The sequence below is a fragment of the Pinus tabuliformis genome, chromosome 4_2 (assembly GCF_031772625.1).
Source record: "Pinus tabuliformis cultivar Carrire ecotype Pingquan chromosome 4_2, CPIR1, whole genome shotgun sequence".
NCBI classification, from domain to species: Eukaryota; Viridiplantae; Streptophyta; class Pinopsida; order Pinales; family Pinaceae; genus Pinus; species Pinus tabuliformis.
In genome coordinates, this window is record NC_142304.1 from 665,048,255 (window position 1) to 665,192,433 (window position 144,179).

The 144,179-nt window shown below is 37.4% G+C and overlaps 1 protein-coding gene across 1 annotated transcript; it reads left to right on the top strand.

The window, feature by feature from the left end:
• The first annotated feature begins 57,899 nt into the window (after nucleotides 1–57,899).
• LOC149171166 (uncharacterized) lies at nucleotides 57,900–120,213 on the top strand. Its single transcript, XM_089425863.1, has 7 exons — nucleotides 57,900–58,690; nucleotides 98,089–98,401; nucleotides 98,630–98,938; nucleotides 99,557–99,843; nucleotides 117,232–117,959; nucleotides 118,148–119,739; nucleotides 119,881–120,213. Exons 1-7 carry the CDS (start codon nucleotides 57,900–57,902, stop codon nucleotides 120,211–120,213), a joined length of 4,353 nt encoding a protein of 1,450 aa, XP_089281989.1.
• The last annotated feature ends 23,966 nt before the right edge of the window (nucleotides 120,214–144,179 follow it).

A 144,179-nucleotide genomic window follows, 5' to 3' on the forward strand; every position in this document is an offset into this window, starting at 1 on the left:
CATGAAGGGAAGTAGCTACAAGATCATTTTCAGTTGTAGGATTACAACATATCAATAAACTCTACCATTGTTTTGGATCTAATGCTATGAGGGGGTTCTTTGGGAGCGAAAAACTCATGAGGCTCTATTTCCTACAAGGATGCGACATTGTTACATGGAATTTGTATCTACAGATAAACACATTTTCCCTAGGTGGGTGACTACACCTAGAACAACAGAAAGAAAGTAGTCTAACCTATTCTTAAAGAAGATACATGAGATGTAGGAATTTACTTGTTGCCTTTCGCCTCCTACATATCTTTTGAATTGCTCCCATCACTCCCACTTGAACTAAATCCACTCAAAAGGTACCTGCATCAAGAGAAACAGAAACAAGAAACGATCAAAGCATACATGCTCTATCGACTATAAAATAATGAAATCAAATACATTGAAACACAATCATCACATATATGAACAATCATATGAGAAAAGGAATAAGCTCTTTATTAATGTAGAAGGAAGAGTGTCACCCAATGCAACTCAATTCTGTGCCACTCCTCTGGCTTCAGGTCAACCCTTGCCACATCAAAAGCACAACACTCTAGTAGCATAACATTTCTTAACATAAGCTCAATCCTCAAACCAACAGAATTTCCTTACAAACTTCAGATTCTAGCCCCCTTGATCACTACAATGACTGCTCAGTTTATGGGAAATGGAGGTGGTTTTGTCATAATTGATGGTATTGAATGGCCTTCCAAGCTTGGAGTTAGTTTCCATGGAGCAAGGGATGAGAGGATAGGAGGTTAATGGATCCTTAGCCTATCCAATTTCGAGCTCATAGGAGAAGATAAGAGATGGGAACCTTCTAGAATCATCTAGAATGAAGGAATTTTCCTAGAACCCTATGCAAATTTCACTCAGTCTCACCCAGCGCAAGCTAAAGAGGGCCTAAGTGCACTATAGTGCAAGCCACAATGGACCTTCCTACTCTGCAATGCACTATCTCAAGGCTTGAGCTATGTTGGTGATCCGAGGGGGCATTTTAGGAAGGCTTCATGCCATGAAACTTTCATAAAGGGAGGAATTCAATGAGTTGACTTTTCTAGGGCATGTAACAATTGAATTAGGGTTTGATGAGCCCTTAAAGTACTGATCGGAATGTCGAGAGTGATGTGCCCAAATAGACCTGTAACAGTTTCCCCCTAAAGCATGAAGTCGAAAATGATAATGTCGAGTGAAATGCTTTACGATGTGACAGAGAAGAACTGAAGCGGACAGTGACCTGCATCGATTACAATACATTACATCATGATATTTTGAATTTTTTCATGAATTGCTGAGGGAAGGCATACCCATACTAAGCATATAAAATTTCCATTACATGTACATAGATAGTCATCTACAGATATAGACCCATGATGGGATGACCATCAATGTAAATCCATCGTACAGATGATTTAGTACTCTCCTAAAATTGTAGCCTGGATGGATGAAACTAGATCTGGGGTCTTCTATCTCGTCCAATCTTTCACTCAAGTACGAGTATAACCATGTGAATATGTGATCTGAAGTCAAACATGGGAAGACACAGTATGATTACAAGCTAATGATGTAAGTCGTTAATAGACGCGAGAGAGATCATCGATAATGATAATGATTCTTAAGGTACTGCAATACATTCTACATGGTGTGAATGGATGTTTTGATGTTGAACACCATACAAAGTCTTTCGGTCAAAGGCTAGTGATGTCAACCTGTCGCCAGAAGTGAGAAACTTGCCATTGATGTATGCAAGCCCCAAGGTACTGAAAGGGTGTTTCTAAGTCAACATTTTTGATAATGTGTTGATGTCGACAAGAAGCGACTCAACGCAGGAGGGCCTTGATGTATCCCACATCAACGACAGGAAACGAGTGTAATGATTTTAGAGACGGAATGTGACTGACGACATAAGGTTTAGGAATGGTAGTCATGAAAATGAAGGTTTATGAGTATTGCAAAGGATGAGTTTTACTGAGTGACTTATCTTGAACATGTTGGTGACATTGAATGAATTTCCGACATTGACCCAAAACCACAGTGATGGATGGTATGATAGACCATAGGTATGATAACCATCAAGCAGATAACCCAGCCCAAATAGTCATGGAGATGAAGTGAAAGTGTCATGTTTAAGAGCGACTTGCTACCATAAAGTGATTTATCCCTTTTCCCATTTTTCCCAGTCATTGCTAACCAGTACCTCTTTATTTTTTACCAAGATTGAGGAGGATAACATATGCTTGTAGTATAATTCCACCCTTTGGGTGAATCAATCGCTATGTGATGTTTTGAGGAGCCTAGCGAAGGTGAAACTTGATCTTGTCATGATGGACAAGTTTTTCATTATTTGATGTTTTAACGAGTTTAACAACAATGAGAACTTGGTCCTTTTCATGTTTAGAGAGTTTGAAAAGGGACAAAAAGAAAAATCCACAAGTTCTTTTTCATAAGTTTGTCTCTCAAGTCCGTAAAAGCATAAAATAATACAAGAGAGAACCTATTGATCATGTTCGATCAACATATTCCTTTTTCGTAAATAATCTATCTCAGTCCGGAAAAGGGTTAAAATTATACTAACTAGATGTCGTTTCCAATCCATTTACGAGCTGCAAAAGACAAGCACTCGACAATATTTTCATATTTAGAGAGTTTGAAAAGAGCTTAAAGAGGACTCCACTTAGAGGAACGAGTGGTGTCTAGGATAGCAACTGGTTCTGATGATGTTGGAACTTCTCAAAACATGTTGATTTATGTGAAGAAGATGGCTAATAAGACCACTCATTACAACTGTTCCTCAAAAAGGGTAAATCAACCAAGTGAAAGCATATGATCGGCCAAGCAGATAGTGACGATGGAAGGAGAAAAACCAAGTCTCATATGATGGAAGAGGCTAATAGAATGGTAATCACGAGGGTTAAAATGGAGATGGGTTCATTTTTACACAAACTTGACCCATAGGGAACTATGCTTGGATTCAGTTTCATGTTTACACAAGCTTGAAACGAAAAACTATGCTTGAGATTGGTTTACATGCCCCTAGTGTGATGACTCAATTCCAGGTGCATGCCCCCCAAGCTTCATTACATTCACCTAAGTAGACTACTCGTGGCTATCAGGTGGATGGAATGAAGGTTCATTTACGAGGTCAAGTGAAAGACTTGACTAGGATTTTACGAGATATAATAAAAGACTCGAATTGGAACTTTGCTCCAGGGGACCTTGTTTCATTTTTTAATGAGCTTGACACAAGACAAGGAACTTCGCTCAGATTCCTTGTTTCATTTTTTAACGAGCTTGACACAAGACAAGAAACTATGCTCTGGGACCTATTTCCTTTTTTAATGAGGTTGACACAGTAAAAGAACTATCCTCATATTCCTTGTTTCATTTTTTAACGAGGTTGACACAAGATTAGGAACTATCCTCATATTTCTTGATGACGACCCATAAGAGGTCATGACTTCCAAGAGGTTCTCATAAGATGGGAGAACAATTCTCTGGAAGAGATCTGGTTCCAATTCCTCCAGTACATAATGCACAACATCACGAAGTTGATTGTTAGTTGATGAAGGCATGGAACGGGTTGCCACATAATTGACCCGTGGCGGGGAAGATACCTTTGGGACAAAAGGACCATTTAGGGAATATGGTTGACTTGAAGCCATATTTGGACTGGGAAATGAAAGTTGGTCAACGATGACAATTCTTCCTTCATGCGGGAAACACATCGCTTGAAAGAGTGTTTAAATAATAGATACCATGTCATAAACATAATAGTGCCCAAGAAGTAAATTGTAATCTAAAGGGCTCGTGACTACCATCACATTAAGATAAACAATTTTTCCTCCCAAAGTAATAAGCAACTGAGGAAGGATCCCTAATGCTTCACTGGTTCCTTTGTTAAAATCTAACAGATTCTGCGTAACAGGCACAAGTGGCAATGAACCGAGCACTTGCCAAGCAGTGGAGGAAAGGATACTCATAGATGCACCTTCATCTATAATAGTTCCAAATACAATCATATTATAAACTTGTACTATGATCTGGAAAGGCACATAAGAAGGAAGACGACATCCTACCAGTCAATTCCAATCAAAGGAAGTGACCAGACTACTTGGAGGGGGTACCATAATAACGGGAGCATTGCCCCCTTGATTTACGAGAATGGGATGATTTTCCTCCTGTCTTGATGGAACAGGAGGGTTTCTTCTAAGCTCATTGCAATATGAAGAAACGAAAAGAACCTGAGTGGTATCACACTCACTCTCTATGGGAAAGGTACGATTAACTGAAGGTGAAAGGTACAATTAACTAAAGGTGAAATCAAGCCAACTTTTTTCTCAGCTTGTGATTGGTCGGGTATAAAGTCATGGGATTCACATTCAGAGAGAATGGGTTTGACCGACGGTTGATTTGGGTTAGTCACTTCATCAACTAGTGAAGGATTAAGGGAGAGTCTCCTGTAACCGGATGGAAGTCGCTGCGGAGAAGAAGGACAGTTATCCAACACTTTTTGGGCTTCATCCAGATAGGGACAAAGGTGAATGGGGTGATTCCTTTCACATAACCTATAGGGAAACTTAACTTTACCCTTCTTTCCATGAACTTTACTACCACTAGTTGATAGTGTATCACTAGCACGATCTCCAGAAGTTGATGACACAGGATGATGTGAACGAGAAGACTATTCTTTAGAAATATGAGGAATACCAGAACAATTTCGCAGAAGATGGTCTCCCGTACAAAGTTTGCAAGGATATCGAAGTTTGTGAGGCTTATCGGATGGTTTCTCATCAAAAGTTTCATTCGAAGCAATGGTTGCTTGGTTGCCCCCTGCTGAATTTTCTTTTTCTTCTTCTTCTTCTTATCCACCTAGTTTCTAGTGTCAATACTTTCACCAGGTGAAGAGGAAGAAACAACTGACGAAGAAGGTAAAGGTTCAACTTTAGGATCAACTAGAGGTTGATTTTGTTCAGTTGTAGGAATATTCAATTGCGGGGCCAAGGAGGTTGAGAACAACCATATTGGCAAGCCAATGGTAAGTCCCGGAAGGCATAATGTAGCCATATAAGGAGCAATAATATTTCCGAAAGGAGAAAAAAGACTAGGAGTCCCATCAAAAGGAATTCCTTGTTCGGTGGACTCCGGAGTTGTTGCCATATGTCTCAACCTAAGATCAACTAAGGAGTGACGTGGAGGATGTTATCCATGGTCAATTAATTTTATTTTAATCAAAATAACATAACAAAACAAATGAGGGGTAATCTAGGCAAAAGGATTACCAAGTAACTGTGAACTTCAATATATTGCCTCAGTAAACCAAGGACTTAACATACATGTAGGCAATCTCTCTGAATGTTGTTTTCGGTGTATCACAATATACAAAGGTGGCCGAATCAGTTACCTATGGATGGATAGCCACCTAATGTAGTCCTCCCATATATACCTGAAAGTATGTGGAGGCCCAACCCGTGTTAGCGCTGTCTAATGTGAAATCGCACAGTGAGAGCATTCATTTATATTTTTCGTACTATAACATCGCCATATATACCCGAAGGTACTTGGACAAGCTACGATATACTTACATACATGGAATGAGGTATCATGCTTGGAATGTATCGCAGACAATTAACGACAGCTGCTATGTTTTATGACGCCGGAACACGTCTCTAGCCTAGAACCTCTAAATGTTATTCGTCAGGTGACAATGCTTCATTATGTTAATTGAGATAACTTTTAAGTTGATCTTGATTAAGAGTTTTTCCTTGTGGTTCACCGCATGATGTATTTGAAATTCCTAGAATGAAACTATGATGAGAAACATTCTCTTCATTTGATTTTGAACAATGAAAACCTTAACTACAAGGGATAGAGCAATCAAAATGTTTAATCAAAGAGCAAAGAGCACATATAATGCAATTTCCCTATACTATTCCTATAAGCACACACAAACCTCTAATTGCATAATGAAAGTTTTTGTTTTCAATTCCCTTAATGTTGAGATGAACAAAAGGAAACTAATGCACATACAATCAATCAATCATTTTGCAAGAAACGAAGACTTTACGACAGTTCATTTTCGAAAGAAATGAAGACTTTACGACACTTTCTTTTCAGAAAACATTAATTGACTATAAGCCAACTTTGACAATGAATTGAAAATGGTAAAGAAATCATTTAAGAAACACTAAAAAATCAAGGCCAAAGTAGGGCTATGAAGAGAAATATAAGTTGATTTCAGAACCACAAGAATCATTGATCTTTCAACAAACAATAAAGGAAGAAACTTTGGAAAAATCAAACCAAAGGTGGGTTTTTTAGCCTAAGAGGAATCAACACAGGCTAGAGAGGGAGATAGTGCGCTCCAATGCACTATCTCTAAGGCAGGGGTTGCTTTGCAGCACACTGTGTCAGGACAAACATTGCGCTGGTTCCAGAGAGTCAATTCAAGGGACATTCAAGCACAATTTTTGACTAAAAAAACTTCAAGAAGACTGAAATAAGATCAATAAATCTAATAAAAGTATACTAGGGTGTGATATGATGAGGGTAAGCCACCAAGAATGACAATTGATTCCCCAGTATGGTCGCTAATTTGTTACATGGAATTCACATCTACGAATAAACACATTTTCCCTAGGTGGGTGATTACACCTAGAACAACAGAAAGAAAGTAGTTTAACCTTTTCTTATAGAAGAAAGATGAAATGGAGGAACTTACTTGTTGCCTTTCGCTTCCTAAATCTCTTTTGAATCGCTCCCGTCGCTCCCACTTGAACTAAATCCACTCAAAAGGTACCTAGATCAAGAGAAATAGAAATAAGAAATGATCAAAGAATACATGCTCTATCGACTATAAAACAATGGAATTGAAGACATTGAAACACATAATCATCACATATATGAACAATCATATGAGAAAAGGAATAAGCTCTTTATTAATGTAGAAGGAACAGTATCACCCAATACAGTTCGATTCTGTGCCACTCCTCCAGCTTCAGTTCAACCCTCACCACATCAAAAGCACAACATTCCATCAACATAACATTGCTTAACATAAGCTCAATCCTCAAACGAACAAAATTTCCTTACAAACTTCAAATTCTAGCCACCTTGATCACTATGATGAGTGCTTGATTTATAGGAAATGGAGGTGGTTTTGTCATAAATGATGGTATTGAATGGCCTTCCAAGCTTGGAGTTAGTTTCCATGGAGCAAGGGATGAGAGGATAGGAGGTTAATGGATCCTTAGCCTATCCAATTTCGAGCTCATAGGGGGAGATAAGGTATGGGAACCTTCTAGAATAATCTAGAATGAAGGAAAATTCCCAAAAACCTATGCAAATTTCGCTCAATCTCACCCAACACAGGCTAAAGAGGGCCTAACTGCACTGCAATGTAGGCCACAGTGGGCCTGCCTACTTTGCAGTGCACTGTCTCAAGGCTTGAGCTGCGCTAGTGTCCCAAGGAGACATTTCAAGAAGGCTTCAAACCATGAAACTTTTATAGAAGGAGGCATTCAATGAGTTGACTTCACTAGGGCATGTAACAACTGAATTAGGGTTTGATGAGCCCTAAAATTACTAATCTGAATGTCGGGAGTGTTGTGCCCAAATAGACCTGTAATAAACATGAGGCAAGGGATCTAATCCAATTGATCTACCACAACACAACCCTAGACCTTATATTGTTGAACACCAACAACAATCCCCTTCCATAGAGGTAAACCTAATAAAGGTAAATCAACTTTTTTTATGTTCTTCAATCTAGGGAAATGATCTATAGATTCAATGGTTTTTTGCCTAGGTTTGATGTTTTACATTAGTGGGTTTTCATAACACAGGCCAAAAAATGTGACACATACCTTTGTTCAAAATGATTCTTCATTGTAAAATTTGATACCCAGGAAGATGTGGATAGAGTTTTGAAACAAGGACCCTAGTTTTGGGGAAATGCAAGGCTCTTCATTACCCCTTGGTTTCCAGATTTTTGACACCACAACAATGGTGGTCTCAACAATTCTAGTATGGGTAAAGGCTACAAAATCTTCCACTTCCCTTCTGGCCTCACTAGGTTCTTGAGGAAATTGGGAGCACTCTATGTTCATTCAACAAAATACATCACCTTAGAACAAAGAAAGTGATATTTATCTTCGCTAGAATATGTGTAGAAATTGACCTAAGGTCTACTTGACTGCATTTAGCTGGAACATAAAAACTTTTAGTGGAAAAATTTTGGATTATGAAAATACAATGTTCAAATGTCAATCTTGTTACAAAACATGATACTTACAGAATACATGCCCTAAGGGGAAAAAGAACCTAGAAAAGAAAAAGGGGCAGGCCCGTAAAAGAAATAGATGGAAGACTTTTGACCCCTATTTCACAAGGGAAGAAGAAGAATAAATCACAAAGAAACCTCCAAAAGAAGAAGAATGCGATGCTTAGGTCAAAAATGGCAATGCAACCCACCAACAAAATGGTACATAACCAAAAGTGATCCATGATCCATAACAACAAAAAAAGGTGGCCCATAAAGAGGATATGATGATGGACACAAAGAGAGTTCATGTTTCAGAAAGTTCAAATTCAGAAAAATAACTCCCACCAAAGATAACTGGAAGCGAACTAGAAATGGTTCCAATTGGCCCCACCTCAGGGGGATGACAGAAGGTCTAGAAAAAGAGACAAAAGAGAGAAGTTAAGTGATTACTATCACACTTAACTTCACAGGTTTATGTAATTTTTTCTCACTCTTTTCTTATGCTCATAAGTTGAGAGGTTGTGCTTATCGAAATTATGTGGTTAACATCTACAAGATGTAATTTTGTTCATTTTTGAAGTTGAATAAAATTGTGGGTTTTTTCCCATTGGAATAAGTAAATAGAGATGTTGGTGGAATATTAGTACCCAAAACATGGACTTGGTCAACTCTATTAGATTTCTTCCCCTTCACTTTACATCAAGTTTGGTCATCCCATTAGTTTATTCTCAAGTGTTTGCCTCTTTCTTTGCATCACTTTCTCAACCAATCTCATTGTACCTCTCACTAAACACTTTTCAAATGTTGGTTATTTCTCCAATATGCAAATTTTATTTGGTATTCATTTGTGATTATACTACACAACATAAGGGAAAGTGTTGCTCAGTTTCTACCTCCCTATTTCCACATACTTGGCATAAACTTTCTACCCACAACTCCTTGGTTTGTTCTTGTCTTCCTACTTCACTTCTAAACATGTGTGACTTGCTTCTAATTTCTATACTTGTTCTTCATATCACGAGATGTTTCAAATAGTTTCACACTTTAATCTTAATTTTTTTAGTCTATATTTCCTTGTCCTTTCAACTTTAATCAAGATTTTAATAATATTTATGTCACCCTATTTTATATATATATACGTGGTTTTATGACTATTTCTAATTTTTACATATAAAAAACAGGACATTGATTTTATATATATATATATAACCACTTATTAAGGAGTCTGGTTTTATGACTAACTATATATATAATTAAGTTTGATTTTAAAAAACAAAAATTCAATGAGAACAAACATTATTTTAATTCACATGTGCGAATAAAATAGAAAAAACCCAAATACGAAAAAGCGTGTTGATCTAACACAAATGGAAAGCGACGTTTCATAATTTGAGCATCTATCTGTGTTGTGTCATATAAGTAGACATGCTCTTAACTCCATGCACTTCTTTGCTTAACTATGTTTGACAATCTGGTATTTAAAAGCTTTTGAATGAAGAATAGTATCCGACTGGAATTTCTATAAATAAAATAATCTTGCTAATTCAATTGTTTTAAGTATATATATATATATATATATACTCTCGATTATAAAGTTATAACTTTTATATATTTTTATTATTTTTTTTGTTGGTTTGAGATTGAGCACAAAGGCTTAATTTAAATTTTCAAAAAAAATTTCTATGACAAAAATTTCAGTTTTTTTCTAACTTAGTATTTTCCAAAAAAACCTTAAAATACAAAGATATTTACATTCTATTTTTAGTTATAATTTTATTTGATCTAGTTTGACTTCTTGTTTTTCATGGATAATTTTTTTTCTTTCTTCTCAACTTAAATCTAACCTGCATTTTGTGCGAATTTCGGTGGATCATTCTTTGGCAACTACATGAAATTATTCTTGAAATCTTCCTCATCCACCTAATCTACCCGAAGATTCTTTTTTAACAAGATTCCTTGTGGTTTCCAGAAAGAATCTGTTTTCCATAAGGGTTTACTACTTTTCCACTAATGTTGCATTTGAGGAATCCTTACTAGTGACAGGAGGATCCACATTGGCAAGCTATTTTTCTTTCTTAGATTTTGTTGTCGTGACTATGGTTTCTTTGACTACTTCCATTTTGTCTTTTGGGTCTTTCTTGTCCTCAAGCTCTTCTTCTTTCAGTACCTTATAGTGTTCACCTTGTGCACCTTCCCACCATTTGGGCCTTCGGGGTTTTTTCCAATCTTTGCTATTCCAAGAATACTTGAGGCGATTTTTCATTACATTCCCCTTTTCATAACATGCTTTACACCAAAATAAGATATTCTTATAGTCAAGCTTTTGGACCCAAACATAGTTTGGAGCCATCAAATTAATCTCTTTGAGAAAACACTTGTTGAAGTCCATCTCCACACAAATGTGAACATAATTAGTCTTGATTTATTTGTTTTGTTTCATGATAGCTACGATAGAGTTTTTCCAGCGCATTCTTAATGGAGGAAAGTGATGTGTGAATCCAAAAATGCAAGGGAAGGTTTGGAAGCCTAACCCAAACTGGGGCTGTAGAAATTAATGTTATTACCGAGTCAAAAGTGGGAGCTCAAGGCTGCATGAAGAGGCCAACACTCCCCCAAAACCATTGCCCAAGTTCATAGATATCCTTCTTGTCCTCAATCTTATCAAAAGTCACAGTGAAGAAACCCTGTGCCATAGGGTAAATATTCAACTCGCTGATAAAAACTTGGCTTCCATGTCTTAGAGATCCATTTCTATAAATTGACTAGCCGTGACCAGTACCCATTAAACTTATAAACCAAGTCATTCTACGAAAATTATTTTTCACAACAGGAAGCTTCCTCATCCACGGGAACATTAAGGGAAGAAATTTCTTCTACCATCGGAAGACCAAAACCAAACTTCAACTTAGGGTTGTATGAAACCATACAAGAGCTAGCTTGACTGAAATCCATACCTGCAAAAGAACCATATTTATTTGCCAAATCAAAAGGATTCACCATTGAATGGTCTATAGAGGAGATCTGCAAAAAATCTATGCAAACAGTGCAAAGATTGAGCAGCTAGAGTGAAACTCTAGCTACCGCAAGAGTTTCTCAAGCTCCTTCCATCCCAACTCTAAATATATATGACATTTATTGTTCAACATTGAAAAATAACTAAATTGATAGAAATTTCTATATATATAAATATAAATAATTATAATTATAATTATAATAATAATAATATTATAATTAAAAATAGCTATATATTTATGTGTCCTCTCAATTAATATTTTTGTTTAAACCATTGTTTGTGTTTTATACTTTGTTAGAAACTTTCCACATATATGATATGCTATGCTTAAGATCACAATACTTTGAATGTTAAATTATATTGTTTTCAAATAGTTACACTAGAATAATAATCTTTCAATTTAATATAATACCATTTTTATTATAAGTTATATATATATATATATATATATATATATATATATATATATATATATATATATATAGATTAAAAAGAAAATTTTGCAAATAAATAAAAATATTATAATTTATAAATAGTTTTATTATTAGTTATCTATATAAATGTTAGATTTCTAAGTTTTATTAAGTTAAACAAGGGGAGTTGCAAGTAACAACTCCTTGTCGTGTTTAGTAAGCACTTTTAGGATAAAGTTCCAGATTCACCAACGACAGATCTAGTTTATCCAATTTAAGTGAATGTACCAATCATAGTAGTTTGAGTCCCATTTGTTGCGTTTAAGTTTACCTTGCACCTGTTAATGTGCCAGAATTGGAAGAACTTTCAAACTTTTACAACGTGTCAAATTGATCTCTCGGAGATTCTTTAATTGCTCTATGGAATTTGGAAGCACCTCCAAACTTTTACAATAGTGCAAATTGATATTCTGAAGATTAGATAAATTCTCTGACAAATTTGGGAGTATTAGAGCAAGTGGTTAAATAAAGGAACATTATGTTAAATATAGAAAATATAAAGCTTGCGGGTGGGCACATGTAGCTTGCATGCAGCCCATGTATCCCCTCTCCACACTAAATGTTTGGTATGTGCCCAAGATTCAATTGAAATAGCCTCGCTAATGAAAGATGGCCTTGCTACCCAGTCCAACCATACCACCCAAAAATCCCATCTGGTTGTACCACACTTTCATATATGGGAATTTTAAGACCGAAAGGTGGCGTGTGTGGTAATGGTAAAAAAGAAGTAGGGTTGTACTAGGCTTATAACCTTTCACCAGCTTAAAGAGTTGATCCAGTTGAACCAGTCGAAGTAGCTGCACCACCAACAATAGAACCAACACTAGTAGCAGAGGAAAAATAAGACATGTATAAGAGTAATCCGCCTATCAACTAAGCACCTATCAACTGAGTCTCGAAAAGAAAGAGGTAAGGTCATTTTGGAACAAGTCATGGATTTCAAATAGGAATTTCTATTTGCAACTGAAGGATTTTAAACTAGTCTTGCAACCGCTGTTTCAAATGCAACTAGTGCTTTTGGAATTGGTTTGTATACCCTTGCTTCTGCAGAAACAACTGGAATTGGTGGTGTTTTCACTGTTGAGACTTACTGAAACCAGTGGGGGTGCTAAATTTCCTCACCTTCGCATAGCTAAGTAAAACAAAGGGTAGTTTTCTAGTGATCTGTAGTGTTTTGAACCAGATAATTGAATAATTAAAAATCCCTTTCAATTTCTTGTAGACAGAGTTTGAATTCCTTAATAAGAATGCAAGCAGCACTAGAACTGACCACTATGAGCGGAGAGTGAAAGGAGAGCAGGAACTGAAAAAGCTTGCCATTTTTCCTTCATCCAAATGAAATGAAAGTGTTTCGTCACGGAGCACATTCAGAGGTGGCCTGCCCCACTTCCTGTACTGTTTTTCAGGTGATACGAGTTTGGAATGCGGCTTTGCCTTTATGAGTACGTTGAAGCATCTTGACGCCTGGGTAAATGATGCCAATCCATCAACATTATCTGCTGCTCACAAGAATCGCATCTAATAAAAGCAAATACAACATCTAGGTGAAATTCATAATTATAATGAAGACCTCCAACGTTTTCTGCATCATGAAACATTCAATCCACTACTTCAAAATCTGTCTACAAAGCAAATAAAAATGGAACAAAGATAAACCAAAAGCAGAATTGATAGGTAGGTGATGCATGTATTAAGATACCAGGCGCCTTCCTCTGTCTAATGTATATCTCCTTACAAGCCAATCTGGGTGTACAGGTGAGTGTTGTTTTAGGTAAACAAATTCTAGTAGAGTTATTCCAGTAGATTTAGTATAGAAATAGGAAAAGTTTCTAATTTTTTCTAGTTATTCTAGTAGAGTTAGTATAGAAATAGGAAAATTTTCTAATTTTTTCTGTGAGGAAGTTGAAGCCAAAGTTGGCAAACCCAAAACCCTTTAATTAGAGTAAGAAAAAGTTGAAGCCAGAGCTATCAAAACCCTTTAATTAGAGAAGAAGAATCAGAAGAAGATGTTGTCAAGATAATTTACTGAAAAGCCAAGTTGAAGCCCAGTTGAAGCCCAAGCTATCAAAACCCTTTAATTAGAGAAGAAGAAGTTGTTGCTAAACTATCATTCTTGCAATCATTCCTGTAGGCTCAACAAAAGATTCAACCGTTGTTGCTAAACTATCATTCCTGCAGGCTCAACAAAAGTGTTGGCATTATGATTCTGGTATGGCTCTATGTTACAAGTGTTGTACTTGATGGCAACTCACTCTAGTGGAAATGTTATGTTCAGGCTCTCAAAATGTTGAAAATTAAGAGGTTCGCAGGTGAATGGTTCAAAAGGTGCGGACCCGCAGGCACACCGTGCAGGAAATGCGGTTATACCCGCAGTTTACCTGTTCAGAAGGTGCGGTCCCCCAGTTCACTCACTTCAAGGCAGAGAAGCGCGCCCTCGTGGGGTTTCTTATGTTTGGCCCGTGGTATTTGGCCCGTCGTTCATGATCCTATGGTTTTGGCCCGTGGTATAGGATCTAATTTGGCCCTGGTTTGGATCCTTTGTTTTGGTTATTTGATGGTTTTGCCCCATGGTGTGAATGAGGGCTTGACTATAAATAGGGAAGGAGATCACTTGGCCAAAGTATCTTTGCAAAATTGAATATCTTAAGATCTGAAATATTGGGTTATCGGTTTAAAAGCTTGATCTATATAAAAGTGAAGTTGAAAGTGAATCTATAAAGCATGATCTATCGAGGACAAGATCAGATCTGAGAATCTGACTGTCAGTGGCACATAGGAGGACTATTTAATTGGGTTCTAATCAGAGGTACGCAGACCATTCACTGTGAAAGTGTGGGCATACGCAGTAGAGCGGAAGTTCTGGTGCGAAGGAACGCAGGTGATACACAGAGAAAGTGCGAGGGTACGCAGTGAAACAAAAGTACCAGTGCGGAGGTACGCGGCGTGATAGAGGTTCAGGTGCGGAAGCACAGTAAAGGTACGCGGTGTGATACAGGGTCAGTTGCGGAGGCACAGTAAAAGAACGCGACGCTACAGAAGCCGTAGGTGTGTAGCTACGCGGCGCGATAGAAGCCGAGGTGTGGGCCCACACTAAAAGTACGCGGCGAAGCGGAAGGCTCTCTGCGGGGTTACGCAGAGACGCAGAAGGTGAAGTGCGAAGCCTCACAGTCCAGATAAAGAAAAAATGCGGATCTGTCTTAAAAACATTTGTTGGTTATCTTTTATCTCTTGCTGCAGAGTTCTGGGTTTATATTTCTTGTACTATCTTTCTGTTTACAGCATTCTGTGAAGTTGGGTGATTCTTGGTTGATTGTATAAGGAGTTTGGGTAAGTTGCATGTACTTGATGATCATGGATCCAGTTTGAAAATGTATGAAAAGTGGTCCTTGAAAGAAAAGAAGTAGGGGGAGTTGTAGCTCTCTGCAGGTTGTAGCCTGCGTACTGGTAAAGGACTACACCAGTACAAAATCATTGTAAAAGAAGTTTCTAATTGAAAGAAGATAGAGACATATTGCAGCAGGTGGTTTTCACCCACATTGGGTTTCCACCTTATATCTGGTATTCTATAGTGTGACTATCTGCTTTTCATGTTCTTGTTCATTATTATGCATAAGTTAATCATCAATATCTGAAGAATAAGTTGAAGTATAAATTTGGATGGTATATTGAAAAGTTTTAATAATACTGATTCACCCCCCCTCTCAGTATTATTTCCAACAATTGGTATCAGAGCAGGTCCTTCAGAGAAGCTTGATCGCTTGAAGGAAGATCATTCATCATGAGCAACTACGAGAGGGAAGCATCAATCAGGCCACCAATTTTTGATGGGACAAACTTCAATTATTGGAAGGTAAGAGTTACTGCCTATCTTCAATCTCTTGGTACAGAAGTTTGGGATATCATAGATACAGGCTACACTTTTCCTTCAGCTACTCCTATAGATCCGGCCAAGAAGAAGAAATATGAAACAAATGCTAAAGCAGTCAATACTCTGCTGGGATACTTATCTCAAACAGAATTCGTGAAGGTTATGCAATATAAATCCGCAAAAGAAATATGGGACAAGATTGTCTTGAGCTACGAAAGAGATGAACAGGTAAAGCGTGCTAAACTTCAAACCCTCAGGATTCAGTATGAGAATCTTAGAATGTATAATGATGAAAGTGTGGCAAACTATTTCCTTCGGGTAGACGAGATTGTTAATTGCATGAAAAACTTGGGTGAAGAAATAAAAGAGGCTATTATGGTTGAAAAAGTTCTAAGATCATTGTCCCCCAAGTTTGAATCTAAAGTGTCTGCAATAGAAGAAAAGGAAAATCTACGAACTCTTACTATGTCTCAGCTACACGGAATTCTAACTGCTTATGAAATGAGAAAAGGAGGTCCATCAGACAGGAGAGAAGCTGCTTTTAAGGCTTCAGGCAAAGGAGACTACTATGAATCAAGTCACGTGCCAGAAGAAGAAGAAGAATCAAATTTTGTCAAAAATCTTCAACGGGGTATTGGAAGGTTCAGCGGTAAGTTACATTTTAAATGTTTTGCTTGTGGAAGAGTAGGTCATTATGCTGCCAAATGTCCTCATAAGGATAAGATTGATAAAGGAAAGGAACCTGCTAGATGGAACAAGAAACAAAATGCAAATAAGAAAAGCTACTACACTCATGAAGACAGTGATGGTCTATCAAATAGTGATGAAGATGAACGAAGTAATGACTATAAACTTTTAATGGCATTTGAAGATGATGATTACATGGATGCTATAGATGTGGATAGCTTTTATGAAGAGATTTCTAGACTCAAGACATGTATAAAAGAAAAGAATGTGATAATTGATACCCTACAATTTCAAATTGATGAAAAATAAAAACTTCTTGAAAAGTTAGAATGTGAAATTGTTGGCCTTAGAAAAGAAATTGAGAAAACAAAGGCTATTAATCTTAAGTTTGTCAAAGGATCTGAAACTCTGGATGAGATCATCAATGTACAACGTTCTCCGCTAAACAAGACAGGTCTGGGATATAATGGAGAAACATCTCAAGCATCCACCTCAAAGAGCTATCTTGATGCAGCAAGAAGGAATGAGCAAAAGCACAATGGAGATCATAGGGTAAAGCAGGGATGAATTACATTGAGAACAAACAAAGACTATCAGGTAAACCAGGGGCAATTCATCTTAAGGGTGAACAAAAGCTACAACCAGCCACAGGTAAAATCTTCTCAATTTGCTTCAAAAATGGATGACAATAGAAATTACAATCATTTGGCCGGTAGACTTGATAATCGCAGAAGTTTCTTCAATGGACAATGTTTCTCTTGCCATAACTTTGGTCACAAAGCAGCTCAATGTGTTGCATATAAAACAATCATGACTAGAGAAGCTCAAAAACAAAGAAGTATGACCGGGTTTACAAAAAGGACCTATAACAACTTTTCGGCTCTTGAAAATGAAGTTGAATGTTCTATTTGCAATAACTTTGGTCATGAAGATTCTGAATGCAAGAGGAGGTTTCAGCAGACAAAGGAACAAGCCTCAAGCACCAGAACATGGAGAATAAAGGAACCACAAACAGAAAGATGTGGGATAGCATTTTATGCAGAGGGACAAGAAAATCTATGGTACATCGACAACGGATGTTCGAAGCATATGACAGGTGATAAAGAAAAACTTGAATCATATTCTGCTTTAGAAAAGGGAAAGAAAGTTTCTTTTGGAAATGATACTCCTGCAGCTATAAAAGGAAAAGGGACTGCTTAGTTAAAGGAAAAGGTCAAAGCTAGAAATGTTTTGTATGTTGATGGATTGAAGAATAATCTTCTGAGTGTCAGCTAGATGTGTGATCGAGGAACCGAGGTAATATTTAGATCAAATGGATGTCGTGTTCGTGATCTTAATACAGGTGAAACAGTGATCAAAGGTAGAAGAACTCCAAATAATCTATACATATTTGAAGAAGGACAACAACAATGCTATTTGAGCAAGGATGATGAACACTGGTTATGGCACCGGAGGTTGGGGCATCTAAGCTTTTCACAAATAAGGAAAGCATGCAAATATCAGGCAGTTCGTGGTCTTCCAGATATCAAAATTCCAGACAACACCATATGCAAATCATGTCAGTTTGGAAAGCAAACCAGAACTAACTTTCAGAGAAGGAAGGATCAGCTAGCATACCTCTTGAGCTAGTCCATACAGATGTATGTGGTCCATTTAGGAAAAGGACACCTCGAGGAGAAGAATACTTGATATTATTCATTGACAATTTCTCTAGGTTTGTTTGATTAGGACTTATGAAGCACAAAGACGAAGCATTCGAAAAATTCAAATCCTTCAAAGCCTTGGTTGAAAATGAATCAGGTTACAAAATTAAGTGCCTCAGGTCCGACAGAGGTGGGGAGTTTACCTCAAATGAATTTTTCGATTTCTGCGAAGAACATGGGATAAGAAGAGAATTCTCTACAGCTAGAACACCTCAGCAAAATGGAGTGGTGGAAAGGATGAACAGAACAGTCCAACAAATGGCTCGTGCTATGCTGGATGAGTCTGGAACTCCCGCAACTTTCTGGGGTGAAGTTGCATATGCTGCGGTTGTTATTCTCAACAAAACAAATGTCCGAGTGAACAACACTCAAACTCCTCATGAGCTCTGGTATGGTGAGACTCCTTCGGTAAAGCACTTCAAAATCTTTGGGAGCAAATGCTATATTAAGAATACTGATGAGCAACTTGGCAAACTTGAACCTAGAGCAGATGAAGGCATTCTTCTTGGTTATTCTCCACATAGCAAAGCATATAAGTGCTACAACAAAAGATTTGGAAGAATTGTTGACAACATTGATGTAGTGGTTGATGAAAAGGGATACATTCCTAGGCAAGTAAATCATGAAAATATCAAAGAAGATGAAGACTACCCTCAAAGACAGAATGATGAAGAAGAAGAACCTCAAGAAGCACCAGAGGAACAGATAAGGATAGAAGAGAAGGCTCCATCCCGGTACGTTCAGAAGAATCATCCAGAATCTCAGATTTTGGGGTAGAAAGAAGCAGGTGTACAAACAAGAAGAACAATTGCAGAAGCTACAAGCTATTTGGCATTACTCTCTTCCACTGAACCACAAAATGTGAAAGAGGCATGCAAAGATGAATGTTGGGTCAAAGCAATGGATGAAGAACTTGAGCAGATCGAAAAGAACAACACTTGGGAGTTGGTTCCTAGACCAAAGGATAAGAATGTTATAGGGACAAAATGGGTCTTCAAAAATAAGTTGAATGAAAATGGGGAAGTAATTAGAAACAAGGCCAGACTTGTTTGTAAAGGGTATGCGCAACAAGAAGGAATAGATTTTGAAGAAACTTTTGCTCCTGTTGCAAGACTTGAGGCCATCCAAATGTTCCTTGCTCTCTCAAGCTTTCAAAATTTCAAAGTATTTCAAATGGACGTGAAATCAGCCTTTCTGAATGGAGACTTAGAAGAAGAAGTATACATTGAGCAGCCAGATGGTTTCATTCTTGGAAATGATCAAAATCTTGTATGCAGACTGAAAAAGGCTCTCTATGGTCTCAAACAAGCTCCAAGGGCTTGGTACTATCGTTTGGACAAATATCTTCTTCAACAAGGTTTTTCAAAAGGATTAGCAGATAACAATCTTTATATAAAAGTTGAAAATGACAAATTGCTAATACTTGTTGTGTATGTAGATGACATTATCTTTGGCAGCAATGAAGAAGCTATGAGTCAAAGCTTTGCCTTGGTGATGCAGAAAGAATTCGAGATGTCCTTGCTTGGAGAACTGACATATTTTCTTGGTTTGCAAATCCAAAAAAAATGAGGGATCTTCTTGTCTCAAACCAAGTATCTCAAGCAGATTTTGAAGAAATATGGCATGGAAGATGCAAAACCAGTATGTACACCCATGGTCACAGGATGTAGCCTCAGTGCAAATGATGAATCAGCAACAGTGCATCAACCAACCTACAGATCTATGATTGGAAGTCTACTTTATTTGACAGGTACCCGACCAGACATCATGCATGCAGTGGGAATAGTTGGAAGATTTCAGGCAAATCCAAAGGAAACTCATCTTCAGGCAGTGAAGAGAATTTTCAAATATCTTCAAGGGACTCAAAATTATGGCTTATGGTATCCTAGATATACAGATCTCACACTTCATGCTTATACAGATGCAGATTGGGCCGGAAGCGTGGATGACAGGAAAACCACAAGTGGTGGTGCATTCTTTATGGGTTCCAGATTAGTATCTTGGTTCAGCAAGAAACAGAGTTCAATTGCCTTGTCTACAGCTGAAGCGGAATATGTTGCTGCTGCATCTTGCTGCACTCAACTCCTTTGGATGATGCAGACCTTGCAGGATTTTCAAATCACTTGTACTCCACCGATCTCCATCTTATGTGATAATACAAGTGCAATCAGCATTTCAAAGAACCCAGTCATGCATTCAAATACCAACCACATATCGATCAAGTATCATTTTCTCCGAGAACAAGTGCTTGAACAAAAGGTCAAGTTGGAGTATGTTCCTTCTAAGGAACAGGTTGCTGATATACTCACCAAACCATTGCCTAGGGAGACCTTTGAATACCTCAGGCAAAAGCTGGGGGTTGTTGATGCATCATCTTGTTGAATCTCTTCTGATTGTTGGTTGTACGCAAGGTTCATCTGGGGTATATGCGTACATGTGCTGGGTTGCGGATTGGTCGAAGATCGCATGGCACAGGTTGAGGGGGAGCATATAATGCATTGTTGGCATTATGGAGGAAGTACAGAAGGAGATCATGGATGCTGGTCTGAATATTGCTGCAATATGTCTCTAGCTCTTTCATGTTCATTTATGGTGTTTGGTGGATTATGGTTCTTCTTTGCAGATCTGGTTTATAGTCAGGGGGAGCATGTTCTTCGGGGGAGCATAACCCTTTGCCCTTGATGTCAAAGGGGGAGAAATGACGTTGAGGATCTTGAGGTTGCCATCAAGTCCAAAGGGGGAGATTGTTGGCATTATGATTCTGGTATGGCTCTATGTTACAAGTGTTGTACTTGATGGCAACTCACTCTAGTGGAAATGTTCTGTTCAGGCTCTCAATACGTTGAAAATTAAGAGGTTCATAGGTGAATGGTTCAAAAGGTGCAGACCCACAGGCACGCCGTGCAGGAAATGCGGTCATACCCGCAGTTTACCCGTTCAGAAGGTGCAGTCCCCTAGTTCACTCACTTCAAGGCAGAGAAGCGCGCTCTCGTGGGGTTTCTCATGTTTGGCCCGTGGTATTTGGCCCATCGTTCATGATCCTATGGTTTTGGCCTGTGGTATAGGATCTAATTTAGCTCTGGTTTGGATCCTTTGTTTTGGTTATTTGATGGTTTTGCCCCATGGTGTGAATGAGGGCTTGACTATAAATAGGGAAGGAGATCACTTGGCCAATGTATCTTTGCAAATTGAATATCTTAAGATCTGAAATATTGGGTTATCGGTTTAAAAGCTTGATCTATATAAAAGTGAAGTTGAAAGTGAATCTATAAAGTGTGATCTATCGGGCACAAGATCAGATCTGAGAATCTGACTGTCAGTGGCACATAGGAGGACTATTTAATTGGGTTCTAATCAGAGGTACGCAGACCATTCACTGTGAAAGTGCGGGCATACGCAGCAGAGCGGAAGTTCCGGTGCGAAGGAACGCAGGTGATACACAGAGAAAGTGCGAGGGTACGCAGCGAAACAAAAGTACCAGTGCGGAGGTACACGGCGTGATAGAGGTTCAGGTGCGGAAGCACAGTAAAGGTACGCGGTGTGATACAGGGTCAGTTGCGGAGGCACAGTAAAAGAATGCGGCGCTACAGAAGCCGTAGGTGCGTAGCTACGCGGCGCGATAGAAGCCGAGGTGCGGGGCCACAGTAAAAGTACGCGGCGCGATTGAAGACACAGTGCGTGGGTACGCGGCGAAGCGGAAGGCTCTCTGCGGGGTTACGCAGAGACGCAGAAGGTGAAGTGCGAAGCCTCGCAGTCCAGATAAAGAAAAACTGCGGATCTGTCTTAAAAACATTTGTTGGTTATCTTTTATCTCTTGCTGCAGAGTTCTGGGTTTATATTTCTGGTACTATCTTTCTGTTTACAGCATTCTGTGAAGTTGGGTGATTCTTGGTTGATTGTATAAGGAGTTTGGGTAAGTTGCATGTATTTGATGATCATGGATCCAGTTTGAAAATGTATGAAAAGTGGTCCTTGAAAGAAAAGAAATAGGGGGAGTTGTAGCTCTCTGCAGGTTGTAGCATGCATACTGGTAAAGGACTGCACTAGTACAAAATCATTGTAAAAGAAGTTTCTAATTGAAAGAAGATAGAGACATATTGCAGCAGGTGGTTTTCACCCACATTGGGTTTCCACCTTATATCTGGTGTTCTATGGTGTGACTATCTGTTTTTCATGTTCTTGTTCATTATTATGCATAAGTTAATCATCAATATCTGAAGAATAAGTTGAAGTATAAATTTGGATGGTATATTGAAAAGTTTTAATAATACTGATTCACCCCCCCTCTCAGTATTATTTCCAACAAGAAGAAGCTATTGTTGCTAAACTATCATTCCTGCAGGCTCAATAGAAGACGTTATTGTTGCTAAACTATCATTCCTGCAGGCTAAGCAGAAGAAGTTTTTGTTGCTAAACTATCATTCCTACATGCTCTTAAGTGGTTGCCACCAAAAAACATGCTCTTAAGTGGTCGCCACCAGAAAACATAAGTGCTCACCACCAGAAAACATTGCTGCAATTGCGAGTGTAATTGAAGCAATTGCCACTATTCCATCCAAAAATAGCGAATGAACAAGAGTGAATAAACAAAAATATTGTGTAGCAAACATTGAAGCAATTGTGACTATTCGAGCCAAGAGCCAAATCAGAAATATCGCCAAATCAAAAATTTCAGAAATATTGTTGTGTAGTAGCGTTCCCTGCCACATTGGGTTCTCATGCAAACAACAATTGTCAATAATTGTCAAGTATGGTTCTCATGCAAACCACAATTTTGACATGGCAGTAGTTCTCTAGACATGTCAAAAACACATTTAAAATAAAAAATTATAATATCTCAATCTTATTGAAACTTCGAGATATATGTTACTAATATTTAATGTCTATGAATTAATGTTAACATTAAACCAACAGTAATCCATATGAACATTTATATGATGTCTTTACTCATTAGTTTAAGTTTAATATGAAAAATGGTTCATTTAAATTGCTTTTAAATTGCCTTGTTCTCGATATGAGTCCAAATAAGACGATGAATAATTTAATTGGTTAAAAAGAAATATTTGATTTCGCTCATTGGTTAAAAAGAAAAAGGATTTCATTAATATAAACGAACTTCGGTTAAAATAGAAAAACAATCATTGATTTAAGTGTCAGACTAATGCTTATCAGAAAACCAATTGTTGTAATCCTTGCCATGCCCTTTGGATAGGGACTAATAATATTACAACTAAGTATTTGAAACGAATCAAATTTTAATATAATTAAAATAAATTTAAATGTATTGATTTCATGTTTTAAATAAACATTACCCTAAGATAATAAATTTATAAAATTGAATAACTATTACCCTAAGATAATAAATTTATAAAATTGAAACTTTATGTTAAATATTTCTTTTACAAAACATATATACAGGGTGTAGAATTATAATATTTGCATAATTATAATATTTTGAAGGGGCATGTCATTAAATGCAATGTAATGATAAAGTTGGTAAGCATGGGAAGTTTAAAAATAATATAATTAAATTGGTCTATTATTCGTGTTAACAAAGGGGTGTTGTTTTTTGTAAAGATAATAGTAATTTAATATTGAGATTATAATTTTTGAGATAAATAAAATATATTAAATGTTTAAATATGTTAGTATATTGTAATAATTTATAAGGTTAGTGAGGGGTGACAAGAGAGAGGGGTTTTTTTATGGTCTTAAAGAAGTTAAAGTTGCAGAGTATTTATGGAGTTTAGGATATATGATAAACAACCAAACTGAAACTGAAGTTTATGTTTTTTAATAGGAGATTCAATTACAAAGAAAATTAGATAGTTTGTCTAATTGTTTTGGGAGACCCTCTTTCTTATTCAACATTTAGTGAAGGGCTCCCATCCAGGGGACAAAATATTAGAAAATCTGACAAAAAAAATTTAGGGAACCCTCTTTCTTATTCAACATTTAGTGAAGGGCTCCCATCCAGGGGACAAAATATTAGAAAATCTGACAAATTTTTTTTAGGAAAGTATTAGAAAGTATATTTTCAATAGCATATTTCCATTTTCTATGTGATCTCAACAAAGTGTTGATGAAAGTTGTAAATTCAATTTGAAAAATTTAAAAATCAATGGTCAAATCAACTCCTTTCTTATTCTTTAAAACTAAATAAATTAACATTACACACTTATAAAAGATTGATAATAAATAAATTAACATTACACACTTATAAAAGATTGCATTATAAGAGCCAAGGTAGGTCCACCGGAAGTTATGATGTGTTTATGCGACTAAGATTGCATTATCGGAGCCAAGGCAGGTCCACGGGGAGTTATGATGTGTTTATGCGATTAAGGGAGAGTCTCCTGTAACTAAATGGAAGTCGCTGCAAAGAAGAAGGACAATTATCCAACACTTTTTGGGCTTCATCCAGATAGGGACAAAAGTGAATGGGGTGATTCCTTTCACATAACCTATAGGGAAACTTAACTTTACCCTTCTTTCCATGAACTTTACTACCACTAGTTGATGGTGTGTCACCAGCATGATCTCTAAAAGTTGATGACACAGGATGATGTGAACAAGAAGACCATTCTTTTGAAATCTGAGGAATACCAGAACAATTTCGCAGAAGATGGTCTCCCTTACAAAGTTTGCAAGGATATCGAAGTTTGTGAGGCTTATCGGACGATTTCTCATCAAAAGTTGCATTCAAAGCAATGGTTGCTTGGTTTCCCCCTACTGAATTTTATTTTTCTTATTCTTCTTCTTATCCACCTGGTTACTAGCATCAATACTTTCACCAATTGAAGAGGAAGAAACAACTGACGAAGAAGGTAAAGGGTCAACTTTAGGATCAACTGGAGGTTGATTTTGTCCAATTGTAGGAATATTCAGCTGCGGGGCCAAGGAGGTTGAGAACAACCATACTTGCAAGCCGATGGTAAGTCCCGGAAGGGACAATGTAGCCATATAAGGAGCACTAATATTTCCGAAAGGAGGAAAAAGACTAGGATTCCCATCAAAAGTAATTCCTTGATCCGTGGACTCCAGAGTTGTCACCATATGTCTCAACCTAAAATCAACTAAGGAGTGACGTGGAGGATGTTATCCGCGGTTAATTAATTTTATTTTAATCAAAATAACATAACAAAACAAAAGAGGGGTAATCTAGGCAAAAGGATTACCAAGTAACTGTGAACTTCAATATACCACCTCAGTAAACCAAGGACTTAACATACATGCAGGCAATCTCCCCGAATGTTGTTTTAGGTGTATCACAGTATACAAGGTGGCTGAGTCAGTTACCTATGGATGGATAGCAACCTAATGTAGTCCTCCCATATATACCTGAAAGTATGTGGAGGCCCAATTCATGTTAGCGTTGTCTAAAGTGAAACCGCACAGTGAGAGCATTCATTTATATTTTTCGTACTGTAACACCACCATATATACCTGAAGGTACATGGACGAGCTACGATATATTTACGTACATGGAATGAGGTATCACACTTGGAATGTATTGCAAACAATTATTGACAGCTGCTATGTTTTACGATGCTGGAACACCTCTCTAGCCTAGAACCTCTAAATGTTATTCATCATGTGAAAATGCTTCATTATGTTAATTGATATAAATTTTAAGTTGATCTTGATTAAGAGTTTGTCTTTCAGGTTCACCGCGTGATGTATTTGAAATTCCTAGAATGCAACTATGATGAGAAACATTCTTTTCATTTGATTTTGAACAATGAAAACCTTAACTACAAGGGATAGAGCAATCAGAATGTTTAATCAAAGAGCAAAGAGCAAATATAATGCAGTTTCCCTATAATATTCCTATAAGCACACACAAACCTCTAATTGCATAATGCAAGTTTTTGTTTTCAATTCCCTTAATGTTGAGATGAACAAAAGGAAACTAATGCACATACAATCAATCAATCATTTTGCAAGAAACAAAGACTTTACGACAGTTCATTTTCGAAAGAAATGAAGACTTTATGACACTTTTTTTTTTTTTACAGAAAAGATTAATTGACTATAAGCTAACTTTGACAATGAATTGATAATGATAAAGAAATAATTTAAGAAACGCTAAACAATCAAGGCCAAAGTAGGGCCAGGAAGAGAAATACAAGTTGATTTCAGAACCACAAGAATCATTGGTCTTTCAACAAACAACAAGAGAAGAAACTTTGAAAAAATCAAACCAAAGGCGGGTTTTTTAGCCTAAGAGGAATCAACGCAGGCTAGAGAGGGAGACAGTGCGCTGCAATGCATTGTCTCTAAGGCAGGGGTTGCTCTACAGTGCACTGTGTCAGGACAAACACTGCTTGGTGCCAGAGAGTCAATTCAAGGGACATTCAATCACAATTTTTGAGTAAAAACACTTCAACAAGACTGAAATAAGATCAATAAAGCTAATAAAATTGAGGGTAAGCCACCAAGAATGACAATCGATTCCCCAATATGGTCGCTAATTTGTTCATGGAATTCACATCTACGAATAAACACATTTTCCCTAGGTGGGTGATCCGGATTTAAACAGGAACACAAAAAATTACAGAGATAACCATAAACACAAATATGCATAAGAAATAATACTTCATTTCATTAATGTAAAATACTAAAATATGCTTACAAACAGAAATGGAAATAAGCCAGCTAGGGTGATGGTAGCTTTATCTCTTAGAAGAGATGTGGTAGCTACATGCCTTTGAACTGTGTTACAATGAGGCTCGAAGGCGTATTTATTGTTGAGAAACAATGAAAAACTCTTAACATCCCAAAACCTAACCCTAGAAGATGAAAGGCCAAATTGAGGGCCCCGTTTGGTTAAATTGGTACATCAATTTCCCGGGGTCGTAACTTTGGCACCCTATCTTCGTTTGACGTGTACAATAAATCGTTAGAAAGATCTATTCGAGAACTATAACTTTAGGTAGAGCAACATCGGTCCATGGACCCATGTTGCTCCCAGATTTCCTAACAAATGTTGTTTAGGGCCTCAAAACAACTCAGGAAGTTCAGGATCTGAAAAACTGCTAAAAATAGTAAATTGTGCTAGAATTACGGAAACTGAAAAACTGAAAGAGATAGTTGTGGGGGTCCAAGTGGGATATCTGGGTGGCCACCAACATCCACCTAGATCATTCCTCCCCTCTTAGGAAGCAATGGTCCCCATTGCGTTGAGTTCCTCCATCTACTGAACTTGGTCCCTGGTGAGCTATTCTACAATCTCAGATGTGTCCAGTAATGGTGGGAAGCATGGTCGAGAGCAGTACACATTGAACACTTGGTGCAGGAGAAGGAATGGAGGAATTTTGTGCTCCAAAGCATTATTTCCTGCAGCCTTGGTAATGGTGTAAGGACCATGTCGGCGTGGTTGGAGTTTTTGATGGGCTCTTGTAAGGCATTCTTTCTGTAGATGCAACCAAAATTTGTTGCCCACCTGAAGCTTCTGTGGTACCCCTGTGGATGAGAAGAAGTTGTTCCTGTGTTCTATCATGAACGTATTCCTTTGCTGCTACTGTTGTGTGGAAGAACAATTTGCGGGGGTCATGGATGTGGTGACGATATTCCCCTTACTTTGGGAGCGAATCAGACAGAAAATGAATTTCCTAGTCCGGGAGATGAGCTTGTTGCCTTTCTTAGTAGAGATCAAAGAGGTGGTAGTAGGTGGGGCTACCTTCAGTATCCTGTTTAATGAATTATTCAAAGAAATAATGACAGCACAAGGCCTTGACTCATACACAACATGTCGCCTCCACAAGTATGGCTGGCGTAATAATACATCACAAACATCCAGAGGTGTAACATCACACAATACCTCATCTGTGAAGGGCTTGATGCTGTAGGGAAGGAGGTACTACTGGGAAACTTTGAGATCTCGTCCTTCATGAAGCCACCCTATACTGTATGGCTGTGGGTGTGGTGTAATTGATAGGCCCAACTGCTTCATGACCTCTGTTGAAATGAGGTTCTTTTGGCTGCCACTGTCGACAATGAATTGCAGCGGTGAACCCTTCACCCACATCTATGAGTGGAACAGACGCTCCCCCTCCTCTGGATCTTCGGGCTCATTCTTTTGGATCTTTGTGGTGGAAACAATGATGTTGGGCTCCGCATTAATGATCTGCTTCCCTTTACCATTCCCTTTGTCGTGTTCTGCCTCAGGGTCAAAACATGCATGTGATTCTGAAGCCTTCTACTCGGCCACCAATGACTGCTTCATCTGACACTCACTTGTGTTATGAGTGGGACTCTTGTGGAACTCACACCACTTTCCTATGTCCTTCTTCGACTTCGCGATGTTGTTCTTTTCTTGCGACTTTGACGGGTTGTCTTGGGTCACCTCGCCTTGGCTTTGTCCTTTGGTCTTCGGATTTGTAGATCCAAAGTCTCGCTTCTTCTATTTGAACTTTTGCTCGATTTTGAAAGTGTATCGGTATACCGTGTCGAGCGAGGAGATGTTTAGGAACTCCATCTCTTCCTAGATGTATCTATGTAGGCAGCTGCAGTATTTGAGTACCAAATGCAGCTCAGAGTGCTTGATACCTAACTGTGTGCGAAGGGTATGAAAAATGTTTGTGAACTCCTGCACATCTTGGTCCCATCCTTGTCGTAGCGTGGTCCACTTTATGTATTTGTCCTCATATCTTTTGATAGGGTAGTACTGCTCCTTGATGGCATCCCAAAAGGAATTCTAAGTGGGTGCGGCTGATAATAGTGAGTCCGTACTTTCATCCTTTTTCTCGCAGTAGGTTTCCCACTAGTCCTTGATGTGGGGGGTTACTTTAAGAAGAGCGAAAACAATCTTTTCCCGACTCGAAAATTCATGAACAGAAAAATACCCATCTTGCAGATTTAACCATTTATCTACAACATCTATGTCTATTTGACCCTCGAATATGGGGATTTCAAAATTAACTTGTACCTTAAACGGTGTGGCATTTCCATATTAGCTGTTGGAAGCCGATGCATCGCCTCTGGGTAGCGCTAAAGGATCTGGGAAAAGTTGTCCATCATCGCATTCCTTTGTCGCTCGAGGGCTTCTTCGAGCAAGATTTTGATAGGATCTCCTACCCCCTCGTCTTTCTTCTCATTCGCCATGGGAGGCCGTCGAGATTTGCGAGGTTGGTCTTGCAAAGGTTCAACCAGTTCAAGCCCTAACTCCTTATTTCCCAACCTCGTTGGGGACATGCAAAGAAAAACAGAGAAAAAGCATACCGCTCTGATACCATTGATTCATATTTAAATAGGGACGCAACAAATTACAGAGATAACCATAAACACAGATATGCATCGGAAATAATACTTCATTTCATTAATGTAAAACACTAAAATATGCTTACAAACAGAAGTGGAAATAAGCCAGCTAGGGTGATGGTTGCTTTATATATGAGAAGAGATGTGGTCGCTACATGCCTTTGAACTGTGTTACAATGAGGCTCGAAGGCCTATTTATTGTTAAGAAACAATGGAAAACCCTTAACATCCCAAAACCTAACCCTAGAAGATGAAACGCCAAATTGTGGGCCCTGTTTGGGTACATTGGTACATCAATTTCCCAGGGTCGTAACTTTGGCACCCGATCTCTGTTTGATGCATAAAATAGCTCGTTAGAAAGATATATCTGAGAACTATAACTTTTGGAAGAGAAACATCGGTCCATGGACCCATGTTGCTCCCAGATTTCCCAAAAAACATCGTTTAGGGCCTCAAAACGGCTCTGGAAGTTCAGGACCTGAAAAGCTGCTAAAAATAATAAATTGTGCTACAATTACGGAAACTAAAAAACTGAAAGAGACAGTTGTGGGGGTCCAAGTGGGATAGGTGGGTGGCCACCAACATCCACCTGGATCAGTGGGTGACTACACCTAGAACACCAGAAAGAAAGTAGTTTAACCTTTTCTTATAGAAGATAGATGAGATGGAGGAACTTACTTGTTGCCTTTCACTTCCTAAATCTCTTTTGAATCGCTCCCACTTGAACTAAATCCGATCAAAAGGCACCTGCATCAAGAGAAATAGAAACAAGAAATGATCAAAGCATACATGCTCTATCAACTATAAACAATGGAATTGAAGACATTGAAACACATAATCATCACATGTATGAACAATCATATGAGAAAAGGAATAAGCTCTTTATTAATGTAGAAGGAAGAGTATCACCCAATATAGTTCGATTCTATGCCACTCCTCCAGCTTCAGTTCAACCCTTGCCACATCAAAAGCACAACACTCCAACAGCATAACATTGCTTAACATAAGCTCAATCCTCAAATCAACAAAATTTCCTTACAAACTTCAGATTCTAGCCCCCTTGATCACTATGATGAGTTCTTGATTTATAGGAAATGGAGGTGGTTTTGTCATAAATGATGGTACTGAATGGCCTTCCAAGCTTGGAGATAGTTTCCATGGAACAAGGGATGAGAGGATAGGAGTTTAATGGATCCTTAGCCTATCCAATTTCGAGCTCATAGGAGGAGATAAGATATGGGAACCTTTTAGAATAATCTAGAATGAAGGAATATTCCCAAAACCCTATGAAAATTTCGCTCAATCTCGCCCAGCACAGGCTAAAGAGGGCCTAAGTGCACTGCAGTGCAGGCCACAGTGGCCCTGCCTACTCTGCAGCGCACTGTCTCAAGGCTTGAGCTGCACTGGTGTCCTAAGGAGGCATTTCAAGAAGCCATCAAGCCATGAAACTTTCATAGAAGGAGGCATTCAATGAGCTTACTTCTAGGGCATGTAACAATTGAATTAGGGTTTGATGAGCCCTAAAATTACTGATCTGAATGTCAGGAGTGTTGTGCCAAAATAGACCTATAACAGACATGAGGCAAGGGATCTAATCCAATTGATCTGCCACAACACAACCCTAGACCTTATATTGTTGAACACCAACAACAATCCCCTTCCATAGAGGTAAACCCAATAAAGGTAAATCAACTTTTTTTATGTTCTTCAATCTAGGGCAATGATCTGTAGATTCAATGGTCTTTTGCCTAGGTTTGATGTTTTACATTAGTGGGTTTTCACAACACGGGCCAAAAAATGTGACACATACCTTTGCTCAAAAGGATTCTTCATTGTAAAATTTGATACCCAGGAAGATGTGGATAGTGTTTTGAAACAAGGACCTTGGTTTTGGGGAAACGCAAGGCTCTTCATTACCCCTTGGTTTCCAGATTTTTGACACCACAACAATGGTGGTCTCAACAATTCTAGTATGGGTGAAGGCTACAAAATCTTCCACTTCCCTTCTGGCCTCACTAGGTTCTTGAGGAAATTGGGAGCACTCTATGGTCATTCAAGAAAATGGATCACCTTAGAACAAAGAAAGTGTTATTTATCTTTGCTAGAATATGTGTAGAAATTGACCTAAGTAAAGGTCTACTTGACCGCATTTAGTTGAAACATAAAAACTTTTAGTGGGCAACTTTTGGATCATGAAAATACAATGTTGAAATGTCAATCTTGTTACAAACATGATACTTGCAGAATACATGCCCTAAGGGGAAAAATAACCTAGAAAAGAAAAAGGGGCAAGCCCGTAAAAGAAATAGATGGAAGACTTTTGACCCCTATTTCACAAGGGAAGAAGAAGAATAAATCACAAAGAAACCTCCAAAAGAAGAAGAGGGGGATGCTTAGGTCCAAAATGGTAATGCAACCCACCAACAAAATGGCACAGAATCAAAAGTGATCCATGATCCATAACAACAAAAAAAGGTGGCCCATAAAGAGGATATGACTATGGACACAAAGAGAGTTCATGTTTCAGAAAGTTCAAATTCATAAAAGGAACTCCCACCGAAGATAACTGGAAGCAAACTATAAATGGTTCTAATTGGCCCCACCTCAGGGGGATGACAGAAGGTCTAGAAAAAGAGACAAAAGAGAGAAGTTAAGTGATTACTATCACACTTAACTTCACAAGTTTATGTAATTTTTTCTCTGTCTTTTCTTACGCTCATAAGTTGAGAGGTTGTGCTTACCGAAATTATGTGGTCAACATCTACAAGATGTAATTTTGTTCATTTTTAAAGTTGAATAAAATTGTGGGTTTTTTCCCTTTGGAATAAGTAACTAGAGATGTTGGTGGAATATTAGTACCCAAAACATGGACTTGGTCAACTCTATTGGATTTGTTCCCCTTCACTTTACATCAAGTTTGGTCATCCCATTAGTTTATTCTCAAGTGTTTGCCTCTTTCTTTGCATCACTTTCTCAACCAATGTCATTGTACCTCTCACTAAACACTTTCCAAATGTCGGTTATTTCTCCTATATGCAAATTTTATTTGGCCTTCATTTGTGATTATGCTACACAACATAAGGGAAAGTGTTGCTCAGTTTCTACCTCCCTATTTCGACATACTCGGCATAACCTTTCTACCCACAACCCTTTGGTTTGTTCTTGTCTTCCCACTTCACTTCTAAACATGTGTGACTTGCTTCTAATTTCTATACTTACTTGTTCTTCATATCACGAGATGTTTCAAATAATTTCACACTTTAATCTTAATGTTTTTGTTAAAGCTATCTATGTAATGTTGTTATTTTCCTCATTATTCCCGTATAACTTTCATATACACTAATTTTCAGAACTTTTTAACTACTTTTCTTCTCTATATCTTACTCTCCAAACTATTTTTTATAGTATAATGTCTATATTTCCTTATCCTTTCAACTTTAATCAAGATTTTAATAATATTTATATCACCATATTATATATATATATATATATATATATATATATATATATATATATATATATATATATATATATATATATATATATAACTGGTTTTATATTTTATATATATAACCACTTATTAAGGAGTCTGGTTTTATGACTAACTATATATAATTAAGTTTGATTTTTAAAAACAAAAATCCAATGAAAATAAACATTATTTTAATTCACATGTGTGAATAAAATAGAAAAAACCCAAATAGGAAAAAGCGTGTTGATGTAACACAAATGGAAAGCGATGTTTCATAATTTGAGCATCTATCTGTGTTGTGTCATATAAGTAGACATGCTATTAACTCCATGCGCTTCTTTGCTTAACTATGTTTCACTATCTGGTTAGGCCGATAGGCCTTCCTTTGAAAGGGACTTTCGTTGTCCCTTTGTTTCTCGTGCTGACACGTGGAGAGTTCTACAATCGCATTTTGAAAAGCAGGGACTGTTTGTTTGTATTCTTTTCCTAGCGCATGCACCCGTTTCTTCTGCCAGCAGCCGCCCTTTCCTTTTGCCCGCCATAAATCTAGCAAGCGGCGAGGTTCCCTTTCAACCTAAATAAAAGCAAACCAGGTTCACAGTGGGGTACAGGGACCTTGTGAGTGACGAGAATCAAAGAAAATCTGAGCGAGAATGTAGGTAACCATCACACAAAGCCCAGTACTCCAGAGTAGAGTAAAGATCGGTTTAATCTGTATGAGGAAGTGGATGCTTCTGGGAATTGATTGAGAAAACCGAGCAGTGTCGTCTATTCATGGAAGGCGGTTCTCTTCCGTAGCTTATGCATTCTTAAGCTCCAGTAGTAATGGTGCATTCTGTTTTTGGAGAAAGATGCGGTATGGTGCCTTCTGTCAGTTTGGTAGCTACCCAGTTATGCGGTCCCTGTATTGCGGTGCACAGCTGTTCTGATGCATGATCAACTGTTATGCGGTTTCCTTGCTTCCATGACCGGGAGCCTTCTTGGATCAAACTACCGGCAGTCTTGGATCTATCTCACATAGTATAGCATTGTTCAAACTGATAGAGGAGCCTGGTTTGACAATCTCACGAGCGGGTAACGGAGCTGGAAATCGAACCGGAAGAAAACATCTGCAGAACATCATTTCTTCCAGATCAGTTCATCGTCTCTCTCAGTCCTCTTTAATTTTGAAGCTCTCTCAGTCCTCTTTAATAGATCCTTGTATATGCCTCTCAGGTTTCCTAATCCCTGTTGTAGTTGTGGGAATTACCTGGGATTTCTCTTTGGGCTTTCTATCTAAATGAATGATTCAAATGAAGGTGCCTCTACCTTTGTGATTGTGATTTCTGATTCCTTTTAATAGACACCAAAGATGGATGCCCACTATCGTTTGGCTGGAATCGAATGAAGTGGAAGTTAGAGGCATAGAAACTTTGTACAGAAACTAAATGATTTCTCACAGCTGTCATCTTCTACATTCTCTGATTGTCGCTGCTTATACTCAACATTCAATGGTTATGGTTAGCTGTTTGATGTGGAGTAGTCTTTTCATGACGGTAGAGCTCCAAGAGTTCCAGTGTCGAAAATGGTTGGCGATATTTCTCTTTTGAAAGGATATACGCAGATTACATAATTGATCTTAGTTAATTCGAATCTATATTATCTGGATTGGTAAGCCCAAATACAAGACCTAATTGCTTTTACGGTAATTTGAATCTACAATTTCTGGAGTAGTATTTGGCGGTTGTGAGGTTATCTATGTTTGCAATTTCATGATTAAGCATTACTGCTGTCTAGAGATACTTGTATGGTGTGATGTTAATAATGATTACAGATATAAACTAAATCCATTTTGGTAAAAGCATCAGTGGTGGAAAAATTAGGGAGGATAAATCATGATCAGTGGCGTAGGGGATGTAACTGACTGACAGTATCTTGTTTTTTGGTATGCGAGGTCAATCCTAGAAGTAACTCTTATAAGCTTTCTAGCCACAACTTTGTCAGAATTATAATCCCACTGTAAACAACAAAACTCGTGATCCTTATTCAATCACCACACTCTCCTAGCAGATCAAAAGCACTAATATTCATGCTTCTAAGTTCTAACACAAGATAAAATAAAACTGAGATCTCCTACAATATGAGCCAACTTCAAGGTTCATCTTTGTTGAAGTGGGTTTTGGACACTGGTGATTCTCTACAATATTAGGTCATCCATACAAAGGATACATAACAAAACATAACTACATAAGAGAATAGACATTCTCCATACCTTTACCGTTGAGGCAACCACATGTGTTGCAATTCTTGATGTGCATAGTCCTAATACCAACTTGCTATAGCCATGTTCAACAGCAACCTGCAGGAAATTTTGAAAATATATCAGAAGTGGCTAAGATTCAAGACGTAGTGAAAGGTCCTCAGCTTGTAGTACTTGTAAAGATGGGGAATGTATGGCATTTCTAGAATTACCTTCTGTAAAACTTGCATTCTAGGTAACCTAGCAGATCTTCCTTTCCAGTTGTGTCATGCACACTTCCTAACAAATCCAACAGCTTTTCTTTGGAATCTGCAGAATCAGACCAGATTCTTTCAATTGGGACAATATGCATTTGCTCTCCTGGATTTGCTTTACCAGAAACAGTGACTCGTGATCCTTATTCAATCACCACACTCTCCTAGGAGATCAAAAGCACTAATATGCATGCTTCTAAGTTCTAGCACAAGATAAAATAAAATTGACATCTCCTACAATATGAGCCAACTTCAAGGTTCATCTTTGTTGAAGTGGGTTTTGGAAGCGAATCCAAATGCCCTTAATGTATGTAGGATATTATTAAGAAAACCTTGGTACTATTTGCCTTGCAGGCATGTAAAGGACAGACTCAGTATTGCATTTCTAAATTTGCACCTTCTGTTCTATTTAGGTTTGAAGCTATTTTGCATAGACACTGCCTTCTTAAATGAAAGGTTACTTGTCAGAAAACACTTGAGGAGAAATTTTGTGTAGAAACTGCTGAACTTTCCATAAGATAGCAAAACAGAGAACACTTTGTAGAAAGCGAAATTCCAGGAGGAGCACTCTCACACATGTAGTGGCAATTTAACTAAGTACCTTGAAATTAAGAGTTATTTGAGGAAACATTTTGCATGTAATGCTCTGTATCGGTGAGGGTATGTTTTCACTTGTGCAATAAGTAATGTGTGGAGCTGATTTGGAGGACTCTGTGTGTCACTAGGACCAACAAAATAATACCCATGGTGCCTTGATTGCCAGTGTATATGCCTGCAGCCATGATAGAAATTTTACTTTGACATCGAGTTGATGTAATTCCATGTTTATTAGGCACCGATATGTTCTCACCATGGCTTGGGAGGTCTGTACTAGCTGCTTAAATTTTTTTGAACATTACCTGCAGCCTGCTCCTTATTTTGTTCAGAGGCATATTTTTCTGTTTTTCCAGGACACAATTGGGGCTAGAATTTGGGCACCTAAAAAATATGGTGTATATGCTTTTGAAACCTAAAAGTCTCCAAATCAAAAGCCTATAAGCATGAGTAAGATATATATTCATAATCCTTTCTGATACATTTTTTATTTTCACAGCTTCAACTGATATCCTAGAGGATAACATCCCGAGAATGTTCTTCAGCCATCCTTCCGAGTCTATAGTTAACTCAGTAGCTTCAACATTACCAAAATATCCTGCATGGAGAAGCTGAAACCTTCATATATTGTTCTTGGGAAAAATTAATCTACAGAAGAGACTGTTATGGCATCATATTTAAGCTGTGATTTGGGAGCTATCATAGTGCCTTCATGCACCACTTTGTGGAAGCATAGATTCATTGACTGGAGAATACCCTTCCTGTTTGAAAGATAATTGTTGTGGATACAAAACATATGCTCTTACAACTTTTCAATAGCATAAGGTGTGCACTTCTAGGTATACAAACTGTTTACTATGCACCCATTGTCTCATTGTGCATGGGGAGTTCAGCACTTGCTGCTTATGGTTTTTTTATCATCCTCACTTAACACCTGTTGTGTCAGCGCAATTGTTAAGCACTCACCCCTAATTTCCTCTGTGGTGAACATGTCTCCAACATCAACATCTATTGGTTTCCAAGGAGAGCACAGTTCGTAGTAGGGGCACGTTCTCATGATCTATCTATTTATTGGGCTGAGGCTCCTCCCTATTTCTCTTCAACACATGTCATTCACCTCTGAATTCTGCATGTGTGGTGCATAAGAAACTGACATACTAACAATACCAATAGACAAAACATGGTGTGAGCACACATTTTTAGAGAAAATTTCCATTGTCCACACCTAAGGATAGGTAGGAGGCGAGGTCATCGGAAGCCCTTCATTTCAGTGCATGAAATTACATAAGTTGGTAAGGCTAAAATTATATTGAAATTGCCCACATCCTTTCCCCTTTCACATCATATTCCATTTGCCTCTTTTTAACTTTGTACAAAAAGAAAATGGGAATTGATTTACTCCTCTTTTCCAGATCGTTGCATTTAGATGGGTTGGTCAGGCTGCAAATAAATAGAAACTGCCCATGATAGTCTGTAATCTGGCCATTGTTGTGTGACTGATGGAATCTGCTCTTATTACAAACATCAGCTTGGCCCCATATAATTCTTCTATATGCCTGGACTGAACGAATGTGTGAACTTCCAGATTCAATAGCTATACATGGTGTTTGAATAGCGTGCTCGCTATTGCATAATAAGAAAATGCTCAAAAATTTGAACATCCCAGTAGCACTTTGCTCCGCAGAACAGCAAAGGCAGAAAACTCCTACTACAACAGAAGATGAGCACCTGCCTGCAAAGGTGCTCTTATGCAATGAACAAAAAGTTATGCTCACCAGCAACTTATGGGTACATGCAGGCCTTGTCACTGGCGCACTTGGGAAGGTCATCTCAATATTTTATTCAATTGACTCAAAGCCCCCAGCATTACCATCCTTTGTGGTTGTTGACTTTCGACAATACAAAGGAACACCGTGGGACATTTCACACCCAACATATGTACCCATTCCTCCCATCACAAGGGGTGCACGCCGTCAGATACCACTTCAAATGGCATGGGCTTTAACGATACACAAGTCACAAGGAATGACATTAGACAAAGCAACAGTGGACATCGGCACCAGAGAACGGCAAGGGTTAACATTCACTGCAATTTCAAGAGTGCAGTTTCTAGCAGACATACACATCAATCCAGCATTCCCATTCTCCCGCATTGCACATATGCACAAGAATCGATATCTTAAGCGTAGACAGCATGAGGAATCATTCCTTGCATCAAAATCTATTGAGGATAATACACTTTAACCAATCGTACAACCTGTCATCCAGAATTACCCACATGGTAAACACCACTCACTACATAACGAAGTTTCACATATATTTGCTTGCTATTACATTTAGTTTCATATGATTTTATACTCGTTTGGAATCATCAATTTATTTTGAATATTCAAACAAAATTGCCAAACATATTCATTGCCACTTACAATGTTTCCTTTTTGGATGGCAACAGGTATGAATACATGCTACCTACGAAGGTTGTATGAGTGTTGCGAAGAAATTCAGCAACAAGAACTTACGCTACAAGATATGCAGACAAGGATCCTGCCACAACAATCAATGCCACTTTACCGTTTGCGCCCAACCATTAATTTGTTAAAGAAAATAAGGAAAATACTTAAGATAACAATTCACATTCATGAAAGGGATGCACACAGGCAAATGCGCCATCAATTGCAGGAACAGCTTGCACAATATGGCACCAAAATAAACACTCACTGGTGTTGTCGATGCCATGGCCCATCATGCATATACGATTAGCTGCTCATGCTCAATCACATCTCTACATAATAGAATGCTTTTATTGTACATATGTTTAGAAGCCAACAAATACTTTCATTGTATATATGTTTAGTTATATCTTTCCAAACACATCTCCATGTCTAGAGTGACTTGTCCCTGTCGACTTCAGGGTCTTCAGATTATTATGGAAGTTGAGCATTTTAGCTCTGGACCAAACTCTGTTGTTTTGTTCTCGTTTTGTTAAGATCTATTTATGCAAATCATGGAATTATAGTGTTTAAATTTCTCTTCATAGTTTACAATGATTATATTCTCCACAGAGTTTTGTATGACTGTGAATGTAATCAGTAAATAGGTTGGGCATTCTCTTTTCCTTGTAGTATACATATATGCATTTTGGTATTTTATGGCTAAACACTTGGTTTGAAATAGTTCTGCAACCATTTCTTGCATGTTCGGCATGTAAATAATTCCATTTCTGAAATCACAAAGGAATCTTGTCTGTGCAACAAATATGCATACAGTTTTTAGACTACAATGCCATTTCTTCCTCTCTGTGGTGTCATGTTGGTGACTAGAAAAATCGAAGGCCTCTAACATACCATTACTGTTGTTGACCAAGTTAGGTTCACAGGTGAAAATAGTAATTGATTAAAAAAGATGTCAGTCATGCAACTACCTTGATGTTCTATTGAATGTGGAAGAAGGAGCATTTTCAAAAGGGAAATGATCATCATGATAAAACCTGGACCATTATGTTTGACAAATTTTGAGCTTCGCTGTTTAGTCTTTCAGTGAACACAATTGATTAGGAAGCTTGCTTGATTGAAAAGCGTGACATATATTGGACCCAGCCCTGAATAAGGGGTCTTGTATCTCAAAATCGAGTTCCAAACTCTTTTTCCTTGTTTCTTCAATAACAGTAGTGGCATCTGCCTGTTTTCCATGACAGCAAAGGTTACTGATCAGAAAATTGTAAGTACCAATACGTGGCACCAACTTATTCTTTAAGATAGCATCCAATATCTCAATCTCTCTGCTGAAGTCAACTATTTATCAAGTGGGTGTCAAAAGATTCACGGCCACATCCCAGCATGGGATTAACGAAGGTTTCAATATATATTTTGTTGCACCTATAATAAAATTCACAGGATTGACAAAGCCTAAACTACATGCAATGGCTTCTGTAATTGAAGTTTCTACCTATAATCAACAGTCCCACATGCATTACACTTCCTTTCCTCTATATGTTACTGAAATGGCATCCTTGGCCTTGTTCATGTCCCAACAGATGTGGTTTATAGAGGTCTTATCTTCATCCATCATTCACAATATTGGACCAATGGCTTTAAAACATTATTATACCTTCACTAGCCTCCCTGCATTAAAAGTCATTTAAATGATACAAAAAAGTGGAAGGAGGTTTCAATATATATTTTGTTGCACCTATAATAAAATTCACAGCATTGACAAAGCCTAAACTGCATGCAATGGCTTCTGTAATTGAAGTTGCTACCTGTAATCAACGATCCCACATGCATTACTCTTCCTTTCCTCTATATGTTACTGAAATGGCATCCTTGGCATTAAAAATCATTTAAATGATGCAAAAAAGTGGAAGGGATGTTGCTGTCATATCATCTAACAGTTGTATGGAGAATGGTCATATGATATTTCTTCTTATCAACTGCAATGTCCATGTTCACAAAATCACATACAACAAATCATAGCTGTAGGTTATGATTTGCAGTGTCTGAATGATATACTACTCCATAATCAAAGAGAAGATCCACAAGGAGAGGTGGTTAAGGCATCATGGCTTCAACTAGACACAATGTTGTGAAAATTCAAAGACGATATGGACCCATAGATTGAGAATTATTTTTGTAGTTGACATAAGAAAATTTCGACATCAAAATATGGATCAATTTACTGGAGTCTTTGTAAGGCCACTGGAAGTTTGCAGCTGAAGATAACAAGGAACATTCTCTAATGAAACTAAGCTTCCACACTCCAAACTCCAATACCATGTTTGCTGAGGACATTGCTATCCTTACACCTGGGATTGTTGCTAAAAGGAGGAGAGGTAATTCTGTTATTTGTATCTTGCCTCAACCATTTAATGAATTTACTAGGGTTCTTGCAATGTGTGGTTATGTGGAGATTCAACTAAATAAAAATGTAACAGTAGCACATCAAGAAGGATTTTTGACGAAAAATTCCCTTCAGAAAAAGGGTAATAAAGAATATTATCAAATATCATCTGCAGCTGGAATTTAGTCCACAATGCATCGCATTATGTAGATGTCAGGAAAGAAAAGTGAGTGCATTGATGCTCCCGTGAACCATGCTAGAGACTAGCCAATTGCTCTTTGTTCCATGGAAAACAAGGTTCAGGTGCCAAAGAAACAGAGCAGGGGAAGCAATGGTTAAATGACAATCCTTATCTGATAAAGTTTGAAATAAAAAATTCTGGAACATGCAAAGGAAGCAATCCAACCTTTTTGTAATCAGAAATTTTGTAGCCATGCTATGCACACTCAATATTTTTTATCTGATAGCTTGGGTGTTTTTGGGCCAGTTTCCCATCAGGCGACCCATAACACTCGAAAAGACATGAATAGATTTTGCATCATAATATAAAGTTGATCCATTACACACACAAAAAAATATTATACATGCGAATTTCACATTATCTAACATTCTTCCTAAACCAAGAGAAAAGTAAGAATGCTTCATGCGAATTTCACATTATCTCACATTCTTCTTAAACCAAGAGAAAAGTAAGAATACTTTCCATCTTAGCCCATAGGAAATAATATGTAATATGGAACCCAAAGGATAGTAAATAGTATAATCACCAACATCCTTCTAAACAAATGTAAATTAAGCATGAAAGAGAGATGCTTACAAAGGTGAGGTGCCTTGCCTAATACCATGATTACCATGTCTGGTTTGTTGCTCACCAAAAACAGTTACAAGACTGGCATGGTGATGCTCCCAGTCTCCACGATATTAATGGCAATTCACATTTTATCAATACACGTACCAAAGGAATTATAGTTCATGGAACTCGGGATCCTGTGGCTGGCTCGTTTAACGTAGTACAGAATAGGCCAACATAATTACCTTTCATATCACAGCGCTTGAATTCAAATACCCACATTTACTCTGACCAGCATCAATTGAAGGCTCGCATTCGAGGTATTTATTTGGAAATTGAAAGCATTTTCAATTTCCAAAAGAAGTTATCAAGCATATTCAGTTATTGAAAGATATTATGATCTTGATGCTATGGTATTACGTGGGAACGTGGAGATAACCGAGTCAGCCTTTGAATTTTTCTTTCTACATGTTTCTTGCATGCTTTGAGCAGAAAGGCCATTTCAACATGAAAACTTAATTACTTGTAGTCCTCAACTTTTGACTATTGTTGTGTCTCTTCAATGGCAAGATCCTGTAAATATATTGCTTGCACATCATAGGCAAAACTACCTCAGTTTCAATTGATGGCACAATCAAGCCTTGGAACCCGACAACAAGCACAAGAAGTGTACTTTGCAACCCTGTTCTGGCATATTCTGGGCATAGATATGAAAGGAGCCTTGTGGGGCTTTCTGTTGCTATTGGTTCAGAGTCAAATGAAGTATTTGTCTATCATAAATCTATTTCAATACCAGTGTCATCGTACAAGTTTAACCATGTAGACCCAGTTAATGGTAAAGAGGTTTATGTTGTCGATGGATAGTTGGCTTCCTCTGTATGCTAGAAAGGGCAGATCCAAACCTGCGTTGCATCATCAATGTTAACATTTAGGCCCAACATTACAGAGCATCAGGACTTAGTACCATTTTTGTCAAATGACCCAACCTTCCTTGGAAAATGATAGATTGGGGTTCTCCAAAATAATATGTTTCTACAACTCGGAAACTTAGTCTATATATATTTAACAAGTCAATTTGGCCATTCCAACAATTTTTGACTTAATGTCGAGTTGAAAAATATACCCAAGACAGGGCAAAAACTTAGAACCTTTAGACTTGCTTGAAACGTGAGATATTCGAATCCTGGTGGGTATCTGAAACACTCCCTGCTTTACCATCCAACCAGGTCTCCATTGACACATACCATGTTTTGTTAATTAAACGTGCCAGAGTTTTGAAACTAACTAACAAGCGTGTCTCAAGTTGTCTAAGCATATTCGAAAGATGGGTATTAGCATATGCAGATCAAATTAAACTTCTTGAATTTTTGACTGGAGAATCCACAGTAGTAGAATTTTTACACCAACGTTTCAAATCCCAAATGGGATCCATCATCAGGGGCATTTAGTTTCAACTTTCAAAAATATAGGCTACAAGGATCATGAGATTAAAAAAGCCATAAAGAAAGCTGAAAAGAGGTTGTCATCTCCCAAACCCAAAGAGGAGGATCAACCTCATGGTGGTAAGGTTTTTCTACCTTATATCCATGGGGTCACGGACAAAATGGCAAAGATCCTAAGAAAGAAAAACATTCTAACTCAATTCTCAGCTCCTGGCACCATCAGACAAAGTTTAAAATCTGTTAAGGATGATATTGACAAGCAGCAGCTTAAAGGAGTCTATAAAATAGACTGTTCATGTGGAAAAAGCTACATAGGTGAAACCGGTCGCTCCCTCCAGACAAGACTGAAAGAGCATGGCGCTGACATCAAGAATGGTAGATCTCGTACCTCAGCCTTGGCAGAGCACTCCTCGAAGACCAAACACCACATCTGCTTAGAAAGCGCATCAATTATCGCGAGAGAGGAGCAGCATCAGAAACGAAAAATCAGAGAAGCCCTCGAGATCCTGAAGCATCCTTGTAATCTGAACAGAGATAGCGGTTTGGAGATTAGCGGAAGCTGGCTTCCCCTGATCAGTGAAATCAAGAAACGTCAGCCCGGCCCCAGGTAAGTTGTCGATCAGGTAAGATAATTATCAATATAGATATTAACATTAGTTCACATATTATTATAAATATTAGCATAGTTTTGATTATAGTATTAAGTTGGTCATTAGGTTATTCATATTTTATTAAATCTCTAATAATTACTACAAACTTGGATCTTAATTTAGATATTATTGTTTGTTTTTAAAATAGTTAAGATTTTAATATAGGTTGAATTTAGAATTTAATATAAATTGATATAGAATTTAAGTTATATTAATTAATTTATTTAATTATTAATATAGATATTAGGTTTTGTTAATATTAATACTATTATTTATTTTAAGTTTTATAAAAATTTTAGGTTAAATATTGGTTAGGTTGGGATCAAGTTTTATAAATATATTAAGTTTTATTGTCTTTAGGTTATATAAATATTAATATTATATAGGTTTTAGGATTTAAGATATTAATACTAATATACATTTTAGTTTTTTAAGATTTTAATATTAATTCAGATTTTATGTTATATATAAAGGCTAGGACATTAATAAATATTAATAAAATATTAATAAATTTATTAATTTCTAGACATTGATATAGATAAATTGCTCTATTCATATTATTCTATTATTTATATTAAGTTATATATATTTTAGGTTATATAAATATTATATAAATATTATGTTATTTAGTGAACATGTAATATTAGGTTATATTATAATTTTAAAGTCATATTTTAGGATTTTTGATGTTAATTTTAATTTATATATTAGTTTGAGATATTATTATCAAAGATTTTAAGTTATATAATGTTTCATGATATTAATATTATAATATATATATTAGTTTTTTAATATAAATATTAATTTAGATTTTAGTGTAATGTTTTTGGTTTTTTTAGGGATATTAAATAAGTGATATTATTAATTTTAAACATTAAAAATAAAAATTAAATAAATGATTTTATTTTAAAATTAACATTAGGTTTCATCATAAATTTCTCTGGCCGACCTGTGCTGCTCCTTTAATATATTCGCCCTCATGAGTATTTATTTCCTCCATCTGGCTCTTCTTTTTCATCTTTCTCATCATCTTTCTCTTTACCCTGATGATGGATCCCATTTGGGATTTGAAACGTTGGTGTAAAAATTCTACTACTGTGGATTCTCCGGTCAAAAATTCAAGAAGCACAAACCACAGATCTCTGAAATCCAAATTAAACTTACTATATTAATATCTTGATGCTTCATATTCTAGGACTGCGGTATTCTAACATATTTTTTTAGTACTTAGAAGTGCATTTCAAGAAGATATAACGAAGAGCAATTACTTACGTGTATTTTTTTCAATAAACGTCTGCCTTGCAATTTTGAGATGCAGGATTGCAAATTCACATTTTTGGAGTTGATTGGGTTTATCTCTTATGTTTTTGTTATGTTTTTTTGTTGGGATTTTGGAATCAACTGAGTGGGCTTTTTGTCCATTATTTCGCTCTCTTTAAATGGACTTCTATGAACCCTTTCTCATCCAATTGCACAAGACTATTTTTTGGTTCATCTATAGACGAGGCGAAGTTTCCTTTTCAAAATGAGTTTCAAAATTTTAATAATTCTAATTTCTATAATTAAATAAATTATTTTTATTAAATGAATTTTATGAAAAGCATCTTACAATTAGTTAATGTTTTAGTTATAGTGTGAACCACCAATGTAAGTGATTTGTTTTAATATTTGCAAATCTAATTCGCCACTTTTCAATTACCATGTAAAACACTGTAATTTACTTTTTATTTAAATATCAATAGTTTGGTTTTGGTTTTGTTCTTTTAATATCATATCTGCTGGTACACGCTGGTCATCGTGGTTAGTGCCTTCGTCACTACTGAGCTTTATATATGCTTGCCTATCTATAGAGGTTACCTCCTTTTAATAATCCTATCGGCCTCTCTTTGTACCTTTTGGGACAATTGCTAGTATTTAAAAGCTTTTGAATGAAGAATAATATCCGACTGGAATTTATATAAATAAAATAATCTTGCTAAGTTACATGACAATTTTGATTCTTTTAAGAAAGAATTATTTTTTTTGTTAGTTTGTAAATTTTCAAAGAAATTTCCTATGACAAAAATTTCCTTTTTTTTTTCTAACTCATTCCAAAAAAACCTTAAAATACAAAGACATTTACATTCTATTTTTAGTTATAATTTTATTTTGATCTAGTTTGACTTTTTGTTTTTCATGGATAATTTTTTTTCCTTTCTTCTCAACTTAAATCTAACCTGCACTTTGTGCGAATTTCGGTGGATCGTTCTTTGGCAACTACATGAAATTATTCTTGAAATCTTCCTCATCCGCCTAATCTACTCGAAGATTATTTTTTAACAAGATTCCTTGTGGTTTCCAGAAGGAATATGTTTTCCATAAGGGTTTGCTACTTTTCCACAAATGTTGCATTTGAGGAATCCTTACTAGTGACAAGAGGATCCACATTGGCAAGCTATTTTTCTTACTTAGATTTTGTTGCTGTGACTATGGTTTTTTTGACTACTTCCTTTTTGTCTTTTGAGTCTTTCTTGTCCTAAAGCTCTTCTTCTTTCAATACCTTATAGTGTTCACCTTGTGCACCTTCCCACCATTTGGGCCTTCAGGGTTTTTTCTAGTCTTTGCTATTCCAAGAATACTTGGGGAAGTTTTTCATTACATTCCCCTATTCATAACATGCTTTACACCAAAATAAGATATTCGTATAGTCAAGCTTTTGGACCCAAACATAGTTTGGAGTCATCAAATTAATCTCTGCGAGAAAACACTTGTTGAAGTCCATCTCCACACAAATGCGAACATAAGTAGTCTTGATTTTTTTTGTTTTGTTTCATGATGGCTACGATAGAGTTTTTCCAGCATATTCTCAATGGAGGAAAGTGATGTGTGATTTCAGAAATGCACAGGAAGGTTTGGAAGCCTAACCCAAACTAGGGCTATAGAATTTAATGTTGTTACCGAGTCAAAAGTGGGAGCTCAAGGCTGCATGAAGAGGCCAACACTCCGCCAAAACCATTGCCCAAATTCATAGATATCCTTCTTGTCCTCAATCTTATCAAAAGCCACAGTGAAGAAACCCCGTGCCATAGGGTAAATATTCAACTCATCTATAAAAACTTGGATTCCATGTCTCAGAAATCCATTTATGTAGATTGACTAGCCACGACTAGTACTCATTAAACCTATAAACCAAGTCATTCTCGAAAATTATTTTTCACGGCAGGAAGCTTCCTCATCCATGAGAACATTAAGGGAAGAAATTTCTTCTACCACCGGGAGACCAAAACCAAACTTCAACATAGGGTTGTACGAAAACATACAAGAGCTAGCTTGACTGAAATGCATACCTGCAAAATGAACATATTTATTTACCAAATCGAAAGGATTCATCATTGAATGATCTACAAAGGAGATCTGCAAAAAATCCATGCAAATGGTGCAAAGATTGAGCGGCTAGAGTGAAACTCTAACTACTACAAGAGTTTCTCAAGCTCCTTACATCTCAACTCTAAATATATATGACATTTATTGTTCAACATTGAAAAATAACTAAATTGATAGAGATTTCTATATATATAAATATAAATAATTATAATAATAATATTATAATTAAAGATAACTATATATTTATGTGTCCTCTCAATTAGTATTTTTGTTTAAACCATTGTTTGTGTTTTATATTTGGTTAGAAACTTTCCACATATATGATATGCTTAATATCACAATACCTTGAATGTTAAATTATATTGTTTTCAAATAGTTATACTAAAATGACAATCTTTCAATTTAATATAATATCATTTTTATTATATATATATATATATATATATATATATTAAAAAGAAAATATGGAAAATAAATAAAAATATTATAAATATAATATTAATATTGAAATATTGATATAATAAATTTGTAAATAGTTTTATTATTAGTTATCTATATAAATGGTAGATTTCTAAGTTTTATTAAGTTAAATAAGGGGAGTTGCAAGCAACAAGTCCTTGTCGTGTTTAGTAAGCACTTTTAGGATAAAGTTCCAGATTCACCTAGTGGGCCTACTTACTTTGCATCGCACTGTCTCAAGGCTGAGCTGCGCTGGTGTCCCAAGGAGGCATTTCAAGAAGGCTTCAAGCCATGAAACTTTCATAGAAGGAGGCATTCAATGACTTGACTTCTCTAGGGCATGTAACAACTAAATTAGGGTTTGATGAGCCCTAAAATTATTGATCTAAATGTCGGGAGTGTTGTGCACAAATAGACCTGTAACAGACATGAGGCAAGGGATCTAATCAAATTGATTTGCCACAACACAACCCTAGACCTTATATTGTTGAACACCAACAACAATCCCCTTCCATAGAGGTAAACCCAATAAAGGTAAATCAAATTTTTATTTTATTTTCTTCAATCTAGGGCAATGATTTGTAGATTCAATGGTTTTTTGCCTAGGTTTGATGTTTTACATTAGTGGGTTTCACAACACGGGCCAAAAAATGTGACATATACCTTTGTTCAAAAGGATTCTTCATTGTAAAATTTGATACCCAGGAAGATGTGGATAGAGTTTTGAAACAAGGACCCTGGTTTTGGGGAAACGCAAGGCTCTTCATTACCCTTTGGTTTCCAGATTTTTGACACCACTACAATGGTGGTCTCAACAATTCTAGTATGGGTGAAGGCTACAAAATCTTCCACTTCCCTTCTCGCCTCACTAGGTTCTTGAGGAAATTGGGAGCACTCTATGGTCATTCAAGAAAATGGATCACCTTAGAACAAAGAAAGTGATATTTATCTTCACTAGAATATGTGTAGAAATTGACCTAAGTAAAGGTCTACTTGACCGCATTTCACTGAAACATAAAACTTTTAGTGGACAACTTTTGGATTATGAAAATACAATGTTGAAATGCCAATCTTGTTATAAAACATGATACTTACAGAATACATGCCCTAAGGGGAAAAAGAACCTAGAAAAGAAAAAGGGGCAGGCCCGTAAAAGAAATAGATGGAAGACTTTTGACCCCTATTTCACAAGGGAAGAAGAATAATAAATCACAAAGAAACCTCCAAAAGAAGAAGAGGGGGATGCTTAGGTCCAAAATGGCAATGCAACCCACCAACAAAATGGTACAGAATCAAAAGTGATCCATGATCCATAACAACAAAAAAAGGTGGTCCATATAGAGGATATGACTATGGACACAAAGAGATTTCATGTTTCAGAAAGTTCAAATTCAGAAAAAGAATTCCCACCAAAGATAACTGGCAACGAACTAGAAATGGTTCTAATTGGCCCCACCTCAGGGGGATGATAGAAGGTCTAGAAAAAGAGACAAAAGAGAGAAGTTAAGTGATTACTATCACACTTAACTTCACAGATCTATGTAATTTTTTCTCAGTGTTTTCTTATGCTCATAAGTTGAGAGTTTGTGCTTACTGAAATTATGTGGTCAACATCTACAAGATGTAATTTTGTTCATTTTTTAAAGTTGAATAAAATTGTGGGTTTTTTCCCTTTGGAATAAGTAAATAGAGATGTTGGTGGAATATTAGTCCCAAAACATGGACTTGGTCAACTCTATTAGATTTGTTCCCCTTCACTTTAAATCAAGTTTGGTCATCCCATTAGTTTATTCTCAAGTGTTTGCCTCTTTCTTTGCATCACTTTTTCAACCAATCTCAATGTACCTCTCACTAAACACTTTTCAAATGTTGGTTATTTCTCCTATATGCAAATTTTATTTGGCCTTCATTTGTGATTATGCTACACAACATAAGGGAAAGTGTTGCTCAGTTTCTACCTCCCTATTTCCACATACTCGGCATAACCTTTCTACCCACAACTCCTTGGTTTGTTCTTGTCTTCCCACTTCACTTCTAAACATGTGTGACTTGCTTCTAATTTCTATACTTACTTGTTCTTAATATCACGAGATGTTCAAATAATTTCACGCTTTACTCTTAATTTTTTTGTTAAAGCTATCAATGTAATGTTGTTGTTTTCTTCATTATTCCCGTATAACTTTCATATACACTAATTTTCAAAACTTTTTAACTATCTTTCTTCTCTATATCTTACTCTCCAAACTATTTTTTATACTATATTGTCTATATTTCCTTGTCCTTTCAACTTTAATCAAGATTTTAATAATATTTATTTCACAATATTATATATATAACTCGTTTTATGACTCTTTCTGATTTGTACATAAAAAAACAAGACACTGATTTTATATATATAACCACTTACTAAGGAGTCTGGTTTTATGACTAACTATATATAATTAAGTTTATTTAAAAAAAAAAAAAATTAATGAAAATAAACATTATTTTAATTCACATGTGAGAATAAAATAGAAAAAACCCAAATAGAAAAAAGCGTGTTGATGTAACACAAATGGAAAGCGATGTTTCCTAATTTGAGCATCTATGTGTGTTGTGTCATATAAGTAGACATGCTCTTAACTCCATGCACTTATTTGCTTAAGTATGTTTCACTATCTGGTATTTAAAAGCTTTTGAATGAAGAATAGTATCCGACTGGAATTTATATAAATAAAATACTCTTGCTAAGTTACATGACAATTTTCAATTCTTTTAAGAAAGAATATATATATATATATATATATATATATATTCTGGATTATAAAGTTATAACTTTTATATATTTTTATTATTTTTTTTGTTGGTTTGAGATTGAGCACAAAGGTTTAATCTAAATTTTCAAAGAAATTTCTTATTACAAAAATTTCAGTTTTTTTCTAATTTAGTATTTTCCAGAAAAATCTTAAAATACAAAGATATTTACATTCTATTTTTAGTTATAATTTTATTTTGATCTGTTTTGACTTCTTGTTTTTCATGGATAATTTTCTTTTTTTCTTTCTTCTCAACTTAAATCTAACCTGCATTTTGTGGGAATTTCGGTGGATCGCTCTTTGGCAACTACATGAACTTATTCTTGAAATCTTCCTCATTCGCCTAATCTACCCAAAGATTCTTTTTAACAAAATTCCTTGTGGTTTCCACAAGGAATCTGTTTTCCATAAGGGTTTGCTACTTTTCCACTAATGTGCATTTGAGGAATCCTTACTAGTGACAGGAGGATCCACATTGGCAAGCTATTTTTCTTGCTTAGATTTTGTTGCCGTGACTATGGTTTCTTTGATTGCTTCCTTTTTGTCTTTTGAGTCTTTCTTGTCCTGAAGCTCTTCTTCTTTCAGTACCTTATAGTGTTCACCTTGTGCACCTTCCCACCATTTGGGCCTTCTAGGTTTTTTCCAGTCTTTGTTATTCCAAGAATACTTGGGGCAATTTTTCAATACATTCCTCTTTTCATAACATGCTTTACACCAAAATAAGATATTCTTATAGTCAAGCTTTTGGACCCAAACATAGTTTGGAGCCATCAAATTAATCTCGGCCAGAAAACACTTGTTGAAGTCCATCTCCACACAAATGCGAACATAAGTAGTCTTGATTTTTTTGTTTTGTTTCATGATAGCTACGATAGAATTTTTCCAGCACATTCTCAAGGGAGGAAAGTGATGTGTGATTCCAGAAATGCAAGGGAAAGTTTGGAAGCCTAACCCAAGCTGGGGTTGTAGAAATTAATGTTGTTACCAAGTCAAAAATGGGAGCTCAAGGCTGCATAAAGAGGCCAACACTCCCCCAAAACCATTGCCCAACTTCATAGATATCCTTCTTGTCCTCAATCTTATCAAAAGTCACTGTGAAGAAACCCCGTGCCATAGTGTAAATATTCAACTCACCTGTAAAAACTTGGCTTCCATGTCTCAGAGATCCATTTATGTAGATTGACTAGCCGCAACCAGTACCCATTAAACCTATAAACCAAGTCATTCTACGAAAATTATTTTTCATAACAGGAAGCTTCCTCATCCACGAGAACATTAAGGGAAGAAAATTCTTCTACTACCGGAAGACCAAAACCAAACTTCAACGTAGAGTTGTACCAAACCATACAAGAGCTAGCTTGACTAAAATCCATACCTACAAAAGAAACATATTTATTTACCAAATCGAGAAGATTCACCATTGAATGGGGAGATCTGCAAAAAAATCCATGCAAACGGTGCAAAGATTGAGTGGCTAGAGTGAAACTCTAACTACCCCAAGAGTTTCTCAAGCTCCTTCCATCTCAACTCTAAATATATATGACATTTATTATTCAACATTGAAAAATAACTAAATTGATAGAGATTTCCATATATATCTATATATATATATATATATATATATATATATATATATATATATATATATATATAATTATAATTATAATAAAAATATTATAATTAAAAGATAACTATATATTTATGTGTCCTCTCAATTAATATTTTTGTTTAAACCATTGTTTGTGTTTTATATTTGGTGAGAAACTTTCCACATATATGATAGGCTTAAGATCACGATACTTTGAATGTTAAATTATATTGTTTCCAAATAGTTATACTAAAATAACAATCTTTCAATTTAATATAATATCATTTTTATTATAAGTTAATTAATTTTATATATATATATAAAAGAAAATATTGCAAATACATAAAAATATTATAAATATAATATTAATATTGAAATATTGATATAATAAATTTATAAATAGTTTTATTATTAGTTATCTATATAAATGTTAGATTTTTAAGTTTTATTAAATTAAATAAGGGGAGTTGTAAGCAACAAGTCTTTGTCATGTTTAGTACGCACTTTTAGGATAAAGTTCCAGATTCACCAACGACGGATTTTGTTTATCCAATTTAAGTGAATGTACCAATCGTAGTAGTTTGAGTCCCATTTGTTGCGTTTAAGTTTACCTTGCACCTATTAATGTGCCAGAATTGGAAGAACTTTCAAACTTTTATAATGCATCAAATTGATCTCTCAGAGATTCCTTAAATTCTCTATGGAATTTGAAAGCACCTCCAAACTTTTACAGTAGCGCAGATTGATATTCTGAAGATTAGATAAATTCTCTGAGAAATTTGGGAGTATCAGAGCATGTATATTTGGTTGCTTAAGCAGTAGAACCATCATCAGTATCTTATCTTATTGATCTAGTCAATGATCCAATCAGTGATCTAGTTTATGCATAAGCATCAAATCCAGTACAAGTGACCATTTGCCAGTAAGATGCAACAAAGGTATAGGCAAGAGTAAGGGGAGAGACTACATAAGAAGCAAATGTGGGGGCAGTATATTATTCTGTGAATTGAGTTTCTACTAAGTCTTAACAAGCAGCGCCCAAAGCAGTTCGAGAGCCATCAACCCTCTATGTTCCATATCCAATTGGATAACTTAGAGCCTATTAATTAAGAGCCATTTTCGGATCCAGAACCAATGGATTGAATTGCCTAAGCACTTTCACACTAGTAGATCCCACATAGGCATAAACAAAGGTTGCTAAAGCAGGCGAGGTAAGCGTTTCAACAACATCAAAGCACGCATAAACAGGACCCATATCCTTTCTTGAGAAAACCAGTAGTTTTCCTAACGTACCTTTCAGTAGCATTCCAATAGTAATAGAACTACGTTGACAACGGGCTATTGAAAGTAAGGGACCAATTAAGCTCTGTCTGAAGCCCTGACAAGCACTCAAAGAAACGGCGCCACCATAAATCCTAGCTACAGCCAAGTCAGCTCATGTTATAGGTGCAACAACTCATGTTAAGCTTGCACTTGTAAGAGCAACAAATAGCAGATTCGTGGTCTTCTGTGCACTTCTACTACCTATTGGTTACATAAACACAAAAACGGATTACAACAGAGGATGCTGCAAATATCTTTGAATAAAAATTCATTGAAAATTGTTGACATGGTTAAGAAGGTTGTTATTATTAAAGCACTTACAGACGATGATGATTGTTCTATTAGATCATAGACATCTTTCAACGTGACACCGCCAAGACTACGCTGCATTGCTACATAAATCATGATCTCTGTTAATGAGTAAAATATCATGATAATGCCGTTTGGGGTTCCTGTCCCTAGGAAACTCCTTTGTCTGTCATCTTGTTGGACATATAAATTAATAAAAAATAAAAAATTAAATAAATAAAAAATAGAAAAGTAAAACTTGCAAGTGGTTAAATAAAGGAACATTAAGTTAAATATAGAAAATATAAATCTTGCGGGTGGGCACATGTAGCTTGAATGCAACCCATGTATCCCCTCTCCACACTAAATGTTTGGTATGTGCTCGAGATTCAATTGAAACAACCTTGCTAACGAAAGATGGCCTTGCTACCCAGTCCAACCATACTAGCCAACAATCCCAGCTGGTTGTACCACACTTGCATATATGGGAATTTTAAGACCGAAAGGTGGTGTATGTGGTAATGGTAAAAAAAAAGTGGGGTTGGATTGGGCTTATAACCTTTTACCAGCTTACTGAGTTGATCCAGTTGAACCTGTCAAAGTAGCTGCACCACCAACAATAGAGCCACCACTAGCAGCAGAGGCAAAATAAGACATGTATACGTAAGAGTAATCCACCTATCAACTAAGCACCTATCAACTGAGTCTCGAAAAGAAAGAGGTTAGGTAATTTTGGAACAAGTCATGGATTTCAAATAGGAATTCTATTTGCAACTGAAGGATTTTAAACTAGCGTTGCAACTGCTGATTCAAATGCTACTAGTGCTTTTGGAATTGGTTTGTATACCCTTGCTTCTGTGGAAACAATTGGGATTGGTGGTGTTTTCACTGCTGAGACTCATTGAAACTAGTGGGGGTGCTAAAGTTCAACAGAGGGTAGTTTTCTAGTGACCTGTAGTATTTTGAACCAGATAATTGAATAATTAAAAATCCCTTTCAATTTCTTGTAGACAGAGTTTGAATTCCTTAATAAGAATGCAAGCAGCACTAGAACTGATCACTTGAGCGGAGAGTGAAAGGAGAGCAGGAATTGAACAAGCTCGCCATTTTTCATTTATCCAAACGAAATGAAAGTGTTTCGTCACGGAGCACATTCAGAGGTGGCTTGCCCCACTTCCTGTACTGTTTTTTAGGTGATATGAGTTTGGAATGCGGCTTTGCCTTTATGATTACATTGAAGCATCTTGACGCCTGGGTAAATGATGTCAATCCCTCAACATTATCTGTTGCTCACAAGAATCGCATCTAATAAAAGCAAATACAACAACTAGGTGAAATTCATAATTATAATGAAGGCCTCCAGCGTTTTCTGGATCATGAAACATTCAATCCACTACAAAATCTGTCTACAAAGCAAATAAAAATGGAACAAAGATAAATCAAAAGCAGAATTGATAGGTAGGCGGTGCATGTATTAAGATACCAGGCGCCTTCCTTTGTCTGATGTGTATATCCTTACAAGCCAACCTAGGTGTACAGGCAAGTGTTGTTTTAGGTAAACAAATTCTAGTAGATTTATTCCAGTAGATTTAGTATAGAAATAGGAAAAGTTTCTAATTTTTTCTAGTTATTGCAGTAGAGTTAGTATAGAAATAGGAAAAATTTCTAATTTTTTTCTGTCAAGAAGTTGAAGCCAAAGTTGTCAAACCCAAAACCCTTTAATAAGAGTAAGAAAAAGTTGAAGCCAGAGCTATCAAAACCCTTTAATTAGAGTAGAAGGATTAGAAGAAGACGTTGTCAAGATAATTTACCCAAAAGCCAAGTTGCAGCCCAGTTGAAGCCCAAGCTGTCAAAACCCTTTAATTAGAGCAGAAGAAGTTGTTGCTAAACTATCATTCTTGTAATCATTCCTACAGGTTCAGCAAAAGAAGCTGTTGTTGCTAAACTAGCATTACTGCAGGCTCAGTAGAAGAAGCTATTGTTGCGAAATTATCATTCCTGCAGGTTCAACAGAAGACGCTATTGTTGCTAAACTATCATTCCTGCAGGCTCAACAGAAGAAGTTGTTGTTGCTAAACTATCATTCCTGCATGCTCTTAAGTGTTTGCCACCAAAAAACATGCTCTTAAGTGGTCGCCACCAGAAAACATAAGTTCTCACCACCATAAAACATTGCTGCAATTGCGAGTGTAATTGAAGCAATTGCCACTATTCCATCCAAAAATAGTGAATGAACAAGAGTGAATAAACATAAATATTGTGTAGCAAACATTGAAGCAATTGTGACTATTTGAATCAAGAGCCAAATTAGAAATATCGCCAAATCAGAAATTTCAGAAATATTGTTGTGTAGCAGTGTTCCCTGCCAGATTGGGTTCTCATGAAAACAACAATTGTCAATAATTGTCAAGTATGGTTCTCATGCAAACCACAATTTTGACACAACAGTAGTTCTCTAGACACATAAAAAACACATATTTAAAATAAAAAATTATAATATCTCAATCTTATTGAAACTCCAAGATATATGTTACAAATATTTAATGTCTATGAATTAATGTTAACATTAGACCAACAATAATCCATATGAACATTTATATGATGTCTTTACTCATTAGTTTAAGTTTCAAATGAAAAATGGTTCATTTAAATTGCTTTTAAATTGCCTTGGCCTTGATATGAGGCCAAATAAGATGATGAATCCTTTAATTGGTTAAAAAGAAATATTTGATTTCACTCATTGGTTAAAGAAAAAAAGCATTTCATTAATATAAACGAACTGCGATTAAAATAGAAAAAAACAGTTATTGATTTAAGTGTCGGACTAATGCTTATCAGAAAATCAATTGCTATAGTCCTTGCCAGGCCCTTTGAGTAGGGACTAATAATATTACAACTAAGTATTTGAAACGAATCAAATTTTAATATAATTAAATTAAATTTAAATGTATTGATTTCATGTTTTAAATAAATATTACCCTAAAATAATAAATTTATAAAATTGAAACTTTATTTTAAATATTTCTTTTACAAAACATATATAGAGGGTGTAGAATTATAATATTTTGAAGGGGCATGTCATTAAATGCAATGTAATGATAAAGTTGGTAAGCATGGGAAGTTTAAAAATAATATAATTAAATTCGTCTGTTATTCGTGTTAACAAAGGGGTGTTGTTTGTTGTAAAGATAATAGTAATTTAATATTGAGATTAGAATTTTTGGGATAAATAAAATATATTAAATGTTTAAATATGTTAGTATATTGTAATAATTTATAAGGTTAGTGAGGGGTGACAAGAGAGAGGGGTTTTTTTTATGGTTTAAAAGAAGTTAAAATAGCAGAGTATTTATGGGGTTTAGGATATATGATAAACAACCAAACTGGAACTGAAGTTTATGTTTGTTAATAGGAGATTTAATTAGACAAAGAAAATGAAATAGGCTCTTTAATTGTTTTGGGAGACCCTCTTTCTTATTCAACATTTAGTGAAGGGCTCCCATCTCATGGACAAAATATTAGAAAATCTGACAAAAAGAATTAGGAAAGTATTAAAAAGTTTATTTTCAATAGCATATTTCCATTTTCTCTGTGTTCTCTGTCATCTCAATAAAAATACCAACTTATGTGTTGATGAAAGTTGTAAATTCAATTTGAGAGATTTAAAAATCGATGCTCAAATCAACTCCTTTCTTTTTTTCCGAAGGTGGCAAAACCTATCAAACTCAGGTGTCAAACCAACAGTGAGGACAGCCATCTCTGGCTGCTATCCGCGAATGTCGGTTTGACTCATCACCGTTATCAAGGAAAACCACGCCACCTGTAATAACCCGCTGGTGGTCCGTAAGGGAGCAGGCTTTCACTCCTGCCAGATGCCTTTAGGTCTTGGGCCGTTAACCTGTTTCCTTACGTCCGAGGAAGACGAGCTCTTAGCCAAGCAGAAGCAGTTTTACGGTATACTGCAGGCCGGAAATCAACTCCTTTCTTATTCTTTAAAGCTAAATAAATTAACAATACACACTTATAAAAGATTGGTTCTTATTCTTTAAAGCTAAATAAATTAACATTACACAATTATAAAAGATTGCATTATCGGAGCCAAGGTAGGTCCACGGGAAGTTATGACGTGTTTATGCGACTAAGGTCGTTGGGCTTCTCGTCGGCTTCGGATGTGTTTGAGGGCTCAACATTCCACTTGACTGTTGGGATTGGACTTGTTCAGTCTTCTCTACTAATACTAAAGAAATACCCATTAAAATTCTCCTTTCGCACCCATTCTGCCCTCGCACCCATTTCGAAAACAGTCCTCTTCGCGAACGAAAACAAGTTACCTAAAGCATCGAGAGTTCAAGGCCTTGTTGAATTCGATTGATTGATCAGTCGCTGTATCTGTAGTAAATGGTACATACCCACTCGCTGAACCGCACTGATTGAGTTCGCATTCAGGGCCAAGCCTCTCCAGTTGCGGTTTTTCAGTTTTCTATTGAGATTTGTCGAATAAGAGGAAAAAATGTCTCTGGAACCAGATTCTACTCCCAGCAGGGTCCCTCCCCCATTGTTTTCCAGCACTTCTCCCTATCCTCCTCCCAGAAATTCGTTTTGTCAGAGAAGGGACGAGGCATTTTCCGACGATATGTTCAGGAGTGCCACGGATTTACAGGTTTCCAGCGCAGAAAGTAGTGGATCGCAAGGTCGTTTGGCTTCACTGAAAGCAGAGGAAGCAGCTAATAGGAGGTTTCAAGCTACGGCATGGATAAAGAGCATGGTTGGTTCTCTAGATATACCATGCGAGCCATCTGAGGAGGAGTTTCGTCTTTGCTTGAGAAATGGGATCATATTATGTAATCTTATCAACAAGGTTCAGCCAGGCGCAGTGTCTAAGGTCGTTGCAAATCATGTTTCATCACTTCCTCCTGAAGGACGGCCTTTATCTGCTTATCAATATTTTGAGAATGTTAGGAATTTTCTTGTAGCTGCTAAAGAGATGAAGTTACCTACTTTTGAAGCTACTCATTTAGAGCAGGAAAGCTTGCGGCCGGGTTCTACGACAAAGATTGTTGACTGTATATTGGGGCTGAAATCTTATTATGAATGGAAACAGTGTGGAGGAAATGGCTGTTGGAAATATGCAGGCCCTTTGAGGTCCCCCATGATTCCACGAAGCACAGGAAATTTCCTTCAACGCTCAACTCCTTGTGTGCCTGTAAGGGACACTGAAACTCTGCCAGACCTATCAGTTATAAACATGGATGACGGAGACATCTTTCAATCTAAAGACACAATGGGAGCTTGGTTAAAGCGGTTTGCTGTAGAAATGACAAATGACAAGGAAAATGTTGATCAGAACTTTGTTGAACCTAACAGCTTCTCCAACTTTGATCAGAACTTTGATCGAAGATAACAGCTTCTCCAAACGGGCATGCAGGGCGAACTTGCAAGACACCACCTGATCAGCAGGCGAGGAAGGTGGGAAAACCTGATGTAATAACCTTCAAAAAGAGATAGACTCTGCACGACCACTGCAAAAAGCACCCGGGACCCTGCAAGGATTGGAATTTGACGGGCATTTTGCAGTCCGAACAGTTTGTTTGCACTGTAATTTTAGTTTCGTAATTATAGGATCTTTGGAATTTGAACAAAGTGCTCCTACAATACTTAATTTTGAAATCCGAACAGTTTGCTTGCACTGTGATTTTATATTTATAATTATAGGTTATTGTAGTTTGAAATCCGAACAGTTTGCTTGCACTATAATTTTAATTTTGAAATCCGAACAGTTTGTTTGTACTGTAATTTTATCTTCATAATTATAAAATCCTTTGGTTATTATAGTTTGAAATCCTAACAATTTGCATTATAATTTTATCTTCATAATTAAAGGATTTTCTCTTCCTTGTTCTAATACATTTGGACCACAATCTTGCTTGTTGCCACTAGCTCTCTTTAAGTATATTGGCCACCCACCTTTATTGGATTGTTTGGGTGAGAGGCTTGTCACAATATCACCGACTCACCTCTCACTTATAAAATTTATTCTATGTCACAATGTTACTTTTGGAACAGTGAAAGTGTCGCTTCGACTAGAATCTGCACTAGATATCGAGTGTCTCAACATATCGTTTAAAAGCTTTGAAATGTATGGCTTATGAAGAACGACATCTGTTGCCACTTATGAAATACTAAAAAACTTTTAATACATTGTACTTTCTTGACTATAAACTCTCGATAGTGGAGCCCCACATTGATTCCATGTGATTATGATAGTGGAGAGGATGTAGAGGATAGTTTATCTTATAGTTTTACTCTGTTGGTCATCTTTACATGCCATAAGATCTCCTTAGTAATATCTCATATATATAAATGCTATGGCATGTATGAGAGAAGGACATTTGATTTCAGAGTTATGGATATATTAATGTGAGTGTTCCATACAATTTCAAACAAAAATTGATAATTCAATAAGTCATTTATGGTTTATGGTCATTTCTATTTTCTTATGATAGATATGTGTTTTTAATGAAACCTTTATTAGTGAAGGGTTAATTTATTATCAAAACATCAATCTTGAATGGCAAAATTTTAAACATAACGTTTCTTGAAGGGCGACATAAAAAGCTAAAACATCAAAAAAAAATTATATGATGGTAAAGAGTAATCCAAATTCCAACCTTGTTGCACACCAAGAAATAAACTAGCAATTGCACCAGATGTTGCAAGGAAACACAGGAAAGGAATGATGTCGCTGACCTTCTTTCCAAAGAGGTCACGCAGTTGAGCAGAGGACAATGGATAATACAGGAATATAGGAACGGTGACTTCTTCTAGATATATCACAGGCCATATATATATGAGGAGGTAGTTTCCCAGGATTGATTGACAGGATCAATCCAAACAATGGTTTCTCTATTTTTATTTTGCTTTGTCTTGTTTTTATTATCTGTAGAACAGTCTACCAAACAATATGTATATATTTTTTTCACCTTCAAGTTTAATGAAGGATTTTGTAACATTTAAGCGACAACAGAACTCCAACAACTGACAGTAGTGAAAGCATAACACAATGCTCGCATACAACATGTAATTTTAATTTTAATGAAAATTACACCTTTTCCTTGGAAAAAAGATTGCATTATCAATCACTAATAGTATGAAATGTAAATTCTGTTTTTTTTTTTATATGAGTTAATTTTATGAAATATATATTTACAAAAACCTTTATTTTTATGGTCTAATTTAAAATTTTTTAGAAAAAAATTATAATTTTGCTAAATAAAAAAGCTCATATTTGATCTTCATGTTATGCATGTTCTTCCATAAGAAAAATGTATTTACCAACGACATAGATGAATACAAAGTGAACCTAAAAGGATTTAGATGGAGGACGGCGATGGTGATGAGGGTACCTGATGAGGGTTTCAGTGTGATAGCCTGGTAATTCTTTTTTACTGCAAACCTACCCTCGATGGTACCCTTTGCGCTGGTGACCATACTCATTACCCATTACCCTACCTACTTTCCTGCATAGACCCATTTCAATTGTGTTATAGCCTTGTCGCCACGGTTATCTTCCCCCTCCACTGACAAGGGTTTACCTTTTGTTTTCCTGTTCTACCACTTCTGCCCCCAGTCACCAGTGACGGGCTCCCTAAGGAATCTGCAGGCAGTTGGAGCAGGGATATAGCGACGGTTATGGACGAGCTCGTAGGCTATTCAGACGACCCTTTGGAGGGAATCCCCATTTGGAACCATCCCCAAAAAATTCTCGTAGGCGGTTACCCTTTTGACAGTGCGCTCTTGGATGCCGTAACCTCTTTGCCCTCGATGTCAGGTCCTTCGAATTCAATGGCCACACTCACGGAAGCCACCCCCTTGCTGGCGGACCTCACTTCTCAGCCACTGTCACCATCTACCCTATCTTTCGTGGACCACTCTCTGGATCATGGCTTGGAAAGTCTCTCGGTGGGCATCACACCCTTTCCACCCTCCACTGGCTTCCGTGTCCCTTCTGTCACTAAATCCAGTTAGCCTGTGCCTTCTGCTCTGGAACGACAACCTATGTTGCCCTCCACGGCCCCCCCTTCTGGTAATTTCACAGGGATCTAACCCATTTCTGGAGTTTTATCTGTGGAGCCTCTTTAGGACCCTCCTAATTTTGGGGCTCATCCTCCTTTGAGTGAACCTCTTGATCCAGGTGGATGTTAGTGGCCACCCACCTATCCCATTTGGACCCCCACAACTGTCTCTTTCAGCTTTTTCAATTTCCTAAATTGTAGCAAAGTTTACTATTTTTAGTAGTTTTTCAGGTCCTGAACTTCCGGAGCCGTTTTGAGGCCCTAAACGACGCTTTTTTGGGATCCCAAAGTGGTAGTACTCGGATAGATCTTTCTAACGAGCTATCGTACGCGTCAAACGGAGATCGTATGCCAAAGTTACGACCCCGGGAAATTGATGTACCAATTTACCCAAACGGGGCCCACAATTTGGTGTTTCATCTTCTAGGGTTAGGTTTTGGAATGTGAAGGCTTTTCCATTGTTTATCAACAATAAATAGGCCTTCGAGCCTCATTGTAACACAGTTCGGAACAGTTCAGAGGCATGTAGTCGCACATCTCTTCTCAGGAATAAGCTACCATCGCCCTAGCTGGTTTATTTCCATTTCTAGTTGTAAGCATATTTCAGTATTTTCCATTAATGAAATGAAGCATTATTTCCGCTGCATCTCTGTATTTATGGTTATCTCTATAATCTATTGCGTTCCTGTTTAAATTCGGATCAGTGGTATCAGAGCGGCCTGCTTTTTCTCTGTTTTTCTTTGCATGTCCCCAACGAGGTCGGGATATAAGGAGTTAGGGCTTGAACTGGTCGAATCTTTGCAAGACCAGCCTCGCAAATCCCGACAGCCTCCCATGGCGGATGAGAAGAAAGACGAGGGGGCAGGAGATCCTATCAAAATCTTGCTCGAAGAAGCGCTCGAGCGGCAAAGGAACGCGATGATGGATAGCTTTGCGCAGATCCTTCAGCGGCTACCCAGAGGCGACGCATCGGCTTCCAACAACGACTCTGGAAATGCCACACCCTTCAAGGTACAAGTTAATTTTGAAATCCCCATCTTCGAGGGTCAAATAGACGCAGATGCCGTAGATAAATGGTTAAATCTGCTAGATGGGTATTTTTCTGTTCATGAATTTTCAAGTCTGGAAAAGATTGTTTTCGCTCTTCTCAAAGCAGCCCCCCACGTCAAGGACTGGTGGGAAACCTACTGCGAGCAGAAGGATGAAAGTTCAGGCTCACTATTTTCAGCTGCACCCACTTGGAATGACTTCTGGGATGCCATCAAGGAGTAGTACTACCCTGTCGGAAGCTATGAGGACAAATACATCAAATGGACCACACTGCGGTAGAGACGAGACCAAGATGTGCCAGAGTTCACAAACATTTTTCATACCCTTCGCACACAGTTGGGTATCAAAGATTCTGAGCTGCATCTGGTACTCAAATACCGTGGCTACCTGCATAAATACATCCAGGAAGAGATGGTGTTCTTGAACATCTCCTCACTCGATACAACATACCGATACGTTGTCAAAATCGAACAAAAGTTCAAACAGAAGAAGCGAGACTTTGGATCTGTAAATCCGAAGCCCAAAGGACAAAGCCAAGGCGGGGTGACCCAAGACAACTCGTCAAAGCCGCAAGAAAAGAACAATACCACGAAGCCGAAGAAGGACACAGGAAAGTGGTGTGAGTTCCATAAGAGTCCCACTCATAACACAAGTGAGTGTCGGACCAAGCAGTCGCTGGTGGCCGAGTTGAAGGCTTCCGAATCAGATGCATGTTCTGACCCTGAGCCAGAACCTGACAAGGGGAATGGCAAAGGGAAGCAAATCATTGATGCGGATCCTAGCGCCATTGTTGCCACTGCCAAGATCCAGAAAGATGAGCCCGAAAATCCAGAAGAGAGGGAGCATCTTTTCCACTCACAGATGTGGGTGAAGGGTTTGCCACTGCAATTCATTGTCGACAGTGGTAGCCAAAAGAACCTCATTTCAGCAAAGGTTGTGAAGCGGTTGGGCCTATCGACTACACCGCACCCGCAGCCGTATAGTATCGGGTGGCTTCACGAAGGACGAGATCTAAAAGTTCGCCAGCAGTGCCGCCTTCCCTACAGCATCAAACCCTTCACAGACGAGGTATTGTGTGATGTTTCACCTCTGGATGTTTGTGATGTATTATTAGGCCAGCCATACTTGTGGAGGCGACATGCTGTGTATGAGTCCAGGCCTCGTGCTGTCATTATTTCTTTGAATAATTCATTATACAGGATACCAGAGGTAGCCCCACCTACCGCCACATCTTTGATCACTACCAAGAAAGGCAGCAAGCTCATCTCCCAGACCAAGAAATTCATCTGTCTGGTTCACTCCGAAAGTAACGGGAAGATCGTTGCTACATCCATGACCCCCGCAAAGGGTTCCTCCACGCAGCAGCAGTAACAAAGGGATACGGTCATGACAAAACATAGGAACAACTTCTCCTCACCCACATGGGTACCACACAAGTTTCAGGTGGGCAACAAAATCTGGTTGCATCGACAGAAAGAACGCCTTACCAGAACCCATCAGAAGCTCAGACCACTCCGACATGGTCCTTACAGCAGTACCAAGGCTATGGGGAACAGTGCTTTGGAGCACATCATTCCTCCATTCCTTCTCTTGCACCAGATGTTCAATGTGGACCATCGTCGACCATGCTTCCCACCATCACTGGACACATCAGAGATTGCAGGACAAGTTCAGCAGATGGAGGAACTCAACGCAATGGGGACCATTGCTTCCTAAGGGGGGAGGAATGATCCAGGTGGATGTTGGTGGCCACCCACCTATCCCATTTGGACCCCCACAATTGTCTCTTTCAGCTTTTTCAATTTCCTAAATTGTAGCACAGTTTACTATTTTTAGTAGTTTTTCGGGTCCTGAACTTCCGGAGCCGTTTTGAGGCCCTAAACGACGTTTTTTTGGGAATCTGGGGCAACATGGACCCATGTTGCCTCCCAAAGTGGTAGTACTCGGATAGATCTTTCTAACGAGCTATCGTACGCATCAAACGAAGATCGTATGCCAAAGTTACGACCCCGGGAAATTGATGTACCAATTTACCCAAACGGGGTCCACAATTTGGTGTTTCATCTTCTAGGGTTAGGTTTTGGAATGTGAAGGGTTTTCCATTGTTTATCAACAATAAATAGGCCTTCGAGCCTCATTGTAACATAGTTCGGAACAGTTCAGAGGCATGTAGTCGCACATCTCTTCTCAGGGATAAGCTACCATCGCCCTAGCTGGTTTATTTCCATTTCTGGTTGTAAGCATATTTCAGTATTTTCCATTAATGAAATGAAGCATTATTTCCGCTGCATCTATGTGTTTATGGTTATTGCATCTCTGTATTTATGGTTATCTCTGTAATCTATTGCGTTCCTATTTAAATCCGGATCACCAATGCAACCCACAGATGAAGATAGGCCATGAACGACTAAAATACAGTGATGCCTGAAACCCAAAGCTTTTGAGGCTTTTCTAAGGCTTGGAGAGGACATTCAGTTGAGCAATACTATGGAGATTGTTGACAGGGTCTTGGTTGGAAGAGTCAGGGGGAGGAACTACAGTGCAGCTAGGCTGAAGCAATGGACATAAGAGGTTTGAGGACAACATCTGGTTGATCCTCCTTTCGTCCATACTTTTTTAGGGGATGGTTTTCCCTCCATTTCGCAAGGGTCAAACACATGAATTGGGTCCTCTCTACGGTTTGGCACATAGAACAGGTTTCAGTGCTCCTGCGCAGATGGACGCCCCTATTTGACCCAGAATGCGAGAAGCTAAATGCCGGTTCCCTATGGGTCCATCTCCCAAGGCTACCTTTACAATTTTGGTTTGAAGATGTTTTCAGGAGACTTGGGAATTTCCTGGGCTCATACCTGAATCATGACAAATCCTACCTTACGACAGGTATGATGGCCTACACAAGGGTATTAGTTCATTTGGATACCAGTGATGGCTTGCAGGAATACATCACAATTCAGTGGAGAAATTTTACTCGAAGATAGGCATTGGATTATGAAATTTTACTCGAAGATAGGCATTGGATTATGAATGGAAGAATTTATGCTTGGGTCAAATGGGATGCACTCAACCTTCCAAAGAAATGGGCTGGATGGGACATCAAGAAATTGGAAGACTTTTCCTCAGCCCTGGCAGTAAAACTTGGATGGAAACTTATATCGTCTAATAGCTTATGGACCAAGGTGGTGGTCTCCAAATACATTGCCCCTCTCAATGCGATCGATTGGTTAAGGCAGCCACACAAATACTCCTCTGGGATGTCAATTATATGGAAGGTTGTTCTTAAATCCTTGGACATCATCAGAGCTGGCATCACATGGAAAATCCAATCCGAATCAGCTATTAGGATAGGAGAGGACCCCTGGATCGACTGTGGGGATGGCCATAGACTATCTATTGAGATCATAAATCATCTCAGTATAATGAATATCACTCATATCAATCACATATGAGATTCTAAGCACACCACCCTTTTCTAGCAAGCTTGGAAATCGGCCCACAGCTTAAATATTCCTCAGCAGTGGGTGTAGATCTAGAAGGACTACATTGGGGCTCTCACTACCGCCCACATCCAATTAGGGGATGGCGAAGATGAGATCATCTGGGCACTATCGAAATTTGGGTCTTACACACCCAAGGAGGGCTACCTGGTATTAACTGATGCTCGAAGACCACAAGTCATTGAACATTGGTGGAGGCACTTGTGGAAGCTCAAAGCACCCCCAAGGTGCAAACTTCTCATGTGGACCATCCTTAACAATAAAATCCCCACAGGGGACAACCTCCTCAAGCGAGCCCAAAATGGCCCTTTTTGGTGCTGTCTTTGCAAGAGCAGCGATGAATCTGTCTTGCATCTGTTCATAGATTGCACAGTTGCTTATGAACTCTGGTAGACAATTACTACAACAGTCTCTACACAGATCAGGTGGCAGAGCTCTAATCCTGTGGAGGCCTGGACAAACTGGTGGACAAGTGTTGTCCCGCCTAAACTTTGCAACCTTCCGCTTCTCATCATCTGGGCCATTTGGATTGCGTGCAACAGACTCATATTCCTGAATGCGTCCCCTCACTGGCCTTTAAATGTTGCTTGGACCTTGTTTGATTATACTCTTATCTCGGAAGATGATAATTCCCCACGGCCTCGCACTCTTATACCTGAATCCATTAACCACTCGCTTCCTTGGGATTTCTTTGATGGTTCTGCGTAGGAGGGGAGGTGTGGGGGGGGAGCCATCCTGTATCTCTCTGACCTCCATCTTTACAATATACAAATGGGCCTAGGAGGAGGCTCGAACAACTTTGTTGAACTATCCGCTGCTAAATTTATTATTCAATATTCATTGGAAAAACATTGTACAACATTGCAACTATTTCCGGATTCACAAGTTGTATGTGACTGGCTTAACAAAAAAACAAGATGCTATACTTACACATTGAGACATATCCTGGATGAGGCTCTTCGACTTTATTCAAATTTTGATTTTTTCATATGCCATCGCATTTTTAGGGAAAGGAACGCAATTGACGATCAACTATCCAAAGAGGTTGCGAGCAGGCCTTCTCACACTTGGATGATCTAGGAACAAAGGGAAGGGGCCCATTATCAGTATTATCATAGGCCCTTCATGGACATAGCTACACAGTAGGCTCAATGGGAGCCTGGATACATGGTTTTTCTCATGCTTTTACAGTCTCCATCTATAAATATACACATGTTTATTTCTCAGAACTCTACTACAGTTTACTCTTATTGAAAAAACAATATGAAAAATATTTTTTGAAACTGGGCCTCCCTGTGTGGACTCAAGGCACCAAATTTTGAACTGATACAGGTGAACAATATTCATTTTTGACAGGCCATGCCTCACTTATAGCATATGCATCATGCATATACAACATGTAATTTTCTTACATAATGAAAGTTACGATTTTTACAATGGAATAAAAAAATAAAAAAATTCATATATATATAAATATAATTATATATTACCTCATATATTTACTCTATCCAAACCTAAATTTACATATAATATAAAATTCTATGATTAAAAAAAAAAAACAACAACAACAACAACAAAAACAAACAAGACAATAGATTTTTTTTTTTCTAAAATTTTTTAGAATGGACATAACCGTGGATTTTTTTTTCCTAAATTTTTTAGGTTTGACATAACCAATGTTTAAACTGAGGCCATGTGTCTTTCATTATTATCAATAGTTGGCTCTTGTAATGTATCTCATTGAGTTATCTTTCATCGGTAATGAAAACATTTAATTATTTTTCATGGTTTCTAGTTAAGTCATATTTTGTAATGAGTGGATTTATGTAATGTATTTTTTTATTAATAATAGTTATTAAAGTTTTAATTTAAAAATTTATTATTTTTTATTAAATAATATATTGGTTTATTTGTATAATATATTTTTATTTATTTAATAATTCAAGAGATTTTCTTGATTTTGATATAGAGATTGATATATAGAGTGAGTTATTCAATTTTTGTTGTTTGTTTTGTTTTAAACTCAGATAATTAATAATTAAAAAAAATTGCACCCATAAGACATGAGCTTGAATTTATGGGGATATTATTATAAATCCCATTTTTTCATGGAAAGTTCACAATCACACACCCAATTTAGGTGGGATTTGAATTAAGGTGGGTTGCATTAACATTCGTGATCTCATTCACCCAATCTACTTTAACAGACTTCTTGTTGTATTCTTATTAGCTACAGTGTTATATTTTGTTTTTTTTTCTTATCCACTCGAATTCATTTTCTTTATTTTTTCCAAAAGGAGTAATATGAGATGGATCTACCTTGCCCAATTTTGTGATTACAACTTCCTCTACAATGTTATTTCTGTGAGCTTCTTCTTTGTTTTTATTTATTTTTATCTTAGATGAATTTCTCTCGATAAAGTGATGGTTCTTTTCCATGCCTTTCCACCACATAGGTTAATGGTTTTACTTCCTTATATTTCTCCCCAAATGTTTGGAGTTCTTTCTTAATTCCATTTTTTCCTTTGGGTGTGGTTGTCGAATGACCATACTCAAACCATGCTCCACATTTGAAAACTACATACTCATAATCCAACTTTGCATCCACTAGCTTAATTGAGGTGTCATCAATCAACATATAAAAAATTTAAATTTCTAGACATAACTTGGCATAGGATACGTCATGATTATTGTTGGTTTTTGTTTTATTTTTTTACATTTAAAAATTAGTTTTAAGTGAAATTCCTAGAAATGTTAAATAACATTCTCTCTCACTCTTAAATTTGCTGATAGTATAAATTTCATGCCTTGTAGACCCACTTTTACTCATAGTTGTTACCCGAAAATTTATTATTACAATGGCATAGTACTATGGTGGGATTTATGGCATATCACTATGATACTATTACATTTATTTAAGGTCTTACACCCTAAAACTAGTTTGATATAGTGTTTGGTATGGATAATGTTAATGTAGAACATGATTTGATTCCCTTGTAGCCCTCCTTTTCTTACAATTGTTACTTTAAAAGCTATTATTATTAGTTATTATTATAATGACATTAAAAGCTATTATTGTTAGTTATTATTATAATGGCATAGTAATATGATGTGATTTGTAGCATATCATTAAGGTGAGACTTCAATTTACATGAACATTATCCATATCAAAATTTATATCAAACTAGTTTTACAGTGTAGGGCTTTTAATTGATATAATAGGATCATCCTTTACTTTCAATAAGCATCTAGATTAATCATATTTTTTCAAAATATGAAGAAATATTTTTAGAGTTAAAGGAAAATCGTACTAAAGGATGAAAAAAGTGCAATATTAAATGTTTTAGTATAAAAAAGTTAAAATTTTGAATTAAGATGCATACAAACATGATAAAATGATTAAATAACAACTCTATTTAGGTAACAACAACATGAACTTGATTAACATTCACCTTATTCACATAATTAGGGTTGCCACTCATCTTCTTATAATGTATTACAAATTATATTAGTCTTATTGATCAAAATTTAAAATGTATGACACATTCTCTATTTTAGCAATTCACGAAAATTCACAACTATTTTTATACATAACTTCAATAAATTAAAATAAATACTTCAATTAAAAAATATAATTTTATTTATAAAAACTTCGAATAACATAAATAAAGTATGTATATTTCTTTATATATTTTTAATAATAATAATATATGAATAAATAGGAATTTAAAATTTTCATTTTTTTAATAAATTGTAATATATATATATATATATAGATATATATAATTTAAATACAAATATTTTTTAATTTTTTAATATATTGTGAATAATAAATTAAAAATACCAATGTTTACATGTCTTAATCTACCATTTATAGACATTAGTTTAAGTTAAAAATATTTATCAATCTACTATTCATACATTGTTCAATTTAAAAATATTTCTAATATGAAAATGAAAAATTTCTTATAGCGTACGTTCTTCAAATGTGAAGAATAAAAAATCCACACAATAAGAAATATCTATAAGATACCTAACTCCAATGTGAAGAATATCACATCTACTCAATCGGAAAATATTGATGATATACCTTCCTCAAATTTAAATGAGGCACATTTCTAAGAATCTCACCAAAGCCCAACAACCTCTTCATGAATTGTGGGGTTTACATTGTGAAGTTTGAGGATCATTAATTCAGTAATTTGATTTTTCATTTCGGTGGAACTTTTGAGAAAATGAAAAAAGAACATTCCCTTGACTATGCCCAAAGATTTACATTGGATGCTTAATGTCCCTTACAATAAAATGCATGTCAGTGGTTGGAATTGCTGAAAGTGACCTTAGCTTAAAAAATATTAAAAAATATTATGGTGAAAGTGACCTTAGCTTCATAAATCAATACACGTGATATTCTTGGAATGCATCATTGGAATTTCGTTGCACATTGATATTTATTCATCCAACATAATTTAAGTGATAGTTCTAATGATCATACCAAATCCAAAGTTGAAACAATGCTTCATCCAAAGGACCCACAATATAACTATGTGGGAAGATGGTTCTATTGAGTTATCGCTTTTTAAAAGATGGTAGTGACAAGGGTTCTAAGAACATGGGGGAAATTTGGTGTGAGAGGCACCTAACTCTTTCTTTAGGATACACTCCACACGGAATCCAAAAGGTAGTTGGTACCAGAATTGGAGTGTTTGAATTTCTTAATGGGAGGGGATTAATTTGAATGATTTAAAATTGAAGTTTTACTCTTTTTAATTAAGATAAGATTTTTTTCTTAGCTGTTGGGTGGGTATTAGTTTTATAAAGGTGTGGTTTGAATTATGGAGAAGAAAGCTGTATTTCTCTTCCACATTGGTTAAAATAGGTGTATTTGTTTATTTTGAGGAGAAACTTTTTATTTTTTTTTACCTAGTTTTAAATTCCATTTTGTGACATACTTGCTCTCCCTAACTTAGAGTCTTGAAGAATTCAATTTACCCTAAGTATCATACTCAAAGTGAATAGAATTATCTTATGGGTTTTTTCGAGAAAATGCATTACATGGTTAGAAATATTTGTTCAAAAAAGAAAAAAAAACGGTTCTACATAGAAAATAAATGAAGAAAACACTTTCATATAACTATAATATATATAATTCAGCCTCTTGAGCATGCTTATGGGGTGGAGAATGAAAAATGTTTATTATTATTGTGAAACACATATGCTATGACATTAGGAAATAATTGGGGATCAAAAAGCTTTCTCAACATTGATACTTCATATTCTTTCTTTTGGATTTTGTCCAACTTACATAGAAAGGAAATCAACTTTACAAATAGTTATCTTTATATATTTATATGGTTAAATCTTAGTGTTTGGATTTGGAATTTAATATTAATTTCTCCAACTTGTCTAACACATAGTGTGGAAAAGGATGGCTCCTCTACAACGGTGGAAAAAATGTACACACTGAGAAATGTGAATGGATCAATTATATGTTCATGGACATGAGAACTTTGGCTGGTAACAACAATAACATTCTACCCCTAAGTTGTTTGATCATCCTTTAAGCCTACACAGGCTAAGACATGACTGTTGGTTTTCCATTGGAGATGGTCTCTCTTACTTTCCCACAATGTTACAGGGTCTTTCTTATTTTCATTGAGGATATTCTCGTAGGTTTCCCTTCCTTCATAGCCAGTGAGCATTAGCTACAATATGTATAATGAAGTATTAAAAATAAAGAAAGAAGAAATCGCATGTCCATACTAGCTATAACTAGGTCAGTTTCAATTATGAATTCTACCACTATAACCTATAGGTGCCTAGGTACGCCCCTTCCACATACACGTATAAATCAAGGGAATTTGAACTTCAAATCTCTTGGTATACAACAATTAATTATCACGACGATCACCAATTGTGTTGCCCAGGGGGCTAGAATGTTAAGGTTTTTAACTTGAGAGAGACAAGATAAATATTTAGATTAATATATTATTAAGATCTCCATAAAACAAACAGGCCATTGGGGACACTAGAGTTTTCACTTTCTGTAACATTTTACAAGAGGTTGCAGTGACTAGAGATGTTGGTTAGGTTAGAGAGGATGGAACTAGTTTAGGATGCTAAGGTTTCCAGTGCAAACAATGAATATGGTTTCTGGTCAAGCATGGATGGAAGTCAGGTGGCCAGGCCAAGAGTATAAAATAAGGCAGTTGATGAATTCCAGAGTGGTCCTAGTGCCCACGTCGTCTTGGTAACCATTGGTGCAACAACTTTTGATTGGCATTATTATCATGTGAGAATTAATCACCAGTAAGTGGTTTTTTTGCAGAAGGATACCATTGTTACCTACCACAACAAAACTTTGGTAGTGTTGCCTGGGTCAGATCTCCAAAGTCCAAGTGGTGTTGTAGCGACGATCCAAGGGGGCTTCCAAGAGAAAGCCGAGTTTCAGCATGAATTGCGAGTAGTATCTTATGTTATGAAATCAAGACCTCAATGCCAAGAGGAATTTCAAGGGGTAAGATCCAACACGGTGGATGGAAGAGACTTTGAGCACAATATGTGGCCTAAATCCCATGAAAATTTGATTAGTATTGGTACTTTTCATTGGGATTTATGGGAAATAAGGAAATATCTAGGGTTATTCAGTGCATATATATGATAAAAAGACCATTTTTACTAACCCATCTAGGATGGGAGAAGGGTTTGAAGAATAAAAATAGGGGGAGGACTTTCAATTTTTCATTAAAGCCCTTAATGGGAAATCCTCCCTTTTGTGGGTTTTTAGTTTGGATCATGTGATGCATCTTAAGTAGTGGCTAGAGCATCAACTGTGATAGCTTATGGAAACAAAAAAAATCCTTCATGAAGGGAAGTAGCTACAAGATCATTTTCAGTTGCAGGATTACAACATATCAAGAAATTCTACCATTGTTTTGGATCTAATGCTGCGAGGGGGTTCTTTGGGAGGGAAAAAATCATGAGGCTCTATTTCCTACAAGGATGTGACATTGTTACATGGAATTTGCATCTATGGATAAACACATTTTCCCTAGGTGGGCGACTACACCTAGAACAACAGAAAGAAAGTAGTTTAACCTATTCTTATAGAAGATAGATGAGATGGAGGAATTTACTTGTTGCCTTTCGCTTCCTAAATCTCTTTTGAATCGCTCTCGTCACTCCCACTTGAACTAAATCCACTCAAAAGGTACCTGCATCAAGAGAAATAGAAACAAGAAACGATCAAAGCATACATGCTCTATCGACTATAAAATAATGGAATCGAAGACATTGAAACACAATCATCACATATATGAACAATCATATGAGAAAATGAATAAGCTCTTTATTAATGTAGAAGGAAGAGTATCAACCAATACAGTTCGATTCTGTGCCACTCCTCCAGCTTCAGTTCAACCCTCGCCACATCAAAAGCACAACACTCTAGTAGCATAACATTGCTTAACATAAGCTCAATCCTAAAACCAACAAAATTTCCTTACAAACTTTAGATTCTAGCCCCCTTGATCACTACGATGAGTGCTCAATTTATAGGAAATGGAGGTGGTTTTGTCATAATTGATGGTATTGAATGGCCTTCCAAGCTTGGAGTTAATTTCCATGGAGCAAGGGATGAGAGGATAGGAGGTTAATGGATCCTTAGCCTATCCAATTTCGAGCTCATAGGAGGAGATAAGAGATGGGAACTTTCTAGAATCATCTAGAATGAAGGAATATTCGTAGAACCCTATGCAAATTTCGCTCAATCTCACCCATCGCAGGCTAAAGAGGGCCTAAGTGCACTGCAGTGCAAGCCATAGTGGGCCTGCCTGCTCTGCAATGCACTATCTCAAGGCTTGAGCTGTGCTGGTGTCCCAAGGAGGCATTTTAGGAAGGATTCAGGCCATGAAACTTTCATAGAAGGAGGCATTCAATGAGTTGACTTCTCTAGGGCATGTAACAATTAAATTAGGGTTTGATGAGCCCTAAGAGTACTAATCTGAATGTCAGGTGATGTGCCCAAATAGACCTGTAATAGTTGCCCCCTAAAGCATGAAGTCGAAAATGATAATGTCGAGTGATATGCTTTATGATGTGACAGAGAGGAACTGAAGCGGACGGTGACCTGCATCGATTACAATACATTACATCATGATATTTTGAATTTTTTCATGAATTTCTGAGGGAAGGCATACCCATACTCAACATATAAAATTTCCATTACATGTACATAGACAGTCGTCTACAGATATAGACCCATGATGGGATGACCATCAGTGTAAATCCATCGTATAGATGATTTAGTACTCTCCTGAAATCGCAGCCTGGATGGATGAAACTTGATCTGGGGTCTTCTATCTCATCCAATCGTTCACTCAAGTATGAGTATAAACATGTGAATATGTGATCTGAAGTCGAACATGGGAAGACACTGTCTGATTACCAGCTAATGATGTAAGTCGTTAACAGATGCAGGAGAGATCACCGATAATGATAATGATGCTTAAGGTACTGCAGTACATTCTGCATGGTGTGAATGGATGTTTTGATGTTGAACACCATACAAAGTCTTTCGGTTGAAGGCCAGTGATGTCAACCTATTGCCAGAAGTGAGAAACTTGCCATTGATGTATGCAAGCCCCAAGGTACTGAAAGGGTGTTTCTAAGTCAACTTTTTGGATAATGTGTTGATGTTGACAAGAAGTGACTCGTCGCAAGAGGGCCTTGATGTATCCCACATCAACGACATGAAACGAGTGTAATTATTTTGGAGACGGAATGTGACTGACGACATAAGGTTCAGGAATGGCGGTCATGAAAATGAAGGTTTATGAGTATTGCAAAGGATGAGTTTTACTGAGTGACTTCTCTTGAACATGTCGGCGACACGGAATGAATTTCCAGGATTGACCCAAAGCCAAAGTGATGGATGGTATGATAGACCATAGGTATGATAAAAATCAAGTAGATAACCCAACCCAAATAGTCATGGAGATGAAGTGAAAGTGTCATGTTCAAGAGTGACTTGCTACCATAAAGTGATTTATCCCTTTTCCCATTTTTCCCAGTCATTGTTGACCAGTACCTCTTTATTTTTTACCAAGCTTGAGGAGGATAACATATTCTTGTAGTATAATTCCACCCTTCAGGTGAATTCATCGCTATGTGATGTTTTAACGAGCCTAGCGAGGGTGAAACTTGGTCTTGTCATGATGGACAAGTTTGTCGCTATTTGATGTTTTAACGAGTTTAACAACAATGAGAACTCGGTCCTTTTCATGTTTAGAGAGTTTGAAAAGGGATAAAAAGAAAACTCCACAAGTTCCTTTTCGTAGGTTTGTCTCTCAAGTCCGAAAAAGCATAAAATAATACAAGAGAGAACCTATTGATCATGTTCAATCAACATATTCCTTTTTCATAAATAATCTATCTCAGTCTGGAAAAGGGTTAAAATTATACTGAGTAGATGTCGTTTTTAATCCATTTACGAGTTGGAAAGGACAAGCGCTTGACAATCTTTTCATATTTAGAGAGTCTAAAAAGAGCTTAAAGAGGACTCTACTTAGAGGAATGAGTGGTGTCTAGGATAGCAATTGGTTCCGATGATGTTGGAACTTCTCAAAACATGTTGATTTATGTGAAGAGGATGGCTAATAAGACCACTCATTGCAACTGTTCCTCAAAAAGGGTAAAACAACCAAGTGAAAGCGTATGATTAGCCAAACAGATAGTGATGATGGAAGGAGAAAAACCAAAGCTCATCTGACGGAAGAGGCTGATAGAATGGAAATCACGAGGGTTAAAATGGAGATGGGTTCATTTTTACACAAGCTTGAACCATAGCGAACTATGCTTGGATTCAATTTCATGTTTACACAAGCTTGAAACGAAAAACTATGCTTGAGATTGGTTTACATGCCCCCAGCGTGATGACTCAATTCTAGGTGCATGCCCCCCAAGCTTCATTACATTCACCTAAGTAGACTACTTGTGGTTATAAGGTGGATGGAATGAAGGTTCATTTACAAGGTCAAGTGAAAGACTTGACTGGGATTTTACGAGATATAATCAAAGACTCGAATTGGAACTTTGCTCCAGGGGACCTTGTTTCATTTTTTAATGAGCTTGACACAAGACAAAGAACTTTGCTTAGATTCCTTGTTTCATTTTTTTAACGAGCTTGACACAAGACAAGGAATTATGCTCTAGGACCTGCTTCATTTTTTAATGAGATTGACATAGTAAAAGAACTATCCTCATATTCCTTGTTTCATTTTTTAACGAGGTTGACACAAGACTAGGAACTATCCTCATATTCCTTGATCATGACCCATAAGAGGTCATGACTTCCAAGAGGTTCTCATTATATGGGAGAACAATTATCTGGAAGAGATCTGGTTCCAATTCCTCCAGTACATAATGCACAACATCATGGAATTGATTTTCAGTTGATGCAGGCATGGAACGGGTTGTCACATAATTGACCCATGGCGGGGAAGATACCTTTGGGACAAAAGGAACATTTAGGGAATATGGTTGACTGGAAGCCATATTTGGATCGGGAAATGAAAGCTGGTCAACGGTGACAATTCTTCCTTCATGCGGGAAACACATCACTTGAAAGAGTGTTGAAATAATAGCTACCATGTCATAAACATAGTCGCGCCCAAGAAGTAAATTGTAATCTAAAGGGCCTGGGACTACCATCACATTGAGATAAAAAAAATTTCCTCCCAAAGTAATAGGCAATTGAGGAAGGATCCCTAATGGTTCACTGATTCCTCTGTTAAAAGCCAATAGATTCTGAGTAACAAGCACAAGTGGTGGCAAACCGAGCACATGCCAAGTAGTGGAGGAAAGGATACTCACATATGCACCTTCATCTATAATAGTGCCAGATACAATCATGTTATAAACTTGTACTATGATCTGGAAAGGCACATAAGAAGGAAGATAACATCCTGCCAGTTGATTCCAATCAAAGGAAGTGACCAGACTAATTGGAGGGGGTATCGTAATAATGGGAGAATTTCCCCCTTGAGTTACGAGAATGGGATGATTTTCCTCCTATCTTGATGGAACGAGAGGGTTTCTTCCAAGCTCATTGCAATATGGAGAAACGAAAAGAACCTGAGTGGTATCACACTCACTCTCTATGGGAAAGGTACGATTAACTGAAGGTGAAATCAAGTCAACTGTTTCCTCGGCCTGTGATTGGTTGGGTATAGACTCATGGGATTCAAATTTAGAGAGAATGGGTTTGACCGACAGTTGAGTTGGCTCAGTCACTTCATCAACTAGTGAAGGATTAAGGGAGAGTCTCCTGTAACCAAATGGAAGTCACTGCAAAAAAGAAGGACAATTATCCAACACTTTTTGGGCTTCATCCAGATAGGGTCAAAAGTGATTGTGGTGATTCCTTTCACATAACCTATATGGAAACTTAACTTTACCCTTCTTTCCATGAACTTTACTACCACTAGTTGATGGTGTGTCACCAGCATGATCTCCAGAAGTTGATGACACAGGATGATGTGAACGAGAAGACCATTCTTCTGAAATCTGAGGAATACCAGAACAATTTCGCAGAAGATGGTCTCCCATACAAAGTTTGCAAGGATATCGAAGTTTGTGAGGCTTATCGGACGATTTCTCATCAAAAGTTGCATTCGAAGCAATGGTTGCTTGGTTGCCCCCTACTGAATTTTCTTTTTCGTCTTCTTCTTCTTATCCACCTGGTTACTAGTGTCAATACTTTCACCAATTGAAGAGGAAGAAACAACTGACGAAGAAGGTAAAGGGTCAACTTTAGGATCAACTGGAGGTTGATTTTGTCCAATTGTAGGAATATTCAGTTGCGGGGCCAAGGAGGTTGAGAACAACCATACTGGCAAGCCGATGGTAAGTCCCGGAAGGGACAATGTAGCCATATAAGGAGCACTAATATTTCCGAAAGGAGGAAAAAGACTAGGATTCCCATCAAAAGGAATTCCTTGATCGGTGGACTCCAGAGTTGTCGCCATATGTCTCAACCTAAAATCAACTAAGGAGTGACGTGGAGGATGTTATCCGCGTCAATTAATTTTATTTTAATCAAAATAACATAACAAAAAAAAATAGGGGTAATCTAGGCAAAAGGATTACCAAGTAACTGTGAACTTCAATATACCGCCTCAATAAACCAAGGACTTAACATACATGCAGGCAATCTCCCCGAATGTTTTTTTCGGTGTATCACAGTATACAAGGTGGCTGAATCGGTAACCTATGGATGGATAGCAACCTAATGTAGTCCTCCCATATATACCTAAAAGTATGTGGAGGCCCAATCCGTGTTAGCACTGTCTAATGTGAAACCGCACAGTGAGAGCATTCATTTATATTTTTCGTACTGTAACACCGCCATATATACCTGAAGGTACGTGGATGAGCTACGATATATTTACGTACATGGAATGAGGTATCACACTTGGAATGTATTGCAAACAATTAATGACTGCTGCTATGTTTTACGATGCCGGAACACCTCTCTAGCCTAGAACCTCTAAATGTTATTCATCAGGTGAAAATGCTTCATTATGTTAATTGAGATAAATTTTAAGTTGATCTTGATTAAGAGTTTGTCTTTCAGGTTCACCGCATGATGTATTTGAAATTCCTAGAATGCAGCTATGATGAGAAACATTCTTTTCATTTGATTTTGAACAATGAAAACCTTAACTACAAGGGATAGAGCAATCAAAATGTTTAATCAAAGAGAAAAGAGCACATATAATGCAGTTTCCTTATAATATTCCTATAAGCACACACAAACCTCTAATTTCATAATGCAAGTTTTTGTTTTCAATTCCCTTAATGTTGAGATGAACAAAGGAAACTAATGCACATACAGTCAATCAATCATTTTGCAGGAAACAAAGACTTTACGACAGTTCATTTTCGAAAGAAATGAAGACTTTATGACACTTTTTTCAGTTCATTTTCAAAAAAAATGAAGACTTTATGACACTTTTTTTTTTTTTTTCAAAAAAGATTAATTGACTATAAGCTAACTTTGACAATGAATTGATAATGATAAAGAAATCATTTAAGAAACACTAAACAATCAAGGCCAAAGTAGGGCCAGGAAGAGAAATACAAGTTGATTTCAGAACCACAAGAATCATTGGTCTTTCAACAAACAACAAGAGAAGAAACTTTGGAAAAATCAAACCAAAGGTGGGTTTTTTAGCCTAAGAGGAATCAGCGCGGGCTAGAGAGGGAGACAGTGCGCTGCAATGCACTGTCTCTAAGGCAGGGGTTGCTCTACAGTGCACTATGTCAGGACAAACACTGCACTGGTGCCAGAGAGTCAATTCAAGGGACATTCAAGCACAATTTTTGAGTAAAAACACTTCAAGAAGACTAAAATAAGATCAATAAAGCTAATAAAATTCTACTAGGGTGTGATATGATGAGGGTAAGCCACCAAGAATGACAATCGATTCCCTAGTATGGTCGCTAATTCGTTACATGGAATTCACATTTACGAATAAACACATTTTCCCTAGGTGGGTGATCCGGATTTAAATAGGAACACAACAAATTACAGAGATAACCATAAAAATAGATATGCATTGGAAATAATACTTCATTTCATTAATGTAAAATACTAAAATATGCTTACAAACAGAAATGGAAATAAGCCAGCTAGGGCGATGGTAGCTTTATCTCTGAGAAGAGATGTGGTAGCTACATGCCTTTGAATTGTGTTACAATGAGGCTCGAAGGCGTATTTATTGTTGAGAAACAATGGAAAACTCTTAACATCCCAAAACCTAACCCTAGAAGATGAAAGGCCAAATTGTGGGCCCCGTTTGGTTAAATTGGTACATCAATTTCCCGGGGTCGTAACTTTGGCACCCTATCTTCGTTTGACGTGTACAATAAATCGTTAGAAAGATATATCCGAGAACTATAACTTTAGATAGAGCAACATTAGTTCATGGACCCATGTTGCTCCCAGATTTCCTAACAAATGTTGTTTAGGGCCTCAAAACAGCTCAGGAAGTTTAGGATCTGAAAAACTGCTAAAAATAGTAAATTGTGCTAGAATTACGGAAACTGAAAAACTGAAAGAGATAGTTGTGGGGGTCCAAGTGGGATAGGTGGGTGGCCACCAACATCCACGTAGATCATTCCTCCCCCGTTAGGAAGCAATGGTCCCCATTGCGTTGAGTTCCTCCATCTGCTGAACTTGGTCCCTGGTGAGCTGTTCTACAATCTCAGATGTGTCCAGTAATGGTGGGAAGCATGGTCAAGAGCGGTACACATTGAACACTTGGTGCAGGAGAAGGAATGGAGGGATTTTGTGCTCCAAAGCATTATTTCCCGCAGCCTTGGTAATGGTGTAAGGACCATGTCGGCGTGGTTAGAGTTTCTGATGGGCTCTTGTAAGGTGTTCTTTCTGTAGATGCAACCAAACTTTGTTGCCCACCTAAAGCTTGTGTGGTACCCCTGTGGGTGAGGAGAAGTTGTTCCTGTGTTCTATCATGACTGTATTCCTTTGTTGCTACTGTTGCATGGAGGAACAATTTGCGGGGGTCATGGATGTGGTGACGATATTCCCCTTACTTTGGGAGCGAATCAGACAGAAAATGAATTTCCTAGTCTGGGAGATGAGCTTGTTGCCTTTCTTAGTAGAGATCAAGGAGGTGGCAGTAGGTGGGGCTACCTTCAGTATCTTGTATAATGAATTATTCAAAGAAATAATGATAGCACGAGGCCTTGACTAATACACAGCATGTCGCCTCCACAAGTATGGCTGGCGTAATAATACATCACAAACATCCAGAGGTGTAACATCACACAATACCTCGTCTGTGAAGGGCTTGATGCTGTAGGGAAGGAGGAACTACTGGCAAACTTTGAGATCTCGTCCTTCATGAAGCCACCCGATACTGTATGGCTGTGGGTGTGGTGTAATTGAAAGGCCCAACTACTTCATGACCTCTGTTGAAATGAGGTTCTTTTGGTTGCCACTGTCGACAATGAATTGCAACGGCGAACCCTTCACCCACATCTGTGAGTGGAACAGACGCTCCCCCTCCTCTGGATCTTCGGGCTCATTCTTTTGGATCTTTGTGGTGGCAACAGTGACGCTGGGCTCCGCATCAATGATCTGCTTCCCTTTACCATTCCCTTTGTCGTGTTCTGCCTCAGGGTCAGAACATGCATGTGATTCTGAAGCCTTCAACTCGGCCACCAATGACTGCTTGGTTCGACACTCACTTGTGTTATGAGTGGGACTCTTGTGGAACTCACACCACTTTCCTGTGTCCTTCTTCGACTTTGTGGTGTTGTTCTTTTCTTGCGAATTTGACGGGTTGTATTTGGTCACCTCGCCTTGGCTTTGTCCTTTGGTCTTCGGATTTGCAGATCCAAAGTCTCGCTTCTTCTATTTGAACTTTTGCTCGATTTTGAAAGTGTATTGGTACGCCGTGTCAAGCGAGGAGATGTTCAGGAACTCCATCTCTTCCTAGATGTATCTATGTAGGCAGCTGCAGTATTTGAGTACCAAATGCAGCTCAGAGTCCTTGATACCTAACTGTGTGCGAAGGGTATGAAAAATGTTTGTGAACTACTGCACATCTTGGTCCCATCCTTGCCGCAGCGTGGTCCACTTTATGTATTTGTCCTCATATCTTTTGATAGGGTAGTACTGCTCCTTGATGGCATCCCGAAAGGAATTCTAAGTGGGCGCGGCTGATAACAGTGAGTCCGTACTTTCATCCTTTTTCTCGCATTAGGTTTCCCACTAGTCCTTGACGTGGGGGGTTACTTTAAGAAGAGCGAAAACATTCTTTTCCTGGCTCGAAAATTCATGAACAGAAAAATACCCATCTTGCAGATTTAACCATTTATCTACGACATCTACGTCTATTTGACCCTCAAATATGGGGATTTCAAATTTAACTTGTACCTTAAACGGTGTGGCATTTCCAGATTAGCTGTTGGAAGCCGATGCATCGCCTCTGGGTAGCGGCTGAAGGATCTGGGCAAATCTGTCCATCATCGCATTCCTTTGTTGCTCGAGGGCTTCTTCGAGCAAGATTTTGATAGGATCTCCTACCCCCTTGTCTTTCTTCTCATCTGCCATGGGAGGCCGTCGAGATTTGCGAGGTTGGTCTTGCAAAGGTTCAACCAGTTCAAGCCCTAACTCCTTATATCCCAACCTCGTTGGGGACATGCAAATAAAAACAGAGAAAAAGCATACCACTCTGATACCATTGATTCATATTTAAATAGGGACGCAGCAAATTACAGAGATAACCATAAACATAGATATGCAGTGGAAATAATACTTCATTTCATTAACGTAAAACACTGAAATATGCTTACAAATAGAAATGGAAATAAGCCAGCTAGGGTGATGGTAGCTTTATCTCTGAGAAGATATGTGGTGGCTACATGCCTTTGAAATGTGTTACAATGAGGATCGAAGGCCTATTTATTATTAAGAAACAATGGAAAACCTTTAACATCCCAAAACCTAACCCTAGAAGATGAAACATCAAATTGTGGGCCAAGTTTGTGTACATTGGTACGTCAATTTCCCGGGGTCGTAACTTTGGCACCCGATCTCTGTTTGATGCATACAATAGCTCATTAGAAAGATCTATCCGAGAACTATAACTTTGGGAAGAGCAACATTGGTCCATGGACCCATGTTGCTCCCAAATTTCCCAAAAAACATCGTTCAGGGCCTCAAAACGGCTCTAGAAGTTTAGGACCTCAAAAACTGCTAAAAATAATAAATTGTGCTACAATTACGGAAACTAAAAAACTAAAAGAGACAGTTGTGGGAGTCTAAGTGGGATAGGTGGGTGGCCACCAACATCCACTTGGATCAGTGGGTGACTACACCTAGAACAACAAAAAGAAAGTAGTTTAACCTTTTCTTATAGAAGATAGATGAGATGGAGGAACTTACTTGTTGCCTTTCACTTCCTAAATCTCTTTTGAATCGCTCTCGTCGCTCCCACTTGAACTAAATACGCTTAAAAGGCACTTGCATCAAGAGAAATAGAAACAATAAATGATCAAAACATGCATGCTCTATCAACTATAAAACAATGGAATTGAATACATTGAAACACATAATCGTCACATATATGAACAATCATATGAGAAAAGGAATAAGCTCTTTATTAATGTAGAAGGAAGATTATCACCCAATATAGTTCAATTCTGTGCCACTCCTCCAGCTTCAGTTCAACCCTTGCCACATCAAAAGCACAACACTCCAGCAGCATAACATTGCTTAACATAAGCTCAATCCTCAAACCAACAAACTTTCCTTACAAACTTCAAATTCTCTAGCCCCCTTGATCACTATGATGAGTGCTCGATTTATAGGAAATGGAGGTGGTTTTGTCATAAATGATGGTATTAAATGGCCTTCCAAGCTTGGAGATATTTTCCATGGAGCAAGGGATGAGAGGATAGGAGTTTAATGGATCATTAACCTATCCAATTTCGAGCTCATAGGAGGAGATAAGATATGGGAACCTTTTAGAATAATCTAGAATGAAGGAATATTCCCAAAACCCTATGAAAATTTCACTCAATCTCGCCCAGCACAGACTAAAGAGGGCCTAAGTGCACTGCAGTGCAGGCCACAGTGGTCCTGCCTACTCTGCAGCGCACTGTCTCAAGGCTTGAGCTGTACTGGTGTCCCAAGGAGGCATTTCAAGAAGGCATCAAGCCATGAAACTTTCATAGAAGGAGGCATTCAATGAGCTTACTCCTCTAGGGCATGTAACAATTGAATTAGGGTTTGATGAGCCCTAAAATTACTGAGCTGAATGTTGGGAGTGTTGTGCCAAAATAGACTTGTAACGGACATGAGGCAAGGGATCTAATCCAATTGATCTACCACAACAAAACCCTAGACCTTATATTGTTGAACACCAAAAACAATCCCCTTCCATAGAGGTAAACCCAATAAAGGTAAATCAAATTTTTTTATGTCCTTCAAACTAGGGCAATGATCTGTAGATTCAATGGTTTTTTGCTTAGGTTTGATGTTTTACATTAGTGGGTTTTCACAACATGGGCCAAAAAATGTGACACATACCTTTGTTCAAAAGGATTCTTCATTGTAAATTTTGATACCCAGGAAGATGTGGATAGATTTTTGAAACAAGGACCTTGGTTTTGGGGAAACGCAAGGCTCTTCATTACCCCTTGGTTTCCAAATTTTTGACACCACAACAATGGTGGTCTCAACAATTCTAGTATGGGTGAAGGCTACAAAATCTTCCACTTCCCTTCTAGCCTCACTAGGTTCTTGAGGAAATTGGGAGCACTCTATGGTCATTCAAGAAAATGGATCACCTTAGAACAAAGAAAGTGTTATTTATCTTTGCTAGGATATGTGTAGAAATTGACCTAAGTAAAGGTCTACTTGACCGCATTTAGTTGAAACATAAAAACTTTTAGTGGACAACTTTTGGATTATGAAAATACAATGTTGAAATGTCAATCTTGTTACAAAACATGATACTTACAGAATAGATGCCCTAAGGGGAAAAAGAACCTAGAAAAGAAAAAGGGGCAAGCCCGTAAAAGAAATAGATGGAAGACTTTTGACCCCTATTTCACAAGGGAAGAAGAAGAATAAATCACAAAGAAACCTCCAAAATAAGAAGAAGGGGATGCTTAGGTCCAAAATGGCAATGCAACCCACCAACAAAATGGTACAGAATCAAAAGTGATCCATGATCCATAACAACAAAAAAAGGTGGCCCATAAAGAAGATATGACTATGGACACAAAGAGAGTTCATGTTTCAGAAAGTTCAAATTGAGAAAAAGAATTCCCAACTGAAGATAACTGGCACCGAACTAGAAATGGTTCCAATTGGCCCCACCTTAGGGGGATGACAGAAGGTCTAGAAAAAGAGACAAAAGAGAGAAGTTAAGTGATTACTATCACACTTAACTTCACAGGTTTATGTAATTTTTCCTCATTCTTTTCTTACGCTCACAAGTTGAGAGGTTGTGCTTACCGAAATTATGTGGTCAACATCTACAAGATGTAATTTTGTTCAATTTCAAAGTTGAATAAAATTGTGGGTTTTTTCCCTTTGGAATAAGTAACTAGAGATGTTGGTGGAATATTAGTACCCAAAACATGGACTTGGTCAACTTTATTGGATTTGTTCCCCTTCACTTTACATCAAGTTTGGTCATCCCATTAGTTTATTCTCAAGTGTTTGCCTCTTTCTTTGCATCACTTTCTCAATCAATGTCATTGTACCTCTCACTAAACACTTTCCAAATGTTGGTTATTTCTCCTATATGCAAATTTTATTTGGCCTTCATTTGTGATTATGCTACACAACATAAGGGAAAGTGTTGCTCAGTTTCTACCTCCCTATTTCCACATACTCGACATAACCTTTCTACCCACAACCCTTTGGTTTGTTCTTGTCTTTCCACTTCACTTCTAAACATGTGTGACTTGCTTCTAATTTCTATACTTACTTGTTCTTCATATCACGAGATGTTTCAAATAATTTCACACTTTAATCTTAATTTTTTTGTTAAAGCTATCAATGTAATGTTGTTGTTTTTTGTTTTCTTCATTATTCCCGTATAACTTTCATATACACTAATTTTCAAAACTTTTTAACTACCTTTCTTCTCTATATCTTACTCTCCAAACTATTTTTTATAGTATAATGTCTATATTTCCTTGTCCTTTCAACTTTAATCAATATTTTAATAATATTTATATCACCATATTATATATATATATATATATATATATATATATATATATATATATAAAACTGGTTTTATGACTATTTCTAATTTGTACATATAAAAAACAGGACACTGATTTTATATATATAACCACTTATTAAGAAGTCTGGTTTTATGACTAACTATATATAATTAAGTTTGATTTTAAAAAACAAAAATCCAATGAAAATAAACATTATTTTAATTCACATGTGTGAATAAAATAGAAAAAACCCAAATAGGAAAAAGCGTGTTGATGTAATACAAATGGAAAGTGATGTTTCATAATTTGAGCATCTATCTGTGTTGTGTCATATAACTAGACATGCTCTTAACTCCATGCACTTCTTTGCTTAACTATGTTTCACTATCCGGTATTTAAAAGCTTTTGAATGAAGAATAGTATCCGACTGGAATTTATATAAATAAAATACTCTTGCTAAGTTACATGACAATTTTGAATTCTTTTAAGTAAGAATGTATATATATATATACTCTCTCGATTATAAAGTTATAACTTTTATATATTTTTATTATTTTTGGTTGGTTTGAGATTCAGCATAAAGGTTTAATCTAAATTTTCAAAGAAATTTCTTATTATAAAAATTTCAATTTTTTTCTAACTTATTATATTTCAGAAAAACCTTAAAATACAAAGATATTTACATTCTATTTTTAGTTATAATTTTATTTTGATCTGTTTTGACTTCTTGTTTTTCATGGATAATTTTCCTTTTTTCTTTCTTCTCAACTTAAATCTAACGTGCATTTTGTGCCAATTTCGGTGGATCGTTCTTTGGCAACTACATGAACTTATTCTTGAAATCTTCCTCATCCGCCTAATCTACCCAAAGATTATTTTTTAACAAAATTCCTTGTGGTTTCCAGAAGGAATCTGTTTTCCATAAGGGTTTGCTACTTTTCCACTAATGTTGCATTTGAGGAATCCTTACCAGTGACAGGAGGATCCACATTGGCAAGTTATTTTTCTTGCTTAGATTTTGTTGCCGTGACTATGGTTTCTTTGACTGCTTCCTTTTTGTATTTTGGGTCTTTCTTGTCCTAAAGCTATTCTTCTTTCAGTACCTTATAGTGTACACCTTGTGCACCTTCCCACCATTTGGGCCTTCTAGGTTTTTTCCAGTCTTTGCTATTCCAAGAATACTTGGGGCAATTTTTCAATACATTCCCCTTTTCATAACATGCTTTACACCAAAATAAGATATTCTTATAGTCAAGCTTTTGGACCCAAACATGGTTTGGAGCCATCAAATTAATCTCTGCTAGAAAACACTTGTTGAAGTCCATCTGCACACAAATGCGAACATAAGTAGTCTTGATTTTTTTGTTTTTTTTCATGATAGCTACGATAGAGTTTTTCCAGCACATTCTCAAGGGAGGAAAGTGATGTGTGATTCCAGAAATGCAAGGGAAGGTTTGGAAGCCTAACCCAAACTAGGGCTGTAGAAATTAATGTTCTTACCGAGTCAAAAATGGGAGCTCAAGGCTGCATAAAGAGGCCAACACTCCCCCAAAACCATTGCCCAACTTCATAGATATCCTTCTTGTCCTCAATCTTATCAAAAGCCACTGTGAAGAAACCTCGTGCCATAGGGTAAATATTCAACTCGCTTGTAAAAACTTGGCTTCCATGTCTGAGAGATCCATTTATGTAGATTGACTAGCCGCAACCAGTACCCATTAAACCTATAAACCAAGTCATTCTACGAACCATTTATGTAGATTGACTAGCCGCAACCAGTACCCATTAAACCTATAAACCAAGTCATTCTACGAAAATTATTTTTCATTGCATGAAGCTTCCTCATCCACAAGAACATTAAGGGAAGAAATTTCTTCTACCACTGGAAGACCAAAACCAAACTTCAATATAGGGTTGTACCAAACCATACAAGAGCTAGCTTGACTAAAATCCATACCTGCAAAAGAAACATATTTATTTACCAAATCGAAAAGATTCACCATTGAATGGGGAGATCTGCAAAACTCTAACTACCGCAAGAGTTTCTCAAGCTCCTCCCATCTCAACTCTAAATATATATGAAATTTATTATTCAACATTGAAAAATAACTAAATTGATAGAGATTTCTATATCATTCCTGCAGGCTCAACAGAAGAAGCTGTTGTTGCTAAACAGAAATGTAAAGTCCAAAAATGTTATCATTAGAAGAGATGTAAAGTTTATTGAAAATATATCGGCTTACGAGCCTAGTTCGACGGATGTGCCACCTCTCCCTATCTCTTCTACTTTTGAAAATATTTCTTCTTCAGATGATGAAAGCGAGGATGAAAATCCTCCCCCACCTTCTCAAGATCCTCCTTCAGCTCCTCAGCTTCCAAAATGGGTCCATGCTACTCGGGATGCAGCAGGTGATCTTGCCGGTGATCCTACAGATCAGCGACGTACACGTTCTCAGTTTGATAGAGCCTCTTCTTTACTGGCTCAAGCTTCAGTAAATTATGATCCTGACACCTTTGTAGAAGCTTCAAGCCATCCAGATTGGGAAGCAGCTATGAATGAAGAATATCATTCATTATTGGCAAATGATACATGGGATCTTGTTCCTCTACCAAAGGGACGAAAACTTGTTAGATGCAAATGGGTTTATAGAACCAAGTATGGACCAGATGGGAAAGTTGATAAACATAAAGCTCGTCTTGTTGCTAAGGGTTTTTCACAAGTTGAAGGCATTGACTACACTGAAACCTTCTCCCCTGTTGCCAAAATGAACTCTATCCACCTTGTTGTTTCCCTTGCTGCCTCTTTCAAATGGGAAGTCCATCAGATGGATGTTAAATCTGCCTTCTTGCATGGGGACTTGCATGAAGAAATCTATATGGAACAACCTATTGGCTTTATACAAATAGACTCAAGCCTTGTATGTCGGCTTAAGAAATACCTTTATGGTCTCAAGCAAGCTCCTCGAGCTTGGTATGCCAAAATGGATAACTTTATTTTAGAAAATGGCTTTTCTAGGTGTCCTTCTGACAATACTGTCTACACCAAAAAAGTGGGCAAGTCTCTTATCATTCTCGTTCTTTATGTTGATGATCTTATCCTGACTGGTAGTGATCCCAACCTTATAAACCATGTGAAGTCTAGCCTTAAAAGTAAGTTTTAAATGACAGACTTAGGACACTTACATTATTTTCTTGGTCTTCAAGTCTTGTAATCCAAGGAAGGTATTTCCCTTTCCCAGTCCAAGTATGCCTGTGATATTCTACGCCATTTTCACATGGAAGACTATAAGCCAGCCCCTTCTCCCTTTCAGTCTGGAGTCAAACTTTCAGTCACTTGTACTTCTCCTAAAGTTGATGCTACCTTATACCATCAACTTGTAGGAAAACATTTGTATCTAACCCATACTCGTCTTGACCTTTCCTTTGCTGTTGGCCTTGTTTCTCGGTTTATGCAAAACCCACATGAAAGTCATTGGAAAGCAGCTAAAAGAATAATTCGTTATGTTCGAGGTATAGTTCAGTTTGGGATTCATTACAGTGCCAAAGCAGCTCCTCTATTGGTTGGTTTCACTGATTCCGATTGGGCTGGTGACCCTGATGATCGGAAGTCTACTGCAGGTTATGTGTTCACTCTTGGCTCAGGACCTATTACATGGGCTTGCAAGAAACAAGGTGCCATTTCTCTTTCTTCAGCAGAAGCAGAGTATCGTGGTGCCGTAGAAGCTAGTAAGGAAGCCTTGTGGCTTCGTTAGATCCTGTCAGAGTTTGGCTTTCAGCAGCAACATCCGACTACACTTTGGTGTGATAATCAAAGTGCCATTCAACTATGCAAAGATCCAGTCCAACATCAGCGCAACAAACACATTGAACTGCACATGCACTTCATCAGAAAGCTCATCCACGACCATGTTCTTGAAGTGCAATATTGTTCAACAGATGATCAAGTTGCAGACATCTTTACAAAGGCTCTCACAGAGGCGAAGTTCACTAAACTTCGATTTATGGTTGGAGTTCAAGAAGTTGTCACTAAGGGGGGATAGGCTCTACTGCCTCCTTCCTTCTCCTATTGTGTCATATTTGTAAATCCTTCAATCCTATCCCAAGTTGTTCTTAAGGGGGATGTTAGGATATTCCGACACATAGGAAAATAGTTAAGTATAACCTGGTCTAGTATAGAGTTAGGTAAAGTGTGTTTCTTTACTATGTACATTTTGTAACTTACAATCCAACGGTCACGATATGTAGTGATTCGACGGTTCATTCTCTCCTCGGTGTTACCGACACTTGATCCGTGGCTTAACACCCGATTGGTCCATGATCTCTATTTAAAGGGCATGGAGGGTCATTTGTAGGTTAACTGTTCATGATAGAAGGTTATGTAAAATTTCATTCTTTTATTAATAAATTGCCTGAAGTGGCCGCGTTGGCTCAGGACGTGGACTGTTTCCCTCTTTGAGGGTTTTAACCACGTCAAAATACTGGTGTATTGATCTGTGATCTGTGTGTGAGCAGTGTCCTTTGGTGTTCTGTCTGAGGAACTTACCCTATAAATTCCTACACTCAGAGAGGCTGAAATAGTAATTACGAACTTTGAGAATAACTTGGGAGGGGTGTACAGCTCCTCTAAACACAAGGATATAATCTCATCTCTATATGCTGCTAGAGGGGAAATCTTAAAGGATCACGAAGAATCATGGAGGTTGAGAAGTAGAGCGATCTGGATGCTTGAGGGAGATGATAACAGTAAGTTTTATCATAAATTCGCAAATGGGAGGAAGGCAATCAACACCATATGGCAGCTTTCAAATGAACAGGGACACCCTGTAAACACCTTCCCCCAGCTAGAAGCATTGGCATCCTCTCACTTCAAGCAAATATACAGAGCACCGCCCATAGTGAACCTTTCTGAAATAATACAAGTGACACAACTATTCCCAGGGTTTGTGGAGTAGGAGGAAGGCAGGGAACTAACTAAGGAAGTCTCCTAAGGAAAGATGGAAGCCACCCTCAAATGGTTTAAGAAAGATAAGAGTCCTGGGCCAGACAGTTGGACGGTGGAATTCTACATAGCATTTTTTGGGATTCTAGGCTCAGAACTCCTCAAGGTAGTGGAAGACTCCAGAGTTAATGGAAAGATGTATGAATCCTCCATAGTTAATGGAAAGATGCTGCTTCCATTGCTCTCATCCCCAAGATTGGCAATCCAAACTCCTTCGATGATTACATACAAATTTCTCTTTGTAACTACATCTATAAGATCATGGCTAAAATCATTGCCAACCACTTAATGCCCATTCTATCCACCCACATCTCACAGAAGCAATTTTCCTTTCTTCAAGACCGACAAATCCACGAAGCGGTGGGAACAACCCAAGAAGTTATGCACTCATTGCATTACAATAAAATCAAAGGTATGATCCTCAAGGTCGATCTCTCTAAGGAATTTGACAGAGTTTGTTGGTTGTATATTAGAATGCTTTTAACCCACCTTGGGTTCCCATTTGTCTTCATTAAATGGATTATGGGCTGTATCACTAACACTCCATTCAGTGTTTTGGTTAATGGTGCAGCCTCTCCTTTCTTTCATTCTGAAAGAGGTCTTCGACAGGGTTGTCCACTCTCACCTCTTCTATTCCTCCTAATAGTGGAGGGGCTCAGTAGACTCATAAAAGCAGAGGTCAGAAGGGGCAGAATGCAGGGTATAAAAGTCATAGAAGACTGAATCTTAACACACATGTTATTCATGGATGATGTCTTAATTTTCCTCAATGGAGGCATAGGGGACTTGACCATCATAAAGAACATTTTCTCCCTATTTCAAGTGGCTACAGGCATGATGGTCAATTGTAGTAAATCCACCTTGACAACAGCTAGATGCACCCAACATGAGATCCACTTTTCCCTACAAAGATTTCAGTTCACTCTGTTGAAACTTGAGGATGGGTTAAGATACCTTGGATATAAGCTGAAGCCTTGGGATACAAAATAACAGACTAGACGTGGGTTACAACGAAGATGCAGAAAAGACTCAATATCTGGTACTCCAAATATCTATCCAGGGCAAGTAGACTTATCCTCATCAAGACCATTCTAGAGGCTACACCGGTCTGTTGGTTGTCCTTGGCATGGATCCCCAGAGGTATACTCTCAAGGATACAGGCACTTTGTTGCATATTCCTTTGGAAGGGAAAATAGACAGGAATAATTTATGCTTGGGTCAAATGGGATGCACTCAACCTTCCAAATAAATGGGGTGGATGGGCCATCAAGAAATTGGAAGACTTTTCCTCAGCCCTGGCATCAAAACTTGGATGGAAACTTATATCTTCTAATAGCTTATGGATCAAGGTGGTGGTCTCCAAATACATTGCCCCTCTCAACGTGATGGATTGGTTAAGGTAGCCACACAGATACTCCTCTGGGATGTCAATTATATGGAAGGTTGTTCTTAAATCCTTGGACATCATTAGAGCTGGCATCACATGGAAAATCCAATCTGGTTCGACCTATTGGGATAGGACAGGACCCCTAGATCGGCTATGAGGATGGCCACATACTACCTATTAAGATAAGAAATCATCTCAGTACAATGAATATCACTCATATCAATCACATAGGAGATTCTAAGCACTACACCCTTTTCCAGCAAGCTTGGAAATCAACCCACAACTTAAATATTCCTCAGCAGTGGGCGTAGATCTAGAAGGACTACATTGGGGCTCTCACTGCAGCCCACATCCGATTAGGGGATGGCAAAGACGAGATCATCTGGGCATTATCGAAATTTGGGTCTTACACACCCAAGGAGGGCTACCTGGTATTAGCTGATGCTCGAAGACCACAAGTCATTGAACATTGGTGGAGGCACTTGTGGAATCTCAAAGCACCCCCAAGGTGCAAACTTCTCATGTGGACCATCCTTAACAATAAAATCCCCATGGGGGACAACCTCCTCAAGTGAGCCCAAAATGGCCCTTTTTGGTGCTTTCTTTGCAAAAGCAGTGAGGAACCTGTCTCGCATCTGTTCATAGATTGCACAACTACTCATTAACACTGGCAGAAAATTACTACAAAGATTAGGTGGCAGGCCTCTAATCCCGCGGAGGCTTGGATAAACTGGTGGACAAGGGCTATCCCGCCTAAACTTCGCAACCTTCCGCTTCTCATCAGCTGGGCCATTTAGATTGCATGCAACAGACTCATATTCTTGAATGCATCCCATCACTGGCCTTCAATTGTTGCTCGGATCTTGTCTGATTATACTCTTATCTCGGAAGATGATGATTCCCCGCGGCCTCACACTCTTATACCTAAATCCATTAACCACTCACTTCCTTGGCATTTATTTGATGGTTCCGCGCAGGAGGGGAGGTGTGGGGAGGGAGCCATCCTATTCACGTGCGAATGTTGTCACAAGGTCGGGCATCTGTTTAAGGAATACCCACTCAATAATAAGGCAAGATCAGGGAAATAGGTAAGGGCAATCCCATCTAAGTCAGCATAGGAAAAGGAGGAACAGCCTCCCACCGGAGACCCAGGGATACAAGCGAATCCGGTGGATGCAGGAAAGACACCCTCCAGAGAGGTTCCGAAGAAACACGGCAGACCACCTCTTCATCCACCCTCTCCTCCACTCACAAGGGCCAGAGCGATTGCCGGGGCATCATCATCATCAAGTAAGAGTTCACACTCCTCTTACCCCTCTCATACATCTTCTATTACTGATGGCTTGGCATTTCCTCCATTTGGCCTCGAACATGGGATTACTGGAGTATCTCCCCCCCAATCTTGTCCCCCTCGCCCCCCCCAGCCACGTTCTCCATCACCCCATATTCTATCCCAGAGTCCCTTCCACTATATTCCCCTGTTCCTGAAGACGGGCCTCCATTCCTGAGATACCAGATTAGGTCTAAGGCTAAAAAATAGCAGGACGACTGACCTAGTACTCTCCCCTACTCCCCCTAAACTCCCTTGAGGATGCCCCTCTTCCCTCTCCAAAGCACAGAGTATGGTTGGAGACGAAATCGCTTCTAATAAGAAATCTACCATCCTGAGGGCTCTTAGAACACGAGGCCCATTACCTGAGCCCCCCTCATGAATATTGTATCATTCAATTGCAGAGGGCTAGCTAGACCCGATAAAAAATAGCTCTTAGAAGACTGTTATCTACCTCTCCTATTGATGTTATTTTCCTCCAGGAAACCCTTAGCTTTGTTAAAGCTATCTCTCTATTATTACAATTGATGCTCCTAGATTGGTCCTTTATTGGCCTTGATGCAAGTGGTCGTTCGGGAGGCATTGCCCTGGGGTTCAACTTGCTCACTATCAATCTTTGCAACTACTGGAGGGGGCCGGGTTATCTTGGGGCAGACTTGTTCTCCGCTGACCTAGGGATGGAGATACGGGCTATTAATGTCTATGGGTCGTGCCAACATAGGCCTGAATTTCGAGACCGCCTACTTAACTCTGAACTCTGTCAAAAGGATTTTCTAATCATGGGAGGGGATTTAAAATTCTCCATAGGACATGTGGAATCATGGGGACAGAGAGCACAAATTGATCCCCTTTTAGTCTATTTTGAGAATGTACTGGGACCCACAATATGATAGAGATCCCCATCACAAAGATGCAACCCACATGGCAAACAATAGAATAGGGGAAGATAGTCTAGCTCGTAGACTCAATAGATTTCTTATTAAGTAAGGCCTTCTCAATTAGGGCCTAATTCACAGGTAATGGGTGGGATGAGGGGGCATCTCTGATCACTTGCCTATTTATATGGAAATCAGTGGGGGGCAAGGGAAACCTAAGGGTCCCTTCAAGTTCTGTGCCACATGGCTGAAGGACCCTTCCTAAGTTTGTATGGTCACATATTTCTAGAAGGCGCACCCCCCTACTGTAGCAGGTCATATAGCAGAAGGGTCCTTTGAGGAGGTAGGATGATCAAGCCCTCAGAGAGGCTGAAATAGTAATTACGGACTTTGAGAATAACTTGGGAGGGGTGTACAACTCTACTAAACACAAGGATAGAATCTCATCTCTATATGCTACTAGAGGGGAAATCTCAAAGGATCGCGAAGAATCATGGAGGTTGAGAAGTAGAGCGATCTAGATGCTTGAGGGAGATGATAACACTAAGTTTTATCATAAATTCGCAAATGGGAGGAAGGCAATCAACACCATATGGCAGCTTTCGAATGAACAGGGACACCCTGTAAACATCTTCCCCCAGCTAGCAGCATTGGCATCCTCTCACTTCAAGCAAATATATAGAGCACCGCCCATAGTGAACCTTTCCGAAATAATACAAGTGACACAACTATTCCCAGGGTTTGTGGAGTAGGAGGAAGGTAGGGAACTAACTAAGGAAGTCTCCTAAGGAAAGATGGAAGCCACCCTCAAATGGTTCAAGAAAGATAAGAGTCCTAGGCCGGACGGTTGGACAGTGGAATTCTATATAGAATTTTTTGAGATTCTAGGCTCAGACCTCCTTAAGGTAGTGGAAGACTCCAGAGTTAATGGAAAGATGTATGAATCCTCCATAGTTAATGGAAAGATGTTGCTTCCATTGCTCTCATCCCCAAGATTGACAATCCAAACTCCTTCGATGATTACATACCAATTTCTCTTTGTAACTACATCTATACTTACACATTGAGACATATCTTGGATGAGGCTCTTCGACTTTATTCAAATTTTGATTTTTTCATATGCCATCACATTTTTATGGAAATGAACGTAACTAATGATCGGTTATCCAAAGAGGCTGCGGACAAGCCTTCTCGCACTTGGATGATCTAGGAATGGAGGGAAGGGGCCCATTATTAGTATTATCACAGACCCTTCATGGAAATAGCTGCACAATAGGCTCAATGGGAGCCTGGATACAGGGTTTTTCTCATGCTTTCACAATCTCCATCTGTAAATATACATATGTTTATTTCTCAGAACTCTACTACAGTTTACTCTTATTGAAAAACAATATGAAAAATATTTTTTGAAACTAGGCCTCCCTGCGTGGACTCAAGGCACCAAATTTTGAATTGATACAAGTGAACAATATTCATTTTTGACAAGCCATGGCTCACTTATAACATATGCATGATGCATATACAACATGTAATTTTCTTACATAATGAAAATTACGATTTTTCCAAGGGAAAAAAAAAGCTCATCTATTTTTTTTTAAATATAATTATATGTTATCTCATATATTTACTCTATCCAAACCTAAATTTACATATAATATAAAATTCTATGATTAAAAAATTAAAATAATCAGAAATAATAATAATAATAATAATAATAATAATAGTTTTTTTTTTTTTTAGGTCGGACATAACTGATGTTTAAAGTGAGGCCAGGTGTTTTTCATTATTATCAATGGTCGGCTCTTGTAATGTATCTCATTGAGTTATCTTTCATTGGTAATGAAAGCATTTAATTATTTTTCATGGTTTCTACTTAAGTCATATTTTGTAATGAGTGGATTTATAGAATGTATTTTTGTTTATTAATAGTTATTATATTTTTAATTTTAAAATTTATTATTTTTTTATTAAATAATATATTGGTTTTTTTGTATAATATATTTTTATTTATTTCATAATTCAAGATATCTTCTTATTTTGATATAGAGATTGATATATAGAGTGAGTTATTCAATTTTTATTTTGTTGTTTGTTTTGTTTTAAACTCAGATAATTAATAAGTAAAAAAAATTGCACCCACAAGACATGAGCTTGAATTTATGGGGATATTATTATAAATCCCAATTTTTCATGGAAAGTTCACAATCAAACACCCAAGTTAGGTGGGATTTGAATTAAGGTGGGTTGCATTAACATTCGTGATCTCATTCACCCAATCTACTTTAATAGACTTCTTGTTGTATTCTTATTAACTATAGTGTTATATTTTTGTTTTTTTTTTCTTATTCACTCGAATTCATTTTCTTTATTTTTTCCAAAAGGAGTAATATGAGATGGATCTACCTTGTCCAATTTTGTGATCACAACTTCCTCTACAAGGTTATTTCTATGAGCTTCTTCTTTGTTTTTATTTATTTTTATCCTAGATGAATTTCTCTCGATAAAGTGATGGTTCTTTTCCATGCCTTTCCACCACATAAGTTAATGGTTTCACTTCCTTATATTTCTCCCCAAATGTTTGGAGTTCTTTCTTAATTCCATTTTTTTCTTTGGGTAAGGTTGTCAAATGACCATACTCAAACCATGCTTCACATTTGAAAACTACATACTCATAATCCAACTTTGCATCCACTAGCTTAATTGAGGCGTCATCAATCAACATATAAAAAATTTAAATTTCTAGACATAACTTGGCATAGGATATGATATGATTATTGTTGGTTTTTGTTTTATTTTTTTACATTTTAAAATTAGTTTTAAGTGCAATTCCTAGGAATGTTAAATAACATTATCTCTCACTCTTAAATTTGTTGATAGTATAAATTTCATGCGTTGTAGACCCTCTTTTGCTCATAGTTGTTACCCGAAAATTTATTATTACAATGGCATAGCACTATTGTGGGATTTATGGCATATCACTATGATACTATTAAATTTATTTAAGGTCTTACACCCTAAAACTAGTTTGATATAGTGTTTGGTGTGGATAATCTTAATGTAGAACATGATTTGATTCCCTTGTAGCCCTCCTTTTCTTACAATTATTTCCTTAAAAGCTATTATTATTAGTTATTATTATAATGGCATAGTAATATGATGTGATTTGTAGCATATCATTATGGTGAGACTTTAATTTACATGATCATTATCCACATCAAAATTTATATCAAACTAGTTTTAGAGTGTAGTACCTTTAATTGATATAATAGGATCATCCTTCACTTTCAATAAGCATCTACACTAATCATATTTTTTCAAAATATGAAGAAATATTTTTAGAGTTAAAGGAAAATCATACTAAAAGATGAAAAAGGTGCAATAGTAAATGTTTTAATATAAAAAGTTAAAATTTTGAATTAAGATGCATATAAACATGATAAAATGATTAAATAACAACTCTATTTAGGTAATAACAACATGAACTTGATTGGGTGCCCCTGGTAAGTTAGGTTTTGTGTGCTCTGCAACCTCTGAGCTGAGGGTTTTGAGCCTGCGAGATCAGCTTTCTGCACGATTTGTGCCTGCGGGTGCGCTCGTGCTTCGCGCGCTCTCAGCCTGCTTGGGAGTCCATGAAAGGATCTTCTAGGTACGTGCGAGGGAGTTTGCGGAGGGTTCTACTTTGTGCTTGCGGGGGTCCGTCGAGGGACCTGCTACAGGCCGCGGCTGCCCTGGCTGGACCTGTTGGCTCTCCATGGAGGAGCCAACTCACCCTCCTTCTCCACCATTGTAGTAGAGGCCTTCAAATCTTTGTTGGCCTCCCTGCCTAAGAAGAAATGCATGGAAGCGGCAAAGTTTGTGAAGCGGCTTGAAGATATTCCTGAGATCGCCCTACCGCCAGAAGGAATGATCCAAGTAGCTCTTTCTCTAACAGATCGGGCTTTGGTAGGACAGTTTACAGGACTTTGGCCTTCCCCGAAGACGACCGAGAACTGGGTAGCCAAGAACTGGGCACCTCTGATACAAAACAAGGTAACCTCTTACTTCCTCGAGAGAGGATATTTTTTGTTTGAATTCTCTGCAAAAGAAGACAATGATCTCATTTTCAGGAATGGCCCCTACTTCATGGCCCCCCAAGGACTGTATTTAAATAAATGGACACCAGACTTTGATCCGACGATGGATGTGTCGACAACGGTCTCGGTGTGGGTGCGACTCCACAATCTCCCAGTTCATTGCTGGAACTGGGATTCTTTGAAGCACATCGGAAATACCCTTGGAAAATTTATAGGCAAGGCCAATAGTAAAGACCAGTATGACTGTGCCAGAATCCGTGTGGAGGTAGATCTGGAGGTCGGATTACCGGAAGCCATCAAGATAGTTGTAGGTCCCTGGACTCATATACATAAAGTAGACTATGAGCAGTGGCCATTCAAATGCCGAAAGTGCCATGTCTATGGAAATTTTGCCAGAGACTACCCATCCAAAGGGGTGGAAGAAAAGGGAAAGGAAGAAGGATGGAACCAGGCAAAGCGCTCCAAAACCTTCAGAGATTCGGCTAGAGAACGGGTAAAAGATTTCATGCAAGATTGGGATCTGATAGATATAAAGCCAATTACAGGCACGTTCACATGGTCAAATAAAAGAATTGGACCAGGCCACATCGCAGCAAGACTTGATAGGTTCCTTGTTCAAAGCTCTTTCTTGCTTCTGGGGTTAGAGACAAGAATGTGTATTCTACATAGTAGTGTTTCGGATCACAAACCCATCAGCCTAGAGTTGCTGGCTGCTAAGGATCTGGGGCCTATCCCTTTCAGATTTAGCTCTCTATGGACAAAAGAGACAGATTTCATGCAAAGGGTCAAAGATTGCTGGAAAGAGCCAATCAAAGGCTCTCCCTTCTTTATTTGGGAGGAAAAATTGCGCAGAGTTAAAAGAATTCTAAAAGGATGGGTTAAGACCTTGCCGAACCCCGCTGTGGATAGAAAAACAATTCAAAGTGAACTTGAAAAACAACACCTCCACCTAGAAACTGTCAAAATTACCAAAGAAGAGCTGGATAAATAATCTCAGCTGCAACAAAAGTTCCATAAGGCGTGTCTGGCAGAAGAAGAATTTTGGAGGCTCAAATCAAGAAGCCTATGGCTCAAAGCTGGGGACCGAAACTCTTCTTTTTTCCACAAGCAGGACCAAGCCAGGAAATGCCGAAACTCTATATCAGAAATTAAAAAAGATAACTGCACTTTAAAAGATTTTGGCAGCATTAAGAGGGCAGCTTTAACTCACTTTGAGAATATGTACAGTGAAGGCGTAGAGACTAGCCAAAATGATAATCTGCTAGATGTTGTTCCTAAACTCATCTCAGCTAAAGTTAACCAGGCTCTTGAATGTAAAATCACCAAAGATGAAGTTAGGGAAGCCCTCTTTGCCATGGAGCCAGATAAAGCCCCGGGCCCAGATGGTTTCACGCCCAGGTTTCTTCAAACATGTTGGCAGATAGTTGAAATGGAACTCTTCAAAATGATCCAGAAGTCCCAAGGGTGCCAGAAAATTGGAGGCTACACAAATTCAGTGTTCCTTGCCCTCATACCTAAAGAAAAAGGGGCAAACACATTTAATAGATTTCACCCTATATCCTTATGCAACATTGGATATAAAGTGATTACCAAGGTAATAGCAAACAGGTTGAAGAAAATCCTCCCCAAAATCATCCCGGAAAATCAAGGTGGATTTATACATGGCAGGCAACTAGTAGATAATTTTATCGTGGTCCAAGAGGCGATTCATTCTAGTCTTCGTCGAAAAGAAAAAGGTATGGTTATCAAACTTGACTTAGCAAATGCTTTTGATCGTGTAAAACATAGTTTTTTGTTTGCTATATTGCACAAGCTTGGCTTCATTCAAAATTTTATCAAGTTGATCAAAGCTTGTATTTCGGAACCCTGGATTGCACCCTTAGTAAATGGCAGAGCAACGGATTTCTTCAAAGCATCTATAGGGCTGAGGCAGGGGCGCCCCCTCTCACCCCTTCTCTTTGTGCTGCAAGTCTCTGTCCTCAGCTTCTACCTAAACAAGAAACAACAATATCAAGAATTAAATGGACTGTGCATAGCAGGAGGGATTAAGAGCATTAACCACACCCTCTTCGCAGATGATACCATGCTACTAGGAAATGCAACTCAATTGTCTGCAAATAAATTCAAAGAAGTATTGGAGGACTATTGTCAAGCATCGGGCAATGATCTAAACAGGGGTAAGTGCCATGTTTACTGCTGGAATATATCATTTGTTGATGCAAATGCCATAGCCATATGTCTAGGCTTTGCAGCCTCATCAACCTGGACCTCCTTCAAGTACCTTGGATTGCCCATCTTTCATAAGAGGGCTATGAGAAAAGATTGGCACCCCCAGATAGAAAAATTCAAGGGAAAAATGCAGGCCTGGGGATCATCCTGGCTCAACATTGTCGGAAAGTCAGTCCTCATCAAATCAATACTAAGCAGTCTGTCGCTTTTTCAATTTTATGTTCTTTTGGCGCCGGTAGGAATCATTAAGAGGATGGAGGAGCTAATTAGAAATTTTCTCTGGAAAGGAGGCAAACAAAATGAAAAGAGAATCCCTCTGGTTAATTGGGAAATAGTCTCCAGGCCACTGCAGGAGGGAGGACTAAATTTCAAGAACTTAAGTATGTAGAATCTAGCAATGGGAGCCACGCTGATATGGAGGATCATTGGAAAGTAGCTAAAAGAATACTTCGTTATGTTCGAGGTACAGTTCAGTTTGGGATTCATTACAGTTCTGAAGCAGCTCCTCTATTGGTTGGTTTCACTGATTCCGATTGGGCTAGTGACCCTGATGATCGGAAGTCTACTGCAGGTTATGTGTTCGCTCTTGGCTCAGGACCTATTACATGGGCTTGCAAGAAACCAGGTGCCATTTCTCTTTCTTCAACAGAAGCAGAGTATCGTGGTGCCGTAGAAGCTAGTAAGGAAGCCTTGTGGCTTCGTCAGATCCTGTCAGAGTTTGGCTTTCAGCAGCAACATCCGACTACACTTTGGTGTGATAATCAAAGTGCCATTCAACTATGCAAAGATCCAGTCCAACATCAGCGCAACAAACACATTGAACTGCACATGCACTTCATCAGAAAGCTCATCCATGACCATGTTCTTGAAGTGAAATATTTTTCAACAGATGATCAAGTTGCAGACATCTTTACAAAGGCTCTCACAGAGGCGAAGTTCACTAAACTTCAATTTATGGTTGGAGTTCAAGAAGTTGTCACTAAGGGGGGATAGGCTCTAGTACCTCCTTCCTTCTCCTATTGTGTCATATTTGTAAATCCTTCAATCCTATCCCAAGTTGTTCTTAAGGGGGGATGTTAGGATATTTCGTCACATAGGAAAATAGTTAAGTATAACTTGGTCTAGTATAGAGTTAGGTAAAGTGTGTTTCTTTACTATGTACATTTTGTAACTTACAATCCGACGGTCACGATATGTAGTGATCCGACGGTTCATTCTCTCCTCGGTGTTACCGACACTTGATCCGTGGCTTAACACCCGATTGGTCCATGATCTCTATTTAAAGGGCATGGAGGGTCATTTGTAGGTTAACTGTTCATGAGAGAAGGTTATGTAAAATTTCATTCTTTTATTAATAAATTGCCTGAAGTGGCCGCATTGGCTTAGGCCGTGGACTGTTTCCCTCTTTGAGGGTTTTAACCACGTCAAAATACTAGTGTATTGATCTGTGATCTGTGTGTGAGCGGTGTCCTTTGGTGTTCTGTCTGAGGAACTTACCCTATAAATTCCTACACTCAGAGAGGCTGAAATAGTAATTACGGACTTTGAGAATAACTTGGGAGGGGTGTACAGCTCCTCTAAACACAAGGATATAATCTCATCTCTATATGCTGCTAGAGGGGAAATCTTAAAGGATCACGAAGAATCATGGAGGTTGAGAAGTAGAGCGATCTGGATGCTTGAGGGAGATGATAACACTAAGTTTTATCAAAAATTCGCAAATGGGAGGAAGGAAATCAACACCATATGGAAGCTTTCAAATGAACAGGGACACCCAGTAAACACCTTCCCCCAGCTAGAAGCATTGGCATCCTCTCACTTCAAGCAAATATACAGAGCACCGCCCATAGTGAACCTTTCCGAAATAATACAAGTGACACAACTATTCCCAGGGTTTGTGGAGTAGGAGGAAGGCAGGGAACTAACTAAGGAAGTCTCCTAAGGAAAGATGGAAGCCACCCTCAAATGGTTTAAGAAAGATAAGAGTCCTGGGCCGGATGGTGGAATTCTACATAGCATTTTTTGGGATTCTAGGCTCAGAACTCCTCAAGATAGTGGAAGACTCCAGAGTTAATGGAAAGATGTATGAATCCTCCATAGTTAATGGAAAGATGCTGCTTCCATTGCTCTCATCCCCAAGATTGACAATCCAAACTCCTTCGATGATTACATACAAATTTCTCTTTGTAACTACATCTATAAGATCATGGCTAAAATCATTTCCAACCACTTAAGGCCCATTCTATCCACCCACATCTCACAGAAGCAATTTGCCTTTCTTCAAGACCGACAAATCCACGAAGCAATGGGAACAACCCAAGAAGTTATGCACTCATTGCATTACAATAAAATCAAAGGTATGATCCTCAAGGTCGATCTCTCTAAGGAATTTGACAGAGTTTGTTGGTTGTATATTAGAATGCTTTTAACCCACCTTGGGTTCCCATTTGTCTTCATTAAATGGATTATGGGCTGTATCACTAACACTCCATTCAGTGCTTTGGTTAATGGTGCGGCCTCTCCTTTCTTTCATTCTGAAAGAGGTCTTCGACAGGGTTGTCCACTCTCACCTCTTCTATTCCTCCTAATAGTGGAGGGGCTCAGTAGACTCATAAAAGCAGAGGTCAGAAGGGGCAGAATGCAGGGTATAAAAGTCATAGAAGACTGAATCTTAACACACCTGTTATTCGTGGATTATGTCTTAATTTTCCTCAATGGAGGCATAGGGGACTTGACCATCATAAAGAACATTTTCTCCCTATTTCAAGTGGCTACAGGCATGATGGTCAATTGCAGTAAATCCACCTTGATAACAGCTAGATGCAACCAACATGAGATCCACTTTTCCCTACAAAGATTTCAGTTCACTCTGCTGAAACTTGAGGATGGGTTAAGATACCTTGGATATAAGCTGAAGCCTTGGGATACAAAATAACAGACTAGACGTGGGTTATAGTGAAGATGCAGAAAAGACTCAATATCTGGTACTACAAATATCTATCCAAGGCAAGTAGACTTATCCTCATCAAGACCGTTCTAGAGGCTGCACCGGTCTGTTGGTTGTCCTTGGCATGGATCCCTAGAGGTATACTCTCAAGGATACAGGCACTTTGTTGCAGATTCCTTTGGAAGGGAAAACATACAGGAATAATTTATGCTTGGGTCAAATGGGATGCACTCAACCTTCCAAATAAATGGGGTGGATGGGCCATCAAGAAATTGGAAGACTTTTCCTCAACCTTGGCATGAAAACTTGGATGGAAACTTATATCTTCTAATAGCTTATGGATCAAGGTGGCGGTCTCCAAATACATTGCCCCTCTCAATGTGATGGATTGGTTAAGGTAGCCACACAGATACTCCTCTGGGATGTCAATTATATGGAAGGTTGTTCTTAAATCCTTGGACATCATCACAGTTGGCATCACATGGAAAATCCAATCCGGTTCGGCCTATTAGGATAGGACAAGACCCTTGGATCGGCTATGGGGATGGCCACATACTACCTATTGAGATCAGAAATCATCTCAGTACAATGAATATCACTCATATCAATCACATAGGAGATTCTAAACACTACACCCTTTTCCAGCAAGGTTGGAAATCAACCCACAACTTAAATATTCCTCAGCAGTGGGCGTAGATCTAGAAGGACTACATTGGGGCTCTCACTGCAGCCCACATCCGATTAGGGGATGGCAAAGACGAGATCATCTGGGCATTATCGAAATTTGGGTCTTACACACCCAAGGAGGGCTACCTGGTATTAGCTGATGCTCGAAGACCACAAGTCATTGAACATTGGTGGAGGCACTTGTGGAAGCTCAAAGCACCCCCAAGGTGCAGACTTCTCATGTGGACCATCCTTAACAATAAAATCCCCATGGGGGACAACCTCCTCAAGTGAGCCCAAAATGGCCCTTTTTGGTGCTTTCTTTGCAAGAGCAACGAGGAACCTGTCTCGCATCTGTTCATAGATTGCACAACTACTCATTAACACTGGCAGACAATTACTACAAAAGCCTCTACAAAGATTAGGTGGCAGTCCTCTAATCCCGTGGAGGCCTGGATAAACTGGTGGACAAGGGTTGTCCCACCTAAACTTCGCAACCTTCCGCTTCTCATCGACTGGGCCATTTGGATTGCATGCAACAGAGTCATATTCTTGAATGCAACCCATCATTGGCCTTCAATTGTTGCTCGGATCTTGTCTGATTATACTCTTATCTCGGAAGATGATAATTCCCCGCGGCCTCGCACTCTTATACCTAAATCCATTAACCACTCACTTCCTTGGCATTTATTTGATGGTTTCGCATAGGAGGGGAGGTGTGGGGAGGGATCCATCCTATATCTCTCTGACCTCCATCTTTACAATATACAAATGGGCCTAGGAGGAGGCTCGAACAACTTTGTTTAACTATCCGCTGCTAAATTTATTATTCAATATGCATTGGAAAAACATTGTAGAGCATTGCAACTGTTTGGGGATACACAAGTTGTATGTGACTGGCTTAACAAAAAAACAAGATGCTATACTTACACATTGAGACATATATTGGATGAGGCTCTTCGACTTTATTCAAATTTTGATTTTTTCATATGCCATCACATTTTTAGGGAAAGGAACGTAACTAATGATCGATTATCCAAAGAGGCTGCGGACAGGCCTTCTCGCAATTGGATGATCTAGGAACGGATGGAAGGGGCCCATTATCAGTATTATCACAGGCCCTTCATGGACATAGCTACACAGTAGGTTCAATGGGAGCCTGGATACAGGGTTTTTCTCATGCTTTCACAGTCTCCATCTGTAAATATACATATGTTTATTTCTCAGAACTCTACTACAGTTTACTCTTATTGAAAAACAATATGAAAAATATTTTTTGAAACTGGGTCTCCCTATGTGGACTCAAGCCACCAAATTTTGAATTGATACAAGTGAACAATATTCATTTTTGACAGGCCATGGCTCACTTATAGCATATGCATCATGCATATACAACATGTAATTTTCTTACATAATGAAAATTATGATTTTTCCAAGGGAAAGAAAAAGCTCATCTATTTTTTTAAATATAATTATATATTATCTCATATATTTACTCTATCCAAACCTAAATTTACATATAATATAAAATTATATGATTAAAAAATTAAAATAATAAGAAAAAAAAAAACAATAGATTTTTTTTTTTTTTATAGGTCAGACATAACCGATGTTTAAACTGAGGCTAGGTGTTTCTCATTATTATCAAAGGTCGGCTCTTGTAATGTATCTCATTGAGTTATCTTTCATCGGTAATGAAAGCATTTAATTATTTTTCATGGTTTCTACTTAAGTCATATTTTGTAATGAGTGGATTTATATAATGTATTTTTATTTATTAATAGTTATTAAAGTTTTAATTTTAAAATTTATTATTTTTTTATTAAATAATATATTGGTTTTTTTGTATAATATATTTTTATTTATTTCATAATTCAAGATATCTTCTTGATTTTGATATAGAGATTGTTGTATAGAGTGAGTTATTGAATTTTTGTTTTGTTGTTTGTTTTGTTTTAAACTCAGATAATTAATAAGTAAAAAAAATTGCACCCACAAGACATGAGCTTGAATTTATGGGGATATTATTATAAATCCCATTTTTTCATGGAAAATTCACAATCACACACCCAAGTTAGGTGGGATTTGAATTAAGGTGGGTTGCATTAACATTCGTGATCTCATTCACCCAATCTACTTTAACAGACTTCTTGTTGTATTCTTATTAACTATAGTGTTATATTTTTGTTTTTTTTTTCTTATTCACTCGAATTCATTTTCTTTATTTTTTCCAAAAGTAGTAATATGAGATGGATCTACCTTGTCCAATTTTGTGATCACAACTTCCTCTACAAGATTATTTCTGTGAGCTTCTTCTTTGTTTTTATTTATTTTTATCCTAGATGAATTTCTCTCGATAAAGTGATGGTTCTTTTCCATGCCTTTCCACCACATAAGTTAATGGTTTCACTTCCTTATATTTCTCCCCAAATGTTTGGAGTTCTTTCTTAATTCCATTTTTTTCTTTGGGTAAGGTTGCCAAATGACCATACTCAAACCATGCTTCACATTTGAAAACTACATACTCATAATCCAACTTTGCATCCACTAGCTTAATTGAGGTGTCATCAATCAACATATAAAAACTTAAATTTCTAGACATAACTTGGCATAGGATATGATATGATTATTGTTGGTTTTTGTTTTATTTTTTTACATTTTAAAATTAGTTATTACAATGGCATAGCACTATGGTGGGATTTATGGCATATCACTATGATACTATTACATTTATTTAAGGTCTTACACCCTAAAACTAGTTTGATATAGTGTTTGGTGTGGATAATGTTAATGTAGAACATGATTTGATTCCCTTGTAGCCCTCTTCTTACAATTGTTTCCTTAAAAGCTATTATTATTAGTTATTATTATAATGGCATAGTAATATGATGTGATTTGTAGCATATCATTATGGTCAGACTTTAATTTACATGATCATTATCCACATCAAAATTTATATCAAACTAGTTTTAGAATGTAGTACTTTTAATTGATATAATAGGATCATCCTTCACTTTCAATAAGCATCTAGACTAATCATATTTTTTCAAAATATGAAGAAATATTTTTAGAGGTAAAGGAAAATCATACTAAAAGATGAAAAAGGTGCAATAGTAAATGTTTTAATATAAAAAGTTAAAATTTTGAATTAAGATGCATACAAAGATGATAAAATGATTAAATAACAACTCTATTTAGGTAATAACAACATGAACTTGATTGGGTGCCCCTAGTAAGTTAGGTTTTGTGCGCTCTGCAACCTCTGAGCTGAGAGTTCTGAGCCTGCGAGATCCGCTTTCTACGTGATTTGTGCTTGCGGGCGCGCCCGCGCTTCGCGTACTCTCAGCCTACGTGGGAGTCCGTGAAAGGATCTGCTAGGTACCTGCGAGGGAGTTTGCGGAGGGCTCTGCTTTGTGCCTGCGGGGGTCTGTCGAGGGACCTGCTACAGGCCGCGGCTGCCCTGGCTGGACCTGTTGGCTCTCCATGGAGGAGCCAACTCCCCCTCCTTCTCCACCATCCGCAACAGAGACCTTCAAATCTTTGTTGGCCTCCCCGCCTAAGAAGAAATGCATGGAAGCGACAAAGTTTGTGAAGCGGCTTGAAGATATCCCTGAGATCGCCCTACCGCCAGAAGGACCGATCCAAGTAGCTCTTTCTCTGGTAGATCGGGCTCTGGTAGGAAAGTTTACAGGACTTTGGCCTTCCTCGAAGATGACCGAGAACTGGGTAGCCAGGAATTGGGCACCTCTGATACAAAACAAGGTAACCTCTTACTTCCTCGGGAGAGGATATTTTTTGTTTGAATTCTCTGGAAAAGAAGACAAACATCTCATTTTCAGGAATGGCCCCTACTTCATGGGCCCCCAAGGACTATATTTAAATAAATGGAAACAAGACTTTGATCCGGCGGTGGATATGCCGATAGCGGTCCCGGTGTGGGTGCGACTCCCCAATCTCCCAGTTCATTGTTGGAACTGGGATTCTTTGAAGCACATCGGAAATACCCTTGGAAAATTTATAGACAAGGCCAATTGTAAAGACCAGTATGACTGTGCCAGAATCTGTGTGGAGGTAGATCTAGAGGTCAGATTACCAGAAGCCATCAAGATAGTTGTAGGTCCCTGGACTCATATACAGAAACTAGACTATGAGCAGCTGCCATTCAAATGCCGGAAGTGCCATGTCTATGGACATTTTGCCAGAGACTGCCCGTCCAAAGGGGTGGAAGAAAAAGGAAAGGAATAAGGATGGAACTAGGCAAAGCGCTCCAAAACCTTCCACAAGAAGAATGCAAATGGAAACGCCAAAGCCCCTTAAGCGGGACCTGCTCAGAAACCGTCCATGGAAAGCCAAGGTAACAAATTCGAGATTCTTGGATCTGAAATCATGATCACCCAGGAGGCAGAAACCACCAAGGAGGATTCTCCCTCTAAAATCTCCCGCTCCATCAAAAATGTTTCAGAGAAAATGTGAGAAGAGGTGGAGGGAACCCAAGAGTCCAAGGAATCGGAGGAGGAAGGGGAAATAGGCAAATCCCAGTCATCTCCCAGAAGATCTACAAGAGGACGTAAGTTTGCAAAGGAAAAAAGAGAGCAAGAAACCTGTAAGGACAAGCTCCAGGGCAGCTAGCCAACTTTAGAGAAGCTTCTAGCAAAAACCCCGAAGATGACGAGGATCCAATCCTAGAGCTCCAAGGGAGCTCAACAAGGAAAAAATAAATGATGAAGATAGTCTCCTGGAATTGTAGGGGAATGGGCACCGCAACTAAAGAAGAAGAAATGAAGAGTCTAATAAGACTAGAAGCCCCAGATATCCTTGTCATCCAGAAGACCAAATTGGAGGACACAACTTTCCTCCAAACAAGCAAAAAATTTGGGAATAAAAGTGGAGTGCATGCAATCTCTGCCCGTGGAGCATCGGGAGGACTTGGATCACTCTGGAACACAAATAAGTTCTCATTAATCTCTTAGTCTCTGAATACCCATTGGATTTTTTTTTAAATCCAGCACCTAGAATCAAAGGAAATTATATGTCTTTTCAATGTTTATGCACCTAACAATGCAGGTGAGAAAAGAAAATGCTGGGAATCCATCAAAAGTCTGGAAGATCTAGAAAATTTGGAAAACTTAATCATAGCCAGAGACCTAAATCTCACCCTTCTCTCATTAGAAAAAAGAGGTGGGAGTATAGTGAAAGATCCGGCTAGAGAACGGGTAGAAGATTTCATGCAAGATTGGGATCTGCTAGATATAAAGCCGATTACAGGCACGTTCACATGGTCAAATAAAAGAATTGGACCATGCCACATCGCAGCAAGACTAGATAGGTTCCTTGTTCAAAGCTCTTTCCTGCTTCTGGGGTTAGAGACAAGAATGTGTATTCTACATAGTAGTGTTTCGGATCACAAACCCATCAGCTTAGAGTTGCTGGCTGCTAAGGATCTGGGGCCTATCCCTTTCAGATTTAGCTCTCTATGGACAAAAGAGACAGATTTCATGCAATGGGTCAAAGATTGCTGGAAAGAGCCAATCAAAGGCTCTCCCTTCTTTATTTGGGAGGGAAAATTGCGCAGAGTTAAAAGAATTCTAAAAGGATGGGTTAAGACCTTGCCGAACCCCGTTGTGGATAGAAAAACAATTAAAAGTGAACTTGAAAAACAACACCTCCACCTAGAAACTACCGAAATTACCAAAGAAGAGCTGGATAAAGAATCTCAGTTGCAACAAAAGTTCCATAAGGTGTGTCTGGCAGAAGAAGAATTTTGGAGGCTCAAATCAAGAAGCCTATGGCTCAAAGCTGGGGACTGAAGCCTATTTGCAACTGAAGGATTTTAAACTAGCGTTGCAACTGCTGATTCAAATGCTACTAGTGCTTTTGGAATTGGTTTGTATACCCTTGCTTCTGCGGAAACAAATGGGATTGGTGATGTTTTCACTGCTGAGACTCACTCAAACTAGTGGGGGTGCTAAAGTTCAACAGAGGGTAGTTTTCTAGTGACCTGTAGTATTTTGAACTAGATAATTGAATAATTAAAAATCACTTTCAATTTCTTGTAGACAGAGTTTGAATTCCTTAATAAGAATGCAAGTAGCACTAGAACTGATCACTATGAGCAGAGAGTGAAAGGAGAGCAGGAACTGAACAAGCTCGCCATTTTTCATTTATCCAAACGAAATGAAAGTGTTTCGTCACGGAGCACATTCAGAGGTGGCTTGCCCCACTTCCTGTACTGTTTTTTAGGTGATACGAGTTAGGAATGCGACTTTGCCTTTATGAGTACGTTGAAGCATCTTGACGCCTGGGTAAATGATGTCAATCCATCAACATTATCTGCTGCTCACAAGAATCACATCTAATAAAAGCAAATACAATAACTAGGTGAAATTCATAATTATAATGAAGGTCTCCAGCGTTTTCTGGATCATGAAACATTCAATCCACTACAAAATCTGTGTACAATATAAATAAAAATGGAACAAAGATAAATCAAAAGCAGAATTGATAGGTAGGCGGTGCATGTATTAAGATACCAGGCGCCTTCCTCTGTCTGATGTGTATATCCTTACAAGCCAACCTAGGTGTACAGGCAAGTGTTGTTTTAGGTAAACAAATTCTAGTAGTGTTATTCCAGTAGATTTAGTATAGAAATAGGAAAAGTTTCTAATTTTTTCTAGTTATTGCAGTAGAGTTAGTATAGAAATAGGAAAAAATTCTAATTTTTTCTGTCAAGAAGTTGAAGCCAAAGTTGTCAAACCCAAAACCCTTTAATAAGAGTAAGAAAAAGTTGAAGCCAGAGCTATCAAAACCCTTTAATTAGAGTAGAAGGATTAGAAGAAGACATTGTCAAGATAATTTACCCAAAAGCCAAGTTGAACCCCAGTTGAAGCCCAAGCTGTCAAAACCCTTTAATTAGAGCAGAAGAAGTTGTTGCTAAACTATCATTCTTGTAATCATTCCTACAGGTTGAGCAAAAGAAGCTGTTGTTGCTAAACTATCATTCCTGCAGGCTCAGTAGAAGAAGCTATTGTTGCGAAACTATCATTCCTGCAGGTTCAACAGAAGACGCTATTGTTGCTAAAGAAACATATTTATTTATCAAATCGAAAAGATTCACCATTGAATGGGGAGATCTACAAAAAATCCATGCAAACGGTGCAAAGATTGAGTGGCTAGAGTGAAACTCTAACTACTGCAAGAATTTCTCAAGCTCCTTCCATCTCAACTCTAAATATATATGACATTTATTATTCAACATTGAATAATAACTAAATTGATAGAGATTTCTATATATATATATATATATAATATATAAATTTAAATATAAATATAAATAATTATAATTATAATAAAAATATTATAATTAAAGATAACCATATATTTATGTGTCCTCTCAATTAGTATTTTTGTTTAAACCATTGCTTGTGTTTTATATTTGGTTAGAAACTTTCCACATATATGATATGCTTAAGTTCACAACACTTTGACTGTTAAATTATATTGTTTCCAAATAGTTATACTAAAATAACAATCTTTCAATTTAATACAATACCATTTTTATTATAAGTTATTTATATATATATATATGAAAATATTGTAAATACATAAAAATATTATAAATATAATATTAATATTGAAATATTGATATAATAAATTTATAAATAGTTTTATTATTAGTTATCTATATAAATGTTAGATTTTTAAGTTTTATTAAATTAAATAAGGGGAGTTGTAATCAACAAGTCCTTGTCGTGTTTAGTACGCACTTTTAGGATAAAGTTCCAGATTCACCAACGACAGATTTAGTTTATCCAATTTAAGTGAATGTACCAATCATAGTAGTTTGAGTCCCATTTGTTGCGTTTAAGTTTACCTTGCACCTGTTAATGTGCCAGAATTGGAAGAACTTTCAACCTTTTATAACGCATCAAATTGATCTCTCGGAGATTCCTTAAATTCTCTATGGAATTTGGAAGCACCTCCAAACTTTTACAGTAGCGTAGATTGATATTCTGAAGATTAGATAAATTCTCTGAGAAAATTGGGAGTATCAGAGCCTGTATATTTGGTTGCTTAAGCAGTAGAACCGCCATCAGTATCTTATCTTATTGATCTAGTCGATGATCTAATTAGTGATCTTGTTTATCCATAAGCATCAAATCCAGTGTAAGCAAGCATTTGCCAATAAGATGCAACAAAGGTATAGGCAAGAGTAAGGGGAGAGAGTACATAAGAAGCAAATGTGGGGGCAGTATATTATTCTGTGAATTGAGTTTCTACTAAGTCTTAACAAGCAGCGCCCAAAGCAGTTTGAGAGCCATCAAACCTCTATGTTCCATATCCATTTGGATAACTTAGAGCCTATTAATTAAGAGCCATTTTCGGATCCAGAACCAATGGATTGAGTTGCCTAAGCACTTCCACACTAGTAGATCCCACATAGGCATAAACAAAGGTTGCTAAAGCAGGCGAGGTAAGAGTTTCAACAACATCAAAGCACGCATAAACAGGACCCACATCCTTTCTTGAGAAAACCAGCAGTTTTCCTAACGTACCTTCCAGTAGCATTCCAATAGTAATAGAACTGCGTTGACAACGGGCTATTGAAAGAAAGGGACCAATTAAGCTCTGTCTGAAGCCCTGACAAGCACTCAAGGAAACGACGCCACCATAAATCCTAGCTACAGCCAAGTCAGCTCATGTTATAGGTGCAACAACTCATGTTAAGCCGGCACTTGTAAGAGCAACAAATAGCAGATTCGTGGTCTTCTGTGCACTTCTACTACCTATTTGTTACATAAACACAAAAATGGATTACAACAGAGCATGCTGCAAATATCCTTGAATAAAAATTCATTGAAAATTGTTGACATGGTTAAGAAGGTTGTTATTATTAAAGCACTTACAGACGATGATGATTGTTCTAGTAGATCATAGACGTCTTTCAGCGTCACACCGCCAAGACTATGCTGCATGGCTACATAAATCATGATCTCTTTTAATGAGTAAAATATCATGATAATGCTGTTTGGGGTTCCTGTCCCTAGGAAACTCCTTTGTCTGTCATCTTGTTGGACATATAAATTAATAAAAAATAAAAAATTAAATAAATAAAAAATAGAAAAGTAAAACTTGCAAGTGGTTAAATAAAGGAACATTATGTTAAATATAGAAAATATAAAGCTTGCGGGTGGGCACATGTAGCTTGAATGCAGCCCATGTATCCCCTCTCCACACTAAATGTTCGGTATGTGCTCGAGATTCAATTGAAACAACCTCGCTAATGAAAGATGGCCTTGCTACCCAGTCCAACCATACTAGCCAACAATCCCAGCTGGTTGTACCACACTTGCATATATGGGAATTTTAAGACCGAAAGGTGGTGTATGTGGTAATGGTAAAAAAAAAGTGGGGTTGGATCGGGCTTATAACCTTTCACCAGCTTACTGAGTTGATCCAGTTGAACCTGTCAAAGTAGCTACACCACCAACAACAGAGCCAACACTAGCAGCAGAGGCAAAATAAGACATGTATACGTAAGAGTAATCTGCCTATCAACTAAGCACCTATCAACTGAGTCTCGAAAAGAAAGAGGTTAGGTCATTTTGGAACAAGTCAAGGATTTCGAATAGGAATTCTATTTGCAACTGAAGGATTTTAAACTAGCGTTGCAACTGCTGATTCAAATGCTACTAGTGCTTTTGGAATTGGTTTGTATACCCTTGCTTCTGCGGAAACAGTTGGGATTGGTGGTGTTTTCACTGCTGAGACTCACTCAAACTAGTGGGGGTGCTAAAGTTCAACAGAGGGTAGTTTTCTAGTGACCTGTAGTATTTTGAACTAGATAATTGAATAATTAAAAATCCCTTTCAATTTCTTGTAGACAGAGTTTGAATTCCTTAATAAGAATGCAAGCAGCACTAGAACTGATCACTATGAGCGGAGAGTGAAAGGAGAGCAAGAACTGAACAAGCTTGCCATTTTTCATTTATCCAAACGAAATGAAAGTGTTTCGTCACGGAGCACATTCAGAGGTGGCTTGCCCCACTTCCTGTACTATTTTTTAGGTGATACGAGTTAGGAATGCGACTTTGCCTTTATGAGTACGTTGAAGCATCTTGACGCCTGGGTAAATGATGCCAATCCATCAACATTATCTGCTGCTCACAAGAATCGCATCTAATAAAAGCAAATACAATAACTAGGTGAAATTCATAATTATAATGAAGGCCTCCAGCGTTTTCTGGATCATGAAACATTCAATCCACTACAAAATCTGTCTACAAAGCAAATAAAAATGGAACAAAGATAAATCAAAAGCAGAATTGATAGGTAGGCGGTGCATGTATTAAGATACTAGGCGCCTTCCTCTGTCTGATGTGTATATCCTTACAAGCCAACCTAGGTGTACAAGCAAGTGTTGTTTTAGGTAAACAAATTCTAGTAGAGTTATTCCAGTAGATTTAGTATAGAAATAGAAAAATTTTCTAATTTTTTCTAGTTATTGCAGTAGAGTTAGTATAGAAATAGGAAAAATTTCTAATTTTTTCTGTCAAGAAGTTGAAGCCAAAGTTGTCAAACCCAAAACCCTTTAATAAGAGTAAGAAAAAGTTGAAGCCAGAGCTATCAAAACCCTTCAATTAGAGTAGAAGGATTAGAAGAAGACGTTGTCAAGATAATTTACCCAAAAGCCAAGTTGAACCCCAGTTGAAGCCTAAGCTGTCAAAACCCTTTAATTAGAGCAGAAGAAGTTGTTGCTAAACTATCATTCTTGTAATCATTCCTATAGGTTGAGCAAAAGAAGCTGTTGTTGCTAAACTATCATTCCTGCAGGCTCAGTAGAAGAAGCTATTGTTGTGAAACTATCATTCCTGCAGGTTCAACAGAAGACGCTATTGTTGCTAAACTATCATTCCTGCAGGCTCAACAGAAGAAGCTGTTGTTGCTAAACTATCATTCCTGCATGCTCTTAAGTGTTTGACACCAAAAAACATGCTCTTAAGTGGTCGCCACCAGAAAACATAAGTTATCACCACCAGAAAACATTGCTGCAATTGCGAGTGTAATTGAAGCAATTGCCACTATTCCATCCAAAAATAGTGAATGAACAAGAGTGAAAAAATGAAAATATTGTGTAGCAAACATTGAAGCAATTGTGACTATTTGAACCAAGAGCCAAATTAGAAATATCGCCAAATCAGAAGTTTCAGAAATATTGTTGTGTAGCAGTGTTCCCTGCCAGATCGGGTTCTCATGAAAACAACAATTGTCAATAATTGTCAGGTATGGTTCTCATGCAAACCACAATTTTGACACAACAGTAGTTCTCTAGACACATCAAAAACACATATTTAAAATAAAAAATTATAATATCTCAATCTTATTGAAACTCCAAGATATATGTTACAAATATTTAATGTCTATGAATTAATGTTAACATTAGACCAACAATAATCCATATGAACATTTATATGATGTCTTTACTCATTAGTTTAAGTTTCAAATGAAAAATGGTTCATTTAAATTGCTTTTAAATTGCCTTGGCCTCGATATGAGGCCAAATAAGATGATGAATCCTTTAATTGGTTAAAAAGAAATATTTGATTTCACTCATTGGTTAAAAAGAAAAAGCATTTCATTAATATAAACGAACTGCGATTAAAATAGAAAAACAATCATTGATTTAAGTGTCAGACTAATGCTTATCAGAAAATCGATTGCTATAGTCCCTGCCAGGCCCTTTGGGTAGGGACTAATAATATTACAACTAAGTATTTGAAATGAATCAAATTTTAATATAATTAAATTAAATTTAAATGTATTGATTTCATGTTTTAAATAAATATTACCCTAAGATAATAAATGTATAAAATTGAAACTTTATTTTAAATATTTCTTTTACAAAACATATATAGAGGGTGTAGAATTATAATATCTTGAAGGGGCATGTCATTAAATGCAATGTAATGATAAAGTTGGTAAGCATGGGAAGTTTAAAAATAATATAATTAAATTCCTCTGTTATTCGTGTTAACAAAGGGGTGTTGTTTGTTATAAAGATAATAGTAATTTAATATTGAGATTAGAATTTTTGGGATAAATAAAATATATTAAATGTTTAAATATGTTAGTATATTGTAATAATTTATAAGGTTAGTGAGGGGTGACAAAAGAGAGAGGTTTTTTATGGTTTTAAAGAAGTTAAAGTTGCAGAGTATTTATGGGGTTTAGGATATATGATAAACAACCAAACTGAAACTAAGTTTATGTTTGTTAATAGGAGATTCAATTAGACAAAGAAAATGAAATAGGTTCTTTAATTGTTTTGGGAGACCCTCTTTCTTATTCAACATTTAGTGAAGGGCTCCCATCTCATGGACAAAATATTAGAAAAAGTGACAAAAAGAATTAGGAAAGTATTAAAAAGTTTATTTTCAATAGCATATTTCCATTTTCTCTGTGATCTCAATAAAAATACGGACTTATGTGTTGATGAAAATTGTAAATTCAATTTGAGAAATTTAAAAATCAATGCTCAAATCAACTCCTTTCTTATTCTTTAAAGCTAAATAAATTAACAATACACACTTATAAAAGATTGGTTCTTATTCTTTAAAGCTAAATAAATTAACATTACACTTATAAAAGATTGCATTATCGGAGCCAAGGTAGGTCCACGGGAAGTTATGACGTGTTTATGCGACTAAGGTCGTTGGGCTTCTCGTCGGCTTCGGATGTGTTTGAGGCTCAACATTTGACTTGACCGTTGGGATTGGAAATTCCCATTAAAATTCTCATATAAGCTCTCCTTTCGCACCCATTCCGGAAACAGTCCTCTTTGCGAATGAAAACAAGTTACCTAAAGCATCGAGTATTTTGAGTTGCTGTATCTGTAGTAAATGGTACATACCCACTTGCTGAACCGCACTGATTGAGTTCGCATTCAGGGCCAAGCCTCTCCAGTTGCGGTTTTTCAGTTTTCTATTCAGGGCCAAGCCTCTCCAGTTTGCTGAACCAGATTCTACTCCCAGCAGGGTCCCTCCCTCATTGCTTTCCAGCACTTCTCCCTATCCTCCTCCCAGAAGTTCGTTTTGTCAGAGAAGGTCCGACGATATGTTCAGGAGTGCCACGGAGTTACAGGTTTCTAGCGCAGAAAGTAGTGGATCGCAAGGTCGTTTGGCTTCACTGAAAGCAGAGGAAGCTGCTAATAGGAGGTTTCAAGCTACAGCATGGATAAAGAGCGTGGTTGGTTCTCTAGATATTCCATGCGAGCCATCTGAGGAGGAGTTTTGTCTTTGCTTGAGAAATGGGATCATATTATGTAATCTTATCAACAAGGTTCAGCCAGGCGCAGTGTCTAAGGTCGTTGCAAATCATGTTTCATCACTTCCTCCTGAAGGACGGCCTTTATCTGCTTATCAATATTTTGAGAATGTTAGGAATTTTCTCGTAGCTGCTGAAGAGATGAAGTTAACTACTTTTGAAGCTACTCATTTAGAGCAGGAAAGCTTGCGGCCGGGTTCTACGACAAAGATTGTTGACTGTATATTGGCGCTGAAATCTTATTATGAATGGAAACAGTGTGGAGGAAACGGCTCTTGGAAATATGCAGGCCCTTTGAGGTCCCCCGTGATTCCACGAAGCATAGGAAATTTCCTTCAACGCTCAACTCCTTGTGTGCCTGTAAGGGACACTGAAACTCTGCCAGACCTATCAATTATAAACAGGGATGACGGAGAAAAACGACTCGGTGACATCTTTCAATCTAAAGACAAATGGCTGTAGAAATGACAAATGACAAGGAAAATGTTGATCAGAACCTTGTTGAAGCCATACAAACTGCTGCACCGGGCTCGATGCGAGCATTCATAAATCTTATCATTGCAATTTTTGCAGAAAATAAACAATACAAATTTCCCCTGATTCAGAAAAGCCAGGATCAAGACAATCAACTCCTTTTGGATTCTCCACACCAGAAAAATGGTGACTGTTCACCTTTTCAAAGTCAGGATCCAAAACCTTTGCATATAAGTCAGGAACATCAGATGCGTTTGGAAGCACAAAGAAAAGAAGTCAAGGACATAAGAGACTTATTACTCAGAGCACGGGAAGATGTACAAGGGTTTCAGGCAGAGTGGCGAAAGCATTTTGAATTGCTTGATAACCAGGTCGCAGGAATTTGTAATGCTGCTAGTGGATATCACAGAGTTCTGGAAGAAAACAAGATCCTTTATAATAACCTTCAAGAACTCAAAGGAAGCATAAGGGTATACTGCAGAATCCGACCCCATTTTGGAGGTCAATCTGAAGCCCACAGTGCAGTGGAATTGATTGGAGAGGATGGATCCATCCTGGTCAATACATCCAAAATGGGCAAAGATGTACAGAGGATATTCAATTTTAATAAGGTTTTTGGGCCATCTTCTACACAAGAAGAAATTTACATGGATACACAGCCATTGATCCGATCTGTAATGGATGGTTACAATGTCTGCATTTTTGCATATGGTCAAACAGGATCTGGGAAAACCCACACCATGAGCGGTCCAACAGGTGCTTCTGAAAAAGAGATGGGAGTCAACTATAGAGCACTCAGTGACCTCTTCGAGTTGTCTCAAAAGAGGAAAGATTTAATGGTGTATGAAGTCTCCGTCCAAATGATAGAGGTATACAACGAACAAGTGAGGGATCTTCTCGGAGCACTGACCTCAAGCAAGAAATTAGATATTCGAAATAATGGTCATAAGGGATTTAATGTACCGGATGCTATACTTATGCCTGTTAAAGCAACTTCTGATGTTTTGGATTTGATGAATTTAGGCAAAAAGAATCGCACTGTTAGCTATACTGCACTAAATGACCGCAGCAGTCGTTCTCACAGTGTGTTGACTGTACATGTGCAAGGTACAGATCGTGTTTCTGGGTGTAACCTTCATAGCTGCCTTAATTTGGTAGATCTTGCTGGAAGTGAGAGGGTAGATAAATCTGAAGTAACTGGAGATCGTTTGAAGGAGGCACAATACATAAACAAGTCCCTTTCATCTCTAGGAGACGTAATTGCAGCATTGGCACAGAGGAATTCGCATGTGCCATATCGAAATAGCAAATTGACTCAATTGCTTCAGGATTCATTAGGGGGCAAGGCAAAGACTCTGATGTTTGTTCACATAAGTCCTGAACCGGATTCATATGGAGAGACAATAAGCACCCTTAAATTCGCTGAACGGGTGTCCTCTGTTGAACTTGGTGCTGCACGTTTGAACAAAGAAAGTGGAGAAGTTCGTGAGCTTAGAGAGCAGGTAGACAGTTTGAAGAAGGCGTTGGCGAGGAAAGAAGCAGAAGTAGCACAGTTACAGAATGCGAGAGAATCTCCACTTATTGACAAACACAAACTCCAAACGCCAGTGCGAAATCGTAGATGGAGCCTTGAAGCGCCTGGAATAAGCAAATTTGAGGTACAGGATGGTATTTATAATTTTGGGGTGGGTACCCAAGATGACAAGTTGGTAGATTCAGGGGAGAGCCGATAGGCAAACAAAATGGCAACCGTCGGAGCAGTCTGGGAAATGACCGTACAGACGGTGAAATAAATACAGGAACTGATACTGGGGCTCCATTCGCATCGAATCCATGGTGAAAAAAGATGTACAATTCAAGTTGAATTATCACCCCCTGTCTGTAGCGGTGAGCGAAGATTATCTATTGGTGGACAGAGCCAACCCATCTCAAACAGGCAGCAGCCACTTACAGTGGTCAACAATTCAGAAAGTGGTCGCCCTAGGCGAAATTCACTTGAGGGAAAAGCACCCGTGGGATCCAAGATAACATCCTCTCCAAACGGGCATGCAGGGCGAACCTGCAAGACACCACCTGATCAGCAGGCGATGAAGGTGGGAAAACCTGATGTAATAACCTTCAAAAAGAGATAAACTCTGCACCAGGGTTGGAATTTGACGGTCATTGTGATAAACTCTACAGTAGGTTTGGAATTTGACGGTCATTTGACTTTATTTTATATAAATGGTCGGCTGAAATTAAAATTTGTGTAGATCGTGAACCAGACTTGCTGAAAGATATTATTCATGTCCCGTGTTCTTGAGAGGTGGGTTATTATTAACTATTTTAGCTTTACTTTTTTGGATTGGAATTAAGTATAGTATCTTTTAAAGAAATTGTAGATTTGTGTGGATTGAATTTTTATTTATTTATTATGATGTATAAATCAATTTAGTATGTTTTAAATTTTTTCTAATCTTAAACCATTAAAATTGGATAAGTAATTTTTTTTTAAATTAGTGTTTTTTAATGATGTTTTAATTAAAAATATATTTGAAATATATTTAGTAAATTGCTTTCTATAATATTTTAATATTTTATTCTATTTTTTTAATATATAGGGGAAAATTATTATAATTTAGTTTTAGAACTCACATTAATGCAGGATGACTCATCATGGTTATTCAAGAAAAACTGTTGACACCTAATCCTAAACGGATGAGGTGAAGCTGGAGAGTCATCTAGAAGATGAACTGATCCGTTTTGTATATGTATAAATAATAATAGTCTAATGAATAAAATCACTCAATTGTTTTGCGCTCATTAATTTCTGAGCTAACCTGGCCTGACATGGTATCAGAGCCCAGGTCCCAGAAATAGCGATTCCCTGACTGCAATACGTTTCTCATTAATGTCCTGCGCTCTCTGACTGCCAGAGACTGCGCATTATAAACGATTGCCCCTCTCTGCGCATACCTGATACCTGAATGTATCGGTTATGTCTGACATGGAATACGCTGTTGAATCTGACATTGTGCAGTGAGCGCTGTTGAATGTGAAACTCTTGAATGTGACCTTCGGTCTCTCTTGCACTGTTATGACAAATAATTTTTTTCTCTGGCCACTCTGAATGAGGGTTCCTTCCCAGAGAACTGGGTTCACGCATCTTATTCCTTCTTTGTTTTCTGATTGCATAACTGTTTGAAGACCCCGTTTGCACCATTGATAAGCTCATCTACAAGGCACTCAGCTCTCGTTTTTATATCTTAGAATGCACTGTCTTGCGCACCAGTAGTGAGCAGAAAGATTGCTTGATTTACACGTCTCAAAGGAGATATACAAACTGCTTGACGTCGAACAACACCAGAGCTTTGATAGAGAAGCCACTGCCAGGTCGAATCTCGCTTGACGGCCTTCTTCTTATTTTCTCTTCATTGATAATCAGAGCGGCGATTACCCCTCGCCCTTCACCTCCATGAATCGCAGTGACTTGGCCATCACTGTTGCCATTGATTTTGTGTTGAATTCTCTTCATACTGTTACCCAATTTGCAGCTAAGTAGGTGAACCCGACATGAAAACCATTAAACAAATAGGCACTTCTGTGTTGAACTTGCTAGAGTGATTGGCTGTGTGTGGGCTTGCAAAACAGAGTTTTGACTTGTAGAAATGTCTATATATTGCTCCGTCAAACTTCGTTGAAAATTATCGCAATGAAGATCGACATCAGTTGAAAAATCTAGAAGCCCGGGTTGCGATACTACAGGGATTAAGAATCACAAGGGTCAATTATCAGTAATCTATGTGATTTTCCCACGGAGAAATGGGTCAGTTTGGTAAATCCTGTGCAGCGTGTTTGTGGTGCATAATGCAGCCTTGGAGCAGTCTTGTGTTGAAGAAAATGATGCGGTCAATGGTACGTCCACTCCTTTTTTAAACACCATGCGTATGCGCATATGTTGACTGTGTTGTGCGTATATATTGGTGGTATCCGCTCCTTTTTTAAACACCATGCGTATGCGTATATGTTGACTGTGTTGTGCGTATATGGTGAATATATTGGTGGTATATGGTGAATATATTGGGGGTATATGTTGACTGTGTTATGCGTATATGTTGACTGTGTATGGTGCGTATATGGTGAATATATCCGCTCCCAATTTTAATTGGTATTTTCTGAAGACCTCGTTCCTCTTGCATGCGTTCCTACGACAGAAGTATATTCAAATATTGAAATGTTGATGCGTTCCTCTGATATGTTGTTTTATGAAGTTATTGGGACTCAGAAAATTCCTTTACAAGCTGCCAAAGTTTGGAAATGAGAGCCTTTTGCACCTCTGTTTGATTATGGTAAATGATTTGCGCAGTTTGACTATGCATATAACCAAATGACTTGCGCAGTTTGTTTATGTATATGACTTTAAACCTGATTCATCTCAAAAATTTTGAGAATGACAAGAGAAATGATTTTAATGGCAGTATAATGTGTGCCGTTGATATGTATTTATGATGGCAGTTTTTGTATTGTAAGCAGTTTTTTAAAAGGGGTTATATAAGCAGTTTCAAAAGCATTCAAAGTCATATCAGTCAGAACATTTGCACAGTTTGTTTTGCTGTATTGAAGCACAAAGTGTTATAATTTTTCAATGAAATTCTGATGCCTTCTGTCACACATTAAAGGGATTTGAAAGGAAAGTTTTTTATCAGCAGAGATATTTTGTTACAGTATGCATTCAAGAGAAAGAAGAAGATATTTCAGTGGCAGGGGGGGCAGACACCCTCAAGAAGAAAAGGCAGACTTACATTGCATTCGCTGCAAACAAAATGGATCTCATGATGCTTCTACATGCAAGCTACCATGGGAAAAGATTGAGCAGAGAAAAAATCAGCAGAAAGGTAAAACTGATGACTCAGACAAAGGTAAAGCACCTGAATCCGCTCACTATATTGAGGCACAATGTAACATTGGAGTAAATGAAGATCTGTTTAATGCTTCACTTACTTCTTCGAAAAATGACTGGTTGCTTGATTCAGGAGCAACCTGTCATATGACTCATAGGAAAGATTTTTTTGAAGATTTCACTGATAATGTTGATGGAGCAGTATACTTTGCAGATCAGTCAAAAATCAAGCCATCAGGTCTTGGCACAGTCAGGCTTAAACTGCCTGGTCTTCCAGACTTTCTTCTGGATCATGTTCTATATCTCCCACAGCTCAAGAGAAACTTGTTGTCCCTGGTCCACATCCGCCAGCAAGGTCACTCCATTCATATGTTTGATGGAAAGCTTGAGGTAAGAAAGGCATCTGACCATTCACTTGTCATGAGAGGTATAGAAGAAGAAAGACTTCTTAAACTGCAAGGAACCTCTGCTCATGCACAACATTTTTCATATATTTCTCATCATGATGAAGGTACACTTCCATCAAGTCTATTATGGCATGCTAGATTTGGACATTTAAACTATGATAGTCTCCGCTTGTTGAAGAAAAATGGTGTTGCTAGTTTGCCTACAATTCCTAGAAAACATAAACAATGTGATGCTTGCATTCTAGGAAAGCATAGCAAACAGTCTTTTCATGATTCACATTCAAGAGCACATAGGAAGCTTGAACTTATTCATTCAGATTTATGTGGTCCAATGCCTATTCCTTCTGCAAATGGAAATAAGTATATCATGACATTTATTGATGATTACACCAGAATGTGTTGGGTTTACTTATTGAAGAACAAATCTGATGCTTTTCAAACATTCAAGAATTTTCATAAATGGATTGAAAATGATGCACAATCTCATATTGGGTCTATTCGCACTGATAATGGAAAAGAATATACATCAAATGAATTTGAACACTATCTTCGCCAACATGGGATTAAACATCAAACAACTGTGCCTTATAATCCTCAACAGAATGGTGTAGCTGAAAGAATGAACAGAACAATTTTGAATATGGTACGATCCATGCTTTTCTTCAAAAATGTAAAGACAATGTTTTGGGCTGATGCTGTTCTATGTGCTGCATATATAAAGAATAGATGTCCATCTAGTGCTATAAGAAACAAGACTCCTTATGAATTGTGGTATGGACATGTTCCTTCGGTAAAACATCTCAGGATATTTGGTTCCACCTGTTATGCTTTAATACCAAAGGTACATAGAAACAAACTTGGTGCTAGAAGTCGTAAGTGTATCTTCCTGGGGTATTCAAACACATCTAAAGCATACCGCCTTTATGATGAAGTAAATAAAAAGTTTGTTTTATCTAGAGATGTCATTTTTCTTGAATCATCCAAATCTGACAGTGTTGTTGAGCGGCAACTTGATCGCTTGGATAGATTCACAAAACTGAAATCATTTCAAGAGTTTGATAATCAGATTCCACATCTTGAAGGGGGGATTCCTATACTAGATCAACATGTGGAATCTTCTTCTGAAGAACAATCTCCCCTGCATGACATTCCAACAACGGATGATGCTTTAAGTGATGTAATTGATAGAATTGGGAAACTCAATCTTGATTTAGACCCAACTCAATCAACAGAACAGCCTAGACCATCTCAGAAAGGTCCCCCAAAGTGGCTGACAAAGACACTTGAAAGTGTTCATCCTGATGAAATTGGAAAAACAGGAACCAGAAATTCAAACCGACAAGATGGAGGTGATGTAGATAACTCTAATTCACCTGTTGATATGGATGTTACTTATGATTGTGAATTGAACTTGTCTACAGATTTTGAACCAACTTCCTTCAAAGAAGCTGCTTCTCATGATGAATGGAAAGAAGCGATGCAGAAGGAATATGATGCCCTCATAAAGAATGGCACTTGGAAGCTGGTTGATCCTCCATTTGGAATCAAACCAATTGGCTGCAAGTGGGTCTACAAGAACAAGTACAAAGCTGATGGCTCACTTGAAAAGCACAAAGCTAGGCTTGTGGCAAAAGGTTTTGCACAGAAGGAAGGGGTCGATTATGAGGAAACTTTTGCTCCCACAGCAAAATGGGCCACCATCCGGACACTCTTTGCACTAGCTGCTCAGAATGGTTGGAAAGTCCATCAAATGGATGTAAAAACTGCATTCTTGAATGGAGATCTAAAAGAGAATGTTTTTATGTCCCAGCCTGAAGGATTTGCTGTGAAAGGACATGAACACAAAGTATGCAAACTTGTGAAGTCCTTGTATGGCCTCAAACAAGCACCACGAGCCTGGTATGAAAAACTAACTGAGCATCTTCTGAAACTCAACTTCAAACATTTTGATCTTGATGATGCAACTTTAATTGTCAAGAAAGTTGGCAAAACAGTTGTATATCTTGTGGTATATGTAGATGATCTTTTAATGACAGGGAACAATGAAAGCTATATTGCATCCATAAAGAAAGAATTAGGAAATTTTTTTGAAATGACTGATTTGGGCTATGTTCATTACTATCTTGGCATTGAAGTAACCCAACATCCAAAGTCCATATTTCTTTCTCAAAAGAAATACATTGGAGATTTGTTAAACAGATTTGGCATGACAGAGTGCAATCCCCTTTCTACTCCAATGGAACAAAACTTGAAGCTCACATCTATTGAAGGAAAGGAATTTGAGGATGCAACAAAGTATAGACAGCTTGTAGGAAGTCTCATCTACCTCACTACTACCAGACCAGACATTTCATTTGCTGTTGGAATCCTCTCCAGGTTTATGCAAAAGCCTTGTGAGGGACATTGGTCTGCTGCAAAAAGAGTTCTAAGGTACTTGAAGGGAACTCAAGACCTTGGAATCAAGTATACACAGGTGGACGACTTCAACTTGATTGGATACTCTGATTCAGACTTCGATGGAGACAAAGAAACTGGAGTATCTACTTCAGGATATGCTATGAGTCTTGGATCGGGAGCTGTCTCCTGGAGATCACGCAAACAATCAGTACCAGTAGATTCCACAACAGAAGCAGAATACGTGGCAGCAGCTGAAGCAACGAAAGAAATTGTGTGGCTCAGGAAAATTCTTGAAGATTTGCAAGTAAAACAAATACAATCTACTCCACTCATGATTGATAACACCTCTGCAATAAAGTTGGCCAAGAACCCAAAGTTCCATGATCGTACTAAGCACATCAATACTAAATATCATCTGATCCGACATCATGTTGAGGCCAAAACAATCCATCTCCGTCATTGTTCCACAAACGAACAAATTGCAGACATCTTCACCAAAGCGCTTGGAAGAGAAAAGCTTGAAAGATTCAGAACGATGCTTGGACTCACCAACATCCCTTCAGATTAAGGGGGGGAATGTTGACACCTAATCCGAAACGGATGAGGTGAAGCTGGACAGTCATCTAGAAGATGAACTGATCCGTTTTGTTTATGTATAAATAATAATAGTCTAATGAATAAAATCACTCAATTGTTTTGCGCTCATTAATTTCTGAGCTAACCTGGCCTGACAAAAACCACACTCTAGAATTATGCTACTAGTAGTTTGAGTTTGGCTTTCACTCTTACCAAATGTCTGGCTTGAGTCTTGGGCTATTAACCTATTTCCTTACATTCCATGAAATCAAAATCTTAGCTAAACAAAATCAATTTTAAGACATACTATAAAGCTAAAAAGAAATTGAAAGGAGACAAAGCAATCTCAAACGGGATGATCACTGGAAGATTAGCAGCTGTTAGATCCATGCCCACGATTAGCAGTTGTTGGATCCCTGCCCTTTCCTCTTTCCTTTTTCGTTCTGCTTGGTTTTCCTTTCTAGCTTTATTCCCTCGTCTTTTCGATTATTTGAATTCACCTAATTTCTCTTTTCTATTTGAATTATTGTTTTTCCTTTCTTGCTACTCATTACCATTTTTTATTCATATTATTCATATTTTTATTTTTCGTAAAAGAATAATAAAATTTCCCTTATTTTTATTTATTAGGCTCTTAATTAATTTACTTCTTTAATAATTTTAATAATTTTGGATATAGATGATATATAAATAAATATGTCTGAAAAAATCATAAATATATATAATATAATTGACTTAGGAAATCATTCATCTAAATAAAAATAGATATAATTAAAAAACATATAAACTAATTAAACAATAAACTTTTATCCTATCTTATCCCATAATCCTTCATATAAGAGTATTATTATAAATTGATTTTATTTAAATTAAAAGATGAAAAGACATTTGGTTAAGTATATATTTATATAAATAATGTTGGTAAATAAGTTAACTAATTAATTTATTTAGGTAATAAACATTTATTTATCCCATAATAATATAAGTTTATTTAGTTTTAAATTAAAGAATTTAGATGATTTATTAAGTTTAAAGTCCTTAATTTAAGTTTATTATTAGCGGTTTCATTTAGTTACAGATAGACTTAAATTAAATAAATCCAACAAATTAACTAATTAACTAATTAATAAAATTTCTGCAAATTCTAGGCGCAGTAAATTCTAGTTGTAGTCCACTCAATTATAGTTGTTTCCTTTGGTCAAAAGTAGTCATTTCTAGTCATTGGAATGAGAAGTCCCCCTATTCAACTTCTTGTCATAATTTGGTTCTTCCACACTTGCTGGTTCAAAATGTGTGGACCTATGAAATATATGTGATTATTGCCGAAAACATGTCTTAAAAAGAAAATGGTCAAAAATTCCAATTTATAAACACAATTATTTTATAAAATTTGTAAGAAGTGTGTATATATTTAACTAAACACAATTCTTTTATAAAATTTGTAAGAGTGTGTATCTATTTAACTATTAGTGTCGTTTATGTTTTACTTTATCCATCACCAACAATATGTGTTACTTAAACACATACTTGTAATACATTAAGTGGGTTAAGCATTCACCTATGAAATATGATGTGATTATTGCCCAAAATATGTCTTAAGCATTCAAGTAAAAACCAAAATATAATTTATTAATTGTACAATTTGATCATCTCAATAAAACGAATTTAAAACATCACTAGAAACTATTTATTTTTTATTAAAATTAATAAATGTAGAAATAATGTTGAAGAACTCAATTGTAAACATAATAATAATGTAAATATCTTACTTTGGAAAGGTTTCTTGACAAATCCATCTAGAAATGACATTTGTTTGGCTCTTTTATGCTTTAGGAATTATTACAAATAGATACTATAAACTTATAGATAACAATTTTGCTTTTTTTATTCCTAGCCTTCACATTCTTAGTCTTTCTATATTTTCTTTTGTGCCATTAATATTGCAAGCTTTCAATTTTCCATGGGTAAATCTATTTAGGCCCATTTTCAACTTTGATTGATTTTCTTTCTCATTGATGCAACTTAAGGTGGATGTGAATGGACCATACCAATTGAAGAGACATCCCAAGTGAATTCAAATATGCACACACATAGAAAGAAAAAAATATTTTTAATAAATAGGAATTAAGATATTTGCAACTTGCACAAAAGCACCTATAGCCTAAGGACACACAACCACGGAACACCTATAGCCTTAGGAAACACAACCACGGAAAATGTATCTGAGATCATTCAACAAAGGTTCTTACCTAGTCTCCTTAAATATAAGTCTACAAAACTAAGGGATCAATAAGCGTCTAGCCTAATAGAGACTTTATATCAAATAATGACATATATATATATATATATATATATATATATATATATATATATATATATATATATACCCACAACATAACAAATTTGGATTGGTTTGAAATGTTCTGTTCATGATGAGATCTCATCAGATGGTCGATCTTAATATGATTGAATTCCTAGGGACAAGGGGAAGAAAACATATGTAGTTCATACTCCTTAGAAGGAATATCGTTCAATAACTCAGAATTCGTTCACTTGATCAGGGTAAGTTTTATTACAATCCAAGTCTAAATAGTTTCCTTGAAATTCAATGAATATGCATCTATCTCTTATGAAAACATTGTTAAAATTCCCACTTGAATGAAACAAACAATCAATCCATGAGTGTGATCGAACCTACGTGGCTGAAAGAACAAAACCTCTTCCTTGTCATAATAAATGTGGACAACAATCTTGCTTGTTGCAACTAGCTCTCCCTAAGTGTATTGGCCACCCACCTTTATTGGATTGTTTGGGCCAGAGGCCTGTCACAGTATCACCGACTCACCACTCACTTATGAAAGTTATCCTATGTAAAAATGTCACTTGTGGAATAGTGAGAGTGTTGCTTCGACTACAATCTGCACCAGATATTGAGTGTCTCAACATTTCACTTAAAAACTTTGAAAGATATGGCTTATGAAGAACGATATCTACTACCACTTATGAAATACTAAAACAATTTTAATGCATTGTACTTTCTTGACTACAAACTCTCGGTGGTGGAGCCCCACATTGATTCAATGTGATTATGATAGTGGAGAGGATGCAAAGGATAGTCCATCTTATAGTTTTACTTTGTTGGTCATATTTACATCCCATAAGATCTCCTTAGTAATATCTCATATATACAAATTCTATGGCATGTATGAGTGAAGGACATTTGGTTTCAGAGTTATGGATATTTTATTGTGAGTGTTCCATACAATTTGAAACCAAAATTGAGAATTCAATAAGTCATTTATGTGTTACAGTCAATTTTTTTTCTTATGATAGATATGTGATTTTAATGAAACCTTTATTAGTGGAGGGTTAATTTATTATCAAAACATCACTCTTGAAGGGAAAAGTTTTAAACATAATTTTTCTTGAAGGGCAACATAAAAACCTAAAGTGTCAAAAAAATGTATAATGGGTAAAGAGTAATCCAAATTCCAACCCTGCTCTGCACGACAACTGCAAAAAGCACCCGGGACCCTGCACACCAAGAAATAAACTAGCAATTGCACCAGATGTTGCAAGGAAACACGGGAAAGGAATGAAGTCGCTGACCTTCTTTCCAAAGAGGCCATGCAGCTGAGCAAAGGACAATGGATAATACAGGAATACAGGAATGGTGACTTCTTCCAGATATATCACAGGCCATATATAGATGAGGAGGCAGTTTCCCAGGATTGATTGATAGGATCAATCCAAACAATGGTTTCTCTGTTTTTATTTTGCTTTGTCTTGTTTTTATTATCTGCAGAACAGTTTACCAAACAGTATGTATATAGTTTTTTCACCTTCAAGTTTAATGAAGGATTTTGTAACATTTAAGCAACAACAAAACTCCACCAACTGACAGTAGTGAAAGCATAACGCAATGTTGGCATACAACATGTAATTTTCTTAAAATTTTAATGAAAATTACGCTTTTTCCTTGGAATAAAGATTGCATTATCAATCACTAATAGTATGACATGTAAATTCTGTTTTTTTATGAGTTAATTTTATAAAATATATATTTACAAAACCCTTTATTTTTATTGTCTAATTTAAATTTTTTTAGAAAAAAATTATAATTTTACTAAATAAAAAAGCTCATATTTGATCTTCAGGTTATGCATGTTCTTCCACAAGAAAAATGTATTTACTGAGGACATAGATGGATACAAAGTGAACCTAAAAGGATTCAGATGGAGGACGATGATGGCAATGAGGGCACCTGACAAGGGTTTTAGTGTAATAGCCTGGTAATTCTTTTTTACTGCGACCCTACCCTCGATGGTACCTTTTGTGCTGGTGATCGTACTCATTACCCGTTACCCTACCTACTCTCCTGCATAGACCCATTTCAACTATGTTATAGCCTTGTTGCCGCGGTTATCTTCCCCCTCCACCGACAAGGGTTTACCTTCCATTTTCCTATTCTACCACTTCTGCCCCCGGTCACCAGTGACGGGCTCCCCAAGGAATCTGCAGGCAGCTGGAGTGGGAATATAGTGACGGTTATGGACGAGCTCGTAGACTATTCGGAGGACCCTTTGGAGGGAATCCCCATTTGGAACCATCCCTAGAAAATTCCCGTAGGCAGTTACCCTTTTGACAGTGCGCTCTCGAATGCCGTAGCCTCTCTGCCCTTGATATCAAGTCCTTCGAACTCGGTGGCCACACTCCAGGAAGCCACCCCCTTGCTGTCGGACCTCACTTCTTAGTCGCTCTCGCCATCTACCCTATCTTTCGTGGATCACTGTCTGGATCCTGGCTTGGAAAATCTCTCGGTAGGCATCGCACCCTTTCCACCCTCCACTGGCTCCCGTGTCCCTTTTGTCGCTCAATCCAGTGATTCTGTGCCTTCTGCTCCGAAACGAAAACCTATGCTACCCTCCGCAACCCCCCCCATCTGGTAATTTCACAGGGATCTCACCCATTTTTGGAGTTTTCTCCTTGGAGCCTCCTCAGGACCCTCCTAATTTTGGGGCTCATCCTCCTCTAAGCGAACCTCTGCAGCCCACAGATGAAAACAGGCTGCGAACGACTAAAAGACAGCGATGCCTAAAACCAAAAGCTTTTGAGGCTTTTCTAAGGCTCGGAGAGGACATTCAGTTGAGCGATACTATGGAGATTGCTGACAAGGTCTTGGTTGGAAGAGTCAAGGGGAGGAACTACAGTGCAACTAGGTTGAAGCAGTGGACATTGGAGGTTTGGGGACAGCATCTGGTTGATCCTCCTTTCGTCTAGACTTCTTTTAGGGGATGGTTTGCCCTCCATTTCGCAAGGTTCGAACACACGAATTGGGTCCTCACTACGGATTTGCACATATAATAGGTTTCAGTGCTCCTACGCAGATGGACGCCCTTATTTGACCCAGAATGCGAGAAGCTAAATGCTGGTCCCCTATGGGTCCATCTCCCAGGGCTACCTTTACAATTTTGGTCTGAAGATGTTTTCAGGAGACTTGGGAATGTCCTGGGCTCATACCTGGATCATGACAAATCCTACCTTACGACAGGTATGATGGCCTATGCAAGGGTATTAGTACATTTGGATACCAGTGATGGCTTGTAGGAATACATCACAATTCAGTGGAGAAATTTTACTTGGAGACAGACATTGGATTATGAAGGGGTACCTTTTAGGTGCAGATGTTGTCACAAGGTCGGGCATCTGTTTAAGGACTACCCACTCAATAATAAGGCAAGATCAGGGAAAGAGGCAAGGGCAATCCCATCTAAGTCAGCACAGGAACAGGAGGAACAACCTCCCATCAGAGACCCAGGGATACAAGTGGATCTGGTGGATGCAGGAAAGACACCCTCCAGAGAGGTCTCGAAGAAACATGGCAGACCACCTCTTCAGCCACCCTCTCCTCCACTCACAAGGGCTAGAGCGGTTGCCGAGGTAGCATCATCATCAGGTATGAGTTCACCCTCCTCTTACCCCTCTCATACATCTTCTATTGTTGATGGCTTGGCATTTCCTCCATTTGGCATCGAACATGGGATTACTGGAGTATCTCTTCCCCCCCCATCCTCTCCCCCTCGCGCTCCCCCCCCCCCCCCCCCCACCCCCCCCCCCCCCCCCCCAAGCCATGTTCTCCATCACCCCCTCTTCTATCCTGGAGTCCCTTCCACTGTATTCCCCTATTCCTGAAGATGAGCCTCCCTTCCTGAGATACCAGACCAGGTCTAAGGCAAAAAAATAGCAGGATGACCACATTGGTCTTGACCTGGTACTCTCCCCTACTCCCCCTAAACTCCCTTGAGGACGCCCCTCTTCCCTCTCCAAAGCACAGAGTATGGCCAGAGACGAAATCGCTTCTAGTAGGAAATCTACCATCCTAAGGGCTCTTAGAGCATGAGGCCCATTACCTTAGCCCCCCTCATGAAGATTGTATCATTCAATTACAGAGGGCTAGCTAGGCCCGATAAAAAACTAGCTCTTAGAAGACTGCTATCTGCCTCTCCTATTGATGTTATTTTCCTCTAGGAAACCCTTAGCTTTGCTGAAGCTATCTCTCTATTATTGCAATCGATGCTCCCAGGCTGGTCCTTTATTGGCCTTGATGCAAGTGGTCATTCGGGAGGCATTGGCTTGGGGTTCAACTTGCACATTATCAATCTCTGCAACTGCTGGGGGGGGGGGCGGGTTATCTTGGGGCAGAATTGTTCTCGGCTGACCTAGGGATGGAGATACGGGCTATTAATGTCTATGGGCCATGCCAACACACGCTTGAATTTTAGGACCGCCTACTTAACTCTGAACTCTGTCAAAAGAATTTTCTAATCATGGGAGGGGATTTAAAATTCTCCATAGGACATGCAGAATCATGGGGACGAAGAGCACAAATTGATCCCCTTTCAGTCTATTTTGAGAATGTACTGGGAGCCCACAATATGATAGAGATCCCCATCACAAAGATGCAACCCACATGGCAAACAATAGAATAGGGGAAGACAGTCTAGCTTGTAGACTCAATAGATTTCTTATTAAGGAAGGCCTTCTAAATCAGGGCCTAATTCACAGGCAATGGGTGGGATTAGGGGGCATCTCTGATCACCTGCCTATTTATATGGAAATTAGCGGGGGGTAGGGGAAACCTAAGGGTCCCTTCAAGTTCTGTGGCACATGGCTGAAGGACCCTTCCTAAGTTTGTATGGTCACATATTTCTAGAAGGCACACCCCCCTACTGCAGCAGGCATATAGCGGACGGGTTTGCTCAAAACCTTAATGAGCTTGAGAGACTCTCCAAAATTTGGGCTCACAACAAGAGAAGGCGGGATGATCAAGCCCTCAGAGAGGTTGAAATAGAAATTGCAGACTTTGAGAATAACTTGGGAGGGGTGTACAACTCCATTGAACACAAGGATAAAATCTCATCTCTATATGCCGCTAGAGGGGAAATCTTAAAGGATCGCAAAGAATCATGGAGGTTGAGAAGTAGAGTGATCTGGATGCTTGAGGGAGATGATAACACTAAGTTTTATCATAAATTCGCAATTGGGAGGAAGGAAATCAACACCATATGGCAGCTTCCGAATGAACAACGACACCCTGTAAACACCTTCCCCCAGCTAGCAACATTGGCATCCTCTCACTTCAAGCAAATATACAGAGCACCCCCCATAGTGAACCTTGCTGAAATAATACAAGTGGCACAGCTATTCCCACGGTTTGTGGATCAGGAGGAAGGCAGGGAACTAACTAAGGAAGTCACCTTAGGAGAGCTGGAAGCCACCCTCAAATGGTTCAAGAAAGATAAGAGTCCTGGGCTGGATGGTTGGACAGTGGAATTCTACTTAGCATTTTTTGAGATTCTGGGCTCAGACCTCCTCAAGGTAGTGGAAGACTCCAGAGTTAATGGCAAGATGTATGAACCCTTTAATGCTACTTTCATTGCTCTCATCCCCAAGACTGACAATCCAAACTCCTTCGACGATTACAGACCGATCTCTCTTTGTAACTACATCTATAAGATCATGGCTAAAATCATTGCCAACCACATAAGGCCCATTCTATCCACCCACATCTCACAGGAGAAATTTTCCTTTCTTAAAGACCGAAAAATCCACAAAGTGGTGGTAACAACCCAAGAAGTTATGCACTCATCGCATTACAAGAAAATCAAAGGTATGATCCTCAAGGTCGACCTCTCTAATGAATTTGACAGAGTTTGTTGGTTGTATATTAGAATGCTTTTAACCCACCTTGGGTTCCCATTTGTCTTCATTAAATGGATTATGGGCCGTATCACTAACACTCAATTTAGTGTTTTGGTTAATGGCGCGACCTCTCCTTTCTTTCATTCTGAAAGAGGTCTTCGACAGGGCTGTCCACTCTCACCACTTCTATTCCTCCTGATAGTGGAGGGGCTCAGTAAACTCATTAATGCAGAGGCCAGAAGGGGTAGAATACATGGTATAAAAGTCATAGAAGACTGCATCTTAACACACCTGTTATTTGTGGATGATGTCTTAATTTTCCTCAATAGAGGCATAGGGGACTTGACCATCATAAAGAACATTTTCTCCCTATTTCAAGTGGCTACAGGCATGATGGTCAATTGTAGTAAATCCACCTTGAAAACGGCTGGATGCACCCAACATGAGATCCACTTTTCCCTACAAAGCTTTCAGTTCACTCTGCTGAAACTTGAGGATGGGTTAAGATACCTTGGATATAAGTTGAAGCCTTGTGATACAAAATAACAGACTAGATGTGGGTTATAGAGAAGATGGAGAAAAGACTCAATATCTGGTACTACAAATATCTATCCAAGGTAGGTAGACTTATCCTCATCAAGATCATTCTAGAGGCTACACTGGTCTATGGATGTCCTTGGCATGGATCCCCAGAGGTATACTCTCAAGGATACAAGCACTTTATTGCAGATTCCTTTGGAAGGGAAAATAGACAGGAAGAATTTATGCTTGGGTCAAATGGGATGCACTTCCAAAGAAATGGTGTGGATGGGGCATCAAGAAATTGGAAGACTTTTCCTCAGCCCTGGCAGCAAAACTTGGATGGAAACTTATATCGTCTAATAGCTTATGGACAAAGGTGGCGGTCTCCAAATACATTGCCCCTCCCAATGTGATGGATTGGTTAAGGCAACCACACAGATACTCCTCTGGGATGTCAATTATATGGAAGGTTGTTCTTAAATCCTTGGACATCATCAAAGCTGGCATCACATGGAAAATCCAATCCGGTTCGGCTATTAGGATAGGATAGGACCCTAGATCGACTTTGGGGATGGCCACAGACTACCTATTGAGATAAGAAATCATCTTAGTAAAATGAATATCACCCATATCAATCACATAGGAGATTCTAAGCACTCCACCCTTTTCCAGCAAGCTTGGAAATCAGCCCACAACTTAAATATTCCTCAGTAGTGGGCATAGACCTAGAAGAACTACATTGGGGCTCTCACTGCCGCCCACATCTTATTAGGGAATGGCGAAGACGAGATCATCTGGGCACTATCGAAATTTGGGTCTTACACACCCAAGGAGGGCTACCTGGTATTAGATGATGCTCGAAGACCACAAGTCATTGAACATTGGTGGAGGCACTTGTGGAAGCTCAAAGCACCCCCAAGGTGCAGAATTCTCATGTGGACCATCCTTAACAATAAAATCCCCATGGGGGACAACCTCCTCAAGCGAGCCCAAAATGGCCCTTTTTGGCACTTTCTTTGCAAGAGCAACGAAGAATCTGTCTCGCATCTGTTCATAGATTGCATAGCTGCTCATGAACACAGGAAAACAATTACTACAATAGTCTCTACACAGATCAGGTGGCAAGGCTCTAATCCTATGGAGGCCTAGACAAACTGGTGGACAAGGGCTGTCCCGCCTAAACTTCACAACCTTCCGCTTCTCATTAGCTGGGCCATTTCGATTTCATGCAACAAACTCATATTCCTCAATGCGTCCCCTTACTGGCCTTCAATTGTTGCCCGGATCTTGTCTGATTATACTCTTATCTCGGAAGATGATAATTCTCCATGGTCTCGCACTCTTATACCTGAATCTGTTAACCACTCGCTTCCTTGGGATTTATTTGATGGTTCTGCGCAGGCGGGGAGGTGTGGGGAGGGAGCCATCCTATATCTCTCTGACCTCCATCTTTACAATATACAAATGGGCCTAGGAGGAGGCTCGAACAACTTTGTTGAACTATCCGTTGCTAAATTTATTATTCAATATGCATTGGAAAAGCATTGTAGAGCATTGCAACTGTTTGGGGATTCACTAGTTGTATGTGACTGGCTTAACAAAAAAACAAGATGCTATACTTACACATTGAGACATATCGTGGATGAGGCTCTTCGACTTTATTCAAATTTTGATTTTTTCATATTTCATCACATTTTTAGGGAAAGGAACACAACTGACGATAGATTATCCAAAGAGGCTGCGAGCAGGCCTTCTCTCACTTGGATGATCCAGGAACAGAGGGAAGGGGCCCATTATTAATATTATCACAGGCCCTTCATGGAAATAGCTACATAATAGGCTCAATGGGAGCCTGGATATAGGGTTTTTCTCATGCTTTTATAGTCTCCATCTATAAATATACATATGTTTATTTCGCAGAACTCTACTATAGTTTACTCTTATTGAAAAAACCAATATGAAAAATATTTTTTGAAACTAGGCCTTCCTGCGTGGACTCAAGGCACCAAATTTTGAATTGATATAGGTGAACAATATTCATTTTTGACAGGCCATGGCTCACTTATAGCATATGCATCATGCATATACAACATGTAATTTTCTTACATAATGAAAATTACGATTTTTCCAAGGGAAAAAAAAAGCTCATATATATTTTTTTAAATATAATTATATATTATCTCATATATTTGCTCTATCCAAACCTAAATTTACATATAATATAAAATTCTATGATTAAAAAATTAAAATAATCAGAAAAGAAAAGCAATGGATTTTTAAATTTTTTTTTTTAGGTTGGACATAACCGATGTTTAAACTGAGGCCAGGTGTTTTTCATTATTATCAATGGTCGGCTCTTGTAATGTATCTCATTGAGTTATCTTTCATTGGTAATGAGAGCATTTAATTATTTTTCATGGTTTCCAGTTAAGTCATATTTTGTAATGAGTGGATTTATATAATGTATTTTTATTTATTAATAGTTATTAAAGTATTAATTTTTTTATTAAATAATATATTGGTTTATTTGTATAATATATTTTTATTTATTTCATAATTCAAGATATCTTCTTGATTTTGATATAGAGATTGATATAGAGAGTGAGTTATTCAATTTTTGTTGTTTGTTTTGTTTTAAACTCAGATAATTAATAATTAAAAAAAATTGCACCCACAAGACATGAGCTTGAATTTATGGGGATATTATTATAAATCTCAATTTTTCATGGAAAGTTCACAATCACACACCCAAGTTAGGTGGGATTTGAAATAAGGTGGTTTGCACTAACATTCGTGATCTCATTCACCCAATCTACTTTAACAGACTTCTTGTTGTATTCTTATTAACTATAGTGTTATATTTTGTTTTTTTTTTTCTTGTTCACTCGAATTCATTTTCTTTATTTTTTCCAAAAGGAGTAATATGAGATGGATCTACCTTGCCCAATTTTGTGATCACAACTTCCTCTACAAGGTTATTTCTGTGAGCTTCTTCTTTGTTTTTATTTATTTTTATCCTAGATGAATCTCTCGATAAAGTGATGGTTCTTTTCCATGCCTTTCCACCACATAGGTTAATGGTTGCACTTCCTTATATATTTCTCCCCAAATGTTTGGAGTTCTTTCTTAATTCCATTTTTTCCTTTGGGTGTGGTTGCCAAATGACCATAATCAAACCATGCTCCACATTTGAAAACTACATACTCATAATCCAACTTTGCATCCACTAGCTTAATTGAGGTGTCATCAATCAACATATAAAAAATTTAAATTTCTAGACATAACTTGGCATAGGATATGATATGATTATTGTTGGTTTTTGTTTTATTTTTTGACATTTAAAAATTAGTTTTAAGTGCAATCCCTAGGAATGTTAAATAACATTCTCTCTCACTCTTAAATTTGTTGAGAGTATAAATTTCATGCCTTGTAGACCCTAGTTTACTCATAGTTGTTACCCGAAAATTTGTTATTACAATGGCATAGCACTATGGTGGGATTTATGGCATATCACTATGATACTATTACATTTATTTAAGGTCTTACACCCTAAAACTAGTTTTACATTTATTTAAGATCTTACACCCTAAAACTAGTTTGATATAGTGTTTAGTGTGGATAATGTTAATGTAGAACATGATATGATTCCCTTGTAGCCCTCCTTTTCTTACAATTGTTACCTTAAAAGCTATTATTATTAGTTATTATTATAATGATATTAAAAGCTGTTATTATTAGTTATTATTATAATGGCATAGTAATAAGATGTGATTTGTAGCATATCATTATGGTGAGACTTTAATTTACATGAACATTATCCACATAAAAATTTATATCAAACTAGTTTTAGAGTGTAGGACTTTTAATTGATATAATAGGATCATCCTTCACTTTCAATAAGCAGCTAGACTAATCATATTTTTTCAAAATATGAAGAAATATTTTTAGAGTTAAAGGAAAATCGTACTAAAAGATGAAAAAAGTGCAATAGTAAATGTTTTAATATAAAAAGTTAAAATTTTGAATTAAGATGCATACAAACATGATAAAATGATTAAATAACAACTCTATTTAGGTAATAACAACATGAACTTGATTAACAATCAACTTATTCACATAATTAGGGTTGCCACTCATCCTCTCATAATGTATTACAAATTATATTAGTCTTATTGTTCAAAATTTAAAATGTATGACACATTCTCTATTTTAGCAATTCACGAAAATTTACAACTATTTCTATATATAACTTCAATAAATTAGAATAAACACTTCAATTAAAAAATATAATTTTATTTATAAAAACTTCGAATAATATAAATAAAGTATTTATATTTCTTTATATATATTTAATAATAATGATTTATGAATAAATAGGAATTTAAAATTTTCATTTTTATATAATTTTAAGAAATTGTAATATATATATATATAATAATTTAAATACAAATATTTTTTATTTTTTTAATATATTGTGAATAATAACTAAAAATACCAATGTTTATATGTCTTAATCTACCATTCATATACATTACTTTAAGTTAAAATATTTATCAATCTACAACGTTTACATGTCTTAATCTACCATTCATATACATTAGTGTTAAAAATATTTATCAATCTACTATTCTTACATTTGTTCAATTTAAAAATATTTATAATATATTTTTTCATAATATGAAATTGAAAAATTTCATATAGCCTACGTTCTTCAAATGTGAGGAATAACAAATCCACACAATAAGAAATATTTATAAGATACCTAACTCCAATGTGAAGAATATTACATCTACTCAATTGGAAAATATTGATGATATACCTTCCTCAAATGTAAATGAGGCACATTTCTAAGAATCTCACCAAAGCCCAACAACCTCTTCATGAATTGTGGGGTTTACATTGTGAAGTTTGAAGATCATTAATTTAGTAATCTGAATTTTCATTTCGGTGGAACTTTTGGGAAAAATGAAAAAAGAACATTCCCTTGACTATGCCCAAAGATTTACATTGGATGCTTATTGTCCCTCTTACAATAAAATGCATGTTAGTGGTTGGAACTGCTACTGCATTTTCATATATTAAAAAATATTATGGTGAAAGTGACCTTAGCTTCATAAACCAATACATGTGATATTCTTGGAGTGCATCATTGGAATTTCGTTACACATTGATATTTATTCTTCCAACATAATTTAAGTGACAGTTCTAATGATCATGCCAAATCCAAAGTTGAAACAATGCTTCATTCAAAGGACCCAAAATATGATTGTGTGGGAAGATAGTTCTATTGGGTTATCGCTTTTTAAAAGATGGTAGTGACAAGGGTTCTAAGAACACGGGGGAAGTTTGGTGTGAGAGGCACCTAACTCTTTCTTTAGGATATACTCCACATGGAATCCAAAAAGTAATTGGTACCAGAATTGGAGTGTTTGAATTTATTAATGGGAGGGGACTAATTTGAATGATTTAAAATTGAAGTTTTACTCTTTTTAATTAAGATAATATTTTCTTCTTAGTTGTTGAGCGGGTATTAGTTTTATAAAGGTGTGGTTTGAATTATGGAGAAGAAAGTTGTATTCCTCTTCCACATTGGTTAAAATAGGTGTATTTGTGTATTTTGAGGAGAAATTTTTTATTTTCTTTTACCTAGTTTTAAATCCCATTTTTTGACATACTTGCTCTCTCTAACCTTGAGTCTTAAAGAATTTAATTTACCCTAAGTATCATACTCAAAGTGAATAGAGTTATCTTAGGGTTTTTTTCGAGAAAATGCATTACATGGTTAGAGATATTTGTTCAAAAAAGGAAAAAAAAACAGTTCTACAGAAAAAATAAACGAAGAAAACACTTTCATATAACTGTAATATAGATAGTTCATCCTCTTGAGCATGCTTCTAATGGGGTGGAGAATGAAAAATGTTTATTATTATTGTGAAACACATACGCTATGACATTAGGAAATAATTGGGGATCAAAAAGCTTTCTCAACATTTATACTTCATATTCTTTCTTTTGGATTTTGTCCAACTTACATAGAAAGGAAGTCAACTTTAAAAATAGTTATCTTTATATATTTATATAGATAAATCTTAGGGTTTGGATTTTGAATTTAATATTAATTTCTCCAACTTGTCTAACACATAGTGTGGAAAAAGATGGTTCCTCTACAGTGGTGGAAAAGATGTACACACTGAGAAATGTGAATGGATCAATTATATGTTCATGGACATGAGAACTTTGGCTGGTAACAACAATAACATTCTACCCCTAAGTTGTTTGATTATCCTTTAAGCCTACATAGGCTAAGACATGACTGTTGGTTTTCCATTGGAGATGGTGTCTTTTACTTTCCCACAATGTTACTAGATCTTTCTTATTTTCATCGAGAGGATATTCTCGTAGGTTTCACTTTCTTCATAACCGGTGAGCATTAGCTACAATATGTACAATGAAGTATTAAAAATAAAGATAGAATAAATCGCATGTCCATGCTAGCTATAACTCATCTATTTTGGGAAAAAAATGGAGGTAGTGGTAATGGTACTTGGTTGTAGTGTAGTTCGCAAACAAAAGTTATTATAATGGTGCAAGCATGGTTGTGCGCTAAGGTGAGATCTAGGGTGTTTCAGGGAGACCAAATCTTTGACAAATAAGCCCCAGAGAAAAATGATTAGGTTGCTTTGGTAATGTATGTCACCAAACTCAAATCCAAGGTAGGACAATATCAAGGGTTTGTGCAGGGTGTTTTTAGGGTTAATATAGATCGTAACTGCATTGATGCAAAGGGTGATAAGATGAAAGGAGGATGTAGGTATGAAAATATTGGAGGAGGAAGTGTTAGATTTCATTGAGGATCCATAGATAACCAATATATTATGACCCAACGTAACACTCTACACTCCTGAAGACACGTCATATCTGTGGAGGACTTCCTACATTGGGTTAATACCATTGGAACAAGAGTTTATTAAAATCATAGGATAATTAGCATAGGATCTTTAAAATCACCATAGAGGGGATGGTGACCTAATAGTGTAGGAGGTGAAGAGTTTTGGTGGCATATCTCTAAAATTTTTTAAACCATAATATTGGTGAGTACAAGGGTTTATGTCATTTTAATGCTATATATATCATCTCCTTTATTCTAGATAAGACCTATGTTGATGAGCAAAGTTTCTTATGCTTTGCTTCCAACTTCCTTGAATCTCATAGGGTGGGTGAGCTAATGGGATTACGCCTAGAGTTTATTACCCAGAATTGGATTACAACTAAACTATGTACACCAAATTGATATACTAAAATAAAAGAAAATGATCTACAACAAAGAAACAAATAAAAGAAAAGGGATATATGTACATTATGTAGAGTAAAGAAATTGGAATTTGGACAATGCACTGAAAACAAGCTAATAAATGAAATTATAAGAATATTTTATGTTGATATTCTTTTAGCCATAAGACGACACAAGTATGTCTTGAAATATGACATATATTAATTGAAATTTTTAGCTAGTAATGTCAGAAAATATGCTCATAAAATTTAACAACATAAAGTAAAATTTTTGGAGAAATATGCCAAAAGGATATGGCCTGCCAAATGTTGATGTTATTAATGAAAACATGAGTACAACATATTGTTTTGGCTGACACCTTTGAGAATGTATACCATAAGTCAATTATGAAATGTCGAAGATGTAAAAAGACTCATATATAGACACTTGAATTCCAAAAATTAAGTAATATAATGTAGTTGGGAAACTTGGACTCTTTTGATAAGATTGAATCAACAATATATTCTACAAAAAATGCATTAGTTAACACTGAAATAACAAATACCAAACCTTCTAACAACACAAAGTAATGCAAGAAATCAAAAGAAACCTAATCAAATAATCAAAAATTGATGAGCTCACTTTCTTATTGTCACTCCTTGAAAATGTTTATTTGTCTTCAAAGCATGTAAGCCCTTGTAGTCAAGAATAAACTTATCAAAGGAAAATGATAACTTTAAAACTTATGCTTGTCTCTCCTCACTATTATTTTCCATCCTCTCCTTCTATGCCCTTTGTTTGGTTTTATATTCTCCTTGGGAAGTTGGAGAGCACAAGTGCTTTATAATTAATCTCCTTATTAAGTTAAACTCTTTTTTCTTTTTAATCCGGTAGAGGGAATTTAGAAGGAATTTTTGATTAATTAAAACTACATTAGTAGGCGGGGTCCTTGATTATGCCTATAAAATATTTTCATCAAACCTTGTAACTCCCATGGAAATAAAACACATGTAAATATAGCATCATCAAGAAACACGATCGCCATAGAAATCATGCACATGAAGCATCACAATATCCATCATCATGTATAAACAAGCATGTGAAATAACCCTTGTGTCTCCCATCAAAAATAATGCCAGGAAAATATATAGCATAATAAAAAAATAATATGTTGTCGCAAAAATATGATAATGTGTTGTAGTATGAAATATGTCCAAGTAATGTAAAGTAAAAAGCATCATGACAAAACAAGTAACTCATGTCAACTCGTGAGGTCTGCTAGAGCCAACCATGTAGAATGATATTTTTTCTCCTTTCTCTTTTTCTCCTTTTAACTCTAAATGCATGTCTTGGAAGGATATTTCTCTCCTCCCCCTCCTTTTTCTCCAAGTATGTCAGTATGTGTGTGTGATGAAGGGGCCTCATAGGGGAAATGTGTAGGCACATATGACATATGAAACTTTCCTAATGCAATGTGAGCATAGGAATTATAGGGATGGTGAACATGTAAAGATGTGGCCTGAGATAATGTAGAGGGTACTTGAGGTGCAATAATCACAGGGTGAACTGAGCGATGCAAAACAGAACTCCGACGTGTAAAATTGGATGTAGGCTTGATAGGGTTGAACTCTCTACCATAATGTTGTAATGGTTGCTACCGAGATACATGGGATTCTGGGATTTCCATGATGCTATGATGTGGGAGAGGTGAATTTTTTGTATCAGGCAGGGTAGGGGGGGAGGGGAGGAGGACCTCTGAGGTATAAGTGGAATGTTTGAGTCAAATGATTGAATTCTTTGAAGTCTACATTGAAGTGTTTGTTTTCTTTCTCTCTTCATGATAGA

Bases quoted from the DNA above. Each gene is read 5' to 3' on its own strand.
- LOC149171166 (XM_089425863.1), top strand. From the start codon at position 57,900: ATGTCTCTGGAACCAGATTCTACTCCCAGCAGGGTCCCTCCCCCATTG. The intron at 98,402-98,629 runs GTAACCTCTTAC...GATTCTTTGAAG, and splicing joins CACCTCTGATACAAAACAAG to CACATCGGAAATACCCTTGG. The intron at 117,960-118,147 runs GTGTGCCTGTAA...GCTCGATGCGAG, and splicing joins CCTTCAACGCTCAACTCCTT to CATTCATAAATCTTATCATT.